This window comes from Labeo rohita, chromosome 3 (assembly GCF_022985175.1).
Source record: "Labeo rohita strain BAU-BD-2019 chromosome 3, IGBB_LRoh.1.0, whole genome shotgun sequence".
Classification (NCBI taxonomy): domain Eukaryota; kingdom Metazoa; phylum Chordata; class Actinopteri; order Cypriniformes; family Cyprinidae; genus Labeo; species Labeo rohita.
In genome coordinates, this window is record NC_066871.1 from 12,484,962 (window position 1) to 12,629,140 (window position 144,179).

The 144,179-nt window shown below is 35.8% G+C and overlaps 6 protein-coding genes and 1 long non-coding RNA gene across 13 annotated transcripts; 4 read left to right on the plus strand and 3 right to left on the minus strand.

Moving 5' to 3' along the window:
- Window positions 1–392: 392 nt before the first annotated feature.
- LOC127158559 (C-type lectin domain family 6 member A-like) lies at window positions 393–7,800 on the plus strand. 2 transcript variants are annotated; one of them, XM_051101649.1, is made up of 7 exons: window positions 393–534; window positions 2,331–2,435; window positions 2,720–2,773; window positions 2,864–2,929; window positions 3,179–3,315; window positions 3,539–4,773; window positions 5,177–5,260. In XM_051101649.1, the coding sequence occupies exons 1-6, from the start codon at window positions 465–467 to the stop codon at window positions 3,722–3,724; spliced, it is 618 nt and encodes a 205-aa protein (XP_050957606.1). In that variant the 5' UTR covers window positions 393–464; the 3' UTR covers window positions 3,725–4,773; window positions 5,177–5,260. The 2 variants fall into 2 exon arrangements, with proteins under 2 accessions (XP_050957606.1, XP_050957600.1); XM_051101643.1 differs by lacking the exons at window positions 393–534; window positions 2,331–2,435; window positions 2,720–2,773; window positions 2,864–2,929; window positions 3,179–3,315 and adding exons at window positions 5,432–5,488; window positions 5,567–5,647; window positions 6,726–6,862; window positions 6,990–7,115; window positions 7,257–7,800 and having other exon boundaries at window positions 3,722–4,773.
- Window positions 7,801–9,172: 1,372 nt separating this feature from the next.
- On the plus strand, window positions 9,173–18,963 carry LOC127163562 (all-trans-retinol 13,14-reductase-like). Its single transcript, XM_051106837.1, has 11 exons — window positions 9,173–9,430; window positions 9,553–9,735; window positions 9,932–10,173; window positions 14,840–15,041; window positions 15,173–15,370; window positions 15,477–15,596; window positions 15,744–15,882; window positions 16,000–16,109; window positions 17,690–17,856; window positions 17,952–18,111; window positions 18,247–18,963. The coding sequence occupies exons 1-11, from the start codon at window positions 9,271–9,273 to the stop codon at window positions 18,390–18,392; spliced, it is 1,827 nt and encodes a 608-aa protein (XP_050962794.1). The 5' UTR covers window positions 9,173–9,270; the 3' UTR covers window positions 18,393–18,963.
- Window positions 18,964–19,362: 399 nt separating this feature from the next.
- On the plus strand, window positions 19,363–24,413 carry cdk21 (cyclin-dependent kinase 21). Its single transcript, XM_051106181.1, has 8 exons — window positions 19,363–19,471; window positions 20,009–20,272; window positions 20,360–20,492; window positions 21,806–21,973; window positions 22,069–22,178; window positions 23,375–23,425; window positions 23,523–23,655; window positions 23,732–24,413. The coding sequence occupies exons 2-8, from the start codon at window positions 20,043–20,045 to the stop codon at window positions 23,822–23,824; spliced, it is 918 nt and encodes a 305-aa protein (XP_050962138.1). The 5' UTR covers window positions 19,363–19,471; window positions 20,009–20,042; the 3' UTR covers window positions 23,825–24,413.
- Window positions 24,414–25,237: 824 nt separating this feature from the next.
- svilc (supervillin c) lies at window positions 25,238–60,366 on the plus strand. 6 transcript variants are annotated; one of them, XM_051106146.1, is made up of 30 exons: window positions 25,238–25,315; window positions 33,707–34,212; window positions 36,752–36,952; window positions 38,335–38,511; window positions 39,217–39,251; window positions 41,357–41,418; window positions 42,877–43,025; window positions 43,549–43,777; window positions 44,929–45,455; window positions 46,870–46,957; window positions 47,181–47,228; window positions 47,473–47,541; window positions 47,805–47,879; window positions 48,368–48,561; window positions 48,645–48,799; window positions 48,936–49,037; window positions 50,845–50,981; window positions 51,098–51,245; window positions 51,346–51,491; window positions 51,611–51,786; window positions 52,650–52,800; window positions 54,067–54,373; window positions 54,727–54,936; window positions 55,024–55,231; window positions 55,332–55,465; window positions 55,570–55,725; window positions 56,788–56,916; window positions 57,008–57,120; window positions 58,033–58,188; window positions 59,791–60,366. In XM_051106146.1, exons 2-30 carry the CDS (start codon window positions 33,902–33,904, stop codon window positions 59,875–59,877), a joined length of 4,680 nt encoding a protein of 1,559 aa, XP_050962103.1. In that variant the 5' UTR covers window positions 25,238–25,315; window positions 33,707–33,901; the 3' UTR covers window positions 59,878–60,366. The 6 variants fall into 6 exon arrangements, with proteins under 6 accessions (XP_050962103.1, XP_050962104.1, XP_050962105.1 ...); XM_051106147.1 differs by having other exon boundaries at window positions 39,220–39,251; XM_051106148.1 differs by having other exon boundaries at window positions 36,788–36,952.
- Window positions 60,367–60,408: 42 nt separating this feature from the next.
- Window positions 60,409–67,273, minus strand: tmem98 (transmembrane protein 98). Its single transcript, XM_051106152.1, is given in 8 exon segments — window positions 60,409–62,270; window positions 62,356–62,366; window positions 62,368–62,416; window positions 62,498–62,613; window positions 64,507–64,540; window positions 64,643–64,774; window positions 64,937–65,126; window positions 67,172–67,273. Coding segments are annotated over 7 exon segments (663 nt in total). The 5' UTR covers window positions 65,068–65,126; window positions 67,172–67,273; the 3' UTR covers window positions 60,409–62,080.
- A 2,057-nt stretch (window positions 67,274–69,330) lies between these two features.
- LOC127163556 (hepatocyte cell adhesion molecule) lies at window positions 69,331–92,575 on the minus strand. The gene is made up of 8 exons (XM_051106831.1): window positions 92,495–92,575; window positions 91,855–92,166; window positions 91,410–91,736; window positions 71,138–71,170; window positions 70,884–70,958; window positions 70,720–70,784; window positions 70,476–70,535; window positions 69,331–70,375 (listed from the first exon to the last, which is right to left on the minus strand). The coding sequence occupies exons 1-8, from the start codon at window positions 92,541–92,543 to the stop codon at window positions 70,271–70,273; spliced, it is 1,026 nt and encodes a 341-aa protein (XP_050962788.1). The 5' UTR covers window positions 92,544–92,575; the 3' UTR covers window positions 69,331–70,270.
- On the minus strand, window positions 78,714–80,032 carry LOC127163557 (uncharacterized). Its single transcript, XR_007827494.1, has 3 exons — window positions 79,710–80,032; window positions 79,484–79,606; window positions 78,714–79,253 (listed from the first exon to the last, which is right to left on the minus strand). It is a non-coding gene; the product is annotated as an uncharacterized LOC127163557 (long non-coding RNA).
- Window positions 92,576–144,179: the final 51,604 nt, after the last annotated feature.

Genomic DNA, 144,179 nt, shown 5'->3' on the forward strand with positions numbered 1-144,179 from the left:
AGCATCAATGCACATGGACTTGGGTTTTGACTACACATACATAGACATACAGCCCTGGTGAAAAAAACAGCATATGCTGGTTAGGTATGTTTTGATGCTGGTATAAGCTGGTCCTTTGCTGGTTTGTGCTGGTCCTTTACCAGCGACATGACCAGCATAAACCAGCAAAGGACCAGCAAAAACCAGCAAAGGACCAGTTTAAACCAGCATCAAAACAGCATCCCACCATCAAAACATACCTACTAGCATATGCTGTTTTTTCACCAAGGAGGACAAAACAAAACAAAAAACAACAACAAAAAACAATGTTAATATATCAAACAACATACCTGGAAAATCTGCCTGCATCATATCCAATACTCTTGACAGGAAATGACATTTGGTTAGCATTAGTGTGACTTCACTGACACCCACAGATCAGCGCTCTTCACCACTTTGTGTTGCACACTTCTCTGTTCGACAGTATGGGCAAACATGACATGTCTGATCATATTTATGCCAACACCAACTGGAAGAAAAAGGATTCATTTGAAAGTAAGTACTTGGTTCTTTTCTTCCTTGATAATAATTAATTATACACTTAGGCTTAAAAGTGTTTAGCACATTCTTGACCTCCAGATGAGGTTAAAGATACGACCGAGGCTGCTAAAAGCTTGTATTGTTTGTATATAGGCTAATTTTTATCAGCGTTTAGGTCCGTTGCACACCCACACAAAAAGTTTGAGAACTGTATATTAGGGCTGGGAATCGATTCCAAAAAGAATCGATTCCGAGGCGTTGGGAATCGAGAGTCGATTCCTAAAGTTGGAATCGATTTTGTCAGGGGGAATCGACTCCCCATTCAGAGCCGTTTTCGGTTTAACAAAGCTTAAATATGAGCGAACGGCTTCATCATACGAAGGCTGCGTATCTCGGCTGCTGTCATCAAACGTCGCTGAACGTCAACTCACGAAAATAAACCGAATGGAAAGAGTCGGTAATGAGCACGTTTGAGTTTGATGATGCAGTCGGATTCGTTTCCACGAAAAGGTTCTTTCGGATAGATCGTTATAAAGAACCAGTTGAAAAATGATTCAGAAGTTATTTTACTGTGGGACTGGCTTATAGTGTCCACATGAGCGCTGCACAACAGAACAGAGGGTCTTCATCCTATTTTCATCTTAAATAAAATGCTATTTTTAAGCTTTCTATCAGCCTGTGATAGTTCTGAAGGAAAGCGCAGAGAGCACAGATAAATGGCTGAGAGTGCGCGCGTCTGACTGACAGATAAACCACCAACCCTAGTGTTGTTGTTAATGATCTTGTAATTTTGTTTCAGTGTCCAGTTTGTTAATTTTGTGCAATTGTTAATTTTCGATTCTTGGAATCGAATCCTATCGATTCCAAAACCAGGAATCGGAACAGATTCCAACATTTTCGGAATCGAACAGCCCTACTGTATATTAAGGAAGTAACCATAGCAACCGTTGTCAAATCATTTTGTCCTCCGGAGGTCGCATTTGTAGGGTGCATACACCAGGGATGTCTTATGTAAGAAAATTAACTGTAAGAAAATTAACTGTTATTCATTGCGAGGTGTAAAATGCTGTAATTTCCTTTTTACTTAGCAATTTGACAGCTACTTTTCTTAAATGAACCCTTCAAATGCGGTCTCTGAAGTGAGACGAAGCTAATGTATAGCCTATATTTAATATTTATCACGTTAATTAACACTATCACAGATAGATATGTCGTTTTGTGTAATAGCCTACCTTTCTTTAGGGCATTTTACCGGGAAAATCGCGGTAAATTAATTCAATTCAATTCAATTCAAATTTATTTGTATAGCGCTTTTCACGATACATATCGTTGCAAAGCAGCTTTACACCAAATTGACATTTTTACAATATATGTAGTAGTAGCTTGATGCACATATGGCAGAGATGTGTGGTAAAGATCAATTAATGACGTAATCAAACAGACAAAGAACACTATAAATTAGTAGCAGAATTCGGTAGTGCTGTATGTTTTCAGGGTTGGCATCATCTGAAGTCCTCTGTGGGGTTGGCATCATCTCTTCTTAAGTGTTCTGGATCCACACTGGAGCTTAACTAGATTAAATTAACTAGAGTTCTTTAAAAAGTCACCTATTTCCACCATGGCAGTGTATATTGAAACATAGCATCTGCTTAAAATGCAAATGATTGTTATGTTTAGACATGTATTAACTATTTTTGGTTTTTAAAGAATTCTTTTTTTGGTACAAAGGGCGTCCGATGCTTTATTCTGAATTAAAATCATTTTTATAGAATTTTCTATAATTGGTTTTAAACATGAATTTTATTTTGTAGTGAGGAAATCTGCCAAAGAGAAGCAATGCAGACATATCTGTGCCAAGGTTCTTGCTGTTCTCCTCATCCTGTCTCTGCTGGTTAATGGGGTGCTGACATACCTGTGTGAGTATTTTAAGTAGCACAGATATATTTGTAGCAATACCCAACAATACATTGTATGGGTCAAAATTACAGATTTTTCTTTTACGCCAAAAATCATTAGGATATTAAGTAAAGATCGTGTTCCATGAACATATTTTGTAAATTTCCTACCGTAAAAATATCAAAACGTAATTTTTGATTCGTAATATGCATTGCTTTTTTGCACCCTCAGTAACTGCATACAGAGGTATATTTGTACTAGCTTTTACACTTTTTGTTTAATTTTACTGTTGTGTCTTTTGCAGATTTCACTGATATGTCGTTGCATTGTGAGCCAGCAACAAACTGCTCCAATTCAGGTAAATCATTCATCTCTATCTGCTCAAATTTTATATGATAATTAACTGACAATATCTTTGTTTTTCTTAATTCCTCACACCACTATTCAGACCATGATCAAGGTAGTCCAGTCTGCACATATGATGAGGACTGGAGCTCAATAAACTACTGCCCAGGTCAAGCTAAGTTTAGTTTTTCAACATGCGCATTCTCTTTAAGACTTGCTGTATGTCTGTTCTTGTGTTTTACCAGTGAGTCATTCCAAAATATCATAGAAACACATTTATGTATGTAAAAGTGCAGTTGTGCAGGCTTTCAGCTTTTTTTTTTAAACCTATACATGTGTTTCTAGCTAAACCACAAGCCTGAAACGCAGACACACAAGTGTGTTTCCTCTTGATAAACATACAAAACTGTCTCTGTAGATTTGCCGGAGCAGTGGTATAAGGGCAACGGCAGATTTTATGTTTTCTCCAGTCACAACAAGACCTGGAGCTCCAGCAGAGACTATTGTCAGACTCTGGGTGGACATCTGGTCATTATCAACAATACAGAGGAGAAGGTGTGTAACTTTGTGTTATGCATGGTTTTCAAAGAGGAACAAATTTGAGAGAAGTGGGTACAGGTGTGAAAACCCACAGTGTGTGTTTGTAAATACAACACCAAGGCAAAATTGCCACATAGTGTAATACACTTTTTAATTGATAAAACTATGCACAAATAATTTTATAATAAATATTTAACTGAATATTATGATATATCAATATATCGTGTTTGTAATGCAGGAATTTCTAGCTCAGAGACTATGTGTTACCGGTGAATCTAAACTCTACTGGGCTGGGAATGAGGATGGGAACTGGTCAAATCTGAATCCCAAAGACAACTGTGCTGTACTTAAAGGAAATACACAAGAACAAATTTCATGCTTGAGAGAGGAGAGGAGCATTTGTGAGATCCCATGCCTTCAATAGACCTACTTTTTTTTACGGTTGACTTTTTGTTTCACTGTGCACTCATTTAAATATAGCAGTTTGATGAATTTGATATTCTTTCTTGTTTACCTGTTTTCACATTTCTATATTATGTCATGTTTGATATGGGAATCTACTGAAATATCATTTTTTTCTTAGTTTCTCATTTGTTTTTCATTTAATCATAGTTTAAAAAAAATGTTAGGAACTTTAAGTTCTAATGACATGCAACACACATACATACGTAAATGTAGTGTAAAAAGCCGTCAGCTATGGCATCTACAGTAGGCTAAAATGCATTTGGACACTTCAACAAATATGAATGTCTTTGCAGCACCATTTGTAAACATTAAGGTTCATTAAACAATTTATTAGCACTAGTAAGCCAAGTGAATAATTACAGGTTCCCCTTTTTGAATTTTTAATTATAACTAACCACATTACAGTAAGTTCCTTAAACAGCCTGTTTTGTTTTGTTTTAAATCATGCTGTTATACATATTAATCCTCCTTATGGTCTAACTTCCATAGCAATAAATGTATTTCTAAAATGTTCTTTTCTAGATGGCATATATTTTTAATACACCAACATTTTTGTCTTATAATTAATTATAATGTGTATATTGCTGTTTATCTTACTGTATTGTATTTTTCATCTCAATGGCTTTATCCTAAGAAATAAACTTGTACTATAAATCATTGCCCAAGGATTTTGGAGTCATTGCAAACTAATAAAAAGCAACAACTTAGGAAAATAATACCAACTTTAAAGGTATGCTAAGTATCACGACATGTTTGAAAACATAACCAACACCACTAATAACCAGCTGCCTGGAAATTTTGCATGTACCGTTATTTGGTCGATGTGGTTAAATGAAACCCTCAGAAATGTGTCGTTCTTCATGAGTATTTTGTCTCATGAAACTAGAGTCCCTCAGTTCTCTCTTATCACTGCTAAAAAACAATCTCTCTTCAGACAAAAGATGGCTGAAAATGTTTATCTCAGCTATTTATCAGAACCCAAACTGACATCAGCGGATAAAGATGAGAGTAAGTGTGTGTTTCTTGCCATTACTAACTAAACAATCTTTATCCTGAATCTGTACTGTACATTAATACCTCTAATTCTTCTTTGTCAATTATTTGTTATGCAGCCACATTAAGGCTCTGACTAAAACGGCTTACTTGTGCATTCTCTTTGCGAATGCTTAGAAGTGACTTACATTTGAGAAACACAACGGATGAACAAAGTAATATGTAATCTAAAATTGTTCCGAATATTATTATTATATATATTGTTTGTGTAATTATGTCTGTGCAATTATTGATTATATAATGTCTTGAAGTTATATTTTAGATATTATGTTGTAGACATCGCAGGGACATCTCACTGATTTTATGAAAATCCATCTTTTACGGCTTGTTATACAAGTCCTTATATTTGCCTTTGCAGGGCACCTTTGTAAACCAATGCTCAAGAAATTCTCTGTTCTCCTCTTCATGTCACTGTTGGCAAATGGGGTGTTGGCATACCTGTGTGAGTTAAATTTTATTTTATTTTATTTTATTTTATTTTATTTTGTGAATTACAATTTTGCATTGCACTTTCCATTTATTTCCAGGTTTAAATAAAGTTTTAAAACATTTTCAGATTTTTCAGTGGGGTTTTAGATATTATTTTTTTTCTCTGCACCACAATGGTTTACAGATATCACCAAAAATGCAAATCTGTATTGTGAACCAATAGGAAACTGCTTAAATTCAGGTAAATAATCATTTCTCCTAATCTAAGCTGTGCAGGCACATTGCCTTTTAATTATTACCAGTTTGGCTTTTTCCACAGGATTACCTTTAGATGCTCAACCAGTCGTGAAAGTAAACTCCATGAAAATTAAAAACCACAGTGTGCCAAACTACTGTTCAGGTACAGTAAATTCATGTCATATGATTATTCATAAATAGGAAAAAAGTAAAAAAAAATATGGGCCGATCGTCAGATAAGTGACAGCCCTGCTGTAGTTCAGTTACACACTGTGTGTTTCATTTATACTTGTCATTATATATTTCTTAAGTCAGAATTTGATTAGTAACATTATTTATTTAATCAAGCAGAAGTACGCAATATTAAATACAGTTCTGCACCACTTTTGTAGATACTTCATTGTTTTTCTCAGCTATCTGGTTTCAATCTTCATCTTAACCACATACTCACATGATTTTTTTGTAATGTGTATACACTTCCTGTACATCTTTATTAACACTAGCTACAGTTAAGGTCAAACATTTACATTCCCCTTTCAAAATCTGTAAAATTTAACTTATTTTGTCTTCTGGGAAACATGTAAGAATCTTCTGTAGCTTCTGAAGGGCAGTACTAAATGCAAAAATATGATATTTAGGCAAAATAAGAAAAATGTACACATCTTCATTCTGTTCAAAAGTTTTCACCCCTGGCTCTGAATGCATGTTTTTTTTCTTCTGGAGCATCAGTGAGTGTTTGAACCTTCTGTAATATTTGCATATGAGTCCTTCAGTTGTCCTCAGTGTAAAAAAAAACTAAACAAACAAAAACACAGCTGTGGATCATTCAGGTAAGAACACAACAAGGGAATATATGTAAACATCTTTTATGTGAAATATCTTATTCAGGTCAGTCCTAACACAAAAACATACATTTTGTTTGATCCCTCTTATTTTGGTAAAATAATGAACATTTTGCAGATTCTGAACCCTGGTGAAAAAACCAGCATATGCTGGTAGGTATGTTTTGATGCTGGGATGCTGGTTAGGTATGTTTTGATGCTAGTTTAAGATGGTCCTCAGCTGGTTTATGCTGGTCCTTGACCAGCAATAAACCAGCAAAGGACCAGCATAAACCAGCATAGACCAGCTAAAGACCATCTTAAACCAGCATCAAAACATACCTACCAGCATATGCAGTTTTTTTCACCAGGGAAAAGAGGGTGTAAACTTTTGAGCTCAACTGTAAACTGTCTATGCAGATTTAAAAGAGAAGTGGATCAGAGCACAGGGCAGATTCTATGTTTTCTCCACTGATGTCTTGGACTGGAACACCAGCAGACAACGCTGTCAGGATCTGGGTGGAGACCTGGTCATTGTCAACAATACAGACGAACAGGTATAGATTAGAAGCGGTGTGGCAATTAATGATAATGAGACACTCATAGTTTACAAAAAAAAAAAAAAATACATGTTGGGTTTCATTATGCACAACAAAGACAAAAGCACTTTCTTCTGTGTTGTAGGAATTTCTCTCTAATAGAGTAAGTGGTAAAAATGACTATCACTGGATTGGCCTGACCGACAGCCAGACGGAGGGTGTGTGGCTTTGGGTGGACAACAGCCTCTTAAACAACAGCCTCAACCTGCAAGTATCATTTTTAAATCATTCTTAAAATCATCTTCTTGTATTTAGTTGTGACAAATATCAAACAAATTGATTTTTTGAATTGTATAAATCTGTTCTTGACCTCATTTACTGTATGTAACAGATACTTTAATCATTATTTTAGATGGGAGTCTACTCCAGATGACTATAAGGTTGAAAATCCTTTGCATGGTGAAGACTGTGTTATCTTAAAGGGAGAAAAATGGGGGACGTCTCTTGCTTGAGGAAAGAGAAGAGGATCTGTGAGATTCCATGCTCTCCACCTCAGTGACACAGACCTAAAAGAAGTAACTAGGTCACTTTTATTGCTTGTATTTAGACAGTTATCTTTACACTTTAAACCTACCAGCGAATGAGTTGTGAGTTGTAATAGGCTATCGATAGTGATCATGTATTACGCTATGTATGTTATGCTTGTAAATGAAGCCATAAATTTGCACCTTGTGTACTGTATACAACAAGGCTGTTGCGTCCCATTCTGTTTGATGTTCTATTTTATTATATATATATATATATATATATATAATATTATATTAATTCTATTCTAAACTTGTTCTCTTAAAAAGCCAAAATGATGACATTTGTTGGCAAAAAAGCCCAATCATTTGAATACAAATTTCACAACATTCTCAACATGCCAAAACTAAAAATTCATAAGATAAGCTTCAGACAATAGCAATCAGAAATGCTAACACACTGTATGTATGTATGTATGTATGGTTTTAAACAAGCTTTGTAATAATGTGACCAGCTGAAATAAGAATAAAACTTCATAACAATGGTAAACAATACACCAAAAAAACAAAACTCTGCCTACGTCTTCTGCTGGAACGCCACTCACACAGTTAGAGGAAGCTAGAGGTTGCAGCTTATAAAGTTTTAAATATGGATATTTTTCTTACACAAATGCATCAATTCACTTCAGAAGGTCTTTATTAACCGGAGACATGTGGAGCACTTTTTTATGATGGATGGATGTGCTTTTTGGGCTTCAAAATCTCAATGCCCATTCATTACCATTATAAACATCGGAAGAACCAGGACTTTTTTTTTTTTTTTTTTTTTTTTTTTTTTAAATATAATTCTGATTGTATTCATCTGAAAGAAACAAATCATATACACCTAGAATGGCTTGAGGGTGAGTAAAGCATGGGGTAATTTTTATTTTTGGGTAGAAATAACCCTTTAATGTTAGCAAATGAGTATTGAATACTCGGTTTGTGTATTATGACACTTAGGTTGCTCAATTTAGGAAGATCAGTTATTACGTAGACACTTAAATGAAAGCTGCAAAACAAGTTATTTAACATTTAAATCATCTTGTCCAGGAAAAAAGACACAGTTCACAGCCACAAGTTTTGGGCCAGTGATAATTTTTAAGGTAAATTATATTGTTATTCAGCAAGGATGTATTAAATTGATAAAAAGTGATCATGACGACATTAATAATGTTACAGAAGATTTCCTTGTCAAGTAAATGCCCAAACTTGCTTCATACTTTAAACCTGTTGTCATTTCCTGTAAAAGGGTCATGAGTAATAGGCTATCCTTAGTGGCCATATCATGCCATACTGTGTATGTTACGTTTGTAAAAGAAGCTGTAAATATACACCTTGTGTACTGTATTAAACAAGGTCGTGTAGTCTTACTACTTAATTTACTTCACATACTTGTTTTCTTAAAAATGAAATACAATGGCAAAATAAATTATTTAAACATTGCCCAGACATTTACATACACATTCTCAGAAAACTAGAACTAGAAAATAGTATTCAGAGTTTTTATTGCTAAATGATTGTTGCATTTATTCGACTGGTTCATTGGAATGGAATTCATAAGACGAAAGCACAAACCGTTTAGAATAAAATCCGTAAAATCCGACATTATTTCACACGGAACGATAAACTAATTCCGTGTTAGTAGTTGTAATATCTAATATCATAATATAAAACACATACTGCTTAAAACTGCCCTTCTCTACGTAAACAATACGTCATTTAAAAACAAGCCTTGTGATTGGTCCGCGTCACCTCGGAGGAGGAGTCAACACTAAACATATCATATTGGACTGGTGTGAAGAAGTGTTTTACTGTATTACAGTACTTGTCAGCACAATACAACACTGTGCACCTTACAAAATGTGGATCGCTGTCGGCGTAATTTCCTTGGCTTTAGTGGCCATTCTCTTTAAATATGTGTTGGGAAGTTCTGGACCGAATCCTTTTGGTATCGACACACGCGAGCCGCTGAAGCCCATGGTGCTCGACCGAAAGCTGAAGAATAAAGTCCTGAAACAAGGTAAGGTGTACATACATACATATTTGCACAAATCTTTTTTCCTGCAGTAAATATTTTTATCTTCTCTCTATGAAACACCTAATAGTTCAACTCCCAACACCCACGTTTGTATCCACACCCAGGTTTTCTGGCCAGTAAGGTCCCACAAGACTTGGATGCAATAGTGGTTGGCAGTGGGATTGGAGGACTGGCAATAGCTGTCCTATTGGCTAAAGTGGGTAAAAAGGTTCTGGTTTTGGAGCAACATGACCGGGCTGGAGGATGCTGTCACACCTTCACAGAGCAGGGCTTTGAGTTTGATGTTGGTGAGAGAAAGACTTTTGTACCTCAGCAATGGGTCAACCTGATAAAGCAGTATTTATCTGCCTAAAACCCTGTCATGTCTTGCTATGGCACAGATAAGCACATTTATTGAGTCTTATTAAAACAAATGATTTGTAGTATCAAATATATAGGCCAGTTTGTGCTGATCTGATTCTGAATGTCTTTCCCCTAACTCAGGTATCCACTATATTGGGGAACTACAGGATCACAAGCCATTTCGCTGTGTGATTGACCAGTTGACCAATGGGCAGCTGCAGTGGGAGCCGCTGGATAACCCGTATGACAAAGTGGTCCTGGGTCCACCAGAAAACCGACGCATATACCCCATCTACAGTGGAAAAAAGCGCTACATCGATGAACTGAAGAAGTGCTTCCCAGGGGAGGAAAAAGCCATTGATGAATATGTGAGACTTTCCAAGGTAAGAAACAAGGATAGTGTTTAGTAAGTTTAGGAGCTGTCTGTCGGGTGTCCCTGCTGATCATATGGACCAAATATTCAGATTTATACAGTACCATTCAGAAGTTTGCGGTCTGGATGTTTTTAAATTATTTTTAATGTCTCATATGCTCACAATGGCTGCATTTATTTGATCAAAAAGTCAGGAAAAAATGCTTTTCATTTAAATGGTAGTGTGTTTTAGTCATTCAATTGCTTGAACCTAATAACTGTATGTAGCTGTTCGCATGACCTTTCCCCTACAATCATAGCCACAGACAGCCACTTATCCAAGGGCATTGTGATCTAAAGGGGAATTGAGGACACTGCATGCGTGCACATAAAGTTGCATCACCTTCATAAACTTCATTAAATTTTCTTTTGTACTTACAATTCAGTTATGCAGTATATTGCATTGCATTAGTTACAAAGACTAGACTTAGAAATTGGTTAGCAGTGTTGGGCATGTTACTTTGAAAAAGTGATTAGTTATAGTTACTAGTTACTTCACACAAATAGTAACTGAGTTACATCATTATAAAACTAATTACCAGGTAGGGCTGTCAACGATTAATCGCGATTAATTGCATACAAAATAAAAGTTTAAGTTTGCCTAATATATGTGTGTGTACTGTGTATAATTATTATGTATATATAAATACAAACACATGTATATATTTAAGAAATATTTACAAGCATATGTATTTATTATAATTTTTATATAATTTATATTATATATAAATAAAATCATTTTGTATATTAATAACATATTTCTCATATATATATACACATTAATTTGTGTGTATTTATATATACATGATAATAACACACAGTACACACACACATATATTAAGTAAACTTATACTTTTATTTTGTATGCAATTAATCGTGATTAATCGTTGACAGCCCTATTACCAGGGAAAGTAACTATTGTATTACTTTTTTAAAAATATGTAAAAAAAACTTGGATGCCCCCAATATTAAATATGTTAAATGAATGAAATTTAAATTAAATTTTTAGTTTACTTTTAGTTTTAAATATCTAAATGTACACTTAGCATCATTCAGTCAAGCATTATAATATGACATTATGATAATTTAGCATTAAACTTTAGTAATTAGAACTTTAGAGTAACCATGTATGAATGCATATTTTTTATATTGATTGAACTTAGGACTGGTGGTGATGCTTAGGATATTGTTGATATTGATGACAGGTGAGTGGGAGCCCGGGGGAGGATTCGCTTCTTTGTCTGAACAGTCGCCTACATATGTACAGACTGGTACTAAATCTTAAGGACTGTCTACCTATTTATTGCTAACCTTTCAGTATCGGCCGATTGATCGTCATTCGCTGTCTATTAGTGGATAAATACCTGGATTTTCTGTTGTCGGCTGCTACTACTAGGACTACTCTCCGGGCAAACTTCCAGCTGTCCCGGTGTGGTGATTTTATACTTCATTATCATGTCATGGACAGTTTTCTGGCTGTGCTTAACAGTTTTGACAGTCTCTGGTTACCTAATGGCTTGCTCTAGCCGAACTTTTTCAGCGACTGGCTTGAGGCTTAAGTACTCCACCTCGCAGCTGCTGAATTTTAATAACCACACCATTCCAAAGTGCATCGCAGCCATTAAAGAACTTGTACTGCTACGTCGACCACGATATATCCACAGAAGTTCCCGTCGAAAGTTTGTTTACCATCAGCCTGGCTGCTCTGCTTCGAGCATTTCATCAATTTGGACTGATGTTGCACGTCTGTCACGTCATCAGAGCAACATTGCTCTTGGTGTTACTAAGCCGGCAACCATCGCAAGATTTCACAATGCTAAGTTGGATTGTCCAGGAAATAACAGGAGATTGTTTTATACCAAGCAGGATAGAAAACGCGGAGTGGATTCAAGTGTACTGCGGCCTCTACAGAGAGTTATCAATCCATCAATAGTTAATATAGAACTGTTTAATACACAATCCCTTACAAATAAGTCGTCCTTTATACAAGACCATATCATGGAAAAGGATTTAGACTTCGGTCTAGGCATCGGTCAGAGGTCTATTCATCATTAAATGAAGCCTGTCCTCCCGGTTACAGCTATCTTGAGAAAGCTCGCATTACTGGTCGTGGTGGTGGCTTAGCTGTAATATATCGACAGCAACTGGAGCTATTCCCCCTCTTTCTGCCTACAATGTCCTCGTTTGAATGCCTTGCATTTAAATGTAAACCGCTTTTCTCTATGACAATACTTCTCATTTATCACCCCCCTAAACTGAACTCAGTGTTCATTTCAGAGATTCATGACTTTCTTACTACACTCTGTTCTACCACTGGTTATATTTTAATGCTTGGAGATTTTAATACACATATAGATACTACTTCCTGTTATTTTGCAGCTGATTGTCTGCAATTATTGGACTGTCTTAATCTCCAACAACATGTTGATGTCCCCACACATTCTAGAGGACACACTTTGGATTTGATCATCTCAAACTTTGCCCCCATTAGTAACCTTCTGGTGTATGATCTGGGTGTGTCTGACCATTAAGTTATTTCAATGGAACTGCCATTTCCTTGTTCTCAAAATAAAGAAAAGCAACAAATGTGTTTCAGAAATTTGAAAAAGATCAACCTGGACTCCTTGACTACAGATCTTCTACATCACTATTCTGCTGATTTTTCTTCAGTTACTGAGTCGGTCTACTTTTACAACAGATCTTTGAGCAGTCTCTTGGATCTTCATGCCACCATCAGAACTAGAACAGTCATCTTCTCCCGTTCAGCCCCATGGTTTACCTGTGAACTGCGAAAGATGAAGACAGCTGGACGTGTCCTTGAACGGTGCCTTAAGGTCACAGGACTCACTGTTCACAGGCAGGCCTACAGAGGGCATCAAAAGGCCTATGCGATGTCCTTGAGAGATGCTAGGTCACAGTTTTATTCTAGTATTATTAACAATAGTCCTGGAAACTCCAAGCAACTTTTCTTTACCATAAATCAAATTCTTAAACCACAAGTTCACTCTCACTTAGAAGCTACAGAGGAGAGATGCAACAGTTTTATGACCTTTTTTGGAAAAAAGGTAGATACTGTTTGCTCTCTTCTGCCTAACTCCTCGAGTCTCGACTGTCGATTTACAGCCTGGGGCTCTCCAACCTCTATGCTGTTTTTCTGATATCTCAGAGCATGAGGTTGAGGATATAATTAGAAAGATGAAACCATCTACCTGTGGCCTGGATCCTTTCTCTACCGCCTTGGTGAAATCCAACCTTTGTGTCATAAGATCTTTGATCACTAAGGTTATCAGTTATTCTCTCCAGGCTGATCATGTTCCATCTCACTGAAAATTGCTGTCATCAAACCAAACCTTAAAAAAAACACTTTAGATCCAGAAGTTTTTGCCAATTTCAGGCCCATCTCAAATCTCCTGTTTATTTCTAAAGTGCTGGAAAAAGTAGTTGCTGTACAACTTCAGACTCATTTAAAACAAAACAACAATTTCAGTCTGGTTTTCGTACTGGCTACAGCACTGAAACAGCTCTGGTCCGTGTTATGAATGATTTGCTGATGGCAGCGGATGCTGGTTCCCGATCTCTCCTCATCCTACTGGATTTGACTGCAGTATTTAACACTGTGGATCGTTTACGTCATTCCATCAGTCTCTCTGACTCTGTTTACAACTGGTTTTTATCCTACCTCACTGGGAGAACGGAGTATGACTCCTTGGGAGAGGCTAAATCTCTAACACATAAAGTGACCTGGGGTGTCCCTCAGGGCTCAGTTCTAGGCCCCATTCTGTTTATTTTGTACATGCTCCCCCTTGGTCATGTCATCAGCCGGCATGGAATATCATTCCATTGCTATGCTGATGACACTCAACCTTACCTTAAGACCAATTTATCCACTGCTGCTGCCCTGTCATCTGCCACCTTGACTTCCTGCCTAGAGGAGGTAAAGGCATGGATGAGTCAAAAATTTCTCCAGTCGAACAGCTCAAAGACTGAAGCCATTCTAGTAGGCACCAGCTAATCAAGGTCTTACTAGGTATACTTGAAACTTCCAGGCAGGTGTGTTGAGGAAAGTTGGAGGTAAACTCTGCAGGACACCGGCCCTCCAGGAACAAATTTGGTGACCCCTGATCTAAGGACTCCTCAGACTTTTGATGCTTTTAAACATGGTCTTAAAACCTACCTTTTTAGCAAAGCTTTTGAATGAATTCTAACATTTATTTCTGTTTTTAATTTTGTAGCACTTTGAGATTCTGTGTGAATATAAAGTGCATTATAAATAAAAAAATATTATTATTATTATTATTATTATGTTTGTAATTTAGTGTTTCTATAACAAAGGGGAAAAAGCTAAAAATAATACTGGAAAGATAACAAAACTACTACTAAGGGCTACTACTAATTACAATATAAAATGCACTATGGATTAATGAGCTGCTAGGTTCATGAATATTAATCACATGGTCTGCGTTCACTTAAACTGATTTGCTGAAATCAAAACCGTGGCGATAATAGGTGGGCTCCAGCCAATGAGATTGCCGTTTGTGCATTAGTTCCGCCTATTACCGGAGAAACCGGCATGTTAAAGACTTTTATGAAGACAGAGTTTAACACAAAACGTAACGCTGATTTTTAATGCTTGTCAGAAACTTTCAAATGGCTTGTGGTTCATGGTCCTGCTGAAGCTCCTCCCGATTCCTCTTGCAAAGTTCCTGGTGCACACGGGCCTGGCCAATCGCCTGTCTTTCTTCTTCAGCTATGCGTCCCGCAGCCTGACGGATGTGGTGAATGAGCTCACACAGAATAAGGACCTGAGAGCTGTGATGTGCTACATCTTTGGCACCTACGGTGAGATGATGCAGCTTTCTGACCTTATTGAAAATGTGTTGTTTCATCTGTTCCCTCTGTGTTTCAAGTTATAAACCATACACTAACTTGCAGCTACTGACTTTCTTCAGCTTTTGTTTGTGTTTAAACAGGTAAAATGCCTAAAGAAGCAAGCTTTGCCATGAACAGTTTGCCTATGTGCCACTATTTGAATGGTGCCTGGTACCCGAAAGGTGGTGCGAGTGAGATCGCCTACCACATGATCCCCATCATTGAGAAAGCAGGAGGTGCAGTGCTTGTTAGAGCGCCTGTCAACCGCATACTCCTCAGTGACACTAAAGAGGCTGTTGGTAACACTTCAAACATCTTCCCGTTTACAGTCGATACAGTTTAAATGAGACTTCAACACATTTGCAAGGATTTAATGACTGGACTGTTTCGTTGGCATTGATGCAGGTGTGAGTGTTATGAAGGGACAAGAGGAGGTACATGTTCACGCTCCCATAGTGATTTCAGATGCTGGAATCTTCAATACCTATGAACGTCTCCTGCCCAAAGATGTGCAGGCTATGCCTGGTGAGAAAGAGCCTATGTTGATTCTGGTGTTTAGGAAGACGATTCTCTTAGGGCCACTTGATGTACTTCATATTGTAGATTGTTATTATTATTACATAAAGTTGAAACCTCTTTACACTGACGTTTTTTTGTGATTCTACTGTGCAGCGATCCAGAAACAGTTGAGTATGGTGCAGCATGGAGATGGTGGTCTCAGTATTTTCATCGGTGTGAATGGGACAAAAGAAGAGTTGGACCTAAAAGCAGACAATTATTTTATCTTCCCTGAGAACAATTTTGATGAGCTGTGAGTGTCAATCTACTTTTTCTAAATAGTACGCAAGTGTATGCTCATTTATAAATCACCGTCCACTGTAACATCAGCACTGCTCTCATTTTGTGATCATTTTTGCTGTTCTTCCAGGTTGGAGGGATACATGAAGGGGGACAGGGAAGAATCTTCTAAAAAGACCCCTCTTATATTTGTGGCCTCACCCTCTGCCAAAGACCCAACCTGGCCAGAAAGAAGTCCAGGTAGAGAGAAAAAAGAGAAGATAAACCAATGGGGTTTAAATGATTAGTCCCCTTCCAGAATAAAAAATTCCTGATAATTTACCCCCCCTGTCATCCAAGATGCTCATGTCTTTCTTTCATCAGTCGCAAAGAAATTTTTTGAGGAAAACATTCAAGGACTTTTCTCCATTATAGTGGACGTTAATGATGGCCAACAGGTTAAAGGTCAAAATTGCAGTTTCAGTGCAGCTTCAAAGGGTTCCACACAATCCCAGCCGAGGAATAAGTGTCTTATCTAGCTAAACAATCATTTTCTAAAAAACAAAATAAAAAATTCTATAGTTTTTAACCACAAATGCTTGCTTTGCTTAACGCGTGGTTAGTTCTTCATCTTTGTACTTTAGTTCAGAAAGGTAAGGTAGGGTTAAAAACATCTAATTTTCTCCTCCAACTTCAAAATTATTCAACATTGTTTTTTTCATTGCTTCTTTTGTAAAGGCCATTTGACTTTCTTTACATGTTCGCTTTGTAACCACTGAGTCGGTACTCCCACTTATCTTTGCATGACCTTTCCTATGTTTTTGCAAATTTTTTTTTTTTTTTAGAAAAGTTCAAGTTTGAACTTCCAAAATGCTGTTTAATGCAGCTTCGAAGGCTCTAAATGATCAAGGAAAGAAGGGTCTTATCTAGTGAAACAATTGCTTATTTTCCAAAAAACCCCAAAACAATTTATATACTTTTTAACCTCAAATGCTCGTCTTGTCTATCTCTGTGTGAACTCTGTGTACTCTGGTTCAATACAGTTAAAAATTGTCAATTTTTTTTTAGAAAATAACTGATTGTTTTGCTAGATAAGACATTTGGAAGTTCAAACTCGGGGGCACCATAGAAGTCCATTTTATGGAGAGAAATACTGAAGTTTTTTCCTCAAAAAACATTTCTTTACGAATGAAGAAAAAAAAAGACATGAACATTTTGGATGACATAGGGGTTAGTAAATAATCAGAAAAAAAATTATTCTGGAAGTGAACTAATGCTTTAAGATTTTTGCCATCTAATCATAAGTGTTTCGCGCTTGTCCACATTTCACAACAGGAACGTACAAATGCGATGTGGTTGAATATGTTTTTAAAAGTTCTCCACTAAAATATCTGACAGTTCCCAGCGAGCAATAGTCGTCATTTCAACGTCTAGTTTAACTATAGACCCGATATAGTCCGGCTATTTGTAACCCACTTCTAGACCAAATAATCTTGAATTTAGTTACATGTCATTTTTTGGCAAAATACTTGTGAGATATATGATATTTCATCATGTAAGCAAAGTCAACAGCGTTTACAAGGTGTTTGGTTTTATTTCTATATTTCTATATATTTATATATATATATATATATATATTTATAGTCTATTCTAGGGCTATGTTTAGAGGTCTATTAAATTTTCACTGACAGCCCAATGACAACCTTATTTTGGCCTAGACGTCTAGGCTGTGTTTCAACGGCTAATATACGTTTTTTAGACCAAAAATTGCTTGCTGGGTTGTTTTGTTTGATGCATCATGTTTGTGGTTAAATCAAAATCAGAATATGCTTTGCCTACAGGTAAATCCACTGTGACTGTTGTTAGCTTTGCTAACTATGCATGGTTTGAAGAGTGGAAAGATGATAAAGTGAACAACAGAAGCACTGATTATAAGGAGCTGAAGAAGGCGTTCATCAATAACATATTAGAGGCAGTGATTGAGATCTTTCCTAAGATCAAGGACAGGGTATGATCTCTCTATACAGGGTCTGAACAGGGGGGTCCTGCTCTCATCTTGTATTATACACTCTTTTTGTATTTTTGCTTTGTCTCTCTCTGTAGATTGAATATGTGGATGCAGGCACCCCAATCACAAATCAGCATTACATTGGTGCTCCTAAAGGAGAATTCTATGGTATTGATCATGGTATTCCTCGATTCGATGTTGAATTAAACGCCACCATCAGACCACAGACGCCCATTAAAAACCTCTACCTCACGGGTGAGTTTTTGTATGCATTCCAAATGCATTACATGTTTTTGTTTTAACTGATGGTACCTAATGTTTAAAAAGAATGAATGGACAAAGTGCTCTGGTTTTTCCCCTTTCTCTTTCAAATCTGGACTTTGCTTACAGGTCAGGATGTAATGTTGTGTGGCTTTGCTGGAGCACTGGCAGGAGCACTAACGTGTGGTTCTGTCCTCCTGAAACGTAATCTTCACCTGGATGCCATTGGTCTTGCCAAGAGAGTCAATAATGGCAATAACAAGAAGAAAGTATAAGTATTTGTAACACGTAATGTTCATAATCGTTCCTAGAGATATCAGAAAAATTAACGACTGCACTGCCTGATAATTATGCACTACTGTATTTGTGTTTACCAAGTGCCTTACTGAGCTCAACTATACATTGAAACTCAGCTATACAGTAATTCCCAATCTAGTTTTTAATGCACTTAAAAAGGGAAACAAATCAGATTCAGGTGATTTATTTAAATGGTTTTATAGTAACCTGCAAAATGATGCAGAGTTTTTTCCATTAACCTTCTTTTTGAATGGTTTGTTGTGTTAAAAGCAGAAGATATGCTTCCCACTATATATTGTGGGTGTTTTGTAACTGCGAACTGAAATTTTAGTTGCACTTAAATTTGATTTATTATTGTGGATCCAGGCCTGTAGGTCTGTATAAAGGGATTACATGCATCTTTCTCAAATGATATATTTGAGACACTGTATGATGATGCCATGTGCGTTTTGCTGCCTTTTTGTGTTCAGACTGGTGTAAATAAGCCTGTAAGTGTGCTTATTAATACAGAATGGATGCTTGTGCATACTGAATAAATATGTTAATTCCAACAAATCACTGTGTGGGATGTATCTGGGTTTAAATCAAGGGGGCACTGTGGCTGAAAGTCAAGCCTCAAAATGGCAGATACTGTTTTTGATAAACATCTGTTTTCTTAAAATGAAAAATGATCATCTTAAACAAGCCTAAAAAAATGTTAAAAATTACATTTAAATATATGTCTAAGGTCACTACAAGGTATATGTATTACTATAAGCAGGGTTTTTAAAATTATACAATATCAGATTTATTTTTGCTGACATTCACAGTGTATAGATGTACATCGTTTCACATGAGAATGCATTTTCTTAAATAGTTCACATGAAATGGGGGATATCCAGAAAAAATTCTCAGCTGTTCATTGGTTGGTTTTCCAGATGCAAATCTCACACCCCTGCAGGTGGCGAGGTTTTATTGAAAGCATGGCAAAAAACGCATATTGATCCGTGTCATTGATCCGGATTGGTAGACAATCATTTTCCTGCTTTAGAAGTTTTGGATGACACTGACAGAAAAGGTAAGTTAAGTTTAACTTAACTGTAGTTTTACGTCTTCGAACGAGCGTATATTTTAGCCATATTAACAAGTTTCACAGCGTGCGCGTATCGCGATATTAGGATAAACTGTCTATAAACACCAATTTATAGCGAGATATAACGTTATATATCTGTGTTATTGATAAATCTCATGTCACCAGTGATGGCATCTCAACTTGGGTCTCTTGACAGTAAGTGGAAAGGTCATATATACAGGCTCCAATGAATAATTCAAGTAAGATTAAATAAATTTTAATCTCAGTAAGCCGATATGCAAACTTTTTTAAAGTTTACAAACAAATTTAATGTCAACGGGATGTCCCTCTTATTTTTTTTTTAATAGGTCAACAAACATCTACTATGTTTGTGTAATTAATATAGTTATTAGTTGACTTATTTAATTTTACAGTTAATTTAAGGCATACTGTCCAAGTAGCATGTGCCGGTGAGTTTTACAAAGCTCTGTACGATTTTCTTTATGTGTTTATTCAGCACTAAATGACTTTTGTCTTTTGCAGTGACACGGTCTGACAGATAGTTCTGCTTCTAAACATGGATGACAGCTGTTGCGAGAACTCAGATTATGAAATCTTGGCAGAAATCGGCCAGGGCGCCTACGGGAAAGTGTACAAAGCCAGGGAGAGGCGCGGGCAGCAGCGCCTTGTAGCGGTGAAGAAACTGAACATCCCCGAAGAGCCGGAGTCTGGCATCCCTCAGTTCGTTATTCGAGAAGTGGCTCTTCTGCGGAAAATAGAGCACTTCAACCACCCGAACATTGTCAAGTAAGTATGGATACTGTCGAAAATGCTACATACGTTTTGAAAAGCATAATGAGCTTTCATTTTGAGTATTATGGCTCTTCTCCTCAGGTTGCTGCATGTATCAGCTGGATGGCACAACCAGAAGTTTGACCTGACGTTGGTGTTTGAGTATATCGATCAGGATCTGAGCACATTTCTCAGCAGAGCGTCAGAAAAAGGCCTGACCAGGGACAAAATCAAGGTTTTGACTTTGCCCCATCTCTCATGGCACTTAATCCTTCATATTAAATAGAATTGAAAGCATGCAAAACAGACCAAGAACACAAAATAAACAGTAACACCAGTCAAAAGTTTTTATTTTATTTTTTTTTAAAGAAGTCTCTTCTGCTCACCAAGCCTGCGTTTATTTGATCCAAAATACATCAAAAACAGTAAAATTTTGAAATATTAGAATATATTTTAAAATGTAATTTATTCCTGTGATACTCCAGTGTCACATGATACTTCAGAAATCAGATTTACTGTTCCTGAAACATTTTATTATTATTGTTATTGTTATTATTATCAGTATTTAAAATATTTTTTTCAGGATTTTTTGATGAATATAAATATCCGAAGATCAGCATTTATCTAAAATAAAAAGCTTTTGTAACATTATGCACTATATCATTCAAAAGCTTGGAGTCAGTATAATTTATTTTATTCATTTATTTTTACAAAAGAAATTATAGAAATGATACTTTTATCTAGCAAGGATGCTTTAAATTCATCAAAAGTGATGATAGACATTTATAATGTTACAAAATAATTCTATTTCAGATAAATGCTGTTCTTCTGAACTTTCTATTCATCAAAGAAACCTGAAAAAAAAATTCTACTCAGCTGTTTTCAACATAATAATAATAATAATAATAATAATAAATAATAAAGTTTATAATAAAGTTTTTTGAGCAGCAAATCAGAATATTAGAATGATTTCTGAAGAATCATGTGGCTGGAGTAGTGATGAAAATTCAGCTTTGAAATCACAGGAATAAATTAGATTTTAATATATATGCAAATTGTAAATAGGAAAAATATAGTAAAAATATTTCAAAACTGTACTGTTTTTGCTGTGCTTTGAGTCAAATAAATGCAGGCTTGGTGAACTGAAGAGACTTATTTAAATAACATTAAAAATGTTACTGTTCAAAAACTTTTGACTGGAAGTGTATATATTAAAATTACCAGGATGAAAAAAGTGCCATACATAGTTACATAAACTTGAAAAGCTTTAGAATTTTTATTGTTTTTATAAGCTTCTTATTTTGTGATCTCATATTAGGAAGGGTTTCAATTTAATTTTTTGAAAAGCAATTTCTGTACAGACATGGCTAAAGCTTTTGATACAAAAATTCATTGTACACTGACACCGTTATAGCCCAGGAAAGAAGATATAGTTCTTTAAATGTACATAGGACTTTGGTGACAACGCAGTAGCTTATTGTCAGACTGTAATGGTTAAATTAAAAACTAGAGCATAGATTTGTGTATTTTTCTTCTCTCTTCATATAGGATGTGATGCGTCAGCTGCTCAGTGGACTTGACTTCCTCCACACTAACACTGTCATTCACCGGGACCTGAAGCCAGACAATGTGCTTGTGAGCAGTCGAGGGGAGGTCAAGATTGCAGACTTCGGTTTAGCCAGGATATATACATACCATATCGCCCTCACCCCATGTGTATGGAGCTCAGATTTACTTACATAGTAATATGTGTAGTGCTAGTGAATTCCTGCATGTGATGTATTTGTGTGTGTGTGTGTGTGTGTGTGTAGGTTGTGACTCTGTGGTACAGAGCTCCGGAGGTCCTGCTTCAGTCCAGTTACATGTCTTCAGTGGATATGTGGAGTGCTGGGTGCATCTTTGCAGAGCTCTTTCTGTTAAGGTGAGAGCAAAACAGAGCTCAGAGAGACATGCACTACCTGTCAAAAGTTTTTGAACAGTAAGATTTTTAATGCTTTTAACAGAAAGTTTCTTCTGCTCACCAAGCCTGCATTTATTTGATCCAAAGTACAGCAAAAACAGTAAAAAATATAAGTTTTTCATTTAAAATAACTATTTTCTGTTTAAATAATTTATTTATTATGTAATTTTTTTTCCTGTGATCAAAGCTGAATTTTCTGCATCATTACTTCAGTCTTCAGTGTCACATGACCCTTCATAAATCATTCTAATATGCTAAATTTGCTGTTCAAGAAACATTATTATTATTATTATTATTATATAATATTATATTTAAATTTTAATATAATTGAATATATATATATATATATATATATATATATTGTTTTAGGATTCTTTGATGAATAGAAATATCCAAAGATCAGCATTTATCTGAAATAAAAAGCTGTTGTAACATAATACACTATACCATTAAAGAACTTGGAATCAGTTTTGGAATAGTTTTCTTTTTGGGAAAGAAATTATAGAAATTAATACTTTTATTTAGCAAGGATGTTTTAAATTGATCAAAAGTGATGATAAATACCTTTATAATGTTACAAAAGAATTCTATTTCAAATAAATGGTGTTCTTCTGAACTTTCTATTCATCAAAGAAACCTGAAAAAATTAAACTCCGCTGTTTTCAACATAATAATAATAATACGTAATGTTTTTTAACAGGAAATCAGAATATTAAAATTATTTCTGAAGGCTTACGTGACTGGAGTAATGATGCTAAAAGTTCAGCTTTGAAATCACAGGAATAAATTAGATTGTAAAATATATTCAAACAGAAAACAGCTTTCTTAAATAGTAAAAAAAAAATGTTTAAATGTTAAAATGTTACTGTTTTTTCTGTATTTTGGTAAATGCAGGCTTGGTGAGGAGAAAAAAACACTAAAAATCTTACTGTTTGAAAAACTTTTTTCTGGTAGAGTATCCTCCAAAGTTTGTGTTCAGTGAGATTTTAATTTATATTTTTTAAAGAAATTATAGTTTTATTTAGCAAGGATTTTATTGAATGTGAAGCAATCTGTTGATATAGGCCTAATTTAAAACTTTAACCAAATGACAGATGAATTCAAACAACTTTTCTAATTCTGAGATGTTTTATCTTCCTCTCCCACCTTTTCTGCAGGCCTTTGTTTCGTGGATTCACAGAGATCCAACAGCTGCAAAAGATCTTTGAGTGAGTCAAAATACTTTTGCATTTCCGAATCCCAGTTAAAATGTACTACACCTTTTTGTGGTCATTTGTGGTCTTGGATGTTTGCTCTCTCACTCAGGGTAATTGGATTGCCGGGTGAGGAGGACTGGCCCACAGAAAGCCCCGTCTGCTACAGCCCTTCTTGGGCTGAGAAAAAGCCTACAAAACAACTACTGCCCAGTCTCGCTCATGAGGAGAATGACCTGCTGTCTGTAAGTGTTACTCATCCTATTTGGATAGAGAGTTCAATGACTGGTACTCAAAATACACACTTCCCTTTCCACACAGCAATTTTTGACTTTCAGTCCAGCTCATCGCATCTCGGCCTGCAGAGCTTTGGCCCACCCTTTCCTGGCAGACCGCAACAGTGAAGATGACTGACAAATGAGTCTGACAGAAGAGGGCGGGGTCACATGATTAGACAGGCTCCTCCCACCCAATCAAGGGTGCACCGAGAAATATTCTGTTAGAGTGATATTTTTATAATGGAGTAAAGTGCAGCACCTTAACCTGTAGATCACGATTTGTTTCTAATGAAAATGGCGTGTGAAAATTTCTGGTGGAAGTTGCCCATTTTACTGATTCTGCTAAAAAGAAACAAATGCTCTTAAAATCTCCACCTTATTCGTGTGTTGACAGTGGTGAGGAGTGAGAATTTGTCTTTTTCACTTGTGACAACTCTCTAATAATGACATTTTTGTATATGTTGCAGCACAATTGGTTGTCTAACAGGTAAGTTGGATGTTTCCAGTTAGTTTCAGTGTACTACCTTTTGACAGTTGACTTTTACTGATGTTTTTGTGCCTTGTTTTGTGTTTGTTCTGGCATCAATTAAACGTGTTTACTAATTTTTAATCGCATGCAGTATTTTAAGTTCTGAGGAAGTTGTTTGAAGTTTTTATGTTTTCTGTTCCAGATGAATTTGTGGAAAACAAACCAGAGCCAAAAGTGGCTGTTTGTTATTAAATAAGCTGAGATATTTAAGCGTAGTTATGACATTATGACCTTTCAAATAAATACAATTAAATTTGTAATTGAATGCATGTGACCATTTTCTTTATACTGACACTTCAGTAATAAAATTGCAATTTCAATGTTGTTTGCCACCTTTTTTTCTTGATCCCCAGTTCTGTTCGATTAATCTAATGCAATTAGTGAAGAGCAAAGATGACCACAAGTTTCTTGCTGAAGGTGGCTATATTATTATATATGTATATATTTACATATGATTTATTTTTTATACAATAGCACATGACCGTAAATTGGCTCAGTCACATGGAATAACATCTGCCATTCCCAAGAAATCGGAGGGGTCAGCGAGTTCATTAATTATTTACACTGAATTTTTTTCCATTTAGTTTAAAATTAAAAGTCAACTCAAAAATGTCTGTTCAGCTGGTCCTCGTTCGTTCCAGCAGTACCAGTGGTTTTGCATTTACTGTCGCCTGGACTTTAGTTTGTTTACTAACAAACTACCTTGTGTTTTTGTTGTCAACTCCGTCATGTGATGTCAACATAAGGGCGACCATGAGGGGGCGACCCGCTCCATGTAGAACGCAGCGGCCTTTGCTTCATTATCTCTTGAAGGTGCTATTAATATGTTCATGTGTAAAACTTTTTAATTAGCAGAAATGACTCAGGGCGACCATAAGTAGTTGTTTAATAAACGGAGCTGTTGCCCCTTACAATGGAATGTTGCCCTAGTCATAGGGGTATTTTTGTCTCTCTCTCTCTCTCACTCATCACACACACACAAACCCTAAAAGGGCTTTGCACACTTTCTCATTGGCCATCGGGGTGGTGTGTGTGTGTGTGTGTGAGTGAACCTGTCAGAGCTGATCCGAGCGCACAGCTGATCCACCCACAGACCGAGTAAGTACAGTCATTCATTTCTGCTGTTACATTTATCACGAGTTTTAAGAATAACAGAAGTCAGTTTTTTCCTGTTGTGAAACTTAACGACAAAAGGATTAACTTCTGAGTTCATTTCATTAAGTTGCTTAGTCAGCGCTAAACATTTCAGTAACGTTAGTGTCTTTCTGACCTCGCACACTGGATTGTGCTTGGAGACCAAATGGGTGTTTGTGTTGCGGATCTTTAGTGTATAAAATAAGTGAAATGTTATATCTGCTTCTGCACTGTTCTGCTCACTAGATATCTGCTTACTTGTACCTATTTTCAGCGCTGCAAACGCACCTGTAACTGTTACACTTCAAACTCAATAACCCACGATCTATAAATGTACGCTACTGCAAATTCAAATGACTTTGCCATTTGTTGATTTAACAGAATCATTTGTCTATGCTGAGCATTATTTTCATACTGTGGTCGTCTGTTGATTAAGTGATTAATGTAACACTTTACTTAAAGTTTTACATATGATGCATATAAATGAATTCTGCATGCATAATGCTATAATACTTTATAATACATCTTAATCAGTTGTATATTTTTAATGAATAAATGTAACCTCAGATATAGTACAGTCTATTTTTATGCTTCAATATTTTTGTAGAATAAAATCAGCATTCAGCTGTGTTTTATAATTGTACCCTGTAAAGGTGTTAATTACACTGTCTGCAGATATTTATAAAAATGCATTGCATTTTACAGCTGAGGTCAAAAGTTTACATACACCTTGCAGAATCTGCAAAATGTCCATAATTTTACCAAAAATAAGAGGGATCATACAAAATGCGTGTTGATTTTTATTTAATACTGACCTGTATAAGATATTTCATATAAAAGACGTTTACATATAGTCCACAAGAGAAAATAAAAGTTGAATTTATGAAAATGACCCTGTTCAAAAGTTTACATACACTTGATTCTTAATACTGTGGTGTTACCTGAATGATCCACAGCTGTGTTTTTTTATTTAGTAATAGTAATTGTTAGTAATTGTTCATGAGTCCCTTGTTTGTCCTGAGCAGTTAAACTGCCCTCTGTTCTTCCGAAAAATCCCTCAGGTCCCACATATTCTTGGTTTTTCAGCATTATTGTGTATTTGAACCCTTTCCAATAATGACAGTATGATTTTGAGATCCATCTTTTCACACTGAGGGACTATTAAGGTTCAAATGCTCACTGATGCTCTAGAAGGAAACAACATTTGGGTTTAAACATTTTGAATTTGAAGATCAGGGTAAATTTAACTTATCTTGTGTTCTGGGTAAAATGTAAGTATCTTCTGTAGATTCTGTAGAGCAGTACTAAATGAAAAAATATATGATATTTAGCAAAGTAAAAAGAAATGTACATATCTTCATTAAAAAATGTACACCCCTGGCTCTTAATGCATTTGAACCTTCTGTAGTAGTTGCATATGAGTCCCTCAGTTGTCCTCAGTGTGAAAAGATTCATCCCAAAATCATACAGCCATTGTTGGAAAGGGTTCAAATATGCAAAAATGCTGAAAAAGAATTTGTGGGACCTGAAGGATTTTTAACTGTTCAGGACAAACTCAGGAACAACCGTCACAAAAAAAAAACAGCTGTGGATCATTCAAGTAACAACATAGTATTAAGAATCAAGTGCATGTAAACTTTTGAACGGTGTAATTTTCATAAATTCAACCATTATTTTCTCTTGTGGACTATATGTAAACATCTTTTATGTAAAATATCTTATTCGATATACATTTTGCAGATTCTGCAAGATGTATGTAAACTTTTGACCTCCTCTATATGTGTATTATAAGAGCTTTTGAATACTGCTGTAATATATGTGCAGGCTTAAAATAAAGTGTTACAGGTTATTATTATTTTACTGCTAATCATTTGTTGCTGTTTATTATTATTAGAAATTGTGTGTGACAATTACCAGTGAAGGATAATGAACATTATGGGAATACTGTAGGTCCATGAATTGTGTATTAGAAATTTTTCCTTTCCGGCTTGCCATGAGGTTATAATTTAGTCTTTGTGTCTGTAGTGTGTGTGTTGTTCAGGTATACCCTACATTACAGGAACAAAATTTACCCACAAAGATGGCAATATCCAAAATCCTTGTCCCTGAAAAATTCAGCTTATAAATCATACAAAAATACAAAAAGTTTTTTGAAAAAATGTAGTTTTATTTAGGGGTAGGGTTAGTGCAAGGGAATAGAAAATACAGTTTGTACAGTATGAAAATATTTACACCAATAGAACATCCCCATAAAGCATGAAAACATGTATGTGTGTGTGTGTGTGTGTGTGTGAGAGAGGGTTGACTAGTCTAGCTTGTGTGACCTATGTGTTGTGTGAGTATAACCAAGGTCAAAAGCTGTGTCATTTCTGTCATCCACTGGCACTATTTGTTTATTTGCTATATTAATTCTGTTCCTGGTTTAGCATCTTAAACATCTTGTTGTTGTACCATTTACCACTTGTCTTAAGACTATTACTATGTCTGTCATGATGGTGTTAAATATAACCGTGACATTGCATTACCTGATCATAGCTCAGGATGGGGGCTACAAATGCTGGAATCCCATCACGGTTGTAGCTGTAAGTCCATGAACTTACTCTACTCTGTTATGTAACAGAGCACAATGACATGTAATAGGATGTGTCTTGTAGTAGAATGTCTTATAGCAAACAGAATCTTTAAAATAGTCATACCAGTCTTTCTTGTACTGAACATTCACACTTGTTTTTTTTTTGCATTTACTCCTTGAACCATTTGATTATGATTTATTTGACAAATATGCACACGCACACCATAGACGTAATGATTTTTATACTGTATTTTTTATCACCTTGTCCCATCCCTACAGTTTTCTCACAGGAAGTGTCTTACCAAAATTATGTTTATTTTGTAATACCCATGTCATTATGCCCATTTTTTTAAATTTAAGTACACACATACATTATATAGCTGTTTGTTACATACACCAGTAGGTGGCGACAAGTTACTGTAGGTGGCATTCAGATGACACAGACTCTTTATGAATGAGTCATTGAATCATTACCTCAACCAATTTGTTCAAAAATACTAAACTGTTCAGGAAAAATACACTAGAGTGTGTTGAAACGGATCTGCTGTGGCTTAGTTTGGAAGCTTTTTGGTTGGAAAAGCATAAACAGATAAACTGACAATTGTGTGTCTAAAATGTAAGTTACGCAATAATAACTTCTTATTTATTGAACTGTTTATTGTTAGCTGTTTTGCCTTGTAGATGCTATTGGGACAGTTTAAAACATGACACAGCATACTAAATCTCACCTGCTGTTTGTGCACAAGCACTTTGGCAATTAATAAACCATTTAATTGATGTATGATGATCTCAAATGCATCTTGTATTACTCGTTTTTTCTGGCACAAGCCTTGAACTCTTATTATTATATAATTAGACTTGACAATCTAATACAGCTGGGTTGTTGTGAGTCAGCCACCAATTCAGAAAACACACCTTCCATAAGCTCACTGTAGTACAATTAATCCAACAGCTATTAAGCAAGATAAGCAGCATGTGCTGAGAATACCTCAGTCATGTCTGGTGAATCGTGAACGCTGGTGTCTGTGTGGGGGTTTGTTTGCATATGTCTGTGCTCAGCACATGTCCATGCCAGATAGAGTTACTGGATTAAGGACTGATGAGTCTAACTGATCCCAAGCGTCAACCAGCCACTACGGTGCCTTTCCTACCCGTATCCTCAAACTCCCTCTCACGTGACTCGCTCTGTCATCATCCTACTGTCTCTAGTGTAATGGCTTTGTTTGGTTGCTCACTGCTGGATGCTGCGCAGGGACATCATTATTACTGAGATAAGGAAAAATAAATAAAATGCACGTTTTTGCTAAATCAAAGTTGTACTTTAATAATATGAAAACAAAGATGCTGTTAAAGACACATGGCAGTATTTCTTTTTTTTTTTTACACATATATTAATAGTTTTATATGTTTAGATGTTTAAAATACTCTTTGCTCTCTTGATCTAAGACTCTTACCAGGGGTCTTAACGTGGCTAAGCTTGTTAAACCTCTCAGGCAAGTCACTCTCAGACAAGACATGCCTCTCAAACTCCCTAGAAAGAACATGGCAGTGCTGCCATCCTGTCCAGTAATGTAAATCTTAAGAGGTTTAAGCTATTATTAGATTAGATTTGACAACAGCCTTTGTTAGCCGTTATTTATTATAATTTAAATAGTAATTAATAGTCTTTTATCTAGGTTGAACAGTGGAGTATGGTGCCGTTTTTCTATATTAAAATACATTAACATTTAATTTATATCTGTAATTAAAGTTGAATTTTCATAATCATTAGTGCAGTCTTCACAGTCACACGATCCTACAAAAATCATTCTAATATGCTGATTTATTATCAATGCTGGAAACCGTTGTGCTGCTTAATATATATGTATTTTTGGAACCTGTGATACTTTTTTCAGGATTCTTTGAGCAATGAAAGGTTAAAAAGAACAGCATTTATTTAAAATAAAAAAGTTTTTTATACACTACTTTTCAAAAGTTTGGAGTCAGTAAATTATTGTTATTATTATTTTTTTAAAGAAATTAATATTTTTATTCACCAAGGCTGTGTTAAATTAATAAAAAGTGATAGCATAGATTTACATTGTTAGAAAAGATTTATATTTTGTATAAATGCTGTTCTTTTTAACTTGTTATTCATCAAATAAACCTGAAATAAAGAATGACAGGTTGTAAAAAAAACTGTTTCCAACACTGATAATTCTAATAATAAATCAGCATTTTAGAATGATTTCTGAAGGATCATGTGACACTTAAGACTGAAGTAATTCAGCTTTGCATCACAGGAATAAATTATATTTTAAAGTATATTAAATGAAAAACCATTATTTGATATTGTAATAACATTTTGCAATATTACTGTTTTTTCTGTATTTTTGATCAAATAAATGCAGGCTTGATGAGCATAAGAGACCTCTTTAAAAAGTCTTACTGATCCCAAACTTTTGAGTGGTAGTGTATACAGTATAAGCCATATGTAAATAAAACAAAATGTTTTAAAAGTTTACATTAAAAACCTTTACTGTCTTGACTATTTTTCAGTACAACTCATATAACGAACTCCCACTATTTAACTTTGTAATGACTTTGTAATGATTGTTTCATTTTCTCACCCTCATGTCCAAACCTGTATGAGTTTCTTTCATCTGTTGAACACAAAAGAAGATATAGAGGAATTCTGGAAACCAAACAGTTGCTTGTAGCCATTGACTTCCATAGTATTTATTTACTATGGAAGTCAGTGGCTACCAGCAATATTCTTTTGTGCTCAACAGAAGAAAGAGATTCATACAGGTTTGGAATGACATGAGGGTGAATAAGTGATGACAGAATTTTCATATTTGACTGAACTATCCCTTTAGCATTTAAAGAGATAGTTCAGTCAAAAATGAAAATTCTGTCATCAACGTCAGTTCACACAGTTTTCAGCCTAAAAATGCGGTATTATGCATCCCAGCCCATTAGTCACTGTAAAAAAAAAAAAGCGTTGACGTCACTTGGTAATGAAACAATACATGCCTGCGCACATTCGCATACCTATAGACTGAACACTTAATTTGCATACATATGACATCATGCACATTTTCATAGTTTTACATTGAGAGGATAAGCATGCACTTTGAAACCCGTTTTCAAAAAAAAAATTTCTCATAGTGGTGTAGATGAATAGGCAAGACGTAAAAAATGTTTTCTAGTTTTAGTGGAAAATGGTGTTGTGTAAACAGTCCCTTAGAGTTTTTGGAGGATGAACACTATTACAACATATTATATTATGAGTGCAGTAGAACCGGGTTTCTGAAACACCATATAAGGCTCACTGGGTGAAGTGTTACCCCATTCTGTCCTGTAGTATCTCTGCTCTGTTGTTATACTGGGCCTATTGTGTTTTACTTGTGAGAGGATCGGGCAGAATGCTGATGCTTTCAGTTTGCTTTTTTAGGAGCAGAGGAGCCCCTACAAATACGCACACACGCACACACACACGCACACACACTCATAGCTGTTCTTTAACAGACTAAAACTTCAAGATTGTAACCAGTCATTACTAGATATCTCCATTTTAAAAACTATTCTTAACACTTTCAAGGGGTTTATTTAAAACATGAGTAATGGGTAATTATAATTCAGTCTCATCGCCAATTTTAGTGTGTCCTTTCACACACACATACACACAATGGTACATTCCCTGCAGCAGCTCTCTTGGAGGGCTCCCATGGGTCGACCGTCCACCACATGCCAGGTCCATGTTATATGGCTGATAACGTGATGATGTCATTATTTATGTATGAGTAAAGCTGTGTTTGTGTTGTTATGGCAGCTTGGTGACTAGGTAACCACATTTGTGGATTCATGAATGATAATTTAGGCATGTTCTGAACGGTGCTGTTTAGGTGATTTCATTTATTACAGCCGAGCTGTGACTAACAAGACGATGTGTTACAGTCTCTTTTCACACCAGATGCATTAGCTCCACTTGTTCTTCAGGTTCCTCTGGTTATTTTTCGGAAATTACTGTCTTTACTGTATGGGTGGGTTCCCAGAGATACAAAAATGTAACAATAATAGCTATTTATAAATCAAATGATTTTGCCTTCAAATACGTTCTTCTGACCACCATTTTTTAAATTATTTGCTAACACTTTGTTATTATTTATTAACATTAATTAATTTATTAACTAACATGAACAAATAATGAACAATATATTTATTACACTATTTATTAATCTTTGTTAATGTTAGTTTATAAAAAAACAGTTGTTCATTGTTGTTCATTTTAGTTTACTACTAACTAACGTTTGATTTTAATAATGTATTAATAAATGTCTAAACTAACATGAAGATTAATAAATGCTGTAGAAGTATTACCATTTATTATTTTTCAGTAACACTTTACTTAAAGCATTTATGTATAATGCACCATAAAGGGTTATTAAAGGGTATAATGCATTATTATTCATAATGTGAATTGTAATACATTATATGTTGTTGGAAAAAATTATAACTGAATTTAAAATGCTTTATGTAACATTGAATTGATAAGTGTTAACTGTGGTGGCAATTATTCATGAGACTTATTATAAGGCATAATTAATGCATTAAAACTACTTTTATAATGCATTATACATAAAAGCTTTAATGAAAAAGATACCACTTTTTATTTGAAATGAATTTGACCCAAACTAAACTAATTAAAAAACAAAATAAATAAATAAATAAATAAACAAATAGGAAAACAAAATAAATAAATAAATAAAATGTACCCAAAAAATCAATTTACAGGAGTGTACTTCTAAAATATTTTTTTATTGTTATATTTATTTATTTATTTATTTTTAGTAAAGCTTTTATTCAGCAAGAAATTAAATTGATAAAAATTTACAGTAAAGATATTTATAATTTTACAAATTATAATTATTACAGTTTCTACAATAATATTAACCAGCAACAACAGTTTTCAACACTGATAATAATAAGAAATGTTTTTGAGCAGCAAATCAGCATATTAGGATGATTTCTGAAGGATCATGTGACACTGAAAACTGAGTAATGATGCTAAAAATTCAGCTTAGCCATCACAGAAATAAATGACAAATGATTTTAAAATATACATTTTAAATTGCAATAATGTCTAAATATTACTGCACTTTTGAACAGCAGTGTATTTATATTTTATTTTATTTTATTTTATTTTATTGTTTAGCTATTACACAATTAATGGGGTCCTTAAAGATATCAGATACACATTTAACAAGCACTAATTAGCTTAATTATTTTATGCAATGTTGTATGCTGTGTAAGCTGTTTTAATTTAAGTAGGAATCATTGTAGGAATTGTAGTTTTATTACTGTTTGACTCTCTGTTATTTATTTAAATATGCAGTAGTATAGTAAGAATATAGCAGTAAACTTGCTGAGACTGAAATATACTAAAATACACCTGTGTTGAGTGTTGATGGATCAGCTTGTCTGATGAATGGCTTGCCCTCAAAGACTGCTGAGTTGAGCTGCACTTCAGAGGTGTAGAGTGTCAGTGCAAGAGGAGTTTCCCAAATGCAGGAACTTAGCAAAGCAGGTCATGGAGCACACTTACACAGATATTTAGGAGAGGGAAATGCTAGTTTTACAGGTAGGTTTATAGCCTTGCATAGACTGAAAAATGAAAATGTTATGTGTGCGATAATTGTTGAATAAACTTGTTTTCGTGTTTTCCTGTTCAACACCTCTGTATGTCATGCATATGACTACATCTGTTTTAATCGAGAATTCTTTTATTTGTTTTTTAACAGTGCCATGTCCTCAGGGGAGTAATCAGGATGGTACATATGATTAGAGGAACCTGCTGTAATTTGAGCTTTTAATCAACCAAACTTTCTTCAGTTGTGACTCCACCCTTGTTTTTCCCATTTGAGGTGTTGATATCATCTTAACTGCACACCAGGAATTATTCTCCCTGCTTCAGACATCCAAAACGAGTTAATGATATGGACAAAATGGAAAGTGTAGCCCAGGAGTCCAGAGCTGAACGGATAGCTCGCTACAAAGCAGAGAGACGCCGAGAGCTGGCCGAACGTTACGGCAGCCAGGAAGAGGAGCTTCCATCTAAGTGGTCGAGAAGAGAGAGGGAAGGACGAGGCGTTCGTGACTCTACCTATGCGGATAAGTCTGTTTCAGGAGGAATGAATGGAGGAATGGGAAGGAATGGACGAACGCCACTGGAAGAAAGGCCTGTTCCTGCAAAGATCCCCAATGGGTGCAAGGTGAATGCCCCTGGAGAGAACACACACCAAAACAGGTGAGCTTTCCTGGGGCTTTGTAGCATACAAAGCATACAAAACAATTTGAGACATTCCTCTCATCCCCATTTGTGATTTGTAACTTTTTTTCTAAAATTTTAAATTATATTGGAAATATCAAGTCAAAATATTCTTATTTACTTTCCTAAAACACATTCCTGACATAAACGGGACATTAATTGCAAGGAGGGAGTTATGGAAAATCATCTGCAAATATTTAGGCTGATCACACAGGACTTCCAGCTTTAAATATATTCTAATTCCCATTGGGTTTTGCAATATTTCCCTGTGCACTAAAAAAAAAATTAGGCCTAAATTGAATTACACTACCAGTCAGAAGTTTTTGGACAGTAAGATTTTTACTGTTTTTTAAAAGAAGTCTCTTCTGCTCACCAAGCCTACATTTATCTGATCCAAAGTACAGAACAGTAAAATTTTGAAATATTTGTACAATTTAAAAAAACTTCTTTCTCTTTTAATATATTTTAAAATGTAATTTATCCCTGTGATTTCAAAGTTGAATTTTTAGCATCATTACTCCAGTCACATGATCCTTCAGAAATCATTGTAATATTCTGATTTGCTGCTCAAAAAAACATTCATTATTATTATTATGCTGAAAACAGCTGAGTAGAATTTTTTTCCAGCTTTGAAATCACAGGAATAAATTACATTTTAAAATATATTAAAATAGAAAGCAGTTATTTTAAATGGTAAAAATATTTCACAATATTACTGTTTTTGCTGTATTTTGGATCAAATAAATGCAGGCTTGGTGAGCAGAAGAGACTTCTTTAAAAAACATTAAAACTCTTCCTGTTCAAAAACATTTGACTGGTAGTGTAAACAAACTAATAAACTTAATGTGATGCATATTTGACAGTCATACATAAAACAATGAAACAAGATTTCTGTACTCCAAATCGTGGTATATTCTGTTATTGATGTAACGTAATTTGTATCTGTCTGATTTTATTTAAATAATATTTTTGAAAGGGTCATCGGATGCAAAGCTTACTTTTACATGTTGTTTGAACATTAATGTGTGTTGGCAGTGCATGTACAAATCTACCCTATAATGATAAAAATCCATGCAGTGGTTTTTAATTAATCTGTAAAAAATAATCGAGCCGTTCTCAGATGCCTGTCGTTGTGGCGTCACACCCACAGAGGCCGCTCCCACGATAGTTGATTGACATGAGCTCTTACCTCAGATCAGCTGTAACAGTCCGACCTCCATGTTTTGATGCTGGAGCAGGGATGTAAATTAGACAAGAATATCTCTGATTGAGCGATTGAGGTGTTGTGTTGCTGGATGTAATATTGAACATAGTAGTCGTCATTTATGACATCTAAGCCGCTGAAGATGCAGTGGATTAAGTTTGTTTGTGAAGGGAATGCGCCTCCCGACCTACATATATCCTTCTATGTTCGCACTAATCATTCATGATCCAGCTTCACTTACAGCAGAAGTGAGTATAAGGGTTTTTTATGAATCTTTGCGATCGCCTTTCATAATAACGTGCTAGTTAGCAAATTTAGCGGCTAAATGCGGCTAAAGTAAACAGGCTCGTCACTCCACAGAGAGAAGAAAGGGGTGGGGCGAGCTGCATCAGGAATCAGCATGCATCTGTTTATTGTGAAAACAATTACATTGATTCAGTTGAAAAGTATGAATATCCTTAAAATATGGCTAGCTGTGGAACAAGCTGTGTTTAGTTAGTTAAAATGTATGAGATTGAAATCAAGTTGATTTAATGATGATAAATACATAAACATGGTTAGTGTGTTTTTAAAACACATTTAGTTTATTAGTGCTGTTACAGAAATCTTGTATGTATGTAAATTTATGTCAAAATTGCACTATAAAAATGCTGGGTTAAAAACAACTCTGGGTGAAATATGGACAAACCCAGTGACTGGGTTGTTTTGACCCAGCGATTTGGTTAAATGTTTGTGAGTAGTTTTATTTAACTCAACTATTGCTAAAGAATTATTGCATTTCTTGCTTAAAATGAACCCAAAATAGGTTGAAAATAATATTTATTAATATGTTCAGTAAATTAACATTTATTAATAAGTTAAGAATAAATAATAAATAAATAATAATAATTTTTTAAATTGCTTATAAATATATGTTCACCTTTTGATTATTGTGGATGCCTCTAGTAATTATGTGCCTTATTTTTAATTTACAACCTATTTTAGGTTCATTTTAAGCCAGTCATTTAATTAGTTTTAACAATAGTTAAGTTACGTAAAATTACCCAGAAGGTTGGATTAAACATTTAATCCAGCGCTGGGTTGTGTTTAACCCAGCATTTTTTAGAGTGTGTGTAATCCAAATGGATGGAAATTTTATATGCAATTCAAATACATAAATCTTAAATTTGGGCCTAAATATTTTTTGAGTATATTCTTTTTTTTTTTTTTCTTTTTCAGTTACACTTTAGTCATTCTTTACATTTACCCCTGTTCCTCTTGTCTCTCAGCTGTTCCTTCCTTGCACACTTTATTTGCTCCGGTTGTTGTCTGCAGTTTAAGACTTCTGCCTCTCTCCATCACCCTCTCCAGGGAATGTTTGTTGGGCTCGTCTGGTACAGTGGCTGGGGAAAAGCCTCCAGACTCCCATGGGCCCTCAACCCCTGACACTCCCCAGTTACACACTCATGTATCAGTAGGCCAGCTGAAGAACGCTCTTCTACAGCAAACCTCGAGCCCAGCTCCATCTGATAGAGTGTAGGGACGCCTCAGTGTGTGTGTTCATTTCCTGCTTCATTCTGTTTGCATTACCCCAGGCAAAACATTGTCAGTTATTTGCCCAGTGCTAACTCTAACACCAGAGTTTTGCATAATAATAATATTGTTTTAAATTGTCCACTTTAAAATATGTTATAATAAAGTATGTTAAAATATATATACTACCAGTCAAAAGTTTTTGAACAGTAATGTTTTTTTAATCCAAAATACAGAAAAAGCAGTAATACTGTGAAATATTTTTACTATTTGTAAAGGATCATGTGACTGGAGTGATGATGCTAAAATTTCAGCGTTGAAATCACAGAAATAAATGAAATTTTAAAATATATTTCAATACAAAACAGTTATTTAGATCAAATAAACGCAGGCTTGGTGAGCAAAAGAGACTTTAAAAAACATAAAAAATCTTACTGTTCAAAAACGTTTGACTGGTAATGTATTTTAATTTATAATGCATATTATTATTCAAAAGTTTAGGGTCATTAAGAATTTATTTTGAAAGACGTTAATACTTTTATTCCACAAGGATGCATTAAATTGGTCAAACGTGACAGTTTTTAACATTGAAGATAATTAGAAATGTTTCTTGAACAGCAAATCAGCATATTAGAATGAATTTCTAAAGGATCATGTGACACTAAAGACTGAAGTAATGATGCTGAAAATTCAGATTTGCATCACAGGAATGAATTACATTTTAAAATATATTCAAATGCATTGTAATAATATTTCACAGCAATACCGTTTTCATATATTATTGTTCAAATAAATGCAGCCTTGGTGAGCATAACATACTTCTTTCAAAAACAAAAAAAAATCCAACTGATCCCTAATTTGAATGGTAGTGGATAAATATAAATATGATTAAAAATAGCTGTGGTTGAATTAATCATCCACACATATGTATTATGCACAACACTTTTTAAAAAAAAAAAAAACTTCAAACATTTAAAAATCTTAAAGAGGCTTTACATTTAAAACATTTAAAAAAACATTCTAAATGTTCTAAATTCTAAATATGCTAAACAATATTTTAAGCATTGGATTCATTTATGGCTATATCTGTGTCCTTGTATGCTAAATATTAAATTTTAAGATTCACTGGAGTCTCTTTATCTTATAAACTGTATTCTATGCACATTTTGTGGTGCTAACACAATGCTAATGTGCACCTGTAGTTTTGAGACAGTGTGACTGATGCTGTCTAACACTCTACCATCTTCAGTGTGCTGTGAGGAGTAGCAGAGTTCTTTTCTAATCTTTTTCCTTTGGCTCATTACTTCTTTCCTCTGTTTCTTTTTCCCACACCCACACATTCTTCCTCTCCTCCATCTGTTATGGTCTGTCTGCTCAAATATTAGAGCCACTGATGGTGGCGTGGTGGCCTTGACTCTTGACCTAGCAGTTCAACCAGGTGCCGAGGGAAGTCGTCGGCGTGCCCGTCGTTACATGCCAGGGGATCCTGCAGGGAGCCGCAAAAATAGTGAACGCTTTCGTACTCAACCCGTAACAGCCTGCGAGATAAAGGACAGCTGCGGGTATGGAGACGACGGTCTCGGATCTCCACTTAGGCCTGCAGTGTGCTTATAGCAGTTGTTTACTATGTAGACACACTAACTTTTTTTTGGGTGTTGTGCCTGTCATTAACCTGTTATCATGTGACAGAAACTATTCATACTCACAAATGCCTCTGATTCATTGCATACTGTACATATAATATCTTTCAGAGGTTTGCATTCAGTTTTTTAAAAGTAATACTTTCATAATACTATATATATATATACTTTGATAAATGTTTTGTTGGGTGTTTGTTGCTATTTGGGAATTTGTTAGTTAAATCAAATGACTTCTTAGTGCTACTCTATCAATATCATAACTGCCTGGAATATATTAACAGATGTCAGAGGTTGTAAGTCAGCACAGTCCTTTCCTTTGAGTCAGGAAATGAGTTCAGCATGTATCTTATGCGCTTGATAGGATCGTCAAACAGGGTGTGTGTAAGAGCTCATAGTTTTAATAGTTAGCATTATGTCATGCTTATAACCTGCACAGATGTGTCTGTGTCTGTCACAATGCCTGTAGTGCAGGAGAGGCTTGTTACAGCAGATCTGGCGTGAAGTCATCTCACCTTTTTCTGTGTATTACTTACTTTGCATGAGGATTGAGTGAGTGGTTGAGTGTGAGTTTGATTGTCTGATTCCTGTTACTTCGAGAATTCCTAATTAATTTCTTTATTTTCACAGAAGAATGGACGATGAAAATCAAGACACAGTGCAAAGTAAGTGCTTGAAATTACTGCATTTTTAATTTTGAGTGATTTAAGTAATTAAGTAATTGTGGTTTCAAAGGTAAAACCTGCAGTGAGAAGCTCTTTGCACTTTTTCAGCAGCTTTGAATTGGATTATTGATGATGAAAATTGAACTAAAACTCTGAAAACTCATTAAAAATTGAATAGAAATAACTGTGAGGAGGTCAATGCTGAAAATGTTTTTGCAATTAATTTTTGATGAAATTTGGGGTTACAAATTATGCTCACTGAGGCTGAATTTACACTGCCCTTCAAAAGTTTGGAAACACCACTGGCAAAGTGTGGTTTTGGACGATATCAGCATAAATCCTTATCATTTTTGGTGCAAATACGTAACAGTAACTTGACATTATCATTGCAGATGATGCAGACCAGCAATAATAATTTTCATTTTGATTACATAATAATGGCAATACATACATGTCAAAGTCAGACATGCCCCTATGCCAGCTGTGATGCCTGGTTACAGGTTTAAACTTGGCCCAGGTTTTTAAAAGATTTTTGGATCAGCAGAGCTGTAATAGCTGCTAATGGTGGATATTTTGATGTATGTATAAACTTTATGTAATATAATATGTTTTCATAGTTTGCGTTGTCCCTTATCAGTGCAAAATTATCACAAATTAAAAAGGATTCATGCCAATATCGTCCAAAAACCCAATTTTCTAGGGCGTTTCCAAACTTTTGGAGGGCAGTGTATTTTAATAAAAATACAGTAAAAATAGTAATATTATGAAATAATATTTCCATTTAAAATAACTGTTTTCTATTGTAATATATTTAAAAATTTAATTTATTCCTGTGATGCAAAGATTAATTTTAAGCATCATTACTCCAGTCTTCAGTGTCACATGATCCTTCAGAAATCATTCTGATATGCATGTATTTGCTGCTCAAAAAAGTTTATTTGAAACAGAATGTTTTTGTAACATTATAAACGTTATTTTTTTGATCAGTGTAAAGCACCCTTAATGAAGTATTGATTTCTTTGTCTAAGAAAAATAAATCTGACTGACCCCAAACTTTGGACAGTAGTGTATATACTGTAGTATGTACACATGAAGCAGTTTTGTTGTAAATAGTTGTATTTGTATAACTTGTATTTGAATATTTGTAGAAATTTGTATTTGTATAACTGTAACTGTAGGCTGAGCAACCTTCTGTAGCAAGTTTTCTAACTGTCACAACATAATATCAACGCAACGTAATACCTATTAAAAAATAACATTTTATAGTACTGCAAGATATTTATGATTTATGATCAAATATAAAACGATAGATCAAAGTGAAACTGTGTGTAGTGAAAATGTGTAGGATACCATAGTAAACCAAAACATAAACACACTCTTATACACTTTTACACATGCATATATTCTAAGTAAGTGGACACTGTCGTAAACAGTTAATAATGACCTCTATTTTATTACCGGAGTGAAGATAAATGTTACGAGGTTGCATTAGAGCAAGCTCAAAGAGTGATAAATATAACCCATGCTTTTTAGGACAGTAATAAGTCACACACAATCATCAAATTATCTAAAAACACAGTTAGCATAATGAACAAAGTTCACACATGACCTAAGAGACAAACGGAGGGAAGAAGTGTGTGTCTGCCGTAAATCTGCCAGCCAAGAAAAGTACACACAGGTGAAGAATACATCTGCCAGGCCGTTTGTGCATTTGGCAAAACACAGAGCTATGAGTTTATGAGTGTGTGAGAGAGTATGTATGAGAAGTTTGTTACTCATTTAGTGATCTCACACAGACATTTCGCCATTATGATCTAAGGTGAACCAAATGCACGCGTGTGCACGTATGCAGTTAGGCAGCTATAGTTTGTGGTCTAAGTGAAATCTGTCAGAACCTCTCTTTAGTATGTCCTCAGTTTCAAAAACAAATGCAAAAAAATAATATTTTATTCTTGTAATGGAAGGGACTGAGTTACAGTTAATTCATTATGAATCACTTAACTCTGAAAAAGAGTAGTAGTTATGGTATGTCATCAGTTACAGTAGATATATATGTGTGTGAATCTTTTCTAAATGTAATGGTGTGCTTGCTGTTTTTCTTGCAGTGGATGTAAAGACAGATGACAGAGCCAAGATGAGTGTAGCTGCCAAGATGTCTCTGTTTAAAGTAGGTGAAACAAGAGCCCACCATATCTCTTTAGCAACTGCTGCAGGCTGAAAAGAAAAAGGTCATTGCCATGGATGGAATACACTCACACACACACACACACACACACACACACACGCACACCTTGTATATATTTACCCATGTGGGGACTTCCCAATTTACTGTTCTTAATAGAAGCTAATTATATATAATGTAGACTATACTTATCCATTACCATGAAATAAAACTTTTGATGTTTTAGTATTTAGTACTTTTATGACCTTTCTGTTTTGTCAGACATGTACTGTTGTCTAATATTTTCAGAAATTACACACTCAGAACATATACTCACATACAAAGATGTACAGAGTTTGTTTATGAATTGTGAAAAACAGCTTCTAGGAAACATTAAAAGATTTGTTTTGAATGCACTGTGATTTAATTCTTTAGGTATTTGTTATTTTGGAGTGCTCTCTTTGTGTTTCTGCTCAAGTATGTTTTTTCTTCTCTGTTCTTTCGCTTTGTCTGTCTTTGGGTCGTAGGTGGTAATAAGACACCTGGAGTGTTTGGTTACAGCATGACCCACTGGGTTTCATTGGTTACTGTGACTTCCTTACCCAGAGTGCCAACCCAGGCTCTATTTTATTCATCTGCCATTGACCCACTTCACCAGAGACATTAAAAATTGCATTGCAGTTTTATTTTCTGTGCAGAAATTACAGGAATTGTTCACCTAACAGTGGTCATTCTTATTCATTATTCATATTAATGATATTCATTAATGATATTCATTCTTCTGTGGAACACAGCAGATTTTCACAAAAGTGTTTCATGTACAATGATAGTAAATGTGACCCTGGAGCACAAAACCAGTCTTAAGTCGCTGGGGAATATTTGTAGCAATAGCCAAAAATACATTGTATGGGTCAGAATTATTGATTTTTCTTTTATGCCAAAAATTATTAGGAAATAAAGTAAAGATCATGTTCCATGAAGATATTTTGTAAAATTCCTACTGTAAATATATCAAAACTTATTTTTTGATTAGTAATATGCATTGTTAAGAACTTAATTTGGACAGCTTTAAAGGTGACTTTAAAGACAGCTTTTCTCAGTATTTTGATTTTTTTGCACCCTCAGATTCCAGATTTTCAAATAGTTGTATCTCAGCCAAATATTGTTCTATCATAGCCATACATCAATGGAAAGCTTATTTATTCAGCTTTCAGATGATGTATAAGTCTCAATTTCGAAAATATTGACCCTTATGACTGGTTTTGTGGTCCAGGGTCACAAATTGTAAGCAGAGACTAAAGACGGAGTGTATTAGAGTGTATGCCAAGATGAATGTAACAGCTGAAAACTGAAATCACTTGTATGGTCATTATTTGAGTTTGATGGCCCTTGGTTACCATTCACATTCATTTTAAGGAAAACAATAGTACGAACATTTTGATTTTATTGTTGTTCTGCTATCAGGAGTTGGAGAAGACAGCTTCACCTGAGGCTTCTTCGTTCCTCAAACCTCGCACCAGTAATAGTTTCCATGAGCGCAGAGTTCGCCGTAACAACGACCCTCGGGCACTCACTCAGCCAATCACCTTTGAGGAAACAATGATGGCAGCGAGGTAGGCAGGGCTTCTCTAAATCAATACAATCATTTCTCATTACTTTAAAGAGATAGTTCACCCAAAAATGAACATTCTGTCATTAATTACTCACCCTCATGTTGTTCCAAACCCGTAAGTCCTTCGTTTATCTCCAGAACACAAATTAAGATGTTTTTGATGAAATCCAAGCACTTTCTGAACCTGCATAGACAGCAACGCAACTGACACGTTCAAGGCCCAGAAAGGTAGTAAGGAGATCATTAAAATAGTCCATGTGACATCAGTGGTTCAACCTTAATTTAATGCCTTGAATGTGGTAGTTGCAGGGTCAGAGAGCTCTTGGATTTCATCAAAAATATCTTAATTTGTGTTCTGAAGATGAATGAAGAACTTACAGGATTGAGGGTAATTGAGTAATTAATGAAACATTTTTCATTTTTGGGTGAACTATTCTTTGAAAAAGTAATTCTGAGAGATAAAAACAATCAGCACATTTGGGAACAGATGAACAGCACATTAACTTCTATTGTTCCTTGTTTAGTCCTCATGCAGGTGAGGCAGGTGAGGCTGAGCCTGAGGTGGTGGATGATGCTGGGACTAAACTGTCGATGAGTGAGAAACTGGCTCTCTTCAACAAACTGTCTCAGCCCATATTGGGTGCTGCGGGGAGTCCTGCGAGAGACGGCAGCCCTCTAGAAGCCTCTGAGAGACGCAGACAGAAGGGTGCACGTTACCGCACGCAGCCCATCACTGTGGATGAAGTCAATTTGGTAAGTATATTTGGTGTGCATAAATATGCTGTACATGTCTGCATGTCTTTGATTTACTAGGAGTCATCTCCTTTTGCCACTTGTGGAGCAACTGTTAAATCTGTCTATTCAGCGTGTATGGTGAACAAATCAGTGTGTGTTTCAAGAGCTTTAGATGTAGTAACCCTGATAAAGGTTCAGATTTCCATGCTGGTTGGTGCATGTTCAGCTGGTGGACCAGCATAGCCATCACAGCAAAAAACAAAAACATACAAACTTATTATTTTAACTCTTCCCCCCCGCCCCAGTGTTTCTAGTTACTTTTAGCATTTTTGATAAACACAAAAATCCTTTGGCCCCCAGAATATTTTGCATGTGTGAATACCTAAAATGCAATATGTCAACACTTGAATGTTGGTAGTTTTAATGAAAATGCAACATTTTGAACAAAATGCCAAGACTCATATGCAACTATTACAGAAGGTTCAAATGCTCACTGATGCTGCAGAAGAAAAAGCGATGCATTAAGAGCTGTAGGGTGTAAACTTTTGAACAGAATGAAGATGTGTACATTTTTCATATTTTGCCTAAATATCATATTTTTTCATTTAGAAGTGCTTTTCAGAAGCTACAGAAGATACTTAAAGTTAAGTTAAGTTAAATTTACCCTGATCTTTAAATTCCAAAAGTTCTCTTAATGCATCAGTGAGTGTTTGAATCTCCTGTAACAGTTGCATATGAGTCCATAGAGATTTCAGAGATTTTTCTGATAAACAGCAGGCAGTTTAACTGTTCAGGACAAACAAGGAACTCATGAACAACTATCATTAAATAAAAAAAACAAAACACAGCTGTGGATCATTCAGGTAACACAACACAGTATTAAGAATCAAGTGTATTTAAACTTTTGAATTGTATTGATTTTTTAAGATTTAAATATTACTTTCTCTTGTGAACTATATGTAAACGTATTTTATGTGAAATATATTATGCCAGTCAGTACTAAATAAAAAAATATCATGCATTTTGTATTATCCCTCTTATTTTGGTAAAATAATTAACATTTTGTAGATTCTGCAAGGTCTATGTAAACTTTTGACCTCAACTGTATGTAGACAGGGAATTTGTTTTGGTTCTTTTTGAGAAGTTTACAATCTTTCTTCTACTTTTAGCTTCAGAAGGGGCCTGTTCAGCTTCCTCGTTTTCATCTGGCACCTCAACTCTCTGACCGACAGCAGGCTGAGTCCATCAATCTGAAGCCCAGTGAAGTGCGTCTCTCTGGGCTGAGCTCTTCACAGGATTGGGGTTCCTCCTCCGAACTCAGCTCATCACCCAATCTGAAAACTGCATCGAACAGCAACTCCCAGAATGCAGTGCCGATTAAAGGCATCTTAAAAAAGAGCTCTTCGGAGGGAGTGGTGTGGAGGAGTGAAAGCAGAGATAGGGATAACCTGAACGGACACAGCCTGGAGCAGAATGGGAGGGAGAGGAAAGAGAAAGAGGTGATAGAGGAGAGCCATGTCACACCTGTGGAACCGGCTCCTCTTTCTAGCGCTCCCTGGAGGCAGAGGGCAAGGAAGGAAGCCTCTATATCTTCTGGAAGGACACGAAGATCTGCTCCAAAGCCTGAGGAACAGCCATCTCTATCAGAAGACATACAGATCACAGAACAGAGCAGAGAATCAGACATCAGTGACAGGTTCTCTTGCCTTCAATTTTTCACTCTTTGTGTCAGATATACACTACTGTTCGAAAGTTTGTGGTCATTAAGATTTACAGGAAAACTGCATTAATTGGTTTAAAGGGGATAATGATAAAAATCTTTTTTTTGAATCCTCAAAAAACTAAAGACTCAATTATCACGTTGTTTTGATTTTTTGCGCAATATGATGTTATACTGGTCAGGCCCCAGCATATTTAGCATATTTCTGCTCTCAGCCAGTTGTATGCTGCCCGCCATTTTCTCCGTACTTGAGCAGCTGTAGCGACAGCGATGTCTTGTAAGCAATGCAGGTGTTTTGTAGTTGGATGTGAAAATGAACATAAGAGTCTTCATTTTCTCCTGACATCAGAGTCACTGAGGAAGTGGATTAGTTTTGTTTTAGATGTTAATGCACCACTGAATACACAAGAAACAGAAAAGAGGGGTGCAGTGAAAAGTAACTCATTATCATTTAAAGAAACATGCACCTAAACGGGTTGCTGTGAACAGAGCTGTTTTTGACAAGGTAAAAATGGTTGAGGAATTTTAATGAAAGTATGTTACAGACATTTCATTAAACAATATTGATTCAAAAATGTACAAACAGATGCAGATCAGTAGATGCTGCTGACTTGAAACTTTGCACATCCTTTGCACATGTTGGTACCAAGTTTTATTTCACAGTATTACCAAGATACAGCCTCACTTGCTGTTTGGAATCCTTGGTATCAAACGTCATACATTTAATTAACTTTGATTGAATTTATCACTTGTATTCAGAATTCATTTTATGTACAGAATCACAGATCTCTCAGTTGGAAGCTGATGGAGGTTTCTCATATAGATGGAATGTGTAAATCTTTAAAACAGACAGGATTTTTCTGAGTAAAGGAAGAATTGTGAGTTTAAACCAAAAGTTATTTTAAAGTTCTAAAGTTTTTGTTCCTTTTTGTGTGATTTTTATAAGTAGGTGGCACTGTCACCAAAGTGCTCCTGTACAGCAAACCAAGTACCTTGAAGTGTGCAAAAATACAGCCTCACTTCCTGATTTGTGTCTTCACTATAAAAATAGTTGATGTGCTGCTTTTAAACTACATAGTGTGAGGATTATGCAATCTGATGAAAGCTATCCAGCTTATTTTTAATGTAAGTGTGAGCCATTTGCAAGGCTTCTGGTGTCAGCGTATTCCAGACTCTTTTTATGCATTACAAAAACAGTCTGTTATGCTGCTTCATATTGCAATTTATATTTGTAGTCATATTATTATTTATTATTTAATTTAACATATTAATTAGGCATTTACATAAAATACTTACTTCTGTCTTTAAAAGGTTTGTTTAAAGTTTTTTTTTTTTTGACAAAATTTTTTTTTTTTTTTGACCCTGTTAAATGAGAAAATCTTTTCCACAGGCTGACAGACTCAAGAGGAACTGAGAAAGAAGAAGAGAAGCAAAGTGCTAAGGAAAAATGCAATGTCAGTCTAAGCAGTGCACCACAGGTTTGTGAACTAAAACAGTAGATGCTCATTTCATTGTGTTTTTGCAGTGAGCTAAAGTATAAGCAAATTTAAATAGGTTCTATTAACTAGTCGGTTTATTCATATTTTTGTGAGAAATAAATGCATGAGCATGTGTGTTTGTGGTCAAATGTACAATCACAGGTGTCATGCTAATGTTTCCTCATGTTTTCCTCCTCTCTGGTTTCCACACTGCTCCCTGTAGGATGAGACTGTCAGTACAGCTGAGTCTAATCCCGAAACTCAATATTGGGTAAGAATGTTGTGTTTTCACAGGTTTGTTTGGAAGTGTTTTAATTACCTTAACTGACTAAATTATGTACCATTGCTTATTACTTTATGTGTAAAAAAGTGACCTTCATTATCCATCGTTTCTTTATATTTTTGTATGTGAATGGAAGTGAATGTAATTTCATTAACCTCTCCTCTCCTCTCCTCTCCTCTCCTCTCCTCTCCTCTCCTCTCCTCTCCTCTCCTCTCCTCTCCTCTCATCTCAGGATCCTGTGTTTTCCTCTGTATACTCTCGTTCAAACTCTGCACCTCAATATGTGATGTTTTTTAATGAGGTGAGAATGTTCACGTTAAATTTTCATAATATGGATGTGTTTACGACCTGCTATTAGTCTAAGCATGTGCTTTTTGTTTTATTGGATAGTGTGTTGTGAATGGGCTTTTATTTTTTTGGCTGCCTTGTCATATTAAGGTCCACAGAATGTTTGAGCAAAACATTTTTAACATTTAACTATAATGGCATGTCATTGATTTGATTTAGCTTTTGTTTATTGCTATTATTATACTCTTTTGTTCTTCTTTCTCTCTCCCTCTCTAGAGGAGTCTTTCTTATGAAGCTCAGGAGGTTTCCACAACCACTCAGACACAACCACAGGTGATGGGGAAAGTCAAGGTATTTTTAAGATACATAGACACTATTGTTTAAAAGTTTGGGGTCAGTCAGACTTTTTAAAAAAGAAATGAATACTTTTATTCAGCAAGGATGCTTTAAATTGGTCATAAGTGAAAATAAAGACTTCTACATCACATTATTACAAATAATTATATTTCTAGAATTCCTACTGTTCATTGGAACTTTATATTCAATATAAGACATGTTTCTTTAGCATCAAAACAGCATATCAGAAGGATCATGTGACACTGAAGACTGGAGTAATGATGCTGAAAATGTAGCATTGCCATGACAGGAATATTTTATTGTATATTTGTTCAAATATATTTGCATATATTGTGCATATATTGTTCAAATATGTCTTGATGAGACTTACTTCCAAAACAAAAATCTTCCAAAAATCTTACCATCCCCAAACTTTTGAACTATAATAATGGATATTAGAATATATTAGAATATCAGCTAATTCAGTTTGTCTGTTTTTTCAGGCAAGCTGTGAGGAGGACGACTCTCCCAAACTCATCTTTACAGAAACACAAACCATTTGCTCCAGTGAAGTCCAAGAAAGTCAGATGTTTGGTGCTGAGATGACTTCTGAACCCTCTTCACCACCAGCGTGTCCGACTGAAGGAGGAGACACAGAGCCGGACTTGAGTACACTCTGTCAGACCAACACACCAATGTAAAAGCCAGCATCTGTACATGCATATCTGTGAAGGATTTCTCAGTGCGTAAGATATAGGTTAATGCTCTGTTTGTGTTTAGTTTGAGCTCAGCTGTAGCTGAGCACAGGCGTTCAGTTCGGCCGTCCCGTAGGACCCAGGGTTCGAGGAATCCATTACGTGCTCTTGCCGCTCGAGAGGATATCCAGCAGGATTTCATGCATTCTGAAGAAAACAGTGAAATAGAGAATAATACAGGTTTAAAATGAAAATTTGTAACTTTCTGAATTAGTCTAGACTTGTCAACTTGTCAGCAGCATTAAACATATTTAGCATCATCATATTTATTTCAGTCATAATTACTATATATTTTTTAATCACTTTATTACTCAAGCTCTGAAAAATTCTAACTGCACCTCAGCTGATGTCTCTTCCTCTGGAAAAGAGAGCAGACCCACAGTGCCATACAACAAACTCATGCTCATCCAGGTTAAAGGTATGATAGTGTATCTAATATATATCTAATGTTCTTCTTTTATCCTGCTGAATAAAAGCATAACTAGATGAGTAAAGTTTGAGAACAAACTTTGAAGTTGGCTTGAGAAAGCCTAGCCTGAAAGTTTGAAGCAGTTGTAAAAGCTTGAAGTTTGAAGTTTAGATAGATTTGATAGATGTTGATAGTATTGCTAGCATGATTTAACATGTTGCTAGCATGTTTCTAACATAACTTGCATGTTTCTAACATGATTAGCAGGTTGCTAGCATGTTTTAACATGATTTAACATAACACATAAAATTAACCATGGTTTTACTACAACAACAACAAAAAAAAACAAAACAAAAAAAAAAAACATGGTTTACTTTAATTAAACCATGGTAACCACAAATTAACCATTGTTTTGCTACACTAACCATAGTTTAACCATGGTCTTTTGTAGTAAAATTATGGTTATATAAATGGTAATCAATGCGTGGTTACTACACTTTTACTATAATACAACCATGGTTAATTTTTTAAGGGCAGCTAAAAACCAGCTAAAACCAGCTGATTTCATAAAAAAAGCTTAAAACCAGCTGATTTAGCACAAAAACGTTTACAACCAGCTAAAACTTGCTGATTTAGCAAAAAAACAAAACAATACAAAACAAAAAAAAAAACATCTAAAACTAGCTGATTTAGTTAAAAAAGCTAAAACCAAACAATTTAGCAAAAACAGCTAAACATCTAAAACAAGCTGATTTAACAACAACATCAACAAAAACAGCCAGCTAAAAACAGTTGATCCAGTAAAATAAAAAATAATAATAAAAAACTGTTAAATAAAACGCTAAAACCAACTCATTTAGCTAAAACAGAAAAAAACGTGTAAAACCAGCCTTGTTTTTGTCTAGTCTCAGCTGATTTAAGATGAAAATATCCGGTTTAACTTGGATGGTCTTTTAGCAGGTCTTCCATCTTTACCAGCTGAGACCAGCCTTAGCAGCTAAAAGGTGGACAAAAACCACTTTAAAACCAGCCTGGGAGACCAGCCGACCAGCTTAGGCTGGTTTTAGACTGGTTTTTTATTTAGGGGGTTAAGCTTTGCTGAAATACTCCATAAGTCTCATTGTACAAAAGTTTTCACCCCCTCAATGAAAATCCATGGGATTTTTGGTGGTCTTGATAGTCTGGTTTATGAAAACAAATCAGTGGGAAAAGAAATAGCACACCAGATCAGACCAGTCTGAGGTCTGACCTGAGTTTGGTGGTTGTAGCTTTAAAGCTGTAGGAGGAGTTAGATTTTCTCAAGCCAACTTAATTTAAAACCCGCAGACCTTTAAGTGGTAGTATAGACATTCTGCTGAACGCAGAAGTCACGTCTGACTCTTCACCGGAAGGATGCTTTGCATTTCCAGTCTTCAGTGTTTCTAGCCAAATTAGCGTATATTCCAAGCTGATAATCTAATGTAGCAATGACCGGCATTTGTCAGTGCCTCACTTTTCAAAGTTTAATTAGTGTGTAGATGATACAAAGCTGCCGACGTTAGGTACATTAAAAACAGATGGGCCCTATTTGAATGGGTTCCTATGGAGACCGGAACAGAAGAGCATCCAATTGGAAATTAGAATTCGTAATGGTGGCGCTCATTGTTTACTCAGGAAAAAAGTCTATATATATTGTAAAATTCTACATTGTTTGCATTAGGCATGGACGCACACTTGATTTCTCAGGTTTTCATATTTGGATATCCCATAAGTTTCTCTGAGTTTCATACAAGAGTAATGTAGATAATGTAGCCTGTGAATGTTTCTGTTCATCCAGGGTGGAGGCAGGTGCAGGTGCGGTTGGTAGAGCCGGTATCACGCTCCCTTAACAGTGGTGACTGCTTTTTGCTGGTCACACCTTCAAACTGCTTCCTCTGGACTGGCAAGCTCTCCAACACCATTGAGAGAGAAAAGGTACATCATTCCTATTTAAGCCATTACAGTAATTTTTGCATCTTCAACAGTATATTTCTATGAGATAATCAGGAAGGAGTTTTAGTTCCTGGATGTTGACTAATGGTTTGTTCCAGGCGTCTGAAATTGCCTCGGTGGTTGTGACCCAGAGGGATCTGGGTTGTCAAGCAACAGGTGTTGTTCACCTGGATGAAGGTGTAAATACAGACAGCCTGGAGGCAGCAGAGTTCTGGAACCTTCTCGGCGGACAGACCCAGTATAAAGGCAAGAGACATAACAGGTTTCCTATCTTAAACACTTTAATTTCTCAAATCTGCTCAAATTACATTTGTTTGTTTGTGTATGTGTGTTTTTCTCTCTGCAGGTCCAGACAGTGCCGATGATGATGAGCACTATGAGAGAGCCATATCAGAGTCAAACTGTATTTATAGGCTGCAGGGGGACAGACTCAGTCCTCATGAGCAGGGCTGGGCTGTCGTACCAGACCTCAGCCTTCTCAGCTCCTCTCAGGTCCTTGTCACCATACTGTTTACATGTACTTTATATGCAGTTGTTTTGTGATTACACGATGAAACTACATTTAAGGTGTTTAGTGAAATGTAATAATGACAGTACGTCTTCCATTTCAGACTCTGCTGTTTGACTTTGGCAGCGAGCTCTATTTGTGGCACGGGAAAGACGTCGGCCCCAGCGAGAGGAAACTGGCCCTTCAGCTGGCTCAGCAGGTTTGGGACGGAGCGTATGACTACAGCAACTGCAGGATCAACCCTCTGGATCCCTCTGGTGGCAGTGCCCATATTAACAAGTAGGTTCACTATATTCACGGACTAGATTTTCATATAGTTAGCTACTAGCGAAAATTCTTCTGTTTTGCCTTTATTTTAGTAAATAAATTTGTTTCAGTATTTGTTTTGTCCCTTGACAGCAGCATTTAAAGAGATAATTCACCCAAAAATGAAAAATCTGTCATTAATTACTCACCCTCATTTTGTTCCTAACCCGTAAGACCTTCGTTCATCTTTGGAACACAAATTAAGATATTTTTGATGAAATCTGAGAGCTTTCTGACCCTGTATAGACAGTAATGCAACTGACACGTTCACTTTCCTGCATCAGCAGCATCACACGCATGCATTGTGGTACTGTTGTGAATGCACAGTGAAGACACGAAAGATAAGAAATTGTTGAATAAAGTTGTTATTTTTGTTTTCTTTGTGCATATTCTCATAGCTTCATAAGATTACAATAGAACCACTGATGTCACATGGACTATTTTAACAATGTCCTTACTCATTTTCTGGTCCATAAAAGTTTCAGTTGCATTGGTGTCTATGCAGGGACAGAGAGCTCTTGGATTTCATTAAAAATATGTTAATTTGTGTTCTAAAGATGAATGAAGGTCTTACGGGTTTGGAATGACATGAGGGTCAGTAATTAATGACAGAACTTTTTTATTTTTGGGTGAACTATCCATTTACGAAAAATGCATAAACTCCATATGTTTGTATACATGTATAAATTATGAAAAACAATATTAAAATAATGCTATTATATTTTTTGTACTACTCAGTTAAAACTTAATTTTAAGATGAAAGCAGTCAGTGGTATAACCTACTGCATAACCTATTACTTGTAATCACAAGCCAATGTGCTTATTTGTGTGTTCAGGCAGGGTATTGGACGACCAGACTGGGCACTTTTTGGCCGTGTGTTTGACCAAAATGAAACAATACTGTTCAAAGAGAAGTTTGCTAACTCTTTTGAGCAGACCAAAGTGAACAGAAATCACATCTCTTCATCCATACAAGAGGAGGTGAAGGTAAGGAGACACCTCTTTCTCTTTTACACTGATGAATTCCATTAGTTAGTTGAAACTGTTTCGTTTATATATATTAGGGGCATTTCTTCCAAGGAGGCAAAGGAGGCAGTGCCTCCTCAGAATATTGCTTGAGAAAAAAAAACAATAAAAATAGTACAAAAATAAAACAATGCCAATATTACAAAGTATTGCAAGTATTGAAAATACTTAAAGTTATAGTGGGAGCCCCACTGAGTTTTAACAACCCCCTAAAGAGTGCGCTCAGTTTGGTGGGGGTAATTGAGAATGAATAGGGGAAAGTCACGTGTCAGGAGGCCATGCCTTCATCACAGTTTGATTGGATATGACTAGTTATGTTCGGCTCTGATTGGCTCATGCAATAAATCTCGCCTCTTGTGTTTGTGCAACTATTTGCAACTATTACAGAAGGTTTAAACACTCACTGATGCTTCAGAAGAAAAAACGATGCCCTAAGAGCCAGGGGTGAAAACTTTTTAAATTTGAAGATCAGGGTAAATTTAACTTATTTTGACTTCTGGGAAACATGTAAGTATCTTCTGTAGCTTCTGAAGGGCAGTACTAAATGAAAAAAAATTAGGCAAAATAAAAAAAAAAATGTACACATCCTCATTTTGTTCAAAAGTTTACACCCCCCGGCTCTTAATGCATCATGTTTCCTTCTGGAGCAACAGTGAGCATTTGAACCTTCTGTAATAGTTGCATATGAGTCCCCCAGTTGTCCTTAGAGTGAAAAGATGGATCTCAAAATCATACAGTCATTGTTGGAAAGGGTTCAAATACACGAAAATGCTGAAAAACCAAAGAATTTGTGGGACCCAAAGAATTTTTCTGAAGAACAGCAGACAGTTTAACTGCAGTTTAACAAACAAGGGACTCACGAACAACTATCACTAAAAAACAAACAAAAAACACAGCTGTGGATCATTCAGGTAACAATACAGTATTAAGAATCAACCTTATGTAAACTTTTGAACGGGATCATTTCTATAAATTCAATTTTTTTTTCTCTTATGGACTATATATAAACATCTTTTATGTGAAATGTCCTATTCAGGTCAGTACTAAAAAAATAACATGCATTTTGTATGATCCCTCTTATTTTGGTAAAATTATTAACACTTTGCAGATTTTGCAAGGTGTATGTAAACTTTTGACCTCAACTGTATATACACTGATCATTTTTCACTTTAAATAATTTTATATTCTCTCTTTTTAGCTCAGTAATGTCTTCTGTCTTTTCTTTAGACTCCCTCACTCAAGTCATCTCCCCAGCCAGTGTCAGCTGAGCAGTGGTCATGTGATGCCAGAGCTCTCTTCGGGGGAGTCTGTCTCTCAGGGGTGTCGCAGATTGTTCTGGATGGTGTGGATGTACGAAGGGGGCGGGACACGGTCACTCTGAGTGATGGACGGCAGGCAGAGTTATGCACTCTTGCAGTGAAAACGTGGCTTATTTCAGAGGATGCGGAGTGTGAGGTTGACCCAGAGAGTTTGGGACAGTTCAATGAAGGCAGCACATATGCTGTACGCTGGACGTACAGCCTCACAGCCTTAGGTGAGTAAATGTGTGGGTAAGACATTTTACCTGAATGTTATGGCAGTGATTCCAAACAGGTGTATGTATAATCAAGAGAAATATTATTTATTTGTTAAAACTTTAAAGGGATAGTTCACCCAAAAATGAAAATTTTGTGATTAATTACTCATGTTGTTCCAAACCTGTAAGAACACAAACTAAGATATTTTTGATGAAATACGAGAGCTTTCTAAACCCTGCATAGACAGCAATGCAACTGACACGTCCAAGGCCTACAAAAGGACATCAATAAAATAGTCCATGTGACATCAGTGGTTCAACCGTAATTTGATGTTAATTTTTAGTCAATTTTGTTTTTTACTATTTTATAGGGGATCAAATGGCAATAGGTCAGGAACGATCTGCTCTTTTCATCTGGAAGAGGCGGCACTCCAGTATCAGTGGGCGGGACCTGTCACCAGCACTGACCAATCAGTGTAGTTCTCAGGTGTTTGTAACAGAAGGGGAAGAGCCGCCCTGTTTTCTGCAGTTGTTCCAGGGAGGAATGGTTGTTTATAGACAACAACAAAGCAGAGACACAGGTCTGGACATTGAAATATCTAATCCTCTCCCCCACAGTGGGTCCACACTAAATACATCTGACGTCATATGTTTGATTTGTGTTTCAGGAGGCTGGCGTCTGTTCTGCGTGAGGGGTGACCTCCCAGTGGAGGGCAGTCTGTTAGAGGTACAATGCTCTTGCTCAAGTCTGAGGTCTCGTGGCTCACTGATCTTGTTGAACAGCCAGCAGGGGGCAATTTACCTATGGCATGGCTGCAAAGCCCACAGTAAAGCACGTCAAGTGGCCAAGCATACGGTCCAGCGCCTCACACAAATGTGAGCAACACCTTTAGAATGCTGTAAAAAGTATCATGTTAGCCCATAGATGCACAGTGCCAGATTGTGCGTGATTTTATGTGATTAATGTGATGATTAGGTGCCCACCTGAGCTGAGTCTGAGAACTGGGACCTTTATGAATGTCCAGGAAGTGGAGGAGGGGAAAGAACCAGCAGATTTCTGGAATGCTATTGGACCACAAGACAGGAAGTCATATGACTGCATGCTACAAGGTGTGATGTATAACGTACTATGATAAATCACAAGTTGTTACTTTTCATCATACAATGAACATTTGTAACCTTTTTTCACAAGAGATGTGTTTTATTCCTGTTAGATCCTGGTAAATTTAATTTTACCCCACGCCTTTATCACCTGAGTGCCCAATCAGGAACTTTCAAAGGGGTGGAGCTCATGAGCCCCTCCTATGTAAATGGTGTCATTACAGCAATGCCCTTCTTCCAGGATAAGTTATATGCCGTGCCACATCCAGGTGAGAGTAAGCAAGTTCACATAGTGTGCATAAATGCCTTAACTCTACACTTAACCTTAGGTTAACTTTTACACAGGGTTAAAGCAATGTTTAGTACTTAAGAAAGTTGACAAACAGTTAAAGTGAGGTAAATCTTAAATGGAACCCTGGGTGTGAATACCTGTATGGCTTAATATAATATAAATGATGTCTCTGAAAACCCATGAAAGATTTACATTATTTAAAAAATCCACATTGTTTTATACACATTTTATTGCTATTTTTACATCAACAAAACTTGGAATACACAACTCTGAAAATAAAATACTGATACGATGTCCACAGCTACTGAAAAAGCTTACAGGTGGTGATGGATATAAGCATAGGCTTAAAACAAATGCTGTACCATCAATTTTCCTCATAAGGAGTCTAAACGCCCCTGGATATCGAGTGAAATACGCGCTGAGAAACTCCTTCAGTGGCTGTGGTGTCATGACAAGCGTCGGCATGTTTACATCCTTCCAGGATGGCATCTAGCGTTTCTTGTCTCTGCCATTTGTAAGCTTTTTCAGTAGCTGTGGTCGACTAAAAGCCTCAAAGGCATCAGGGCTAAAGTGGACAGAACAAAGATGCAGGTCTTTAGAAAATTGTATTCATCTACAGGCATCTTCCCATTCGTTTCTCCTGTTCTTATCGCTAGGAAAGCAGTGAAGACTTACACTGTTTCTCTTGTTGCCCTTCAACTGAAAATTACAAATAAAAGCTGCACAATGTGGCATCGTATCAGTATTTTTAAATTTTTTTTTGAGTTGCGCTGCAGTAAAAATATCAACAGGTAGCACCAGTAGCTCACAGAGTGCAACCATTTCATGCCTTTAAAACAATGGTGCCCCTCATAATCCAAAATATGTATAAAACAATGTGGATTTTTAAGTAATGTAAATCTTTCATGGGTTCCTACTACATATTTCAGTAGTAGACATCATTTATGTTATATAAAGCCATGCAAGTCTTAATACCCAGGGTTCCCTTTAAAATATTATTTTTCTCTCAAACTGCTGTATTGTACCATTCTCTGGGCAGCACTATTCCTGCTGGATAACTATCTGGAAGTGTATTTATGGCAAAGTTGTGAAGCTTCAATCTCACAGCGCCCCCTCTGGGACAACGAGAAGAAGTGCGCCATGGAGACTGCCTTACAATACTGCAAGGGTGAGTTTGAGCAAATAGATAGAAAGCACAGATGCCATTCAGAAGCCTTTTGTTTCTGATTTGCAAGTTACTTTTGGTGTTTTGCATTCAGAGAGGAATCCCAGACGGCCTCCCATGGCATATCTTATTGATGAAGGGGCAGAGCCTCTCACCTTTACTAATATATTCCCATCATGGGAGCTGAGACTGACACAGGAAGTACAGGTGAGTGTGGACACATCATCATAATCATATACAATCATATACAGAGCCTTGCGAAAGTATTCATACCCCTTCATGTTTTTCACGTTTTATGTTGCTGCCTTATGTTAAACTGCTTTAAATTCCTTTTTTTCCCACATCAATCTACACTCCATACACCATAATGTTAAAGCAAAAACAGAATAAGTACATTGCATAAATATTCACATAAACTAGTATTTAGCTGAAGCACCTTTACAGCCTCGAGTCTTTTTGGGTATGATGCGACAACGTTTGCACATCTGTATTTGGCACTTGTCTGCCATTCTTCTCCTAACCTCTTCACCTCTTAAGCTCTGTCAGGTTGGATGGGAGTAGACACACTTCCATTAAGGGTAATGGAGACTACATGCTTCTGTGAACCTTCAATGCAACAGAATTTTTTCTGAACTCCCCAGATGTGTGGCTTGATGCCATCCATTTTTTTTTTTTTTTTTACCTCAGGGCTTGGTTTTTGCTCTGATATACATTTTCAGCTGTTAGACCGTTTATTAAGATGTGTGTCTTTGCAAATCATACCCATTCAATTGAATTTGCCACAGGTTAACTCCACTCAATGTGAAGTAACATCTACAAGTGATATGAATGCTACTGAACTAAATTTCAACTGTCCCAGATAAGGGTATGAAAACTTACGCAAAGGAATCATTTACATTTTTATTTTTGCAAAGATGTTAAAAACCTGTTTTTTGCTTTTCCGTTTTGGTCTTTGGAGTGTAGATTGATGTGGAAAAAAGTAATTTAAAGCATTTTAAAATAAGGCAGCAACATAACAACGTGATAAACATGAAGGGGTATGAATACTTTCGCAACTGTTCTGCACTGTATGATTTACACTCAAATCTCATTTAAATATTTCTTTGCATTTTCTTCCAGGACTGCACGGTGCGTAAAAAGCTGACTTTGGTGCAGGATGCTTTAGCTGCCCTTAATAAGACCCAGTTCCCCCTTAAAGATCTACTGAAGAGACCTTTACCTGAAGGAGTAGATCCTTTACACCTGGAGAACTACCTGTCTCAGCAGGATTTTAAGGTTTAACACTAAAACATAACACATATTATAGTATGTTTTGTCTGAGAAGATAAGCTTCAAAAGTATCTGAATAACAGCGTTTCATTGTCATCAGTTATTTTTACACTGATTTTTATATAAAGTTGTATTTTATATCCATGTTTAATTCATATCTAGTGAGTCTTTTTTTGTGTAGCCAAAACTTTGACTTACAAATTACAGTTAATTTGTATATGCTGTTTAAGGGCAGCTTTATTTTTTGTGTTTAGATATTTAATAAATAATCATTTAAATAATTAAAAGGGTCATCGGATGCAAAGTTCACTTTTACGTGTTGTTTGAACATTAATGTGAGTTGGCAGTGTATGTACAAATCTACCCTATAATGATAAAAATCCATGCAGTGGGTTTTAATTAATCTGTAAAAATAATATCCCCTTTTCAAATTGAGCCATTCTCAGATGCCTGTCGGTGTGGTGTCACCCACGTCTTACCTCAAATTAGCTGTAACAGTCGACCTCCATTGTTTTGATGCCGGAGCAGGGATGTAAGTTAGACAGGAATATCTCCCCCGACTGAGCGATTGAGGTGTTGTGTTGCTGGATGTAATAATGAACATAGTGGTTGTCATTTACTCCCGACATCTGAGCCGCTGAAGATGCAGTGGATTTCATTTGTTTGTGAGGGAAATGCGCCTCCCGATCTACATAAATGCATCTATGTTCGCGCAAATCATTTGTGATCCAGCTTCACCTACACTGTAAAAAACAATTTGTTGAGTCAACTTAAAATAATTTGTAACCTGGCTGCCTTAAAATTTTAAGTTCAGTCAACTCAATAAAAAGTTTGTTCAACTTAAAATGTTAAATTATACTAAGTGACAACTTAGATATTTGAGTTGAATCAACTTAAAATTTTAAGACAGCTGAAGTTGACTCAACAAGTTGTGTTTTTTATTTTTTACAGTGTACAGCAGAAATGAGTATAAGGGTTTTTATGAATCTCTGCAATCACCTTTCCTAATAACGTGCTAGTTAGCAAATTTCGCGGCTAAACGCGCTAAATGCGGCTAAAGCAAACAATTTCTCCAAGCTCGTCACTCCACAGAGAGAAGAGAGGGGCGGGGTGAGCAGAGCTCATTTGCATTTAAAGGAACAATCCCTCAGAATGGAATGATTTTTGCAGAGCTCATTTTGACAAGGTAAAAAGGGTGTTGTTTTACACAATCACTGAGAATTTGTAACCAAAGTATACTATAGACTTTTCATTAAGACCCTAAAGAATCATATCAACTTGTGGAAAATGGGCATCCGATGACTCGATATTTAAAAATGTAATTTATTCCTATGATGCAAAGCTGAATTTTCAGCATCATTACGCCAGTCTTCAGTGTCACGTGATCCTTCAGAAATCTTTTTTTTTTGATGATTTACTGCTCAAGAAACTTATTATTATCATCAATGTTGAAAACAGTCATGCTGCTTAATATTTGATTAAAAAAATCTGTGCCTTTCAATGTCCAATATAGAAAACAGAGGCTAATATCAAGTAAACTATTAAGCCCAAGAGGGGAAAAGAAAGATCAGGTGAGGTTTAAGTAACTTACCTGTTTTTTTGTTTTAGGTTGCTTTGGGAATGACATGGAATGACTACAACTGTCTATCAGATTTACAAAAAACGGACCTGAAGAAAAGTAAAGGACTTTACTGAGTGTCAGCAGCACTGTGACCTACGCTCACCAGAAGCAATATTTTAAAAGATGTGTTTGTAAGATGACATGTTCTTGACAGCACTCATGTGTACAGTCTGTGAGTGTGTTTAACAGTGAGTGTGAGTGTGTCCTTTCCGCCTGCTTCTTCTCAGTCTGCTGCTTTTTTTAATGCCTAATGTCCAGCGCTCATTTTGGCCAAAAGCTTTTTACTCAAAGCTAGACAGAACTGTTTACTCTGACTTTGAAAAATAGCTGTCGTGTTTCTTTTCTTCCTCCCCTTTCTCCATTGCAGCTATTTCTCCTCCCTCTTTCTTTATCTCTCCCTGTCTGCCTCCTCTCTCTCTCTCTCTCTCTCCCCTCTCCTCTCCTCTCTACACAAAGCAGCACATGTGAATAGAGGTCTGATTGTTTTACTGAACTTACAGTTGAATTTAGTAATGTTTATTTTAAAATAAAAATATCATGACATCTTTTCACTGTGAAACTTTTATTCACCTTTACAAATCTCAAATACATAAACAGTACTGGAATTAAAGAACAAATAGAGGAACAAAAAAGAATTGTCAGTAACAAGATTGCTCAAAAAACCAAGAGGAAATGAAAGGAGGAAATACTCGTAATCAACAACTCAAAGCTGCAATATATTCTTATCACTGAAACCGAATACTGTATGATTGATAAGTGAATTTAACATATGAAATTACAGAGTCCTGAATGTGTGCGTGTGCGGCTGCTGAAAGTGTGAAGTGGTGGGGGGTTGAGGGAAGGAATTAGTGTGGATTTAGACTTCATGTGACTGGTGAAAAATTACAGACCATGTCTAGATAGCAGACTAAAGAATGTAAGTGAGTCTTACTTGCTGCATAGCTGTTCACAACCAGCTAGTTAACTGTTCAAAAGTTTGGGGCCAATGCAATTTTTTAAAAGAAATTAATGTGTTTATTCAGCAGCTATGCATTAAATGAATCAAAAGTGGCAGTAAAGATTTTATAATGTTATAGAAGTTTTCTATTTCAAATAAAATACTGTTCTTGAACTTTTCATTCATCAAAAAATCCTTAAAAATGCATTTTAAATTGTTAAATATAATATTAGAATGATTTCTGAAGAATAATTTACACAAAAAATATTAAGCAGCACGTTTTCAACACTGATAATAATAATAATGAATGATAATAAATGTTTCTTGAGCAGCAAATCAGCATTTTAGAATTTTTTCTGAAGGATCATGTGACATTAAAGACTGGAGTAATGATGCTAAAAGTTTAGCTTTGATCACAGGAATAAAATTCATTTTAAAATATACTCAAATTAAAAGCACATTTTAAATTGTAATCATATTTCACAAAATGTTACATTTTTACTGTATGCAGCCTTAGTGAGCATAAGATATTTCTTTCAAAAACATTAAAATCAAAAGAAATTAAAATGACAAAATTGCTGTTTTTACAGTGTTTTGATTAAATAAATGCAGCCTTGGTGAGCAAAAGGCTTTTTTTCACAAAAATATTATTGACCCCAAACCTTTGAACAGTGGTGTAAACATCATGAGAGAGAAACAAAAATAAGAGAAAAATACTAATACAAAAAAGTGCTGTTTCAACTTAACGTGGCTGTGCGATTTTGACTTATAATTTGTGAATTTACTATTTACAAAGTGATCTACAAAGGAGACTGAACTTAATTTATATGTATTTTTTGAGAGAAAAAAAGCAAAGAGATCTTTAAATTTAATCTAAATCTTGATGCTAATAATAAAAATATGTAAATAATATATGAAAACGTATTTTATTAAAACAATACACCATGTAGACTCAAATATGAGAAATAAGAAAGAAAATATAGACCTTGTTTTGTTTATATACTATTTAGCAAAACTAATTTCTTTCTCTTTTTTTTTGGTGGTATTTGTTATACATTTATACATGAATTTGATTGTCTCAGGCACTTTTTGGCACTGTTATCTACATATAAATCCAGCATGAGGAAATATCAGATAGTATGAACACAGATTAAACTGGAATGTAACAGAGATACAAAAAAGATACAGCCAAAGAGTAAGAAAGAACCAATGTTTGAAAGCAAGGCGAAGCTAATATGCCTTTCTGTGTCATACCATGGATGTGCTGAGGTATTGTCCACTAAATATATTCTTTACAGGTGCACATGTTCTTGAATAAGACTGTGTATTGTAGATGTGACTCAAATTGACTGCTCTCTCTCTGGCAAACCTCTCTCTGGTTCAGATGCTAAAGCCGCCTCTCTCAACACGACCATGTGATCCTCGGCCGCATGCAGTGATTGGTCGATCCAGTCCAGGCAGCCAGACATGTGACAGGCGTTTCGTGTCACCAGTACCAAGTGACTAACCGACAATAGTAATGCTGTGGCCCTGGTCCAAAAAAACAGAAGTTGGTAAAGTCACTTTTTTGCAGAAACGTAAACATACAATAGTCCCTGCCAGCATATGAAGTTACCTGGCATCCAGGAAGAATGGGGTCCAGTGGAGGGTACATAGATCGAACAACATCATCCACCCTGTGATGGCACAAAGCAGCTCAGCGTCAGTACCAACATATACCTCTTAGATGTGTTATATTAGCTTCTCAAAGTGTTTACCTTGGGCTGATGCGTTTGGCAACAGTGATGATGTCATTCAAGCTGGCAGGTGCTTTGACCTTTGCTCCAGAGCCCATTGTCATTGCGACTAGCTTTTCAGTGAGAGTGTGGCATATCTGTACAGAACAGTGACAATCATGTCATTAAAACAAAGCAAAAATTCTTTCTGCTATTATACTTAGATGATTGTTCAAAAGTTTGTGGTCAGTAAGAGTAAGAAACTAAATAAACTAAAACTTTCAGCAATAAAGCATTAAATTAATCAAAAGTGACAGTAAAGACACTAGCTGTTTCCATTACCCTTCACATAACGCAAACTGAAACTGCGAATTTAAAATACGCCTGATGGAAACACTTCAATTTCGCAAAAACTCCCATATATCGCAAAAACGTTTTTACACTCACATGAGGTGCCTCATAGATGGCTGCTCTCAAGCAGTGTTGGGGAAAGTTACTTTTAAAAGTAATGCATTACAATTTTGCATTACCCCCTATAAAAAGTAATTACATTACTTAGTCACTTTTTATGGAAAGCAATGCTTTATGTTACTTTTGCGTTACTTTCTAAATCTGGGCAGGGCATGCTTGTTTGTTTTAATACAAAAGTTCTATTTTTGGCAAATGTAAAAGCCCTTTCACACCAAAAGCCTCATGCTAAAGGAAAAGTAATTTCACGTCTGTATAGTAGACCGCAGAAGATGAAAGTTCAACACTCTTAAGCAATAAAAAAAAAGAAGAACAAATGTTAGCTTATCTTAAGTAATTTTTGCTTATTAATATTGCTAAGGTCAGCAGCAAATACATTGGTTAAAAAATGGTATTAAATACATAAAATATTATATTTTTTTAAGATTTGTATTATTTAACATTTAATTATTGCAGGTTTGCATCATATTCTGAGTTGCATTTAACTGTTTTTATTCATTTTGAGGAAAACTGAATCGTTTTTTTGTGAGTGAGATAAATCAATGCATGTTCACATTTATTCTAGAACTAAAGTAACATCTTACTCCTGATTTCTCTCAACATGGGGACAGGAGAGCTTTCAATCAATCAACTGCCGTTACTTATTTTAAAAAACTAATTATTTAAAGTAATGCGTTACTTTACTAGTTACTTGAAAAAGTAATCTGATTACATAACTCGCGTTACTTGTAAAGCGTTACCCTCAACACTGCTCTCAAGTATAACGGGCTTTCCTTGCCATTAAAGGTCCACTGAAGTGCTTTAAAACATGCAGCATTATGCTGCATTCACGACATATCGTAATTATGAAGATGACAACACAAACACGTGATGTTCTACTGGGAGCTGTTCACACCCTTGGACTCGGACATGGAACTATCACACAATCAATGCCTAAACATAGCGCCTAATGAATCTGAGGTGGTCAGGTGGTTACAAGTCCTACGTAGCTCTCAGAAAGCTCCCAGTTCACAAGTTTTTACGAGAATTTACGAGGACGTGAATGCTTTTTACAAGTTGGTATCTCATAATTATGATAATTATGATATGGCGTGAACGCACCTTTATTCTGTGTTGACATTCTGTGTTCTGTGTTGCAAATAGCGTCATTTCGCAATAGTTTTTAGATCGACCTTTATAAAATATTGAAAATTTTTGCGTGAATCTGTAATAGAAACGCAGCTATAATGTTTCAAATTTATTATTATTATTATTTATTATTGGTGTTCATTAAAGAATCCTGACAAAAAAAAGTACCACCATTTCCACAAAAAATATTAAGCAGCACAACATTTTCAACATTGATAATAATAATAAAAAATGTTACTTGAGAAGCAAATCAGCATATTAGACTGATTTCTGAAGGATCATGTAACACTAATGACTGGAGTAATGATGCTGAAAAACAGCTTTGCCATCACAGGAATATATTACATTTTAAAATATATTCAAATAGAAAACAGTTATTTTATATTGTAATCATTTCACAGTGTTATTATTTACTGCATTGTTGATTTTTTTTTTAAATTTTTGCAAAAAAGTACCTTCAGAATCGCAATGCAGTGAGACACAAGACCACTGAGGGAAGAGAGAAAGAGAGAAATCAGTAGTGTCAAAACTAGAATGTAATTAATAATAAAATACTATGGTTGCAAGGATAAACATGGAGAGAAGGCATACGAGGCATCTTCGATCCAGTCTTCGTTCTCCAGCATGGCCTCAATATGAGGATTAGTGATGACAACATCATCCAGCTCCAGCTCTGACGGTTCACTCTGAGTCTCCATCGCTCCAATTAGATCCACTGTAGGTCTGAAATACCAGGAAACAAGAGGTAGAGAAAGTGATTAAAATATAAAAACACATTTCCATTATGTCCATGGCTAAAAATGAAGTGTTGGAATGCAAAATGGTGATCCCTGCTTAATCCTCACTGTGGGAATGAGGTCATGACTTGTACACTCAAGTACATACTTGGAATCAAACTGGTGCAGAAAGTCCGGAGGGTGACAGTATCGATGACGGCACACAACCACCAGCGCCACAAACGATGCCAAGAAGATGGTGGCGAGTACACCTATGGCCACAATCACCACCGTCTCCATGGTTATGAAGAGGATTGTCAAAAAGTTGTTTGGCTGGATTTTGCAAAAGCTAGACGATTCTGAGGAAATAAAGATATGACTTATGTTTTATATAAACATGAATAACCCTTATAAATGGTCCTATCTATCTTATGGGATCTATCATCTATCTTACTAATAATACATTTATATGAAACACTTTTTCTATCACTTCTACAGTGTATTGTGTACCTGTGTATGTACAGTAATTGTGTGTTTGTAAGGGTCACACCCGTAAGACCTTTGAACAGTCAATTATTAACCTGCTCACAGTATATGTGACACCATGTGTTTGCTATGTATCACTGTTGTTATTGCTGTACTGTATTGTTTGCTTTGGCCTTTTAATAAAAACCGGAGGACTGAATATTTCTATTTGAGCATGAAAAGCCTTGAGTATCATGAAGCTACAGCTAGGTCTATATCATTTCATTTCCACCAGTCTTTCATGTAATGTTAACAATGCCATCAATGAAAATAATATTTTCTCTGTTTAGTGATTTAATGCTTATCGAACATGCACAGCTGTTACGACATGAGAAGTAGTATTTCGATGAGGTGACTGTGTGAAATTGTGTTTTGGAATGCTGTAATTCCCTAATCGGATTAATCTGAACTCCCCTGGTCGTATCATACTGTGCACTCCCCATTAGCGCCAATTCAAATTCACCCTGGCATTCAGAGACACTGGATTAACCTTTACGGATTTGACAAACACAATTTATTTTGGGGACACTTTAACAGTTATCATAAATGTTACACATTGGCTTGATGAAGAAGCTGGTCTTTAGCTATAGATACACATACTTTAGTTTCATAGCCATAGTCCAGCTAACCAGATTAAATATGAAATCTAATTATGTAAAATGAAACATTTTCACCACAAGGCAACAACAGCATGGAGAAGTGAGCCTAAAAAGATCTATAAATCTGAAAAACTCACTTGCAACACAGCCAAAGTCATCTGCAGTTTGAATGGCAATCAATCAATCAATCAATCAATAAATGCAATATGTGTAGCTATAGTGTTGTTTCCTTGCCATTTTAGTAAAAACCTGAGTTAAGCCAAAGGCAAGACTGAATATTTTTTTTCACATTTTGAGCAAAAAAAGCCTCAGTTTTTAAAATTAAAAGATTATATATATACATATATATATATATATATATATATATATATATATACATATATATATATGAGTTTATGAGTTAACATACGTAATGTTAATGTTATAATGTCAATATATGTTAGCACAGTCTGCTGTTTCATTACAAGATATAGATGTTATGGTAGTTTATGAAGAGATTATGATAAATTTCAAATTTATATAGAAATCTATATATATTTATACTGATATAAAGCTCCAGGTTTTTACTTAATCCTGTTGTAAACAAAAAGTTTTAAAATAAAATAAAATAAAATTTTTGTTATTAAAAAAAATGACCTAAAAGACTTTTAAGTCACTAAAAAGTAAGTGAATGACATGGATCATGTAAATCCTGTGCACTTTTTATTATGTTTTATTATATAGTTTATATATATATATATATATATATATATAGTATAATTATTGTAATTATTTATCTATTATTATATTATTTAGCTATTTTTAATGAGTTATATACTTTTCTCAAATTATTGGTGATGATGAAATACACACTTCAATTTTGTTGATAATATAATTTATCATTTTATAATTTATAATTTAATAGAAGCATTTTGACTAGTGGTCTCAGAATTGTGGAAGTTGGCATTTTATATATATATATATATATATGGCCTAAACACCTTACTATACTTCATTTTACTCCAGAATGATTTTCGGACTATATTCACTGTAATTCAGCAGATACATTCAAATCATAAATCTCAAAGGCTTAGTTTAATTTTAATTAAAGGAAAACGGCCTGCCTGTTTATATGCATCTTCTGTTACTGCTCGAAAAGACACTGTACTTTTGACTCACCTAATTTTTAATGCAACACCAATCAATGTTTTTAAGGATACATGATCACACATTCACAAGCATGCATATCATTGGTCACTTAAAACACCATTGAAAATTACAGTTGTATTTTAAAATCTTACCTATATATACTTTCCATTTTATGGCGTTTGTCCCACGAAACAAAGCGCGTTTGGGGTGGACAGGCGGAGACGGCACGGAGATCTCCAGCGCGGGAGCGCGCAGCAAAGCAGCGCCGTGAACTTCGCTCTTGCCCGAGGCGCGCTCTTACATCAACAGACGTCAGCTAGCAGCTTCTAGCCGCCAGGTGTCGTGTCATTCACGAACCTTGTGTTTCGGAACCCGTGCAGCAGCGGTTTGGCAAGTTGGGGAGCAGAACGGAAGTGGAAAAAAAGAAGCTGGATGTGTTGTAAGAGACATTTTGAAATCTTTAACTAACTATCAAAGAGCTGTGAAGGACGCTAAATCATTTTTCTGACATCATAGCTAGAAATAATCAAAGACGATTGTTTTTTCTACAGTTAACTCTGTTCTAAATCCCTCTATTGATCTGCACTTTGATAACCCAGATATTGTGACATTAGACAGCTTATTGTCCCCTTAAACAATGACTTCTCCTCTCTTCCGGGTTTTAGGCATAAATTCATCTTTTAATGCCTTTGAAACTATTACCCTGACCAAATACCCACACCTGTGGTCTTTTCACTTGACCACATGAGAACTTACATGAGAACTTCCTGCATTGGACCAAGTGTTTAAGTGAGCACGAAGACCACAAGTGTGTGAACAACTTTTCATTACGTGATGAGACACGTACTGTGTTTATTTTTATTTTTAATACTTTGCATTTTAAAATAAGCTTCTATTCAGTAGTCCCTATAACAGATAATATACTTAATATCTGGTGCTTCTAATTAAGTGATTAATAAGCAGTTGCAAATGTTGTACAAAATAAATATACTCATCTCTGCACCAATAAAACGAGCAACACTTTGTTGTACTACCAAATTGTACGTTATATCTAATTATTATTAATATTTAACTTACATTAACCACATCTGTGACTGACATTATTCCAGCACGCATACTTATTCAGGTTTTTGATATCATTGGGCCCAGTATCCTATCAGTAATAAATAAGAGTCTTTCTAAAGGATTTGCTTCGGGATATTTAAAGCATGCTACTGTTAATCTGTTTAAAAAAATCTAACCTTGATGAGACAGTTCTCTCGAATTTTTAGGCCAATTTCTAATGTACCTTTTATTTCAAATATCCTTGAGAAGTAGTTCCTGTCCAATTATTACGTTTTTTTAGAGTCAAGTGGAGTCTCTGAATCTTTTCAGTCTTGTTTTAGGAAATATCACAGTAGAAAATTAGCTCTTTTACTAATGTCAAATGATATTTTATTATTTGTTGATTATAGAAACTCTGTTATATTTCTGCTGTTGGATTTGATTCACAGTCTTTGATGTGATCAATGATGATAAGTATTAAGGTCATGTACTGAATTGGTTCAAATCCTATTTGAACAATAAAACTTTTGTTGTCTATATAAATGAATGTCTATCCTCCAAAGTTCCCCAAGGATCTATTCTTGCCCCCATTTTGTTTTTCTTATATATGCTCCCACTAGACTCATTTTTTAGAAAACACGGAGTATTATTTAACTGTTACGCAGATGACACTCAAATATATGTGTCCATTATGCATAATGACAATGCTGGACTGTGTGCTTTAATTGCCTGTTTGTCAGACATTAAGGCATGGATGTCCAAATATTTCTTAAACTTAATTTATTAATAACCGAGAGTAAGACTGAGGCAACTTGGGTGTTGTCTTTGACTCTGCCCTGTTATTTATCTGAACTTGTGATTGTTAACATACCTGCTAGATGTTTATGGCCATCAAATCAAAAATTGTTGAAGGTTTCCAGATTATGGTTAAAAAGAAAGGGAGACCAGGCTTTTGACATAGTCGGCCCCAAATTGTGAAATAGCGTACCTTTATCTATTAGGACCTTTCACCTAGAGGCTTATAATATGTGAGTCGCGATCATCCTGAGCTTGTTTTCCTCTGTATGTTCTTTGCTATTTTCTTGTTTTGATTGATGTCATTTATTTTAGTTTTACAATTTTTGTACAGCACAATGGTCAGCCACTATTTTATCGTGCTGTATAAATAAACTAAACTAAAGTTTGCAAGAAGATACAGTTGATTATTCAGTTTTTAACCCAAGAGCGTGTGAGACAGTGACAACGAGGGAATTATTTAATTTCACAGAACTTTTATTTAAAAATGCACTCATGATCTGCTTTGTAGAAGTACATTTTTAATGCACAACAGAAACAGTGAATTTAAACTACAGCAGAGTCCAAGCAAGCTGAACAGAGAATTGTCATTTCACATGTCTGTTTACGAAAGGCATTGGATCCTCAAACTGTCAGCAAAACCTTGTAACAGAGACAGATCTCTGCTTGTTTGCAATGCAAGGATAAATAAATAACTGATGTTTGAATAAGTACAGTGTTTTCTTTACTCAAACACTGTCTGTAACAGTTTTTTGTGTGTTTGTAGAGTGGAGAATAGTCTTAGCATTTGCTGTCTAGTTGTAGCCAATATACTTTTGAACATTTCAAATATCCCGTACATATAGCACTTCATCATTTATATGATGAGATTTTGGCCAAGTGTGTTAAACAACAAGAAAAACTAAGCGCCCATATACAATAAATGTTATAACCTGTAAGATGATGAAAGCGATGCACTGCCTCAGATACAACCGTTCTAATGACAGACAAAACACAGATCTCCATCATTCGCTGGTCAAAAACCGTGTTAACTCCATTTGAGCTTGATTTTCATATAATATTAAGTGCAAGTGTCTGGTAAAGTCACAGTATCAACTCTGACGACTCATTGTTTAATAAATTCCTTTCTATCTTTTTTTCTCTATATTTCAGTGCTTAGTGGTGTGCTGTAGGGTTTTTTATAAGTGTGTTTTACACTGAATGCATGAAAACTGGCAGTCCTGACTGGGCAACCACACAACACATCCACCCAATAACTGAAAGTGAGTAAATTGTCCCTCAAAATAATCTACATAAAACATTTGTTAAAATTTCACATTACAGTCACAAAGTTATAAATGTTTACAAAAAAAAGAAGAACAATAGAAAAAACCTGCTGCTTTATTGTTACCCTAAGATGGTATGTTCTGACTTCATTTGATGCTGGCGTACTCAGAGTGCTCTGTTATGTCAGTCTGTATGTGAGCTGGTTTGCTGGCAGTCTTAACATGGACAACAGAAGAATATGTCACCTCATCCTGGAGAAACAGTAAAAGACTGATAAATTTAGGCCTATAGTTAATAACGCCTAAACGTGCATATGCATGTATGCACACAGAATATACTATAATGACTAACCTCATTTTCATCCTGTTTTAGGTTTTCTCTGTGAGTTGCACTATTAGGACTTACATCACACTAAAGAAATAGATGACATGATCAGAACACATGTACAGACGCTGCTCTATATTTTATTCAGCTTGTAAACACACACACTGGAAGTGCACGCTTTCAAACTCTTAATATACTCATTCATAGCGTGGCATATACTGTAACATCATAAATAATTTTCTGATTGGGTTTCAGTGAATTTGTTTCTCACCTGTTTTTCATTTTCACTACACACTAGTACTAGTCCATTGTTCGTCTTTTGGACATCTCTTCTTCCTAGAAAGTAAAAATGCTGTGAAATGCTGTGATGTTTGAGAGTCTCATTCTATTGTGAACTGTTACCATCACATGTACTGTATTTGTATGTTTGTGTACCTCTGCATTTCCAGTAGATCAATGCCAGTACAACCAGTAACACAACTACTGAAAGCACTGATAGCAGAATGAAGACTGTGGAAAAAGAATAAAATAAAATAAAACACACAAACCCACATAAAGATATATGCACACCTTAAATATAAACACTTTAAGAAAACAGGCAGACATTTTTTTGTTTGTTTGTTTTTATCAACAATATAAATACTTAAGTACAGATACCTAAAGAAAACATTCAAAAGGCTGTTACTTACGAGATTTAATTGAATTGCCTTCTGATGTCTGGACTGTGTGAACATAACACAATAGTGCATATAATTTCTTAGAACATAAACGTCTTAATACAGTTGACTTAATACAGACTAAATGTGAACATGCGTTTACTCATTTCACGCTCCAAAAAAAAACAAAACAGATTGATTCTCTCTAATTCCTTTTTTTAACTTTTAAATTTGCCTTTCTAAAATCGTCTACCACTTATATCCAGTTTTGTGGACATTCACACATAGACTAGTCATTAGTCAGGTGGTGGCACAGCATTTGATCAATGGATTTACAAAAATCATTTCAGGTTTAGGAAGTGTTTCAGCATTGTATTAAGTACTGATGAACACATTCATTTTTATTTTTATTTATTTATATTTATATATTATTATGTATTATTGAAAGGCTATTGTCTTTCAAACTCATTAAAATGCACAAATTCTCCTTATTTCTTATTTGCAGATATTCAAGCTTTTTGTCATCTGAACCTCTTTCACTGGTTCAGATGATTGAAAGTAATTTTCCTCTGTTCAGAGTTAAATAATAGTCAGTCAAAATATAACACTTTTTTCTGTACAAACTTAATTTCTGATGTTCTAAATAACAAGAGCAGCACAAAATTACCTTGAACAGTGAGTGTGAAGCTGACGTGTCGTTGAGATGAGACAGAGCAGTGATATTCTCCCTGGTCCTCTTCGCTTAGGTTTACTATCTGTAGAGAGAGATTTCCTGGAGAGGTTTCATTTAAAAGTTTGACTCGACCTGTGTGTCTCTCACTCCGTTCATGCGGGTAAATTTCTTCAGGGTTTATTCCGGGGTTTAGTGGAGTAAATGTCCATGTAAGTTGTTCAGGTTTAGCCTGTAGTTCAGTACATGAGCAGGGCAGAACCACAGACTCTCCCGAGTGTCCCGTCACCTTAATTGTTGGTTTATTCTGATCCAGATCACACCCTGACAACACATTCACAACTGTTATACTGACATTTACATTTACACTGCACATTTATGAAAAACAAATATCTAATGCATTTCAAGAGATAAGTATTCCAGGCAAAATGTTTTTATTTACCTGTAACTTTTAATTTAATGTCTTTATAAGTGGTTGAATAAGTCAGTTCACACCTATAGAGCCCTTCATCCCTCTCTTTGAGGTCAGAAATAAGCAGAGAGAGATTCGCTGGAGAACTTTTATTAAACAGCTTCAGTCTGTCCTTTTGTATTTGTCATCCTTTAATACTTCAGTCCACTGGTTTTCTCTTTGGTGGTGCCAGGTGAGTGTCTTGACTGTAGACTGAGGGTCAGTACAGGAGCAGGGCAGCAGGACTGATCCACCTGTGTAACCTGTTACTTCTTTATTCTTCATAATCTGAAACATGACATCCTGCAGACAGAGAGAGTTTCTTTCAGAACAGATCATTGTGAGCTTTAGAGATTAACATAAACATCAGGATGAAGTAACAGCAGAGAAGATCTCTTTAGAGATTTTTATTAATTAGGCCATCACTGAATAATAATTCAATATGCTTAAAAGTTAAACAAACTTTCACAAGTCATATGTTCATATAAGACTTCGTAAAAATCTATAATAACTGAACATGAGACTCAACTTGAGCTTTAAGTTATGGTCAGGGTGCTGGAGACTGTATAGCTTTATGAAATCTTCTGTTTAAATGGTAAACAACCACACAATCACAACCATTAATGACTGATTTAATCACCCTGAATTAATTCACACTAAAAGTATTTATAAATGGACTTACCGTCAGTAAAATGAAGCATACAGAGGAAAAGACAGAAACACTCCCTCATGACTAATTGTCTGAACTCACTCACTGATGGACTTACACACACTTCACTTGATCAGCAAGTGTGAGTCTTAATTCTGCGCTGCTTGTTTTCTCTTTTGTCTCCAGGAACTTCTTGACATTTCCACACATCCTCTTAAGCACCATTTACTTCCTGAAATTCTTTATATCCGGGTTTCTCATGTCACTACAGTGTTGGGGGTAACGTATTACAAGTAACGCGAGTTACGTAATCAGGTTACTTTTTCCAGTGACTAGTAAAATAAATTACTTTTTAATTTACAAGAAAATATCTGAGTTACTTTGTTAAATAAGTAACACCAGTTACTTTGTTTTCCCATTTAATGTCTGACAGCTGTCCTTTCTGCATGTTGAGAAATCGTAAGTTCAGAGGTGTTGTGTGTGCAGTGTTAACATGATGGTTACTGTAGTCATTTCACGCTCCAAAAAAAACAAACAAAAAAACAGATTCAGTATTCCTAAAAATGAATAAAAGCGGTGAAATGCAAACTCAGAACATGACACAAACCTGCAATAATTAAATATGTTAAATAACACAAAAATCTTTTATGTATTTAATCCCTTTTTATTAAACAGTGTCTTTGCTGCTGACCTTCAATTATCCAATTCAACTATACTAATAAACAAAATTTACTTTAGAGAAACTAACATTTGTACTTTGTTTTTTTAATTGCTGAAGAATGTTGAACTTTCTTCTGCGCTGTACTGTACAGACATGAATTTACCTTTCCTGTAGCCTGAGTCCTATTAATATCACTTTTGGTGTGAAAGGGCTTTTACATTTGTAAAAGAAGAACTTTTTTTATATTCAAAACAAACAAGCAAGCCCTGATTTAAAAAGGAACTCAAAACATAATTAGTTACTTTTTTAGGGAGTAACGCAATATTGTAATGCATTACTTTTAAAATAATTTTTAATTTTTAAAACTTCCTCAACAGCAGTCACTACTGCAGATAATGATTTAACGAAAAGAGCAAGCAAGTAAGATAATGATCCACATGTAGAAATGATGCTTTGAGCTCAGCTAACAAACATACTAAAGTGATTTAAAGTCATGAAAACATGAATTTGTATCGCAGTTATAGCATGTTATAGGCAGAGGTGGGTAGTAACTAATTACATGAAGTCTGGATTACGTAATCAGATTCCAAAAATTAACTTGTAATTAAAGTTAAATTTTAAAATACTCAGACTACAGTTACTTTTTTATTGATTACATGATTACTTATTATTCACACAATAGCAATAAAGTATTCATCATTTCTTGATTCTCTCTAATTCCTTTTTTTATCTTTTAAATTTGCCTTTCTAAAATCGTCTACTGCTTATATCCAGTTTTGTGGACATTCACACATAGACTAGTCATTAGTCAGGTGGTGACACAGCATTTGATCAATGGATTTACAAAAATCATTTCAGGTTTAGGAAGTGTTTCAGCATTGTATTAAGTACTGATGAACACTTTTATTTTTATTTATATTTATATATTATTATGAATGAAAGGCTATTGTCTTTCAAACTCATTAAAATGCACAAATTCTCCTTATTTCTTATTTGCAGATATTCTCAAGCTTTTTGTCATCTGAACCTCTTTCACCTAATATATTTACTTTAAAGGGGTGGTCAGTGTTGGTGGCGATAGCTTTGAGGTTAGTGAATTGACATATAGCACAATTGCGCTCACAGCGACCTGAGTTCGATTCCCGCCTTGAGGTCCTTTGCTGGTCCCACTCCTCTCTCCACCCAATACTTTCCTGTCATCTCTCCACTGTCCTCTCACAATAAAAGGGTCCAAAAAGCCCATAAATATAACTAAAAAAATAAATAAATGAATGAAGGGGTGGTCAATTAGCAATTCTGTAAAAGACAATATCTCCCTTTGCATTGAACTTTGCAGATGTTGTTTATACACAAACATTACTGTAACGTGGAATGAGAGGCGAGAGGCGAGCGGATCCATATGCGAGCTTTATTGTAGGGACGAGACAGATACGTGTATGGAGATAAAATAATGCCATAAAGATTTGCATGTGAAGAGTACGTGTTGTGCAAGTGTACATAAGACTGTACGCGTAAATTAAATTTGCATGCGCAAGAGAAGCTTTTTAAAAGTGTAAATCGCGTTTCAAGCGTAAGAAAAAAACAGATTTGCAGCATTTTACTGTTACTCGTAAGTGTAATTCATGTGTTATAAAACTGCAGCTTCATGCTTTCGCAAAATAAATACGATCTGCATTCTTCCAACTTCCATTTCTCCGCGCTTACACTTTTGGCACGTTCTTTTCGCTAAAATACGGTCAAAAGCACTGCAAGTCTGTGAACAGTGATTTGCACATGAAAACAACAGTTTGCAAAACAGATTGACTGCGTAGGACCAATATTTATGTGAAAAAACAGACTGTTGCAAATGTCTAAATGACTTGTTGTGTATGTAGGACACAAAGTTGCCGAAATAATCCAAAACGTACAGCTCCGTCTTTCTTTTTTCTGCGCTTACACTTTTGGCACGATTCTCTCACTCACTGAGTTTTGCAAGCGTGAGGGGGAGGGCGGGGCCACCACCTTTTTGTGGCCAATCAAATCAGACTCTCACATTTACTCTTATCTGATTGGTTCAATAAACACATCACACGCCAAAACATTTATCTTCATTTAGTTCTCGCTGTCGCTCGCTTCCGGTGGAATGGTACCTTTAATGTAGACATACATTATAAATAAAATAAAATAAAAACACGATACAAGTTGTGTACCAGGCTGTGTGTTCATTCTGAAATTCGAGCTGTGTCGTCATCGTCCTCAACAGGCAATATATGATAGTTTACTGTAATATTGTAATTTTGATGATACCTAATACTAAAACTGCCACGGGGTATATTTTACCCGTGGCTGTTTTTTAAATGTAGCCTACATAACAGACTTTGAATAAAACATTAATGTCTCCCAGTCACTGACTTTTACTAAAATGGTGTAATTTACAATCCTCTAAAAATGGTTTAGAAAAAAAAAAAGATCAAAAACGTGGCATTTATATTGTGCCTATATTTTCGTGCTGTCATTATCTTGCTACTTATGTATTAATTGTAACTAGATTGCTAGGCAGCGCCTTTTACTCACTGCATTAGCAGTTGAGATTCAAAAATAAAGTCAAAATTAGTAAAAGAAGGCGATTTATGGATGCTGAAGAGCACAGAAGCACTAAATGCCATTAGTCAGCATCTGACGGCTCATCTGACTGTGATCCCATATTTAGATGTTTCTTTATGAAAACAGTGGCATAATACATTGAAATAAAATGTTCTTTAGGCGTATAAAAACGGTAGTCGTGCTTGGGTAGAATTTACCCGCTGGAGGTTTTTAGGTGTACAGCGACCCCTAGCGGTGCTAGTGCTAAACATGGCCTAGTATCTGCACTAGCAGCATAATTTGTCATTTATAATAACATGCATAATTTCACCTGTCTACTGATCAGGGACGACTCAAATTTTTTAACTAAAATTTGGTTCAATATTGTGAATATAACATATTTTTTTCACTTTAACATGTTATAATTTAAGGGGATTTTACAATTTTTTTTACAATTGAGTGTTAAATACAATAAACAGAGACATGGTCTGGAAAATCGTCAAATTCAGATTTATGTAGCTTTATTGTTATAGTAAAAAGGTTTTATCAAAAGTATAGCACTCTAATACTATTGTTGAGCATTGTCACGTAATGTTTAACATCAGCTATATATTAGGCTATATTATATGATATATGCATTTCAATGTAAAGCCAAACCAATCCAATAATGTTAACACCAGCTAACAATTCAGGATGAACACATTGTCTAGTCTAATGGTACACAACTTATAAAGTATCATGTTTTAATTAAGTTGTTGTTTATTTATTTATTTCAATGTACATGTACATTAAAGGTACCATTCCACCGGAAGCGAGCGACAGCGAGAACTAAATGAAGATAAATGTTTTGGCGTGTGATGTGTTTATTGAACCAATCAGATAAGAGTAAATGGAGTCCGCGAGAGTCTGATTTGATTGGCTACAAAAAGGTGGTGGCCCCGCCCTCCCCCTCACGCTTGCAAAACTCAGTGAGTGAGAGAATCGTGCCAAAAGTGTAAGCGCAGAAAAAAGAAAGACGGAGCAGTACGTTTTGGATTATTTCGGCAACTTTGTGTCCTACATACACAACAAGTCATTTAGACATTTGCAACAGTCTGTTTTTTCACATAAATATTGGTCCTACGCAGTCAATCTGTTTTGCAAACTGTTGTTTTCATGTGCAAATCACTGTTCACAGACTTGCAGTGCTTTTGACCGTATTTTAGCGAAAAGAACGTGCCAAAAGTGTAAGCGCGGAGAAATGGAAGTTGGAAGAATGCAGATCGTATTTATTTTGCGAAAGCATGAAGCTGCAGTTTCACAACACATGAATTACACTTACGAGTAACAGTAAAATGCTGCAAATCTGTTTTTTCTTACGCTTGAAACGCGATTTACACTTTTACAAAGCTTCTCTTGCGCATGCAAATTTAATTTACGCGTACAGTCTTATGTACACTTGCACAACACGTACTCTTCACATGCAAATCTTTATGGCATTATTTTATCTCCATATACGTGGTCGTACAGGCAGGGTCGAGACGGGAGCAGACAGGTAAATCACAGGCAAAAGAAGAGAATAGTCCTTAAACAAGCGAAAATCCACAAGGCAGGCGGCTAGGCAGACGAAAACGAGAAAACCAGGCGGGAGATCAAAAACTAGGAACTAGGAAACCAGAGAAACGCTAAACAAGGGGTAAACACAACAATACAACAGTTCAACAATCCAGGAAGTGCACTGGGGAGGACTGGGGTTTTTATAGAACGCCTGATTGGTCACGGGGGCTGATGCAATCAGAGCGGTGGAGGATGGGAGATGCAGTCCGAGATGCAAAGTAACAGTCAGAGTGTGTAGGTGAAGCGAGAGTGACATCTGGTGGTGAGTGGACAACGGGACACAGACCAGATTCGTGACAATTACACACTAAAGTTAAAAAAGTGAAATCATAATCAATGACCCTTTTAAGTACCCCTGATGATTTTTAAATAAATATTTTAATAATTAAGTATCACATTTGCACATTCATGGTTCTCTGACATTGGTTAATGGTCATATGGCTTGCAGGTAAACATAAAATATTTCATCTTGTTAAACTCATAAACCCCCTGCAGTTCCTTTACAAACCACAGTTAGGGAAACCTTGATGTAATGTAATGTTTAATGCACTTCATGTTGATAATTGTAATGAAAAGAATATATTTTTTCACTCTTTGTATTTTTACATCATTATGGTACAAGATTATCCCAAGTTAAACGAGTTAGCTCAAAAACAATCTAAAAGTAGTCTGATTATATTACCTAAAACGTGTAATTACATACTTACGTGGATTACATAACTGATTACAATTTTTGTCATGTCATTTAGAATCAGTAACAATGCAATTTGTAAGTAATCTACCCAGCTCTGATTATGGGGACATTTTGTTGGTCCCCATGAGGAAAACATCTTATAAATCATAATTTTCTTTCTTTCTTTTTTTTTTTTTTTAAATCTAAAAATGCATAAAAAAGTTTTTATGTGAGGGGTAGGTTTAGTGGTAGGGACAGAAAATATAGTTTGTACAGTATAAAAATCATTATGTCTATGGAGTGTGTGTGAGAGAGAACATGTACATAAATGCTATTTAGTGATGCAACAAATGTTTATTCTCTTAAGTAATGTCAGAGGTCAGGATCTCTAACCATAATGTACTCAATCATTTTGACAATATTATTATTGTAATAAAATAGTACACTCCTGGAAAAAGACATACATACACCATTATTTGGTAAATCATCAAAATGTTAAAAGATAACAATGATAACAAGTTAACAGTGCCTTCAGGAAACCTGTCATTGAGATTAATCAGAATGGGCTACTGATGTTCTGCTCATAAGCACTTCTTTTGGTCTGGTTTGATACATTTTCTTTATGTGATATTTGCAGTCCAATCAAGCAGCAAAAAGGCTTTTTGAAAGTTATCTAAAAACACACATATACACACATATTATAATTAAAGAAGGTATAGACTAGAAAAGTTGAGTTAAAACAGAGGGTGTAAAACAGGTTATCCACAACAGAAAGTAATAAAAGTTTCAAATAAAATGCAGGTTATAATTTTAAGTTTCAATTTATTTGGTTTCTTGTAGACTCCACATGCTGTGTTGTGTCTGCTGTTTGAACATGTCAGCTCATCCTGGAAAGAGAGAACGAGACGTACACATTTCTGTAGTATCTGACTGTTATATGTTTTACAGAATGATTGGTAGCTGCATTTTCAAACATCACATCATGCACAATAAGCATTTAAAACATAAAAGCAGCACGGCATGTATCAATATATGAATGGATCTGATTGTGTTCTTTGATTAATTCTAGTTAAGATGTTTTCTTTAAACTAAAAACTATACATTTCACACTGCTTACATTAAGGTGAGACTTGTGGTTGTTTTCTCGATATCCCTCCTGAGTGTTGAGTAGTTGAACGTTCTTCTCCGTGTTTTGCAGGTTTATGGGTTGATAAACAGATTGATTGAAAGTAATTTTCCTCTGTTCAGAGTTAAATAGTAGTCAGTCAAAATATAACACTTTTTTTTTTTTTTTACAAACTTAATTTCTGATGTTCTAAATAACAAGAGCAGCACAAAATTACCTTGAACACTGAGTCTGATGCTGACGTGTCGTTGAGATGAGACAGAGCAGTGATATTCTCCCTGGTCCTCTTCGCTTAGGTTTGATATCTGTAGAGAGAGATTTCCTGGAGAAATTTCAATCAACAGTTTGACTCGACCAGTGTGTCTCTCGCTCTGTTCATGCGGGTAAATTTTTTCAGGGTTTATTCCAAGTTTAGTGGAGTAAATGTCCATGTAAGTTGTTCAGGTTTATCCTGTAGTTCAGTACATGAGCAGGGCAGAACCACAGACTCTCCTGAGTGTCCCGTCACCTCAGACATTGGTTTATTCTGATCCAGATCACACCCTGACAACACATTCACAAACCTGTTACACTGACATTTACATTTACACTGCACTTTACTGAAACAAACAAATCTACTGTATTTTCAAATGTTTTATTCAAAAAGTTTCCATTTACCTTTAATTTTTACTCTAAACTCTGTATAAGTTTGAGAAGCCTTACACCTATAGAACCCTTCATCTTTCTTTCTGAGGTCAGAAATGAGCAGAGACAGATTTGTTGGAAATTTTTCATTAAACCGCTTTAGTCTGTTCTTGTATTTGTCATTTTCAAATACTACAAGCCACTTGTTTTCATTTTGGTAGTGATGCATCCATGTGAATGTGTTGACTGTAGACTGAGGGTCAGTACAGGAGCAGGGCAGCAGGACTGATCCACCTGTGCAACCTGTTACTTCATTAACCAATCCATAATCTGAAACATGACATCCTGCAGACAGATTACAAATTTCTAAAAGGTTATGTATATTGTGATTTAGCAGACAGCCCAAGCCCTGAGACAGTAACCTTTTGTCTTTATACATTTCCTGAGCATCTGGCAGGTTTCCCAAGTTAAGTGTGAAGTCTAAGCTCAAGGTACAACTGTGCCTTTTGTTTAGCACCTTTGCATTTGAATGACACTTGTATGCTAAATAGATCAAGGCTGGGAAAAATCTTTTACTGGGCTGATTTCCTGTACCACATTTGCATGCTTTGTTTAGATTGATTCCACCTCTATGTACTCCGCCTCCTTCAAACCTATATACTTTGCTGTGCTGAGATATTGTCAGACTTTTGAGGACTGCAGAGCTACGCAGCGCATTCTCAATAAAGAATTCTGCTGAAGATACCCAAGAGTCTCCTGGTCTCTAAGAAAAAAGTTTCCAACAGTTTTGGTGCCGTGACCCGGATAGAGCTCCTCACCTGAATCCAGATTGAAGCTCAACAAGCTCAACAAAGATCTGACTTCGTTCCAGACTGAATCTTTCTGTACCAAGGGTTGGTGAGTATCACTCTATCCAAAAGAACCATTAGAAGCCAGTACATGTGGTTATCCTCTGCGCCGCCAGAGAAGTGTTAACAAACAGCTGCAGGGTTTGTTTAACAGACAAGTTATCCTCTATTCAGGTAGAGAAGATTAGCATTACGTGCTAATATCAGTTATCCTCTATTTCAGGTAGAGAAGATTAGCATTACGTGCTAATATCAGTTATCCTCTATTTCAGGTAGAGAAGATTAGCATTACGTGCTAATGTTATCCTTTATTTCAGGTTATCCTCAGTTATCCTCTATTCAGGTAGAGAAGATTAGCATTACGTGCTAATATCTGTTATCCTTTGTTTCGGCAGAGAAGAATTGTTGATCCTCTCTTCAGGGAGAGAAGTTTAGCGTAAAGTGCTAATATCTGTTACCCTCTGTTTAGGCAGAGAAGACTAGTGTAAAGTGCTAGTAGTTTGTGTTGTCTTCTGTTAATTCAGGAAAGGTTAACTATAGTTGATCTGTGTTAACAAGCGTACCCTCTGTTGATCAGAGAAGTTTTAGTGTTGTGATTGTGTGGTAACAAAGAAACTCACAAAATGGTTAGAAAGAACGCTAGGCTGATCCCCACAACTGAAAAAGGTGGTCTTGCAACTCCTTTGTGGTCAGATAGCGAATTCAAATCACTGTTAGGAGTGCAAATGAACCTAATAGTAACTGAAAAAGTTAGACAAGAATTAACTAAGAAATATGAGATCCATCCAGACAAGACTTGGTCTGTAGATGAGTGTAAAAAGTACTTGGAGCATGTATTCGTAAGAACAATGTGAAAGGCATTATCTGCTGCCACAGAGAATTTGGTTTAGCGCTAGCTACACAACAGTCTCAGCGTAACTCAGAGCTAGAGGAACAGAACAAAGAGCTCCGGGCTAGAATATCCGCTTTGACTAAGAAATTGAACCGCAACAAAGCTTTAGAAAAAACTGATATGGAAGTTAGTCAGCCTGATAACATTTATCCTGACTTACAAGCTTTCTTTGAAACAGATGTAGCCATCCAATCAGTAACTGATGTGCCTGTAGATTCAGTGAAGGTATGTGGTGCTAGGAGAAGATCTCAGGGAATTGAGGGAATTGAAAGTGTTCCTCCCAACTCTGCTGTTGTCCAGGTTCAAGCAATTGCAAAAATGCTGGAACCTAAAGATATAGAGAGATTGTCCCAGGGCTTACCCTCAGCACGCACAAATTTTTGTGAATTTAGAAGAGCACTGATTAGCAAAATGCGTCTCTACGACATGTCGTTAGTAGAAGTCACACAGCTGATGTCACAAATTCTAACTGAATCTGAATTCAACAGTTTTGAGTCTGCTGTTACTTCTGAACTACGACATGCCAGTAAAGCGGATTTGAGAGAAGGTGTTTTGAAAATTCTAAAGAATATTATGGGACCCAAAATAGACTGGTCCAGAATCACTAACTGTGTACAAAAGAAAGAGGAAACTGTAAGTGAATACACTGAGAAGTTTTGCCAGTCAGCTGTAACTTACAGTGGAATAGTTGATGATCCTGAAAGTGTGCTAGATGACAAGGGACCCTTAGTCCGCATCTGGTCAGATGGCCTTGTAGCTGAGTACAGAAAAGCCTTGCCATTCCTAGATCTAACTTGGTCTAACAAAACTCTCAGAAGTAACTTAGACACGTTAGCTACTTGGGAAAGAGATTCTGATGTTAAGGCAAAAGTGAGAGTAGCAGCAGCTACGTTTAGCACAACAAATCGAGACAAGAGATGGTAAAAAAAGAAGGGAAATGCAATTATTGTGGAAAACTAGGACATTGGGAGAAAGAGTGTAGGAAGAAGTTGCAAGATAATAAAAGAAATGCTATGCATAATTCTGCTCCTTCTCAGCCCGCCTACAACCCTGAAGTAGTTCCACCAGTGACCAGTGAAACGTTAGGACAGCTCGCTCAGGCTCTTCTAAGAGCACAAAAAGAGCAGGAAAAAAACTAATTGTTGGGGCTGTGAGTAGCTACCTTTCCCCTGTAATACATCACAATGACAAAAGAATTTTTGTGAAAGGTAGCATACAAGAGAAAGAGATTGACTTTTTGCTTGATACAGGTGCAGAAATCACAGTAGTTCCTACAAAATTGGCTAAAGATTTAAACATTCCGTACAAGAAAACTAAACTTTGTTTAACTGGTGTAGTAGGTGAAGATTCTGTTTTGTATGAAACTCCACCCATAGAGGTACAATTAGGCCCGAAAACTCTGACTACAAAATTGTTATGTGCTCCATTAAATACAGGTGCAATTCTAGGCATGGATCTACTGAGACAAGTACATTTAACTTTAGACATGTCCTCAGAATCTGCTAGCATAAAAATTGCTTCAGCACAAGTTTCTACCAGTAATGCAATCACTCCTGAGTATGCTTTCTTACAGAATCATCCAATTTGGGCTAAAGACAAAGATGATTGCGGGTTTCTCACTGGTGTAGAACCAGCCAAATTAACAGGAACCGCCCCTCCTGTTACCAAACAATACCCGATCAGTAAGGAAGCTATACAGGGAGTCAAACCTATTGTAGAAAAATTGCTGAAGCAAGGAGTGCTCGTTAAAACCAACAGTCCCTGTAATTCACCCATATGGCCCATCAAGAAAGCCAATGGGTCATGGAGACTCACAATAGACTACAGAGTAGCCAATAAGCATACTGAAAAAATCACCCCCCTAGTAGCCGATCCATCTACAATTTGTAATGGCTTACCATTAGATTGTAAGGTTTTTTCAGTAATTGATATGTCTAATGGATTCTTTTCTGTACCCTTGCACGCTGACAGCCAGCCATGGTTAGCTTTCACAGTTGACTATGAACAATATCAGTGGACACGTTTGCCCCAGGGATTTCAAAATTCCCCAACCATATACCATCAGGCTCTCAGACGTGATTTGTGTGACCCAGAATGTCCAGTCAAACAGTCCACTATGATTCAATATATCGATGATATTTTATTTGCCTCAACAGATCATGAGGTACATCAAACTGAATTGACAGCATTGTTGGACTATTTGCAGAAAAAAAGGACACAAATGTAGCTTTCACAAAGCTCAAATTGCTAAAAATCAAGTTACATTTCTGGGTCAAACAATTGGTACAGGAAATAGATCCATTACACAGGATCGAGCCGCTTCAGTCAAAGCAATACCTCCGCCTACTAACATTAAAACACTAAGATCATTTTTAGGAACAGCAGGTTACTGTAGACCTTGGATAGAAGACTATGCCTTCGATTGCTCAGCCACTCTATGACTTGTTGAAAGGTCAGGTTAGAGATTCCGATACAGTTTGTATGGAAGAAATTCACCTCAAAGCTTTCAATGATTTGAAGAGAGCACTATGTCAAGCGCCAGCATTAGGAATTGCCCAATCTGATAGGCCCTTTGTGCTTTATGTTCATGAACACTTAGGCTTTATGACTGCATGTCTAATGCAAGATCATGGGGGCAATTTACGCCCAATTCATTACTATTCTGGCAAACTTGACATAGTCGCTCAAGGTATGGGCCCATGTCTCAGAGCAGTACAGGCAGTTCATCTAGCTCTTCAGGCCTCATCAGGAATGGTGTTAGGACAGACTGTAAATGTAAGATGCCCTCATGCAGTGTCTGCACTAATGAATCAAGCAAAAGTCACTTCTGTCACATCCTCTCGTTGGGGAAATTGGTTAACAACCCTCACAGCCCCGAACATTGTTTTACAGCGTGCACCAGTCACAAACCCATCCTCATGTATGATGTCTGCAATGACTGAAGTTGTCTTAGAGGATGAAGGAGAAATGGCTCATGATTGTGTTACGCTTACATACACACCTACAAGTGAAATAACAGAAACTCCCATAGATAATGCCGAATTGGAGTTGTATGTTGATGGTTCAGCTCAAGTTATTGAAGGTAACAGACGAGCAGGTTATGCAGTAACTTCTACCACTGAAGTCGTAGCTTCAGGTCGTCTTCCAGATCATTTTTCAGCTCAAGCTGCAGAACTAGTAGCCTTAACTAGAGCATGCACGCTAGCGTCAGGATCAACTGCAAATATCTACACTGATTCCAGGTATGCTTTTGGGGTAATTCATGATTTTGGTATCATTTGGCAAAGTAGACAGTTTTTAACTTCTGCTGGATCACCCATTAAGCATGCTGGATTAGTGAAAGATCTAATGTTTGCCATGAAACTTCCAAAGAAATTAGCTGTGATCAAAGTGAAAGCACATCTCACAACTAATACTACGGAAGCTAAAGGTAATGCTCTTGCTGATGTAGCTGCTAAACAGGCTTGTTCATATGCAAATGTACAGGTGTGTTCAGGTAGTACAGCACAGAAGACAATTCTGCCTCCTGAATCAATCATTGATCTGTACAAAGACGTTCCTTTATATGAAGCATGGACATGGTTAGACAAAGGAGCCACAGTGGATTCATCTGGTTGCTGGACCAAAGGAGGAAAATATATTGCTCCCGAATCACTGCTGCCATATTTGGCTCAACAAATACACAATTTGGGTCACAGTGGTCCAGCAACAATGAATCACAGGTTCTCAAATCAATGGTGGAATCCAAAATTCAGAAATGTAGCCACTGAAACAGTCAAGAGATGCGTTACATGTCAAAAAAATAATGATGTGCCAGCAGCAACTACAGCAGCAACACATACCCCAGCTCCACCAGGACCGTTTCGTCACCTACAAGTTGATTACATATCATTGCCTCCTTGTAAGGGAAAAACTGACGTTTTGATAGTAATAGACAAGTTCTCAAGATGGATAGAAGCTTATCCAACAGGGCGTGCCACAGCTGCACATACTGCTAAATGTCTTGTCACTGATTTCATTCCCAGATGGGGATTACCAGATAGCATTGACTCAGATCAAGGAACCCACTTCACAGGACAGGTAGTCAAGGAAGTGTCTAAAATGTTGAAAATTAAGTGGAATCTTCACTGTCCTTATAGGCCACAAGCATCGGCGCAAGTCGAACGTGCAAACAGATCAATCAAAACCAGGCTAAGCAAAATGCATCAGGAAGGAGTAGTATGGGTCGAAGCGCTGCCAGCGGTACTGTGTAGTCTGAGAGCATCACCTAACAGATCAGTAGGTCTAAGCCCTCATGAGATTATTACAGGACGCCCAATGCAGATGCCAGGTGTGATTGATCTTAGAAATGCTGATGTGCACATTGCCTCAGATGCCCTGATCACTTATTGTGAAAACCTTACAAAGGCAGTACAGAGTTCCAGAGAAAGAGTTGAGTCATGTTGGCAGAATCCACCAGAAGGTGGACACACAATCATCCCAGGTCAGTGGGTTATGATAAAGTCATTCAAAAACAAACCATTAGAGCCTAAGTGGCACGGACCACATCAAGTGATGTTGATTACAGCAGCTGCAGTTTTGTGTCAGGGAAGGAAAACCTGGACTCATGTGTCACACTGTAAAGTTGTTCCCCCACCTACAGGGATAGGATAGGACACACAGACCAGTGAGGAGCCCAGGGAAGAACCGAATGCAACAGGCTTCGGGGGCCAACCCTGAGGTGAAGACTTCCTCATAGGCCTTCCCCATCCACTAGTCCATCCTTACCTCACTGTTCTTTAGGTGTCACGGGAATTAAGAACTAGGGAAAGAAGGAACAACAAGACTAGACTCAGATTGAACAGAGGCTACAACTCTATTGTTTGCAGCCTTTTACAACAAATACTGCTCTGTCGTCTTTTGTTTTCTTTCTTACTCTGTGCAGATACCCCTTGATGGCTGTCCCGAGACCCATACACATCGACCCCCTCACCTGTGTATGAAGCTACAAACTTTAAAGGACAACTAGACCCACTGCCGAGCCAACTGTCACGGAAGACAGAACATAAAAAAAAAAAAAAAAAAAAAAAAACACAACGCAGAGAATCAAATGAAAGAACTTCAGTCATCCATCAACATGATCAAGATTGCCGTTCTAGTAATCATCATGAACATCGCACAAGCTATAGACTCCAGAAACAACATATTCTTAGAACTGATGAATATGTCAAGAAATGCCTTGTTTGCTGGAAAGAACGTTTGCATGCCACACCCACCTTCAGTAAAAGCAGGGATACCATGGGTGGCACACCCCATCTCCCACTGTGACACGTGCACCTTGTTCGGTGTTCAAACGAGTGGAATATTCAACAGAGGTACATGCCACCACATCACAACTCCTCCAGCTTCTCCGTGTTGCATTCCTGGATTACCATCCTGCAACCTAACTTCAGCTACTCCCATTATGACAGATCTACTCCTGCCAATTACTTTTCCTTGGTGCATGGAAAATGATGCTCCAGCCTCGACTCCACTGGGTGAAATTCCTCATGAACGTTGCAGCTTTGTGATCAAGATGAGAACAAATTCCCATGTGGACATTACTCCATCAACAGGAAGAGAGGAAAAGGACTTAGAAGTTTGTCTCCACAGGACATCATCTCTCCCAAAATTCTTCTCAGTAAATCAGTGGTGTATGATTCCTCCACCGACTGGCACCTTCTGGTTATGTGGAACTTCTGTCTACAACATCCTACCTAGCCAATTCAACGGCAGGTGCACCTTGGTTTTTATGTTTACCGGCTATCAGAGAAAATACACACTCCTCCCCAAGCTCTCCACATTTACTAAGCTCAGCTCCTACCACAGACAAAGAAGATGGCTGCATCCCTGGACTCACTTGTGCACAAACATGGTGGTCAAGAACTCTTGGAGCCTTAATCCCGTCTTATGGTGTCATACAGGCCCTGGATCAAGTCAGAAGCTTATCGAATTCTGTACAGAAACTAGCTAATGATACAGCTTTGGCCCTAGGTAACATCACGGACACTCTTGCTTCGCACAAGATAATGATCTTACAGAACAGAGTGGCCTTGGATTACATTCTTGCAACGCAAGGGGGAGCCTGCACCATTATTGGCCCTGAATGCTGCACCGGGTTAATGGATCCAACAGAGAACTTGAACAAAATCCAACGAGACATTCTTGATCTTTCAGAAAAATTACACCAAATGACTGAAGATAATTCTTCATGGTTCGGAGAACTGTTAGGTAAACCCTGGCTGTGGATCAAGGAAATAGCAATTCTGCTGTTATTCTTCCTACTGGTATACTATCTATGTGCGTCCACAGTATCAAGTGTTTCATTCAACAAATGACTCACGACCATCATGAGGAAACAACAGTTCCAACCAGAAAAGACTATTACCCGTAAGAACTTCACGGACCCTAGAAGCATGTTTGTTTCTGTGTCAGCATGCTTTTCATCACTACAAACAATCAACACAGAACTTTTTAAGTGTCTAAATTTGTATTTTATGAGAGTTTTTTTTAGAACTCTCAAAGGAGGAATTGTTGGATTACAAATTTCTAAAAGGTTATGTATATTGTGATTTAGCAGACAGCCCAAGCCCTGAGACAGTAACCTTTTGTCTTTATACATTTCCTGAGCATCTGGCAGGTTTCCCAAGTTAAGTGTGAAGTCTAAGCTCAAGGTACAACTGTGCCTTTTGTTTAGCACCTTTGCATTTGAATGACACTTGTATGCTAAATAGATCAAGGCTGGGAAAAATCTTTTACTGGGCTGATTTCCTGTACCACATTTGCATGCTTTGTTTAGATTGATTCCACCTCTATGTACTCCGCCTCCTTCAAACCTATATACTTTGCTGTGCTGAGATATTGTCAGACCGCATTCTCAATAAAGAAGGTTTGTGTGTGTGTGTGTTTTTGTTGAGGTATACCCTATTTTTTGGGCAGAGCTGGGTAGTAACTGATTACATGTAATCTGGATTACGTAATCAGATTCCAAAAATTAACTTGTAATTAAAGTTACATTTGAAAAATACTCAGACTACAGTTACTTTTTTATTGATTACATGATTACATATTATTCACACAATAGCAATAAAGTATTCATCATTTATTGACTCTCTAATTCCTTTTTTTATCTTTTAAATTTGCCTTTCTAAAATAGTCTACCGCTTATATCCAGTTGTGTGGACATTCACACATAGACTAGTCATTAGTCAGGTGGTGACAGCATTTGATCAATGGATTTACAAAAATCATTTCAGGTTTAGGAAGTGTTTCAGCATTGTAACAACTACTGATGAACACATTCATTTTTATTTTTATTCATTTATATTTATATATTATTATGTATTATTGAAAATCTATTGTCTTTCAAACTTATTAAAATGCACAAATTCTCCTTATTTTTTATTAACAGGCGTTCTCAAGCGTTTTGTCATCTGAACCTCTTTCACCTAATATATTTACTTTAAAGGGGTGGTCAGTGTTGGTGGCGATAGCCTTGAGGTTAGAGCATTGACATATAGTGCAACTGTGCTTACAGTGACCCAAGTTCGACTCCCACCTTGAGGTCCTTTGCTGGTCCCACTCCTCTCTCCACCCAATACTTTCCTGTCATCTCTCCACTGTCCTCTCACAATAAAAGGGTCCAAAAAGTTCATAAATATAACTAATAAAATAAATGAATAAATAAATGAATGAAGGGGTGGTCAATTAGCAATTCTGTAAAAGACAATATCTCCCTTTGCATTGAACTTTAAGTGTTGTAACTTTGCAGATGTTGTTTATACGCAAACAGCAACATTACACACTAACTAAAGTTAAAAAAGTGAAATCATAATCAATGACCCTTTTAAGTACCCCTGATGGTTTTTAAATGAATATTTTAATAATTAAGTATCACATTTGCACATTCATGGTTCTCTGACATTGGTTAATGGTCATATGGCTTGCAGGTAAACATAAAATATTTCATCTTGTTAAACTCATAAACCCCCTGCAGTTCCTTTACAAACCACAGTTAGGGAAACCTTGATGTAATGTAATGTTTAATGCACTTCATGTTGATAATTGTAATGAAAAGAATATATTTTTTCACTCTTTGTATTTTTACATCATTATGGTACAAGATTATCCCAAGTTAAACGAGTTAGCTCAAAAACAATCTAAAAGTAGTCTGATTATATTACCTAAAACGTGTAATTACATACTTACGTGGATTACATAACTGATTACAATTTTTGTCATGTCATTTAGAATCAGTAACAATGCAATTTGTAAGTAATCTACCCAGCTCTGATTATGGGGACATTTTGTTGGTCCCCATGAGGAAAACATCTTATAAATCATAATTTTCTTTCTTTTTTTTTTTTTTTTTTTTTTAAATCTAAAAATGCATAAAAAAGTTTTTATGTGAGGGGTAGGTTTAGTGGTAGGGACAGAAAATATAGTTTGTACAGTATAAAAATCATTATGTCTATGGAGTGTGTGTGAGAGAGAACATGTACATAAATGCTATTTAGTGATGCAACAAATGTTTATTCTCTTAAGTAATGTCAGAGGTCAGGATCTCTAACCATAATGTACTCAATATTAGACAATATTAGACAATATTATTATTGTAATAAAATAGTACACTCCTGGAAAAAGACATACATACACCATTATTTGGTAAATCATCAAAATGTTAAAAGATAACAATGATAACAAGTTAACAGTGCCTTCAGGAAACCTGTCATTGAGATTAATCAGAATGGGCTACTGATGTTCTGCTCATAAGCACTTCTTTTGGTCTGGTTTGATACATTTTCTTTACGTGATATTTGCAGTCCAATCAAGCAGCAAAAAGGCTTTTTGAAAGTTATCTAAAAACACACATATACACACATATTATAATTAAAGAAGGTATAGACTAGAAAAGTTGAGTTAAAACAGAGGGTGTAAAACAGGTTATCCACAACAGAAAGTAATAAAAGTTTCAAATAAAATGCAGGTTATAATTTTAAGTTTCAATTTATTTGGTTTCTTGTAGACTCCACATGCTGTGTTGTGTCTGCTGTTTGAACATGTCAGCTCATCCTGGAAAGAGAGAACGAGACGTACACATTTCTGTAGTATCTGACTGTTATATGTTTTACAGAATGATTGGTAGCTGCATTTTCAAACATCACATCAAGCACAATAAGCATTTAAAACATAAAAGCAGCACGGCATGTATCAATATATGAATGGATCTGATTGTGTTCTTTGATTAATTCTAGTCAAGATGTTTTCTTTTATCTAAAAACTATACATTTCACACTGCTTACATTAAGGTGAGACTTGTGGTTGTTTTCTCGATATCCCTCCTGAGTGTTGAGCCGTTGAACGTTCTTCTCCGTGTTTTGCAGGTTTATGGGTTGATAAACAGATTGATTGAAAGTAATTTTCCTCTGTTCAGAGTTAAATAGTAGTCAGTCAAAATATAACACTTTTTTTTTTTTTTTTTTTTTTACAAACTTAATTTCTGATGTTCTAAATAACAAGAGCAGCACAAAATTACCTTGAACAGTGAGTGTGAAGCTGACGTGTCGTTGAGATGAGACAGAGCAGTGATATTCTCCCTGGTCCTCTTCGCTTAGGTTTACTATCTGTAGAGAGAGATTTCCTGGAGAGGTTTCATTTAAAAGTTTGACTCGACCTGTGTGTCTCTCACTCCGTTCATGCGGGTAAATTTCTTCAGGGTTTATTCCGGGGTTTAGTGGAGTAAATGTCCATGTAAGTTGTTCAGGTTTAGCCTGTAGTTCAGTACATGAGCAGGGCAGAACCACAGACTCTCCCGAGTGTCCCGTCACCTTAATTGTTGGTTTATTCTGATCCAGATCACACCCTGACAACACATTCACAACAGTTATGCAGACATTTACATTTACACTGCACTTCACTGAAAGGAAAAAATATATACTATATTTTGACATATGTGTTTTATGCATAAAGCTTCCATTTACCTTTTATTGTTACCCTAAAATCTGTGTAAGTTTGTGAAATCTGGCAACTATAGTCCCCTTCATCCTCTTTTCTGAGGTCAGAAATGAGCAGAGACAGATTCGTTGGTAATCTTTCATTAAACAGCTTCAGTCTGTCCTTGAATTCCTCATGTTTAAATACTTCAATCCACTGTTTTTTTCCTTTGTGGTAGTGGTTCCATCTAAGTGTCTTGACTGTAGACTGAGGGTCAGTACAGGAGCAGGGCAGCAGGACTGATCCACCTGTGTAACCTGTTACTACTTTAAGCTCTTTATGACCTGAAACATGACATCCTGCAGACAGAGAGAGTTTCTTTCAGAACGGATCAATGTGAGCTTTAGAGATTAACGTAAACATCAGGAAGAAGTAACAGCAGTCTCTTGAGATCTTTGTTCAATATTTCATTATGCTTAAAAGTGTAAAAGTCATATGTTCATTTACAAGTTATATATGACCTTTAGTTTAATCTATAAAAATCCAGTTATGGTTATGGTCAGGTTTCTGTGACCAGTATCAGAGTACTTTAAAAACTGAATTTAGCATTACAACATAATTACAACCATTAATGACTGATTAATTTCACTCTGTTCCCAATAAAATTATTTATAAATCTAAGCTTACCTTCAGTAAAATGAAGCACACAGAGTAAAAGACAGAAACACTCCCTCATGACTGATTCTCTGAACTCACCCACGGATGAACTTACACTTCACTTCAGTTCAGCAAGTGTGAGTCTTAATTCTGTGCTGTTTGTTTTATTTTAAGTCCTCAGGAAACAAAATATTTTATAGTTCCTCTTTTCATCATCTCTGTATTTCTATTTATTATATCAAGGTTCCTCAAGTCACCACTGCAGCTCATTAAATTTCACATTTATAGTTACCACAACATGATCCAAAAGCAAACAGACTAACTCAAGTTCATTGCTTTTACTATATGGGTGCCATAAGATTAGAAGTCACAAGAGTTACACTATATATTATATATTTATTGTAACCATTTCAGAACCATGTATTGCACTCAAAATCTTTTTAACTTCCAAGTGTCAAGCTGCAACAAAAGTTATTTCATTCGATTCTATTACTACACAGTAAATAATTTTAGTATGCTCCACAGTTTGTAAAAACAACAAAAACATCTGTACAGTTATACCTTTACAATGATATTCTATGGGGTTAACATACACGGAATCAAAAACAACCTCTTCCTCTTTTCTGTTCTATGATTTGTTTATTGTCTTTGTTTATTGTTACTGAATGAGACTGGCGCTGTAAAAAAGAACGTGGGTACAACTTCCGGCAAGGCGATGGAAGCGTACTAGTATTTTGTGTGCGAATTAGCGAGAGGTTGTGTTTTTCGGATCATTATTTACTTTGTAAAGTTGCAAACCTTTATGAGAGATGTCATTACAGTGCTCAGGGACAATATATGCTGTTCGAAGTTCTCACATAGTTAGCTCACATTGTCAACTGATGTGACCAAGGCGTCAGAGCTTGTGTTAAAGGGGTTATCGGATGCTAATCGGACTTTTACATGCTGTTTGAACATTAATGTGTGCTGGCAGTGTATGTACAAATCTGCCCTGTAATGATAAATTCCATGCACTGGTTTTTAGTTAATCTGTAAAAATAATGTCCCCTTTTTCAAATCGAGCCATTCTCAGATGCCTGTCATTGTGGCGTCACACCCACAGAGGCCGCTCCCACGATAGTTGATTGACATGAGCGTCTCACCTCAGATTAGCTGTCACAGTCCGCCCTCCATGTTTTGATGCTGGAGCAGGGATGTAAGTTAGACAAGAATATCTCTGATTGAGCGATTGAGGTGTTGTGTTGCTGGATGTAATAATGAACATATTGGTCGTCATTTACTCCCAACATCTGAGCCACTGAAGATGTAGTGGATTACGTTTGTTTGTGAAGGGAATGCACCTCCCGATCTACATATGTACGTCTGTGTTCACGCAAATCATTCGTGATCCAGCTTCACTTACAGCAGGAGTGAGTATAAGGGTTTTTTAATGAATCTTTGCGATCGCCTTTCCTAATAATGTGCTAGTTAGCAAGTTTAGAGGCTAAAGTAAACAGGCTCGTCACTCCACAGAGAGTAGAGAGGGGCGGGGCGAGCAGAGCTCATTTGCATTTAAAGCAGCCTCAACCAGAATGAGATGATTTTTGCAGAGCTGATTTTGACAAAGTAAAAAGGGTGTTGTTTTACACAACCATTGATGATTTTTAACCAAAGTATATTATAGACTTTTCATTAAGACCCTAAAGAATCATATCAACTTGTGGAAAATGGGCATCCGATGACCCCTCGAGAGGCTTGTGTTGTTAACGTAGAAACCAGTGACAAAGGAAGCTTCACTTTCTGTCCAGTCATGTGCGTGATTCACTTTTTGTGTCGGAATATTTGAACTCTCAGATCTTATTTTACGAGTACATTTTAATTCGGACTTATTTAATTACATTTTAAATACCCAGTCATTCAAGTAATTTGAAAAATACAAATTACTCCAGAAAAATTAAATATTTTCCATATGCAATTCATATATGTGTACATTATTCTTCTGTTACATCATATTGATATTCGTGCTCGAATTTAATGGCACAGTTTATTGGGTAAATTAATTTATCAGAGACAGAAATTCAACAAACAAACACCGTTAGGCTTTTATTTGTGTATGTAACATGAGTGGATCTATGGAGAGTGTGGTGAATGTTTCGTCAACGGAGCTTCTTTCAGTCTTTTGACTGCTTTATTTTTTACTAACCACCAGATCGCGCTGTTTTCGTAACACTGGAAGCTTTGAATCTTTTCCCGAAACAGTCAGAGGAAAGTTTCAGTGCTTCACGAGGCTGTCAGTTGTTGAATGAGTGTCACGTCACACACACACACACACACACACACACACACACACACGCATATATATATATATATATATATATGTTTAGTAATATTCCCAATATGTTAGACATTTATATTTAGACAGCAGATTACACAGAGCTGCGTTTAGGGCTGTTATCCACACGGGGGCAGTAGATCTTTAAAGACAGCAATTATGGCCATGGTCAAAAATGGTACAAGATCAAACTAAAGATAATTGTTAGTTAGTATTAATAACCCAAAGGTATGGCATATGTATAGCAAATTATGCATAGTATCAGATGAATCGATGCCTTTGAGAGAAGAAGACATTTTTACTGCTTTAATTTGAAAAAATCTGTGATATGATTCCTTCATTGTTTTGAATTGTAACGTGAAAGGGGGTATATGATGAAGGAAGCAGCAACATAATAACAACATGTCTGAAGTCTTTGACATTCAGAAAGCACAAATCAAAGAAGCAAAATGAATGCTGTGAGTGACAGCTACATGGAGTTTCAGCATCAGTGGAGGTGCTTCCCACAGAGCTCATGGGGTTCGTCTCAGCTGGATTGCTGTTGCACAAAGGCCTTCTTGGATTTTTACAGGCTTTTGCTGAAATGTTGACTATAATGTGTCACTTATCACATTAACAATAGAGTGCTTGAGCACACTTCCTCTTTGGCACAGTATTTTGTCCCGAATTTCATTTCTGATCCCCATAGTCATTTGATCACATTATATCTGACAAATTCTTACTGCGACAGGAAACATCTGTCATTTTAACACCAGTATCAAAGCAATTTAAGATCATTTGCCTTTGCGTAAAATAAAAGCGACTCAAACGATACTGTGGTAAAAAGTTTCTTCTCTTTTAAAAATCATTTTAAAGCATCAAGGCCAAACATTTTGGTAAATTGGAGCATGTATAAAGAGAGCGAAAGACACAGAGTGAAAGAAAGCATCGGAGACACAAGGCTAAAAAACATTCCGCTCAAAGAGCTGCGTGCTTTGTTCTCTCACCATCGGTTCATTCGCTTGTCTCATTATCATCCATTTTCCTAATAGTCATCTTAAAAGGTGCCTTAGGTGTTAAATAGTCATATATGGCCATTTCTTTGATATTAGATGTTTAAAAAGAATCACGATGACTTTGTTTACCAGTAATCTGATTTCCTGAGGTCTGTTTTTCTGGTATTTTCAGGACGTGTGTCTGGAGAGAAGCTGAAAAAGCTGTGTGTGGAGTGATGGACAGTTCTGGTTAAAGATTTCAGAGCAGGGTGAGCGTGTCATCTGTGAGTACAGAGCCAAGGTATGTTGTGATTTCTGATTACTCACCTCTTGCTGCAAGGAAACACACACCTGTGTTCATGATGGAAGCAACAAATCTCTTTTTTTCCTCTAATGTTCTTTCTTGCTTACACAATTTTATTACAAAGACGAATGCAGACGTATAAACAATTTTACAGATGCATAATGAGAGAGAGTGGGATGTTATAGTTAAAGTGTGCTTCTTTCATGCCTCTGTTCTCTATCTCTCTTTCTGTCTCTGTTTTCTGTGCTGAGTCATTAATGCTTTCTTTACTGATGGATGTTTACAGACAGCCCTCTTCTTCTTGTGCCATGGAAAACAAAAGAGGATGCAATCTCTGCATAGCTATGCCATATAAACATGACATTAATTTTGTGCACTGTACGTTTTGACCATTTCTTGCCCTAAATATGTAAGCTTTGGACATTGAAGCTGCATTTTAAAATGCTGGTATGCATTATTTGCATAGTGTGCATTAGTTGATGTTAGCATCTTTTAATGCTGTGGATACATTGTAACTATTCAGTGCAATAGGAAAAAAGCTATAGTTGTATACTGCTTATATAAGTAAATCTAAACATATAAACCATACATTAAACTTGTTTAATTGTGGCATATGTTTTGCACTGATCTTTGTTCTGGTATGCTTAAGCTTAATTACGCTGGTCTTCATAGATTTATTGAATTAACAAAGGAGATGTTAAAAGTCAAGTCCCTCTCATTCCCTGATTACGTTGTTTCTAATGTCTGCTCTTTTAAGTGTCTCAGATGGGGCTTACCTCCAACTAAGCTGTCTGGACTAATTAATACCAGGCTTGTAGACACTTTTCTGGACTTTTTAAAAAAGGTCAGAAGCTGAGAAGAAGCACACGGAGGTTCAGCTTCAGAAAATGTCATAAATAAAAATATGTCTGGTTCAGGAAGTTACGATCAACCAACATTACCACATTAATAATAATTTCAATTAAAAAAATATATAAAATAAAATAAATAAATAATTATGGTTACACTGTGGCACTTAAAGGGATAGCTCACACAAAAATGAAAATTCTGTCGTTAATTATTCACCCTCATCTCGTTCCAAAACCGTAAGACCTTTGTTTATCTTTGAAACACAAATTAAGATATTTTTGAAAAAGTAAAAGTATTCTTGTAGCTTCATAAAATTACGGTTGAACCACTGATGTCACATGGACTATTTTAACAATGTCCTTACTACCTTTCTGGGCCTTGAACATGTCAGTTGCGTTGCTGTCCATGCAGCGTCAGAAAGCTCTCGGGTTTTCATCAAAAATATCAATATATGTGCTCCGAAGATGAACGAAAGTCTTATGAGTTTGGAACAACATGAGGGTGAGTAATTAATGACAGAATTTTCATTTTTGGGTGAACTGTCCTTTTAAAATGAATGTGAACGGGGCCAGTCCTGTTTAAATAGGCACTGTTTCAACAGCCACAAGACTTAAACAATATTCATGCTAAAATTATTTTAGTGTGATTCAATCACTTACCTTTTCTGTGTAAAGTTATATCCAGTTTCACAGCTTTGGTGGAACATATCAAAAATCATGAGAAGAACTTTACAGCTCAAATAATGCACAATCATTTTAACAGAAGAATTAGTGTAAATAGCCTATATTAAGTTTCACATTTCTGCCTTTAAATCATCTCATTTGCTTCCTACTTCCATTTTAAATGTCTTTCTATTTTGTTCAGCAACTAGCTGAAATTATTTATGTGGTAATTAACATTATATCACAAATGGTATTGTAATACTAAAAGCAACTGTAATTTTTTTTTCAAGTTTAAGTTTCAAAATCTTTTTCATAGTTCACTGACTTTAATAGGCTGAATGGCTCCTGTTTCTTTCCTGCGCTCCCCTTAAACGTCTGTTCTGAGTACGAAATCCCATGCAAAGGGCAGGTTGTTGGGGGTTAGGCAGCAACAAATGCATGTGCACAGCTATTCATTGTAAATAGGACAGTGGTATATTTAGGACAGTTAATTCCACTCACTAAACTGTAGAGGGCTCCATATTCATAAAAATACACAAACCTACCTCACCTGAAAAATTCCTTCAAAGAGCCATGCTGAAAACAAAACAAAACAAAAACGATCCAACTTCATGCCAAAAACATACCCGTGGGAACGTTCTCGCAAGACGCGAACAATGTACTGCCATGTATGTCTCGTGACATATTCGATGGTGGTGCCAAAATAGTGTTCAGTTTTTTTCCCCCGGAAGAGATGAATGTACATATGGTACATTTTATGTGACGTTGTTTTTTTACGTGTCACCATCAATGTCCATTGACTGGCACTATAACTCTAATGCTTTGTGACGTTTTTAAAATAACGTACCGTCTGCACTACACCTAAAGCTACCCAATAGTATGAACAAAAGCGAATGTGACGTAAAAGCGCAATCGCAAGCATGCTGTTTTAACATGTTTTTCGATCTCTCATCTTTCAGCTCTTTCATCATAAAGGAGTAGTTCATTTCCAGAACAAAAATGTACAGATACTGTACTCACCCCGTTGTCATCCAAGATGTTCATGCCTTGCTGTCGTAAAGAAATTATGTTTTTTGAGGAAAACATTTCAGGAATTATCTTCTGACTGGGCATGACAAGAGCATCATTGCTCCTTCATGTGCTTTTGTGTGTGTGTGTGTGTGTGTGTGTGTGTATGTTTGTGTGTACATCACATTTTTTGAGCTTCAGGATCTTAATTGAGTGCCAGGCTGATATTTAAACAGACACATGCACTGTCACTGTGAGCAGCACTGCCTGCTGGGTAGCATGTGGCAAACACAGTGGCTGAACATCATTAAAATACTAGAGATTAACAAAAAACATCAATAATATCAATAGAACTGGTGTTAGTTTTCTTGCAATTCCAGCAGGAAGCATTTCCACCTGCATTTCACATTTGGTTTTACATGTTCACCCTGAAAAAATGATGATTGGCCAATTTCTACATTAAATATACATATATGCTGTTTTTAAAATGCTTGAACATAGTCTTTGCCATTTGCAAACGATGACAGGATCCAGGACTTTTTCTATTCTTGCCTTAGGATAGCCGGTTTGACAGAACTAATTTAGTTCTCTTGAAGCAAAGCTTGCAAACATAAAACTTAAAGGTTGCTGGTTTTGAATGTCAGAGGGCAATAATGGTTGTGAATGGTGAATGGTTTAAAAAAGGGCAACCATTCCTTAAAACTCAAGTGTTGAGTACTGCTGTTGCCCCCGTGTGTGCTGTAATGGAGAAAGAGCTTTCATATGGGTGCTAATGAGGTGGAATGTAATGTAATAATGTAGTGATCACAGGTTTTATTTTACATCACACACACACTTGATACTGTATGTCCAAGTCTATCCAAAGGCTTTTTGCTTTAATGCAAAGTCACATCAGATTTCCGTAAGGTGTTAAATGACCTTTTGGATCAGACTCCTCTGGGTCTGACTATACCAGCCCGTCTACTGCTTTGCAGACTATTTACAATGTGCATAACTCGTACACACAAAAAAAGAAATGTGAAAACAGTAGGAGTCCCTTGCTAAATGAAAACCTTTTAAAAAAAAAAAAAAGTAGCTTTTTTTTATATGCATTTGCACTACTGTACAGTCACACACACAGAATAATGGAGCCGGTATTTGGGATTACCCTCTTGGACAAGCTGATCCCTTTGATGTGGTAACAGAGTGCTTGCATGTTAAAATATGAAGAGATGAGCGGAGGAGAAGAATAGGGGGATTGTGTGAACAAGAGACCCTCTGCGTCAGAGGCTTAATCTGAACAAAAATGAGCGTAATAAAGAAAACAGCATGAAGTTTCCTGGTTTCCCTCATGGTAATGAATAGTAATGACTCTTTCTGACAGTATCTACAATTATACGACTCCCTTAGAACAAAATAATGAATAGCTAGAAAGCACACACAAATGCAATTAGGCAAGAATCCAACAAGTATTTAAACAGTTGCAGGCATGAAATGACACTATATTTACTTGGTGATGAATGTCATGCAATCAAAATTCAGATATAACATTACTGGTTTTTATTTTTAGAAAGTTGAGAAGTTAAGAAGCTAAAGTTCAGCTGAATGTTAAGAAGTTAATGCATTTTAATCTGGGACAAACAATAGCTTCTTAAGATTTCTACGCTTTTTTCACCCACTCATTCAATGGTGATGTGAGAAACAGACTGAGAATGGTTAATTTAGTATCAGCAATGATGAATGTGCATTTAAATAGTTTTAGAACTTTTTTCCGTTATTAATTAGTTCACAAACCGTCTAAATGATTCCAACTGCTGTGGTTCTCAATTTCAACTCACTGATTCAATGATCCAGTTGCAGCAGTTCACAACTCACTGGAGGGGATGATTATCAGAGAATGGCAATAATCTTTACAAGATGTAATAAGTCTCAGGTGTCCCCAGAATGTGTCTGTGAAGTTTCAGCTCAAAATACCCCGCAGATCATTTATTATATTATTTTTAAAAAAATGCTATTTTGAGTAAAAGCAGAAACACGCTGCTTTCGTGCATGTTTTTTTAAATGCAAATGAGCTGCTGCTCCCCGGCCCCTTTTTTCAGAATAGAAAACAACTCGTTCCTCAGATACTAAAAAATATCTGTTTGGTTTTGTTTATCATGTCTACTGCTCTGAAATCATGTGTTTTAACCATAGTTTAAACGTCTGATATAGTGTTTTCTGAGCGCACATATCCAAAGCACAGACACATAAAGGTGCTGTCACACGGCATGTGAGTACTGAACTAAGTTCTCTTTCATGTCTTATTGTGCTTAAACTGTCAAATACACACAAGTTTATGTTAAAAACACACAAGTTGTGTTTTTGTCTGTTAAGGTAAACAGCTGGGGAAAAATCGCATGTTTATATTAGTCTTGTCTCCTCTGAAGCTAGGATTCTAAATAGTGTTCTGTGCTCATCTGTGCTGCCAAAGACAGAACAAGTAGCATGTTTTGCTCAAATTTTTGCCATGGCTTTAGAACTGGTACACTGTTGTCACTTGGGAAAACACAATGGCGGCACCGTGGGTGGAAACGTGCAGATTAAGGGGCGGTAATATTATAAAAAGATCCCCTTTCTACATAATGGGGGGAGCGAAATCTGAGGGGCTCATTTTTTCACATGCTTGCAGAGAAAGTCTAACCTAAAAAAAAATTGTTTTATTTATTTTTTTATTTTTTTTACATTTTCTGGATTGGTAGATGCACCGGGGACACGATTATAGCACTTAAACATGGAAAAGTCAGAGTTTCTTGACTTAAGAAGTCAAGCCTTTACATAAACTGCTTTTGTGTTGTTTTTTGAAGCTTGATTAATTACATGGAAGAGAGCGACCAGCACAGCCTTTAAAAGTTCTCCCTTTGTAATAATAAAATCCTGCGTGTTATAAATAGCGAGTAAATGATGACAGAAATGTCCTTTTCATTATGTTTCATTAATGATAATGTTCATATAACCCTCGAGAGCTATTAAGCTAAACAAAGTTTGGTAATGGTAATGTGCTTGAGCATGAGCAATTAATGCAATTTATAAATATAGAACTTAAAAACTGATGTGCTGAAGAGATGCTGGAGGAATTAGTGAAAACAGTGAGGTAAATATCTGCTCATATATATTTGAAAGAAACTTAATTTCTTTCAGCATTCTCAAGAAAGTTCACATAAAAGTGTTTGCGTATAAGTGTGTGTGATTATATGTACTCTACTTAAAAGCCAAAACCAGCAGATTCTCAGTGATAATGAGCTTCAAAATAAACAGTCTGTCCTCACATCATCTCTCCTCTTAAAGTGTGCTGCTGAGAAAAGCACAGTACCATTACTTTTCCATTAGTCAAATCACAAATTTCCATTACCCAAATCACACTGTGTGCGTGTTTGGGAAGCTGACAAAATTGAAATAAGTACACTCTCCCTTAGATTTCAAATGCTTGTAGAGTTGTTTTTGGTAAAAAAGTGTTGTTACAATTAAAATAAGATTTGTTAACATCATGAACTAACAAAGAGCAACATTTTTACAGCATTTATCAATCTAGGTTAATGTTAATTTATACATTTTCTATTGTTCATTTTTAATTCATGTCCATTCATAATACATTAGCTCTTCTTATTACATTGCTCCATCATGGCAACACTGTATATCGGTCAGTCCATCTTAAGTAATGTACATAATTTATACATCTTGAAATATTAATCAATGCATCAGTGAATGTATAGAATTAAACATTAGCAATATTAAAATATTTGAAAGAAGTCTCTTATACTAACTTATACAAGGCTGCACGTATTTGATCAAAAATAGGAAAATCAGCAATATTGCAAACTATTATTACTATTTAAAATAACTGTTTTCTATTTTTATATATTTTCAGATATATTCCTGTGATGCAAAGCTGAATTTTCAGCATCATTACTTCAGTATTCAGCATCCTTCAGAAATCATTTTAATATGCCGATTTGCTGTTTTTCTGTATTATTTGATGAATAGAAAAGAACAGCGTTTATTTTAAATGGAAATCTTTTGCAGCATTATAAATGGCTTTACTGTCACTTTTTAATGTGTCAACTTAATGCATCATTGCTTAATAAAAGTACTTCATATTTCAAAAGTTATGTAAATTGGACCACGTCACTCTAAAGAAAAACTGCACCATTAGACCAACACATTTTAAATGCAATAAAGTACTATTAGGTTGACACATCACACTGACATAATTAGTGAACTCAAGTAAAAAGTAATAATAAGTTGTTCAAGTGTATTTATGTAATAGTTAATCATGTTTTGTCAGTGGGGGCAGTGTGAGTCAAGACTGTCAATGTGTTGGACGTTTTGTCCCTATCTCATATACACTTTCTCCTATACTTTTACTTCTTCACTGGCCCAGCAGGTTGCTAAGGAACCCTATCAGATTAATGTCCTGCCTTATCGAGTCACCCTCCCAATTTCCTGTAGTCTTGTGCCTCCCTCTGGCAGACGGTCCCCTGGAGCCAGAAATGGTGTGAAGACGGAGGAAAGAATGAGACGAGGGGATGAGGGCAAGAGAGTAAGGAAGAGGCGTGAAGCCAATGAGACAGATGGAAAAATTAAGAAAAAAAGCAAGAAAAGAGATGAGAGGGACAGAGAGAGATGGTTGTAGTATTTATGTAAACACGCTTCTGTAATTCTGTCTCTTTATTTTAGGCTGAAATCAGTGAGTTATTATCTTTGCTGAGCAAATATCTATTACTTGGGATATTTTGTTGCAAAAACGGTATAGCAACAGATCACTTATATCCAGGGATGTATCATGGCATGAAGATGGCAGTTTACTGACAGTGATGAATTGATAAGATGCAGAATTTGGATTGATTGAACACATCTCTTGAGGCATGGGGTCATAATGTCACCTTGATGACTGACAGGGTCATGACACCAGCACTCGAGGATGAATCACAGGACGCCCTGTTTGCTTAAAGGAATATTATGGCCCCACTGTCTTTTAGTCTGAGACTATGACACCTGAATGTTGGACTTATAGGAAGAGACATTTCCCATTGACTCAGTTCTGACGTCCTGTCAGAAGATAGTGATTCATATATATTCCTGAAATACTCCTCAGGATCGTTTGTGATCGCTGGACCGGACGAGTTCATGTGCTTTAGTTCAGTTTTTATTTCCTCTTCTTCGCATCAAGACGAGAATGTAGTCACCGGATGCAGTGGCATCTGAATCAGACTAATTTCATGGCATAACATCATATTAGTTTTAGATATTAGGCAAAATGTGCCTCATCCGTATAAGAGTTTCTTTTGGTATTCGTTTGTTTTGTTTTTGACTCACATTAATGCTGGAAATTAAGAAAACAAATGAAGTGTAAATTTGGTAGCTTTGTGTTGTGCTTTATATATATCAGGGGTGTTTCTTCCAAGGAGGCGAGGGAGGCTGTGTCTCCTCAAAATATTGGATGAGAAAATAAATTGTAGTACAAAAATAAAACAATGCAAGTATTACAAAATATAACTTTAAAAAGTGTATAAATCACTATTTTTTTTTTTATTCTGAAGAAACACTGTCCAACAGCGACACCAGCAGGTAAAGTTACAGCAGGAGTCCACGTCTCTTTCGTCTTCCCTGAGCCCTTTGAGCCTAGTTTCAACAAATCCTCTAAAATGGGTGGTGAGTTTGGTGGCGGGTAACTAAAAATGAATGGGGGAAGTCATGTGAGAGGAGGCAATGTCTCCATCGCGAGATGTTGGATATGACTGGTTATGATCAGCTGTGCATGGTTGCCAGGTTTTCACAACAACACCTGACCAATTGCTACTCAAAACTAGCCCAAAAGTAGCCCAGTCGCGTTTCGAGGGGGATCCTCCGGTAAAAATCGCATTCCAGGTGGTAAAATACATGTTTTGTGGTGGGGTTCCTCTGGTAAAATTAGCATTCCAGGGGCTAAATATTACATTATTGGGGTTGCTGTTGTGGACATGACAAACAACCCACGGCAACAGTATGAAAGTAGCCCAATTCCGCGAGAAAACCACAGACTTGGCAACACTGCAGCTGTGATTGGTTCATGTGATAAATCCCGCCTCTTGTGCTCGTGTGCGTTTCACGTACGCCAATCAGTCTGAATGAACAATAGTATCAAAGCCACTATAAGGCAAGCCTGCAGCGTTTAGCCAAAAAAGCATGCGGCTCAGGGAAGGAGACCAGATGACGTTTTTTGAATGATGCCAATGATTTTTGAGGAATTAGCTAAACAATAATTTTGGATTTAACTATTTTATAGTTTAAACCAAAAAAAAGCCATTTTATAAGTGAAATCACTGACATTTTGCGACAGGTGGGATTCACCTTACGGCACTTTCCATTCATTCCTATGGTATCTGTAAACAGCGCCTGAGCGTTGCACAACTCTGATTGAATTTCAGTGACGTCAAGGCTGTAATGTGATTGGTTACCAAGGCACACATGATCCAAGTGGACCATCACACTTTCTCTAATAGTAATACAGAGCCTGATAGCACACATACATCATAGAGATGTCTATTTGACGTCTGCGTTTACATCTGGAAGATGTATTTTTTACATTGTTTGCTCTTCTGCAATACGTCTATAGTACGTGTCCTATCAGATGTCAAATAGATGTCTATTAGATGTCTTTTAGGTGTTTATGATTTAGAATGTATGTAAAACTGACATCTTACAGACGTCTGTCAGATGTTTGTACACAGCAGATGCTTTCCAGATCAAGCGATCTTTAACAGACATCTTGCAGACGTACGTGTGCTATCTGGGGACCCTCTCATCTCCCAATAGTAAGACAATCACTGATAGTATAATAACATTAATGGGAAGACTTTAAAAGAGTAAGTAAACAACGCACACACAGATATAACCACTTTGTTACTTTAAAATGGCATGAAAACATGATCTGCGGGAGTTTTTAGTGAATAATCAGCTTGGTGAAATTTAAAGTAAATCTCTGTCTGTGACCAATGTTTACTGAACTTTGATGACTGATAATTTAAAAATAGTTAACTATTAAAAATAATAGCTGAACATACGTTCACAAATTAATTTGTATATAAATATAAATTATGAATATAAATATACAAAATACAACAACAAAATAATAATATTTATTATGTGAAACTACAATATATTTAACATGGACACTGTAGTATAAAATGCACTGTAATATAAAGTGAGTCTAAACTGTATACTGGACATCACATTTCCATTACAGATTTATATATGAAAAAAAAAAACCTTCACATTTAATATTGGCAGTATTTTATAAGAAGCTTTTTTGTTCCTTTCCAGTAAAAAATGTTATGTTCACGTTTATTTCTAAGCCGACATATATTTAATATTCTATATATATTTTTTGATATATAATATAATGTTATGTACATTTCTCTGAACACAGTAAGCAGCATTTATACAAAGTTATTTTCTAGGTACTGAGAGGTCTATCTCAGTTATTTGCACACAGCAGGGATGTTGCCTAGAGCACAAACTGCATGGCAAGGTTATATGATTTATTTTCAGATATATAACCCCCCTTACAATCACTCACAATCACAAACACAAATCATGTAATGGAGAAGACATGCCACATGTACAGGTATAGGTGTAAAAAAGCTTTATTCCCTCACACATGCACACGCAATCACACAGAAACAGCAAATAGAGATTATGTAATCCAATTTCACATGTCAGCAGTTTCTTCATGAGCATTAATATCTCCCTCTGTCTCTATCTGTCCTCCCTGTCACGTTGGGCTGTCCCGGGCTGCGCTGATGAAGATCTATTACACAACAGAGATTCACAACATGGCTTCTCAATTAGTACGATACTGATTCCCTACAGCACTAGGCAACATGAAAAGCCCTGACCCGTCCGTACCCCACCAGAATGATTAAACATTAACCATCAATCTCCTCATCAAAGCAACTAATTACTTTTCTTGTGTGCTGCATTGGTTCGATGCTAATCACATCAGAGGTGAACGTGAGCGTCTACAGGCTTGGATTACAGTAAAGTTCCTCTCTGCTGCACTATCGCAGTCATTTAATAAGCGTGTAGAGAGAGTTGTACATTGTCAGTCGGCTTCATTAAATCTGTCCACGCTGCCCTTGCATTCACAAGCAGCTGTTTCTTCTGGGGAGCTGCTAATTGTGTGTGCATGTGTTTGGCATTAATAACCAAGCAAGTCAGCTTGAAAAGAAATATATTTACTCATGTTGTTCCAAACTTAGATTTTGTTATTTTCCACAAACACAAAATGAGAAATTTCACATTTCTTTTTACCACAGAACAACAGTCCAACAGTCATTCATATGCCTATGTTCCAAGTCTTCTGAAGCCATGTGTATAGCAAACTTGATTATTTATTTATTTATTTTTGTGATAGATGTGGTCACAATGTAATTAGATAAAAAGCAATATTCAGATAAAATAGCAGTGTATGCACTCTAAAAAATGCTGGGTTAAAAACAACCCATCTTGGGTTATTTGGTAACCCAGCGCTGGGTATATATTGGACAGAACACATGCTGGGTTATTTTGACCCAGCTGGTTGGGTTAAATGTTTTTACCAAACATGCTGAGTTATTTTATTTAAGTCTACTATTGTTTAAAAATTATTATGTTGCTGGTTTAAAATGGACTGGAACTTATAAAAACACACAGAATTACTAGAGGCAACAGCAATAATAAAAAGATGAACATTTATTATAAAGCAAGAACACATGGACAAAATACAAGACAAATCAAAATTTATTTGGGTAAATACGGTATAGTTTACAAGATTACATACATTTAAACTCGTTTAACAAGCATTTTAGACATAAAAAATGTAACATTTAAAAGTAGAATTTTAATTTTAGTGTTTTCAACCATTCTCTGTAATCGCTTTTTACTGAAATAGCACTAATTTGTCGCCGAAATCTGAGTCGGTGAAGGGCTGCTGTTCACCGGGTTAACTGTGAACTTCAGACCGTGGCCTCACGTTTCACTCGTAGCTGAAAGATGCCATGACTGACTTCAAAACCGCCCATAAACAATCAGTACTGACATCAGAGAACATATTTTAAGATTAAACTCAGTACAATAACGAATAAAATCAATTTATTTTATGCAAGGCAAAAGGGGTTTCCAACCTGCGAAACAACAGGTGCTGATGCAGCGGTGCTGAGAACCGCTCTCTCCTGTACAGGACTCAAAAAGCTTGCGCTCTGACTGACTGTAACCCAGCAGCTGGGTTGTTTCATCAGAGATGGGGTTAACCCAGCGATTAGGTAGAAAAAAATAACCCAGCATTAAAAATGACCCAGCAACTTAGTTACAGAAAAACTAGCCAGCACCTGGGTAAAAATATTAAAAATAACCAAATAAAATAACCCAACGGGCTTAACCCAGCATTTTTTCGAGTGTAGGAGGGCTAGTAAATAAAGCATTTTTATTTTTATTTTTGGGTAAACTGTTCGTTTAAAGGTATGATTTGCCCAAAAATGAAAATGTTTTCATCATTTACTCTCATGTTGTTCCAAACCTGTGCAAGTTTCTTTCTTATGTTGAACATAAAAGAAGATATTTTGTTGTATCTGATGGTGCCCAAATATCTGATGGTGCCCATTGGCTTCCATAGTATTTATTTCTTACTATGGACATCAATGGGGTCCAACAACTGTTTGGTTCTTCAAAATTCTTCAGAGCATCTTCTTTTGTGTTCAACATAAGAAACATAAAAAGAATACAGATTTGAAATGACATGAGGGTGAGTAAACTATTCCTTTAAAACACATCTTGTCAAGTGTATTTCAAGCGTATTTGATTACGCCCCCCTTCATTCACCGAAAGGCCATGTTAGGTTCATACGACATATAATGTAATATAGAAATGATCACGAGAGGGTGTTTCTCTATTTGTATGCATCCTCAGTTTGTGAGTATTTGTTTTTATAGCTGGAGACATGCTGAGTGACTAAGCGTAATGATTGTGGGTCCCTGTGGTGAGTGGTCTGTCCTGCCAGTGTGTGATAAGTAAGCCAGATCCCCAGATGCACGCTCACTCTTTCTCCTCTCTCGTTTCTGTCTCTCTCTCTCTGAGGGGATCTACTGAAGAGAAGCTAACTGCTTCATGCGTGCTCTCCTGATGCTGGCTAGCTTAAACAGGCCTGAAACAAAAACCCAGGGGATACGCAGTTACACAAGAAGCATGCACAAACACACTCTCTGTATTTGGTTCACCTTACTAAGCTTTTGTGTCGGTATTTGATGCTAAACTTTGAATACCTGGTGCAGCGTCATGTGGTATAGAAATCTCTGCATGATGACAACCTATTATAACTGAATTAAACTACACGGGGCAATGTAATGCTATCAGAATGACCCCATAGTGGTTCTAACAAAAAGAACACACCATAACCTCCGGAGGGATTGTAATTCCCAGAGTGTTCTGTGATCATATGGAAAGCCAGATGGTGCAGAGTACAGATATCAAATAAGACATTTAATGAATAATCTAACCAACAGTGACTTTGTATGTGAAAGACAGTAAGTCAGCATACCTGGAGATTGAAAAAAAGCGACTAATTGTATTTTATGTTACCATTGCACTATAACAGTTTTTTTCTGGTCCTCGATCTGATTGGCTGAGAGGAGTGCCATATTCTAGTGACAACAGAACCCCAAACATTTTAATGTTTGCATCACTCCGTTTGCGGTATTTCTCACAGCAAGTGTTATGACAGACACCCAGTTCCACTATAATTGTGTAAATAATTCTGTTTTTGAAAAAAACAGAAATTAGTTTAAAAAGTTTTTTAGGCGAGAATGCAAAAATGTGGTTTGTTAATAAAGGTAATGTCTTTTTGAAAATTTGCTCATTAACCCAATAAGAGCAGCCTCACCTCGGACAGATCGTCTGGAATTTGCCGCTGGCTCTGATGTCTCTATAGTGATTAAACATGAGATATAATCTGTTTTGGGAAAATCTAATGGGCAGACTTTGGTCTCATTAATCTATTACTTGTTTTGGCTAAGGGGAAAATCTTATAATTTATGTAACTTTAATGCTGTAAATCAGAGCAATGCCTTTGTACTTTTGACTGAATTGCCTAGCAATTTTTTTGATGGCTGTTGTTGTTTATGAAAAAATATTTTTCAATAAATAATATTTTATATAAATAATAGTAGTAGTATTTAATAACAGTATTTAGTATTGTGAAACGGTGTGTGTGTTCGTTATGGTGATTTTAATTACATTGTTCCGCCCTTAGATGCTGACAAGAGCATTTTTTTTTTATGAGTGAGTCAGCAGTAAAGACTTTTACATTGAAAGAGACTGAAACGTGGTTGTAAACAAAGAAGTTTTTACTTTCAACAACACCTTGTAAAACTCAGCCAACAAATGCACTGAGGAGCACTGTCATTGGATATCACTGTTAACAGATGAAAGGATAGTACGACAAAGATATCGCTTTCCTCAGTGGATATTCAAACTAATGTTTTATTGTGAATATGAGATTGATCTGAAGAATGAATGCTGTATCAGATGTAGGTAATCAGATAGATCAGTCCATCTCTCTCTTATAATGAGCTTTTAATATAGTAACATAATAAGCTGTCAGTGAAGAAACTCAACTTTCCTTCATTACTAGTTCTAAAGTAATAATTTTAAATTAGTAACAGAGGCTTGAGCTCAGCTGTTCAACTGTCAAACTGAGATTTGAATTTGTTGCAGAAGGTAGTAGTTCTGCACAAAAGAGGGTTTTTAAAGACACTCCATTGTTGTTTCTTATGTATTCACACACTCGTGGCAAGTGGCAGTATTGGATTGAAACCTGTGTATTTGAACCAGAAACTGGTTTCGAAGCAGAGGAAGTGCAAGATATTGTTGTCTACAGTTTGCTCTCTACAAAATCAGAAACGCAACTATAATTGATATCATTAGCCTTTAGCTTGACTACTTTATCAAACAGCTAATGTGTCGCTAAATGTTACACAAACAAATTTCCCCTTCACCACCTCAGACAACCACCTGCTAAACATCAACATCTTTTAAAAAAGTTTGCTAATGATATGGAAAGCCCCACTTTGCAAATTTGGATTGGAAACAGGTGGTTTCAAATCGTGTTTTTCGTACACTGCAGTTTTAAGAAGAAAATGCAACGGTGTTGACAGATGAAATGTTCATGGTTTTTGTATAAGCATATTAAAAACACAGACGTGTAAACAACATTAAAAGCAGGACTTTCACCAAATAGGGTCTTTAAACAAATGTCATTCCCCATTCTGCCCCAGTGTTGCCCTCCAAACAATGTATTTGGTCTCTAGACACTGCAGTAGAATGCAGTTTCACTGTTTTTCACTTGAGGATGATGAAGTCATTTGGTCTTTAGACCCTGTAATCACATCTGCATCGGCCTGTTGGATTCTTAATGCTGATTGGCTTTCTCACCTTTGTGCCCCTTTACCTCCTCACTGTCTGATTGGCCTGTGTTGTTTTGTTCAGTCCTATGACGATTAGCTGATGAGGGTCAGGGTGAATGAGGTTTTTGGTCATCATGGACATGCAGTTGAGGACACACACACACAAACAAGCACATTTTAGCACTTGTGAGAGGTAATTTGTTCAGGGTTATAGTTATGTATGTGAATTGAACTGTGTGTGTGTGATGCTGAATATATTTCAATATTTTTTAAAGCCAGTCTGCATTTATATGATAGAATACAGTAAAACTGTAAAGTTGTTATAAATTGTAACATATTATTACAAATTAAAAATATGTGAACTGTTTTCTATTTAATATACTTTAAAATGTAATTTTAGAGGAAACTCATACATTATTTTTTTCAAGATTGCTTTTTTTCAGAGGTCAAAATAACAGTATTATATTGAAACAGAAATCTTTTGTAAAAATGTAAAGGTATTTACTGTCACTTTTGAGAGTAAATTTAATGCGTCCTTTCTAAATGAAAGTGTACATTTATTTCAAGAAAAAAAAATCTTTTGAACAGTGGTGTATTTAATTTTTTTTGCTAAATAGAAGCATGTTCTCTACTGTTCTGAGACTTTAGCACCGCATATGCATTGTTCAATGCTTTGTTCACTTAACATAATACAACTATGCTAATATCTATAAGTTTAATCTCCCTAATTATGAGTAATTGTGATGTAAACATGTCTGATTTCGAAGCCCATCTATCAATGAACACAGCACTCAGTGAAATTGGATGTTATTGTTTGTATATGTGTGTGTGTAGGGCATTTTACACATAATTGAATGCAGCTCAGCTCCGGCGTTTCACACTTCAAAGAGCTTCCAGTTTGGCTGTCACAGACTCGACAGCTGGCAGATGAAATGTATTTTGGATCACTCACACACAACGCTAAACACACACACAAGGACATATTTGCTGCTTCTGAGGAAATCTCTGAACAGTCAGACAAAGACAGTTGAGTCAAAACAGTGGAGAAGGTACACCCAAGTTCAGCCCACAGAGGATACCTCACCACATACACTTATAATACATGACCCTCATTTTGAACCCTCACTCAATTGTGAAATAAGAGTCCAAGTCTTTTTGTTTTATCTGGACACATAAAACATTCTTTTAACACTCTGCTGCTTTTCTAATCTCTCACTGGCTCTCTTGGAATGCCACTCGACCAATCAAATTAGAGGTTTGTCCAATCAGACACTCTCTATATGAGAATGCTTTTCACTGCACCCAAAGTGTATGATTGCAGAAAAAATATATATGTTTGTATTGAACATTTATGGAACAACAGATTTTGTGTGAAAATAAACGGGAAAAGTCTGAAAAACTGAAAATCATTAAGAAGACCTTTGTCTCAAGATATATTCAAAAATTATAGTGATTCTCATTTGCTACTTAAATCTACAACATTATTAAAAACATCAAATATTAGATCAAGCAAACATAGAATCGACTTTACACTGCTGCCCGCAATCGCATCTAGGATCAGACAAATTTGCACATGCATTTTGAAAAGTGAATGTTTTGGAAAGTGCTACGCTACATTTTTCTGTCATCTAGTGGTTTAGAGGAAAGTAATATTGAAGGCGCCTTTTACCCCCAGGCACCTTTAGCCCCGTTGTACCCTACATATAATGACTAAAAGTTAACCCTGAACTAAGTCTTTTGGTTATTTAAGTATGTCTAACTTGTTTCAATAGGAAGTATGTCAGTAAAGATAAGAAAATTGCATTTGTTAATTTCAGTCATATGTTTAATCATTCACACACATACACACACAGACACACACTGCTTAGTAGTATTAGGAATGAATCAATCACATAGTTGATAGTCACACTTGAGTAACAAACTGCACTCAGAAATAACCGTCCTCACGAATCTATTGTGTTGTAGTGTACAAGGCATGAAACCGTACCACATTTACCGTGAAATGATAAAACCAGCCATTATGTACTTGTGTCTCGCTTGAAGTGGCACTTCAGCTGATGTGCTAACCCAAGCTAAGTGGTGTACACAGGACAGTTTAATTATATCTCTAACTTGTGCTGTGATAAAACCTTTAGCCTTCATTGTGTGGAATTGTTAGAATGAGAAAAGCCCACCACGCTGGAATGACATTGCCGGAAATTTCTAATAGAAATCACTGTTACGCTGCTTTACATAGATGCTAATGGACACACACTTACACACAGCAAAAGCAGCAACCAGGGTTAAAAGTTATTCCCAGCATGCATCGTTGCGTGTGGGCGAAGTTATGAGAAGACCTTTATGTTAGGGCTAAATAAAAGCCATGATATTTATCTTGTTTTCCATTCATCCTGACACATCGCTTTCAGCAAGCATTTAAGATGCAATTTAAAAATCATCTTATGGACACATCTAGAAACTGGAGGAGCAGATTCTTTTTTTTTTTTTTCAATGAGTAAATCACCATGACATATTAATAATTAAACTAATGTTACACCCCACATACTGTTAACATTATGTACACTGCTTTAGGCTAAGTAGTTGATGTCTAAAGTACATTAAGTTGTATCAGATAAACATGGCAATAAAGTCACTATTGTGTGATGTAAAGGTATACTCTATAGTACGAAGTACGGTAATATTCCCTTCTGAGTAAATCATGAATGCATTCATTCCATAAGGGTAATTTAAGATGAACAACTAGCAGTGAAATGACACAGTTTTAATGATTCATTTCTTATATATGAGAGCAAAGTGACCACAGGTGTGCACTGAGCAGTGAACCAGCAAACTACCTCTACATCAATCCACCGCCACACTAATCTTCCTCTGCCTGTCTCTATCATGCTTCCTTTGCTTAGTCATTGACGGCTGCTCTGATATCCATGTCATTATCAGAAATGAAAGTCATGCATGCTTGTAGCAGGATCAGTACAGGACCCAGATGACCAGATGAACCCTTCTGTAAAAGAATCCAAGATCTAGACATTGTAATGATGACTTTAAAAAAAAAACTATTTTCCTTCAGCGCCCGGAGCCCTGGGACTGAGACAAATTGAAATCTGTCGGTCATGAATCTTCAATTAAAGGGGAGAAAATCTGGAAATATATTACTCTGCAGCTTTCCAGCAGCTGTCACAAAAGAAGATCATCCACGCTAATGACTTGGATCCATCTGAAATAGAAATATTCACAAAATGATTGGATGTCGAATGAACTGGTTTCATTGCTTTCATCCCTTTAACATCTGCAGCTTCACATGCCTCTCAAAGGCTACAATGCGGTATTATGCTTTAGATGTAATTAAATGGACTAGAAAAATAATCCTTACTTAATTTAATTCAACACAGTGGTTCCACACAGTCAGAAATGGGTTTCCTAAACATTAAATCAAACTGTGAGCTATAGTAAATGGATGCAGTATGATTACACATCAAAGTAATGCAAGAAAAGTAATACAGCTAACTACTAGGGAACCACAGCACACATTAGTGTGCTAAACACATCTATTTCAACCTATGTAATGTAGGGTGTTGACAAGGAACATAAGAGAGACAAAATGAGTCTCTCTGCTAGCATTTGCAATTCCAATAAAGCAACATAAAGCTCCAATCTTTACCACAACTGTAACCCCAAAAACTCAGATGTAACTGAAACTATTCTCAATTCCAACACTGCTTAGTTCTCCTCTTTTCTCATTTTTGCAGGGTGGGAACTGAAAATTAACGCATCAAACAAAGGCCTCTGACTAGTTAGCACAACCCTGTTTCTCTGCTGGTAGATGTTGTAACTACACAATTTGGTTCCAGTGTTGTTATTGTTAAAGGGGTCATCGGATGCAAAACTGTTTGAACTGAAATGTGTCTTGACAGTGTGTGTACACAACCACCCTATAATGATAAAAATCCACAGTATTTTTTTTTAAATCCCAATAAATCATAACCACATACTCAGCTCAAGCCGTTCACAGATTCTTGGCAGAATGTAGTTCTGCACAGGCCCCTTCCACAACTGTAGACTGACACATCCATTTTAGTGTAGACCTGTCCTGAGTGAGCTGTAAACAGTCCACCATTGTTTTGATGCCGGAGCAGGAGTAGACAAGAATGTCTCCCAAGCGATTGAGGTGTTGTGTTGTTGGATGTAATAATTTACTCCCGACATCTGAGCTGCTGAAGATGCAGAGAATTACTTTTGTTTTTGAAAGGAATGTGCCCCCCGATCTACCTAAATGCATCTATGTTTACACAAATTATTCGTGATCCAGCTTCACCTACAAAAGTGGCGAGTACAAGTTTTTTTTAATGAATCTTTGCAAATTACCAATAATGTGCTAGTTAGCAAGTTCTGTGATGAATGTGACTAAAGTTTACAGTGTCAGAGAACTGCTTGTCACCCTACAGAAGAGAGAGGCGGGGTGAGCAGAGCTCATTAGCATTTAAAGGGACACGCACCGAAACGGATTGCTGCAAACAGAGCTGTCTTTGACAAGGTAAAAAGGGTGTTGTTTTACACTACCATTGAGAATTTTTAAAGTATGTTATAGATTTCTCATTAAGACACTTAAGAATCATATCAACTTGTGGAAAATGGGCATCCGATTACCCCTTTATCTAAAACTGAAACTAGTAAAAATTGTTTACATTAAAGGTAGTGTACGTGATTTCTGGTAGCTAGTGTTTGTATTGAAAATCACCAAAACAAACAAAAAAGGTCTTGCCCTTATTTTGATAGCTCTGCCCCACACATACATACGCAACCCAGGCAACGATTATGGCGGAATCTACTGTGCAATCACCGACTGCAGATGAACAAACAGGCAAACATGACGAACGAGCATATATAAAAGCCAGTTTTGTGAAACAAAGCAAAACAAATGTTACTCACCTATTGAGAAGAAACAAGGCAACCGATTGCAGGCCTTCCTACCCCTTTAGTTCTCTCTAGTGCTGGAAAGCTGATCTGATATTTACACGGGTCTTACTTCTTGGCTTATTGCAGCGTTTCCCAATCCCAGTCCACATGCCATGATTCCAGTTCGAAACAAGTGTATTATGTTCCATTCAGAGGGCATTAAAGTGTGTGAGATGTGAATTTAAATTTTATTTCTTTACAGAGCTATATGATGTCACACTTCACACTTCTCTAGTAAGTTTCGTTCTGTGTGAGAAGACGCTGCAGGCATCGGTGCAGCACAAATTCATGAATGAATGTTCCGAAATCCGAAGTGAATTAAACTTCAACAGATTTCCCCTGCTTAATTCACCATCTTTACTTTCTGTCGTCACTCGGCTCGGCTGACATCCTGTGCAATGAGCACAGTCATGAGCAGACATGCCCCTTACTGCTGATTGGCTACAAGTTTGTTTTGGTAATTGCCCCGACTCTGTTTTCTAAAGCTTTTGAAAAAAATACATACCCCACCTTTAATTGAAATAAAGCTGAAATAAAATCAAATATGAATATTAGATACTAAAGTACTAAAATTAAAAGCTAATGCAAAATATTAACAAATGCTATAAAAGTAGATAAATAATGCTAAAATAACACTGTCTTGTTCTAAACAGCATTTTTCTCCACTGACCATTAAAAACATTCAGATAAAATAAATGTTTGCAAGCAACATGTAAATGGAAAAAAATAAAAAATGCAATACTATAGCTGAGGTTTAACCATTTCCCGATTATTTTAGAAAAACTTTTAAAAGTGCACATTGTTGAAGAATTATTGTGTACTGGGTCTTATTAATAAAAAACTGTGAAAACAAACAACACTTAATAAATACTGAACTGAACTTTTCCAAGACTACAATTCATTATAGTAGAAGAATGTCTTTATTTTACTCATAAGGCAACTTGTCTCACAAATGTGTTTGTTACATCAGTCTATGGAATGGTTTGTTATTAAATATTTCCATGTTTTTGATATATATTAAAATAATGATATTTTCAAAATGCATTTATTAAAATAGTTTAGAGCATACATTTGTTATGTGTGAAAATTAAATCAGTTTTAGGGACAGTTTTACTAACAGCTTGCGCCAGCACAAACCGTCTTTTGGCGTTAAACTGGTTACAGTTATTTATTTTAGTGCCTGACCTTATTGAATATGCATTTGTAGGAGTTTCATGAATGAAATGAATCACGCAATGTGTTTTACTAACGTCTGTGCTCGTCAAATTACTGGCATTTGCGCCTTTAGTTAACGCCCACAAAAGCATGTCTTAAACTATTTTGCTTTAAATGGCTGCAATTATTGTTGCTTGGAGGAGGCACTGCAGAAAACAGAGAGCACGTGGTAGAAGGGAGAGGATTTTTTCCACATGTATTAATTTATTTGGAATGCCAGAAGAACGCATTATTCGAACGTATCGTTTGCCAAGCCATGTTATTTTTAATTTGCTTCAGGAAATAAAAGATGACTTGAAACCCTCAACTAGAAGTCAGGTAATACCAGGTCTATCAAAACTTCTAGCAAACCTTTATTTTTTGTTTTAACGTACTGTGACTTCTTTATTTCTTCATTCTTTATTTGTGACTACGCTAATTTGTGCTGCGCTTGGTATATTGCGTTGGTCGATTTAGAAATGAGATGTTGCATCATGCTGCATCCCAATGTGCCTACTTATACTACGTGCTTACAGTACTCTTTGGTGAAGAAAAAATGCACACTTTTGAGTGTGCAGTAGAGTGGGCAAGCTTTGGGACATACTATCACATCACACAAATGCATCTTTAACGGACCCTTTGTTGCATCGATACACGCGCTCTGTCGCAGTAAATCATCTTGTCACAGTTAACATCCTCCACATTTAATTCAAATTAACTTCCTACTGTATTGGACAGAAAATAGCTCATTGATCTGCCAGTCGTGGGTCTTTCATGCCTAAAACTCTATGCATAATGATGCATTTAAAAGTATGTTTATGTTTATAAAAGTTCACATTGCTGTTGCAGATGACATATAACAGATAAATATTTTTTACCAGGTTAAATGTTAATTATTAGTAACTCAAACCCCTTTTTCTAAACATCTCTACCTAACCGCCGGTCGCACACATCTGCCATGCTTGTCGTTTTTTAACATGTTTTATATTTGTTTGTAGTTTTGGACCGAATCCTTCGCCAAAGCGCAATAGATTGTGGCCAGTATTTGCCATTAAAGTATGCACGGATCCACACTTCAAAAATCATCCTGAAATAATAGGCCATCTGGGGACTTTTGGCATACTTTTTTCAGCATACTATGCTTTGGGACACACTAATCTCACATACTATTTAGGATGGGTATAATGAACATAGGGACGCAGGGTCAGTGCTTTTAAATTTGTGTCGTTAGTAAACCACCTGCAGAAATTTCCCTCCCATCGGTGCTGTTTTGGAATTGCGCTAATTTGCCCTGAGCTAATTTGCCCTGTTTAGAGCTAATTTGCCCTGTTTAGTAAAACTGGCTCTAAACATCCGGCGATACAAGTACAAGATTTAAACTAACTGGATTTATTTATAATAAATATATTAACCTGCTTTTTGTGCATTTAAAACACATTCAATTTATTAGTATTCATACACAAAAAATTACATTCTTGCTTCATTTATGCCTGACTGATAAATATGCACTACATCAAGTTAAAGTTAAAATGGTTTAATCCAAATGGGTGGAAATTTTATGTGCAAATCAAATGCATAAATTTTAAACTTTTGAGTGCATTAAATAAGCACATGTAACCCGACAATTCTATGGTTGTTTAAAGGTACAAATCACATGCAGTAGTTTCACAATAAGTATTGCACACTGTTCCCTTGCGACATTACAGTGAGAAAGTAATGACAGGGAAGAGGAAGCAAATGGAAGAGATGAAAGCTTACAGTCTTGGGTATGTGTACTGCACAGTTGAGATCCAGTGAGAGTGATTATTGACCTCTGTCCCTCAGTACTCCAGCGGGGTGTGAGAATGAACTGAGACGCTTATCAGGCCTATATTAGCCTGCTTTTAGACAGAGAGATAGCAGGGGAGTGAGAGATCGACTCTGATGAAGTGAGAGAAGAGAAACAGCTCTTGCAGGTGGAAGAGGCAAAAACCTATTATAGCCTCTGTCGTCTGACACATGTTCTATAATCAAGTAAAAAATATAGTGTGCGGCTGTACAGCGAAATTACCTTCTGCTTCTGCCTGTGAAATAAAACAGCATGTGTCAGATTGACATGTAAGAAAGAGGTGGTGAGAGTATTAGCAAACACACGTCATGCACACAGACACGCACATGCACAGCGTGAGATGCACTGAGAATGTTTAATCTCCTTCTTGACCTCAGATCTCCCTCATATATTTGAACAGCCCAGTCCCGCAGCACCGCAGTAAATGTTAGCATTAGCATTTTGGCATTTCAAGTGTGTTTGCAGCACTGAGTGTGTGCGTGAGTGTTTGTGCTCATATCAACTGAGAAAAATGTTATAGGTCCCATCTCCTTATGCACACTCGTTGACCTCCATGACCCTATAGCTCACTAAGGCACGAAGCAAGATGGGGGAAGAGAGAAAAAAAAAGAAACAGAAGATTCATTTGGAGTTTCTGATGTAAATGAGCTGTAGGTGTCGACTGAGACACGGAGACTGGGTGTCGGGGTTTGAACTCTGCACTTAAGCCGAGCCTCGGGTTCAAACCTCCATTAAGGACAGTGAGCCAAGTTTGTTTACCAATAACCATCAGGACTGGATGGGCAGGAGAACTTGTGAATCAGCCATTTAAATGTAAAGCAGCAAGCTCATAGGTTGTGTATGCAACATGAACCAATCAAGTGCCAAGTAGTTTAACGCTGTGAATATCATCAGTTATTGACCCATCAGCCTGTGCTGTAAAAACACTGTAAAAAACAATTTGTTGAGTCAACTTAAAATAATTTGTAACCTGGCTGCCTTAAAATTTTAAGTTCAGTCAACTCAAAAAACGTTTATTCAACTTGAAATGTTAAATTATACTAAGTGACAACTTAGATATTTGAGTTGAATCAACTTAAAATTTTAAGGCAGCTGGGTTACTTACCCATCTGTTAAGTTTAGCAAACACAAATATCTAAGTTGTTACTTAGTACAACTTAACATTTCAAGTTGAGTAAACTTATTTAGACTGAACTTAAAATTTTAAGGCAGCAGGGTAACAAATTATTTTAAGCTGACTCAACAAATTGTGTTTTTTATTTTTTACAGTGTAGAGTTTCATGACAGAAATAGGCATTGACTTTATATCTCACAGTTTGACTTTAATTTCTTGTAATTGTGACTTCGGATCTCACAAGTATTTCACAATTTGTCCATTTATCTCCCAATATGACTTTATATCACAATAATGACTTTAAAGTAATCACTTTATATCTCACAATATCTCATAATTTGACTTTCACATCTTATAATACTGACTTCATATATCACAGTATCTCACAATTTGACTTTTATTTAATCCTACAATTGCGACTTAATATCTCACAACAGTAACTTTATATCTCATTGATCGAATTTTAATATCTTTCAACTGTGGCATTATATCTCCCAACTATATACCTCACAATAGTGATAATATCTCTGAATATAAGTTGACATTAATATCTTATAAAAGTAACTTTATATCTCACAGATTGATGTCAATGTATTTTGATTGTGACTTTGATAATCGTGACTTTATCTCTCACAATAGTGACTTTAAATGTCACAGTCTGACTTGATGTCACTTCGGATCTCACAATATTTACTTTATATCCCACAATATACTTGAACGTCCCACAATATATCACACTTTGTCTTTTTATCATTACTTTATATCACATAGTGACTTTATATCTTACAGCAGTGACTTTATGTCTCACAGTATCTCACAATTTGTCTTTAATTTTATCTTATTATCTTATAATCTCACAATAGTGACTTTATATTTCAGATTGACTCTAATATCTTACAGTTGTTACTCCTCTGTCTCCTAATTATGACTATATATTTCACAATATCTCTGTCTATAAGTTGACTTTATTATCTTATAATAGTGACTTTATAGACAAATTTGGAGTAGACTTCACAGTTACGTCATTTGCAGCTGCACGCATATTGCGGTGGCAGAAAAACACTGGTAACAAGTGGAGGAAAACGGGTAAAATCAATGGAATAAGAGAAAAAATGTATTGTTGTGCCCTTGGATGTGTCTAGATCTCTAAATATAGACTTTATATCTTGCATATTGATGACTTTAAATATTTTGTCCAGCCTTACTTATTTGAACCAGAATATACAGAAGATAAACTGTTACTTTTAGCATGTGCTGTACAAAATATTAAGTTATAGTGGAATAAATAAATTATTCCAGTACCACAACCCAGTTATGTTGACGTTACTTAGAACAACTTAATATTTTTTGGGGAGTAATCAACTTAAAAAATTGTGTTTATGCTGCAAATCAATAAGTTCCTCTTCAATAAGTTCCTTAAACATAATGTTTGTTTGAACATAATTTCAATTTGAAAAAAAGATTGATGCTAAATGTTGCGTTAATGTTTTGCTGTTAAAGTTAAAGTGTAGTGTAGTTTCTAATTAAAACGTCAAATTGAATTGTTCAAATATACTTGAACGTCTTTATGACATATTAAAAGGGCCACACAGAACATCCAATGTATTCTTTCTGATATCTTTCTTTCTACTACAGGGCATTGAATCAGGTATCGCACCAGTTACCACCTCTGCTAATCCAGCGACCCTTTGTAATCAGGACATCTGGCTGTCCTTTGGGCTGGCCGAGGGCATTCCTGACTGGAGCGGTGTTAAGCTGACCTTTAGCTGCCTCATTAGGGCTGGTGTGATGTGTGTGGACAGATGGCCTTGCTGGAGGGCTGCAGATCCACACACCAGTGCCCTGTCACCCACTTTACACGTGTGTCAGCTCATAGTTGCTTTGGAGATAAGGTGCACGGTGTGCCTGTTAGGATCGGTATACGCCTCATCAGCGTTCCTGTGACAACCATACTGTTTTCCCTTACTCTCCGACGGGGTTCATCAGGGGGGTTGTGTGCATGTGACGGCTTGTCTATCTCTTACGTTTTTTTTCCTCTTCTCACCTTCATGAAGTGTGAATTGGACAGATAACCACAACACCTCTCCTTTCAGGAGGCCTTAAACACTTCCCAAAATAGTTTTCTACAGAGATGCTGGCCCACCTGAAAGTGGCCTAGCTGTTTTTGTGACAGCTTTATCTAATTTTTTCTTTTTTATGTATCTGTTAATAGGGTTTTCAAATGGGGTCTGAACACCCTCAGGGAGCCTGAAGACTGAAAGACGTACAAATAAAAACTTCCTTAGACCACTATTTATAGTGTTTTTCTTTAAATAATTATTTTGATTTAATAATAAGAAATAATAATAATAATAATAATAATAATAATAATAATAACAATGATAATAATAATAAATGTTTCTTGAGCAGAAAATCAGCAAATTAGAATGATTTCTAAAGGATCATGTGACAATGAAGACTGGAGTAACTGCTAAAAATTCCGAATTGAACTAAATAAGAAAAAAGTACCCATCTCCATTCTGTTCAAAAGTTTTCACCCCCCGGCTCTTAATGCATCGTGTTTCCTTCTGAGGCATCAGTGAGCGTTTGAAGCTTCTGTAATAGTTGCATATGAGTCCCTCAATTGTCCTCAGTGTGAAAAGGTGGATCTCAAAATCACACAGTCATTGGAAAGGGTTCAAATACACGAAAATGCTGGAAAACCAAAGAATTTGTGGGACCTACACAGGTAACAACACTGTATTAAGAATCAAGGGGATGTGAACTTTTGAATCGGGGTCATTTTTATAAATTCAACTATTATTTTCTCTTGTGGACTATATGTAAACATCTTTTATGTGAAACATCTTTTTCAGGTCAGTACTAAATAAAGAATAACGTGCATTTTGTATGATCCCTCTTATTTTGGTAAAATAATTAACATTTTTAATGATTCTGAAAAGGGGATGAAAACTTTTGACCTCAATATGTTGTCATTTATAATCTCACTTTCTATTTTTCTCACAGAGTATGTAATGTATCTGTCTTTTTGGGTTTTTGGCTTTATAATAAAAAAAAACCCTGTGCTACTATAACCTAATGAAAAAAGTCAACAGACCCATTGATAGTTTATCGTCACATGACCACTCACTAATGTTTCCATACAGTGCGTCATGAATTGGCTTTAAGTGTGCAACAATACAGTGGTGATTTATTCTGGAATTTGAACCAGCAACCTTCATCTTATCAAATCCTAAATCTCAACCACTATAACCCTTCATCCCCACATACAAGATCAAAAACAACCTTCCCCCAACACACACAACCCCCTTTTCCATGGAAATTAGCCATGTTAAATGCTTTTGACCGTGTCGGGCATTGCACATTTGCTTCTCTTAATCAGCTGGAGAAATATGTACATACATTATCATAATCAAAGACTGAGCTGCATGACTTCATCTATTCTACTATTCCGTGCTGAATTATAGCTGACTTTCATTATAGTTAAACATGCTGCAGAGCTCTTAATGTGTCCAGACAGTCAACCAATCATGACAATGTCGATTTATGGACTGCACTGAAATTACATCCTGCCCCTTCTTTGTTTCCTAAAATTGGTTGGCTGATAAACTGTACTTGTGTGTGTGTGGATCTGCACGTGAATGCGTGCTTGTGTGTACGATGACTCTAATTTTAAGGTGTTTAAACAGACCAGCTCACGCTAACCTATAAGGCGGCACACATTCATACACTGCTGAAATATTGCTCGCCATGTTTACAAAGACAGGCAAACAAATTAGCTGCGCCGAGGGAGTGATTGTGCCTGAGTGTAGGCTGTTTCATGCATTTGTTCCAGTAATAATGTTTCAGATGTTTATAGATCAAGTCAGTATTGATATTACTGTAAGTCACATGCTGTGCAAGAGAACCATATGTAAACTGTAGTTTAATGTGTTACAGAAGTACAACTAGAAGTGTAAAAAGTACAGGGCAGAAGTTTATGGACTTCCTGTCACTTCCTGCTTATGAATGAACGGGAATTGATCTGAACAGCTGCACACACAGGGGGATTTCTTTATGAGACCTCATTGCAAATGGAAATTACAATCTAAAGCATTCAGGACACCAGTATGATATGCAGTGACACATTGATTTAAGAATCTTGTCATTCTCTTTAACCCATGATTCTCATGTATTAGAAAAAAGACATACAGTGAAAACAGTGCCATTTTCTGATTAAATATAACACTAAGAACTTTGTTTATTAAATAAAGGGTTGCCTCCTGATCTCATGACGGGTGCGAATCCCATTAAAAATTTGACTTACGATGAAAGAACTGAAAGATGAAAAATCGAAAAACAAGCTAAAACGGCATGATTGCGATTGCATTTTTACGTAAGTTTTCGTAATGAGATCAGGAAATAAAAGGATTTTCATTTCATATTTATGTTTCTATAGCATTTTTGAATGGATATTTTACCCAGAATCCTGTTGTCACTTACTCACTTTCATGTTTTCCAGTATGACGTTCTTCTGTGGATATTTTTTGGAATAATTTTGAAAAAATGTACTGGTTGTTTATGTAATTATAATAAATAAATACCAGAAATTTCATACTATAAAAAGGAAACAAAAGCATCAGAACAGTGGTCCATATTACATTTGTGTGCTATATTCTCATTCAAAAGTTTAGGGTTAGTAAGACTTTTCTTTTTAAAAGCAATTTTATTCAGCAAATATGCATCAAATTGATCAAAAGTGACCGTAAAGACATTTATAATGTCGCAGAAGATTTCTGTTTTAAAAAAGCTGTAGCTGTAAAAAAGCAATAGCTGTTCTATTGAACTTTCTTTTCATTTAAGAATCCTGAAAACATTTATCACAGTTTCACCCAAAAGCAGCACTTCATTAATAATAATGAGAAATGTTTCTTGAGCAACAAATCAATATGTTAGAATAATTGTTTTTATTAGAATAATCTTGTTTTACCAAAGACAAATGATGCTAAAAATTCAGCTGAAAATTGCCATCACAGGAATAAACTGCATTTTTAAACATACTGAAATGAAAAGTTATTTTTAATTCTATAATTTTTTTATTACATTACTAGTTTTATAGTTTTTTCCGTTTCAAATAAATGCAGCCTTGGTGAGCATAAAATACTTCTTTCAAAACATAATCTTACTGGCCTCAAACTTTTGAATGTTAAAGTATGTATGGTCTTCTAACTTGCATGTTGACATTTTTATTGTTGCACATGTAAGTCTGCTCTTGTGGAAATTTACACCTGTGTGTCTTCAGTGCCCTTTAAAGCCTGCCATGAAAGGGCTTCGCAAAAATATATGAATAAATTTATGTCTAGCAAACAGTTGAAATATAATTGGAAAGAAACTGATCAAAGAAAAAATAAATCTTGGAAAAAGAGGCTTGGCGAATACCAATTTTTCCAGTTATGAAAAAAAAGATACAAAAGGAATAGAAACGGTTTTGTATTAATTTGCTGCTGTATTATCAAGCTGATTCTGTATTAAGTGAAGTGCATGTGACATGCGGGGGGACGTGGAGATGGCTGTTAAGTAGTGTGCATGTATGTGCGTTCCTACGCTCTGTCTCCCTGCTTCCCTGGGGAGTGAAGGACGGTTGATAGGATGGTAATGAAGCAAGAGAGGAGGAGAACAGGAGAGTGCGGTGCTGACACTTATTGCTGCGGGTGAAAACCACAACGGTGAATCCCACACAAACAATTTCTCACCTCTAAAACCTTTAAAAACCATGTATTTACACATATCTTAACGAGTCAAATCCACACGCTAATGTATTTCCTGTAACAAATTAAGTGTGTAATCATAACCAAATCAGTCACACGCAAACTTTATGTCTTTTGTTTGCCAGTTTGGCACATATGCTATGCTATTTCTGTGGAGGGCTGCAACAACTACTTATCTCTCTGAAGGGTGTCTGTGTGAGAGAAGTATGTGATTAACAGCTGAAATAACACCTTGCGGAGACACTGATCTGATGGCGGCATACAACACAAATGTGTGTGTGTGTGTGTGTGTGTGTGTGGAGGAGCCAGCACTCTTTCTCTCTCTTACAGAGACACTGAAATTTGTACCTAGTCAACATGAAATCAAAATCGACCTTGTGTAATTCATGCTTACAGGAAGTAGATAGATAGATAGATAGATAGATAGATAGATAGATAGATAGATAGATAGATAGGGTTTTAAAAAATATGTCGTTGTTACCAAATTGATATGTCAAATTGTGTAACTTACTCCTGCTTTCCCTTCATCATCTGGACTATAATGTCAGTTATTAGTTATTTAAGTGTTGTTTTAGCAAACATTCATTCTGGCTCTGTTTTGGTTTGTAATGTCCACTTTATATATTCTAATTAATCTAATTATGTTTTAATCAGATATGCATACAATTTTTTAAAGGGGTCATCGGATGCTAAGTTGACTTTTTCATGTTGTTTGAACATTAATGTGTGTTGGCAGTGTATGTACAAATCTACCCTATAATGATACAAATCCATGCAGTGGTTTTTAATTAATCTGTAAAAATAATATCCCCTTTTTCAAATCAAGCCATTCTCAGATGCCTGTCGTTATGGCCTCACACCGACAGAGGCCGCTCCCACGATAGTTGATTGACATGAGTGTTTCACCTCAGATCAGCTGTAACAGTACAACCTCCATGTTTTGATGCTGGAGCAGGGATGTAAGTTAGACAAGAATTGAACAATTGAGGTGTTGTGTTGCTGGATGTAATAATGAATGTAGTGGTCGTCATTTACTCCCGACATCTGAGCTGCTGAAGATGCAGTGGATTACATTTGTTTGTGAAGGGAATGTGCCTCCCAATCTACATATATCCGTCTATGTTCGCGCAGATCATTCGGGATCCAGCTTCACTTACAGCTGAAGTGAATATAAGGTTTTTTTATGAATCTTTGCGATCGCCTTTCCTAATAATGTGCTAGTTAACAAATTTAGTGGCTAAATGCGGCTAAAGTAAACAGGCTCATCACTTCACAGAGAGAAGAGAGGGGCGGGGCGAGCTCATTTGCATTTAAAGCAGCCTCGACCAGAATGGGATGATTTTTGCAAGGTAAAAAGGTGTTGTTTTACACAACCATTGAGAATTTTTAATCAAAGTATATTAGAGACTTTTCATTAAGACCTTAAAGAATCATATCAACTTGTGGAAAATGGGCGTCCGATGACCCCTTTAAAGTAAAACATGTTCCAAATGGCAATGTTGACTTTGCGAGGTGAAGACTGATACAGAAGAGAAGAAATTGTTGAGTAAAGTCGTTATTTTTGCTCTTGGATTTCATCAATAATGTCTTGATTTGTATTCCGAAGATGAAGGTCTTACAGATTTGGAGCGACATGAGGGTGAGTAATTAATGACAGAATTTAAATTTTTGGGTGAACTATCCCTGTAATGCATTGCATGTAGTCATGCTAAATTACTAAAAACACTGATCTCAAGTGCTTTTGGAAGTACTGGAACATTTTTGGCATCCAATTAAAATTAGACTGGGTGTCATTAGTTTTTGGCTTTCCAGGCAGATACACAAAACATCTGCCAACAGGAAATTTGACAATATATTAACCTTTGCTGCCAGAAAACATTTTATTGTGGTGGATCAGTGATAAAGCCTCCTCAGTTGGCATGAGGTGATATTTGCTTTGTTCCCACTGGAACCCTTTTCTTTCTAAAACAGATCAGTTATACAACATGCATGGCTTTTTTGGACATGTCCTTTCTCATCTGTCCTATCACCTATCTTTTCCATAACATCTGTCTCTAATCTCTTAAGTTTTCATTGTGCATCTTTAGGCAAACTCCATAAAATTTATGGAAGAGTTTAAAGTTTGAAACTTGTCAGTCTGTCTTGTACTCCAGGGTGTTGTCTCAAAACATCCCCTGCTTTAGTGTTACTGAGTATACTGCCAAATTCAGACATAATGATACATTTGAGCTTTTATATCTCAAGATTTGTAGACTCTAGATTAAAGTCTAGCGGTGCTGATCTGACTGATATTAAAATCACTTACGGATGTGTCAGTGTATAATGAGCAAAGCAATTTATCATACAAGCAACAGCACAGCCACAACATTGAATTTCATCTGTCTGTCGATTGCCCTCTCTTCCTCTTTCACACACACACACACACACACACACACAAAGACTTTGTTAATTTAATCAGGTGCTAAATCTGCTTATTTCTATCAGTATAATGAACTTTAATGAATTCACCTAACACTCTCCTGAAACAAGGCACATAAATTCATTTTCATCTGCTTTGAATTAGAACTCCAATGTGGAATAGATAATTAGTGAGCTGCACAGACGAATCTGAGACTCAGTGTGATTGACAAGAGTAGGAGGGCAAATGGAATGGGGATGTTATTACCCTTTATTGTTTTTTCCAGGAGGATATTTATAAAGCCTCAAATAAAATATGACAAAGTGGCCCCCACTGATGCCATATGACTCACATACTCTTTCATTTGTCTCTCTCTCTGTCTCTTAAGATTCAAAGAAGCACACATATACATGCACATCTCTCGCTTTCTGTAAGTATTGATGTTGTCCGTGAATCATGCAGCGCTTTGTAAAGCAAGGCGAAGAACATGTCAAGTATTGTTTACGTAAGTGGCTTCATCTTTACAAAACACAGACATGCAGATAATCACCACAGTCGGATTCTCTGTGTGCATGTAAACATCAAAACACAGGTGTGCTATTACTCTGCCTGAGTGTGTGTATGCGTGTGTTTGTGTGTGTGCATGATAGCCGCTGTGGGTGGATACTGATTGAGCTCATTGTAACTCAAAGCAGGTGTGTTCGTCTCGCATTCATCAAACAAATCAACGAATAAATATTTATCATCCTGACTCATTTCTCCAGCAATTTTAACCGAATGAGATAGAACAGAACTATTGATAAGACATACGTCATTGCATGCACTGTTCAAAATAAAGATTCCAAAACACAATTCGCTAATAACTAGTTGCTTATTAGGTTGCATATTACCCACCCAGAGCTGCTTCCGTGTACAACTGTTAGTGTAAGCTAGATTAAAGTGATTATTACGTCTTATATATGGATATTGTTCTTAGGAAAATGCATTGATTCGCTACAGGAGGCCTTTCTTTATCCCCCCGAGCTGTGTGAGGCACTTTTTATTATGGATGCCTGCACTTTATTGGACTTGTTTTGGACTGATGAAGAGAAACACCCGCCTACGCTGTTCTAAAGCTTGGAAGTGCCAGGATAATTTTTAATATAACTAAAAAAGGAAGCCATATATACCTAGGATGCCTGGAGGGTGAGTAAATAATGTGCTAATTTTAATTTTTGGGTGAACTAAAACTAACCTTTATTGCCACAGACAGTACTAACTAATTTAATCTGCTGTCCCTTTAAAACCAAATGCACGGATGCAATGTACTAATACATGTCCAATAGTCTCCCAATTGTTTACGTTCAGTGTGTTTACGCGAATACTCGTCAAAACAGACAATTTAACATCATTTTGTGTGTATTTCTCCGTTCATGAGATGCGAAAGAGTACTCATGTGCTGTGTAAGAGGCGCTCCTTTGGTGTCTGCACTCAGAAAACTGGACCGTATTGAGTTCTCTTTTGCGTTGTCAAATTTATCCATCTGTCTGCTCTTCTTTTACTCCCAGATATTTAAATTTTTTAACATTTTGTGAGACCTGCAGCAAATGTATGCCGGCTTATGCCCCACCGGATAGATCAGCAGGCTATAATACAGTTAATATGTACGCATCTAACCTTCTAACCACGCAGCAGATTCGTTCTGAATGAATCTCTTCCCAAATTGTCCCTCCCTAACATTTTCATCTCATTTTTATATAAATAGATTTTCGTCATTGGTTTTGTCATTCATAACAAGTTTTTTTTATTGTCTCATTTTCGTCCCTGAAAAAATGTTGTTGATGCAAATTATGACAGAAATTATTAGTCAACGAAATTAACACTGCTCTACTTGATCCCAGCCAAGGAATAAGGGTCTTATCTAGTGAAAAGGTCGGTCATTTTCTAAAATAAAAATTGATTTTTAACCACACATGCTCGTCTTTGTACTAGCTCGACTTCACGCATTACGTAGTTACTTTAGAAACTACCAACCCAGTGTTTACAAAGTGAACATGCTGTGTATATATATATATATTTTTTTTTTTATATATATTATATATATATATATATATATATATATAATTTTTTTTTTAATTATCTATTGATATATCCTCGGCTGGAATTGTGAAAAACCTTAATTTCTTTTTTTTCCACTAAAGAAAGAAAGACATGAACATCTTAGATAACACAGAGGTGAGTAAATGATCATTACATTTTAATTCAAGAGTGAACTAATTCTTTTAATACCTTATTCTGCACGATTATATTTTGAATTCCTTAATCCTACCCCATACCTAAACTTAAAAACTACTTTACTGACATTAGGAGTTTATTAAGAGGAAAACTCTTAATAAATAGTGAATGTGTTCTTTTTTTTCTTTTTTAAATCTAAAGAACCTTCTTACAATATAAAGGAACTTTAAAGATTCCATGAGTGGTAAATGTTCTTAATGGAACCACTGAAGCCAATAAAGAACATTTCTTTTTAAGGGTGTGTGGTAGAAGAAATATGAAGAACATGTTAGAGAGAAGGCTTTACTCTAGGTTACTCAAGCTGAAAGAATTCAAACGGCTATCTTTAATTATCTTTTACCTTTTATTTCCTATTCCATTAGTCCTGGAAGCAGCTGTCCATATGAACACTCTGATTCTAATGTCTTTGCTGGACCCATGTCTGAAAGAGTGAAGGAGTGAAGGCTAGGACTGAGGCCGTCTAACATACTAACAGACTAAAAACCTTGATGCATTATTCATCACAACACTCACCTCTTTTCATTTAAAAAAAAAAAAAAAGACTGTGATTTGAGGCCATTTGTGTCTAGGGTCATCTAAAATCAAAGATAGAGCCCTATTGAAACAGAAGGTCTGGTAGACGTCAAACTTGGTTCCTATTGCAACAGAAAAAAGTTTTAAATGGAGGAACAAAGAACAGTAAGTTTGTTTGAACCCATCAATTAGTAATTTGCTTGTTTTTCCTTCGTTTTCTGTTTAATTGTGTTTTTCTTTTTAGCCCAGGGCTTTTTGCCATAGTCTGGGAGCAAATATCACACAGTCAAGCCATTTTCTTTCGGTTGTCAAAGTCAGCTAGTATTTTAGTATCCATCTAGTTTCATTGTTAACAAGAAAGGAGAGAAGGCAAAGAAAGAACAGTTGCAGGACAAAGAAAGATGGAGAGAGAGAATTCACTGTGGATAAGATGTGGTTTGAAAAGGGGGAATTAAGGTTAAAAAATAAACCAGGACTGGCCAGAGAGTTGCCATGGTGTTTTGAAGAGGGCACTCAAGCTATTATTTTTTTCACACTCTGCCTGGATAAGCTGAAAGGATCTTTTTCACAATGGACAATAGAGGAAATCAGCTGTTTTCCTCATTGTGTGCATGTACATACATCTGTCTGTGTGTGTGTGTGAGAGAGAGAGATTTTGTGTTTAGCACAGCTCGATCTAATGAGACGGTAATTAGAGACCCTTGGCCCAGGGTCGCAAGACCATGTGTGGAGTATATTATTGTCATAATGTCAAAATACATCTGAATTCTTGTTTTGTTATGGCCTGTCTGCACATCCCCAACAACGATTGAAAAAAAAACACAGAATCAACCACGATTCTGAAAAAATACTGTAATTTTCTCAATCACATACACCTTTCTAATGTTTGGGGTTGGTAAGATGTTTTTAGAAGTCACTTTGCTTTCAAAAATATAGTAAAACAGCAGTGAAATGTTATTACAATTTAAAATAACTGTTTTATATTTTAATATTTAAAGTAAAATACAAATAACAATTTGAAATAGAAATCTTTTGAATTTATTTATTAATTTAATGCATCTTTGCACAATAAAAGTATAAATAATACATCTGCACGGATAGCTTCTAATCAATAATGATAACTTGTAATTCAGTAAGTGAGTTAGATATTGATTCATTAACAGCTCTGATGTGAGTTCAGTTCAATAAAGTATATGTCAGACTCATTCAAAGTCGGGTAACTCGTGTTTTATTGTTATTGTTTAAACTATTAAGTAAATTCATTTTTTTACTGGATTCAAACTGTTGTTCAGGCTGCTGGTTTTCACTAGACAAAACATAAGCGTCATTTACTTTGGATTCTGGACTGCACTGGTTTCTTGTGTTGTGTGTTTAGGCCTGCAATGATAAATCAGTACAAAGACAATTTTCACCATTATTTTCACAGTCTTTTTATTGGATCACACCCAATGCAGGCTATGCAGTCTAAACTCATTTTTTATAAAACATAATTTCTTTTGCTGAAATACGGCACAGAAAACACTTGTGCACTGTATTCCTTCTGAAGTCTCTTGGAGGATACTTGTAATAGTTCCACTTTAGCACAATCAGATATACTTAAGTATATCCTTAGTTGGACCTCAGCGTTACTTTCGCACAATTAAAGTGCATTAAGGACATAATTAGTTGTTCCTGTTTAGCAGACTTTAATTATACCAGTTTAGTATACCAAAGGTACAATTGCAGGGTATTTTTTATTAAGCATGTAAATATGTTTGTAGTGTACTTGGCCAAAATAAATTTCATTAACACTTTATTTTACAGTTTCTTAACTAGTTGCTTATTGGCATGCATATTACTACAATATTAGCCATTTATTAGTACTAATTAAGCACATGCCTTATTCTACATTACCTTATTCTACATCCCTAATCCTAATCATCTAAACTTAACAACAACCTTATTAACTATTAATAAGCAGCAAATTAGGAATTTATTGAGGGAAAAGTCGTAGTTAGTGAATAAATGTACCCTATTCTAAAGTGTTACCTAAATTTCAAATACATTTGTGACCCTGGACCACAAAGCACGGGTATATTTGTAGCAATATCCAACAATACATTGTATAGGTCAAGATGATTAATTTTTCTTTTATGCCAAAAATCATGAGATAAGATAAGATGTCAAGTAAAGATCATGTTCCATGAAGACATTTTGTAAATTTCCTACTGTAAATATATTAAAACTTACTTTTTGTTTGGTAATATGCATTGCTAAGAGCTTCATCTGAACAACTTTAAAGATGATTTTCTCAATATTTAGATTTTTTCTTTTTTTTTTTATGCACCATCAGATTCCAGATTTTCAAACAGTTGTATCATAGCCATATATTTGTCTCACCCCTGTGTACTGTTTTGTTGGTTTTTCCCTTATATGTCCTTATTTGGTCTTTCCTGTTCCGTTTCTGATTATGAGGAGATTGTTTAATCTCTCACACCTGTCCTTGTCTCATTAGCCTGGGTATTTAAGTTTGGTTCAGTTCCTCGTTCGATGTCAGTTCTTGAAATCATTTAATGTCATTTTCTGTGGTTTTCGCTGTGTTAGCGTGTGGTTTCCCTGCTGTTCCTGTTCTTTCCTGTTCCCTTGTTTGGATGCTATTAATAAAGTACGTGTTCCTGATTTCCTCGTCCCTACTGACAATTTTGTCCTATACATTCCATGCATCAATGGAAAGCTTATTTATTCACCTTTCAGATTATGTATAAATCTCAGTTTCAAAAAATTGACTTGTTTTGTGGTCTAGGGTAACATTTTAGTATATGTATTTTTTTTTTTCACTAGGGATTATACAGTAGCTTTGTGATCAATTTAAGTCTAGTTCTTTGATGATGTTCACCTCCACCGATCCTTGTATATAATCTGCATCCAGTAAAAAAAATGTCAGTAAATGATGTAAGAGATGACAGAATTGTCCGTGGGTGAACCAATTTAATTTGACAGAAATAAGTTTCTAATTAAAAAGCAAGTAAAAGATGTCTGTTATATGACAAGGGCAAGGAACAATTATTTTCTACAGCTTGTGCAGCATAAATGTTTTTTCATTGAGTGATTCAGTATGTTGTATGCTGCATCATGTTTAAATATATCACTGTGCAGTGGCAGCCCTGACTCACATGGTGCCCCAGGCAAGATCAGACTAAATTGACCTTTTTTTCAATGTAAAGCCTTATTCAGGAAGGATATATGCAAAACTCAAATTTTGGTCAATATGAGGTGTCTAAAATTCCAGCAAGAGACAGCATTTGTTTTAGAAGTGCACCTTTGGTGACCATAAAAGCTGTGTAGTTTGGCAGGTTTTGAGTCAGAGCTTGTTGAATATGTGCGTTTCACTTATAAAGAGACACATTGGGTCAAAACAGAAAATTTGGGTTAAAACAGAAAAAGGAATAAGTCGACTGTGTTAATAATGGAAAGAATGACATGCAAAGAGCGAGAAAGAAAAAAGTGGTGCTTTGGCACAACGTGACAATGAACAGATGTTCAAACAGTGCCCTCTGGCCTGTGTGTGCATGTATGTGAGCGTTTGTGTGTTTGTGCAGGGGATTGCAGTGTTTAAAGCAAACCCTATGTGTTTCGGAGATTAGGGGACACATAGAGAACACAGAACAGTACGGCACACCACAAACCCACAGAACAAAACTATCGCATGAGATTTACAACAGAGAGAAAGGGAGAGAGAAAGAGCAGAAAGCTGGAGGAGCAGGATAAGCCGACAGAGCAAAACTCCAGGTATTCTGAATTCCTCAGGCACATGCAGAGAGGAAATGGGCTAAGGATAGTGAAATACAACAAAAGAACAGAGGAGCGAAAGAATAAGAGGATGATTGAGGAAAGGGAGAGCAGGAACGGATTTATTTCCTGGAAGACCAAAAGAAAGTAATCAGAGAATTCATGATGTCTTTTTTAGCACCATGCTGCTTTTCATTTGAACTTTTTCTGCCTCTGAGTGAATGAGTCCTACTTCTCCTGATTGGCTCGGTCAAATTGTTATTGTGACAACCTAACAGTAAGGCCATTTCAGAAAGTCTGTTAGAAAGGTTTCATCAGACTTGTCCTTTTTTATCATCAAAGTTTAGAAGAGGAGAGGAGCTTAGGGACAACATGTTTGAATTAGTTTGTCGATTTGTAAGCTACTCATAAAGTAACAGCCTTTCTCTAAGGAGACAACATCTTTATAAATGTAGATGATGTGTTTAATTCTGCAATCAGAAGATTTATCTAACACAAAAAGAGGTTTTAAATTAGGGTGACAAGATTAAATGAAATTGTATGATAAATGCAAGTAATAAAACTAGAAAACCAACACACTCTAATGGCAGTTCACAACTATTTTACATTTTTATGAATTGGTGGTGATTTCATATGAAATTGTGTAATCTTATTTATTTGCCTCATTGACCCTTTGGTTTTGGGGTGGACCTTCATGTTTATTTTTTTCTAAAATAACTCAAATCCTACAAATTCGGCACAGATTTGCCACAAATGTAAAATTGTGTGTGTGTATTGTAGGGGCGTTTCCTCCAAGGAGGCAGTGTCTCCTCAAAATATTGATGAGAAAAATAAAATGTAAATATTACAACATAAAACATTAAAAAGCTTATAAATCACTTGTTTTTCTAAAGAAAATTTGTCCAACAGCGACACCAGTAGGTAAAGTTACCGCAAGAGTCTACGTCTCTCTCGTCTCCACTGAGTCCGCTGAGTTTTAACAGACCCTAAAGCGTGCGGTGAGGCATAGCCTCCATCGCGATATAATTGGATATGACTGGTTATGTTCGGCTGTGATTGGTTCTTGCGATAAATCCCGCCTCTTGAGTTTGTGCGTGTTCCGCGTAGGCAAATCAGTCAGAATGAACAATATAATGTTAATGAGAGGACTAATTTATAAAAGTAAATAAATAGCTTACACACATAGACATAACCACTTTGTTACGTCAAAATAAGACTTAGAATTGCGTTAAAACATGATTTGTGGGAGTTTTCAGTGAGTAATCAGCTAGGTAAAATAAAGTAAATATCCCCGTCTGTGACCAATATTTACTGAGCTTTGATGACTGATAATCAGTGTTGGGGAGTAATTAGTTACATGTAACGGAATTACATAATTTAATTACAAAATAAATGTAACTGTAATTAGTTACAGTTACTGGGAAAAAAAATGTGTAATTAAATTACAGTTACTTTTGAAAAATGTTAGTGATTACAAAGGGTGTTACATCTAAAATTTTTCTCACAAACACACCCAAATACAGTTTTAATTGACTTATTTTATAAACTGCATTGATTGCTCTAAATGAGACACAAATGTTTCAGGAGTTTAGGACACAGAATAGGACACATGCTTATTCAATAACTGTTTTATTTACTGGTTTATGCACATTCTTTAGTTTTTAAGATTAATTGTTTTTTCCAAGGCATTGTTAGATGCCAATGTTTCCTGTCATAACTATGCAAACATTTGATTTCAAAACAAGTATCATAGCTATTAAACTATTTCTTGGTATGATTTCAAATCTGAATTTAACCTCAAAATTATCTAAAATTATCTAAAAACAAGTAAATAAGAGGTGTTAAGTCTGAATTTGTGGTGGCTGTGCTTTAAATGAAATTATTACACGGCTCTGTGGAATGCTTGATTCTGATTGGTCAGTCATGACATTCCAAGGTATGTTATTCCTGATAACAACTGGTAAAAGCTAATAACACAGACTCATTTGGGAAATTTAAGTCGGCACTATACGTTTGATAGTTTTTCTTAGTGGAAACTTTGCATTTGGTTAGCTAATAAAATATTAAAACTCAATTCAGTATTATGGGTACAATTTCTTAATTATGTTATCCTGGTTTCTTTTTTTTTTTTTTTTTTTTTTTAAAGCAGCTGCTGCCATTTTGTTTTGCTTTGTGTTCAAATATTTCAACTCAGATCAGTGTTTCATGTCTAATCATTTGTTTTTGTGGCAAGCAGCTGTGCAATAAATGGGATAATGTACATCCAGCCATTTGTTATTGCAAAATAAAGATGTATATTATTCCTTACTTATTTTAAATTTAATTCAAGTAATAAAGGATTTTGAAAGTATGACAGTAATTAGTGTTGAGTGCTACTGTAAGGTTAACTCTGCTTGGTTTAAATGTTTCAAAATGATTAACAGTTGAAAATAATAGAAATGTAGAAAAGTAATCAAAAGTAAAGTTACATTACTTTAATAAAGTAATTGAAAAGTTACACTACTTATTACATTTAAAGTAACTTGCAATCAGTAACATATTACATTTCCAAAGTAACCTTCCCAACACCGCTGATAATCCAAAGAATTCAACAGTAGTTAAAAAGAAAAACTATTAAAAAGAATAGCTGAATAACATAAGTTCAAATAAAATATGTTATTTAAATTGTTACTGCATTACAGTTATTTTGGAATAAATGTGTGTGTGTGTGTGTTTTTCTGATAGTGTAAGTAATGTTTATTTAACCAAGAAAATGTGACAGGGACATAATTTTACACTTGATGTAAAAACAAAACAACAACAACAACAAAAAACTTTGCCTCCTCCTTTTCAGAGCACACCATATTATATAAATATTCTCATAATTGCAGCTTTATTTCTCATAACTGTGACATTGTATCTCAAAATGTAATGGTATTTGCCTTTCTTTCTCACAGTGACCTTTTTATTTTTTAGTTTGTGTTAGTTTTTTAGATGTTCATATATCATTTCAAAATCAATATAATTTGTTGCCTATTGTATGTTTACGGATGTATTTCTTCATTGTATGTACTATGTAGGGTCACATGAATGTCTTTCCAGTTAGTCTATTCAATAATTCATGAATGATATTTAGTCAGTATCCTGGAGGTTTCTGTTTGGCTACCACCTACAGAGAATAAGGAAGTCTGCTCTCTTGCCCTTATGTAGCCGCACAAATATGATTTCTTTCGGCTTATTTGAGATGCGTATATCTGTGTGTGTGAATGTGTTTGTTCATGTCCAGGCAAATGCAATCAAGGAAATGTCAAGTGGATCATCGCACTTGCATCGTTTTGCATCAAGTCCATCTGCTCAGTGAAGTGTGACTATTTCGTCTTGAGTGTTCACACAGGCCACATCCTCAGTCTCCACACACACATGCACGGAAAAGATCGGATGATTAGAAACTGACAGAGAATTTTGAATTGATTTTCTCATAAAGTTAAGCATCTCTTCACACCAATGACATAGCCAGACATGCTCTCCACATCAAGTACATACTGACTCCAGAAACTTGTCAAGACAAGCAGTAGTCTAGTTGTGTCTGTTACGTAAGTTCATCCATTAATGGAAAGAACTTATCGGTTATCCACCTGGTTTTTTAATGCGGAAGTAAGCCTATGGGTGAGACTTCATTAGCCTCTATAGGGAAATAACGAGAAGAATAACAACGTGCAGTAAAACTGTTTGCACTACAAACCAGTGTGTTCCTAATTAAGATAATACATTATAATAATATGGTAAGACACAACAATTTGCAATATCAAGCAACAAAATTAGCTGTTTTGTACAGCTAAAAAATGAATGTGAATGTGAAATAATCTGTATTTTTCTTTATGAATCTGAAATTATGATTACAAAATATGTACACATTTGGTGATTTTTGTTTTTTTAATGTTCTGTATTGTGAGGTTTTTGCACAGCAGTCTATTGTTGTACCTGTGTAAAAAAAAAAAAAAAAAAAAATCTTTGATTGCCCGCTTACCTGTCTGTTAAGACCCTTCCTGTCTAAGTGGGTGGTTCTTGCATACCTATCAACCCTCCCATTTTTCCCGGTTTTCTCCGGTATTTTATCCCGCTATCATCCCGTTTAAATATTTTACCGTATTTCTCCCGTATGTTTAATCTTTCTGTACAGAAATCCCACTGAGCGTATTTTATATGTTTGATACATTCACCTCCGGTAAAACTCCCATAATTTGTATGGCCCAAACCTTAATATATGAATAATCACATCAACATGTTCCAAGGCTGTCCAGTTGCCAGTCTTGTATGAAATCTTGAAAGGGTATTATAGTTAAGAAAACCTAAACCATAAAAAAATCTTAATAAAAGATAATAAAATACTTCCATTGAATTTAACTTAATGTACAAAATAACTTTATATAAAATAACGAAAGCTAAAACTGAGAAAAATGTTAAAAAGATTGAGAAATACTAAACTAATAAAGACATTTAAAACATTTAATAAAAATGACAAACACACACAGCAAAATTACTTAAATTACTGTTATCATTTTACAATAAGGTTCATTAATGCATTAATAAAGTTAACATTAATGCACTAACATGAACAAACAATGAACAACTGTATTTTGATTAAAGGAGAAGTCCACTTCCAAAACAAAAATTTACAGATAATGTACTCACCCCCTTGTACTCATCCAAGACGTTCATGTCTTTCTTTCTTCAGTCGTAAAGAAATTATGTTTCTTGAGGAAAACATTTCCGGATTTTTCTCCATATAATGGACTGATATGGTGCCCCGAGTTTGAACTTCGAAAACGCAGTTTAAATGTGTCTTCAAACAATCCCAAATGCGGTTGTAAGCGATCCCAGTCGAGGAAGAAGGGTCTTATCTAGTAAAACGATGGGTTATTTTCATTAAAAAATACAATTTAAATACTTTTTAATCTCAAACGCTCTTTTTGTCTTGCTCTGCCTGAACTCTGTGTATTCTCTGTGTATCTCAAGACAGCTAGGGTATGTTGAAAAACTCGTACAATCAAATCAAACAAAACAATCGTATTTTCTCCCTCAACTTCAAAAATAATTTCAAAATCATCCTACATCGCTGCAGAAGTGCATGCAAACATCCAAAGAAGATCAAACACCCTTAACAAAAAAGGTAAAACAGCGATATAGGGCGATTTTGAAGTTGAGGGAACATGAGATGGGAGTTTTTCGACATACCCTAACTGTATTGAACCGAAAAAAAAGTTGTTCAGGCAGAACAAGACAAGACGAGCGTTTGACATTAAAAAGTATATCAATTGTATTATTTTTATGAAAATAACTGATCGTTACGTTAGATAAGACCCTTCTTTCTCGGCTGGGATCTCTACAACCGCATTTGGGATTGTTTGAAGCCGCATTTAAACTGGATTTTGGAAGTTCAAAATCGGGGCACCATAGAAGTCCACTATATGGAGAAAAATGCTGAAATGTTTTCCTCAAAAAACATAATTTCTTTACGACCGAAGAAAGAAAGACATGAACATCTTGGATGACAAGTACAAGTACATTATCTGTAAATATTTGTTCTGGAAGTGGACTTCTCCTTTAACTAACAAAGATTAATAAATAGTGTAATAAATGTATTTTCATTGTTCGTTCATATTAGTTAATACATTATGTTAACAAATGACACCTTATTGTAAATTGTTAAATTACTTAAATGAAAATAAAAATAATATAGAAAATAATATAGTAATAATATAGTTTAAAAAAAATGTAGTAATAAACGTTTATGTAGTAATAAAAGTTTAATTTGTAATTATTTAATTTGTAATTATATTTGTAATTTATACATTTTATTTGTATTTTGTTTCAAATATTTTATATTTTGTAGTTTTTTATTTTTTGAAATTATCTGTAAATCTTCAGATTTCAAAAAAGTCTGCAAAACCTTGTTTTAAAATTGGAACATTTGTATATAATTTCACCTGGAAAAAAACCTCTACAAAATCTCTTTTTGTCAGTTTTCGAGTTCCATTGTGTCGAAAATGGGGTAATAGCTACACTATAATAGCCACTCCAGCACACCACCAACTGAGATGCGTCTGCTTTTTCTACATCATGAAGATCCAACTGTAAAGTTACTCAATTGTAACAACTAGTAATTCACAAAAGAAAAGCAATAAAACAAAGAAAGAGATAAACACAAACAATATGACTCAGTGAAAAGCTGATTCAGCTTCACAAGGAACATTGTGTGCTGTACTACAGAGTTTCTATTCATTGAACAATGCTCCAGGTCTGTGTGATCCTTGTGTAACTACACTCTGTGCAGCTCTAATGCACGTCTTTATTGAGGAATGCCAAAAGTGAGCTAGTGTACACCGTGTTCCAGCGATGTCTGGAGCCGACACATAAGGAGATTGTTGTTTAAATCCCTCTCAGGCTGATTTGTGCCCATTACAGCCATTTAGGAATCTTCTAAGAATTCAGTAGTTCTTCTACATAGAGAGTGGATGATACATCTGCTCAGGACATCTGCTGTCTAACAAAATATGAGCAAATCTGTTCTTACCGACTGTAGAGTCTCATTAGTTGGAGGAATAAAGCACTATGTTCTTGCTGTGATGGGTTTGAGTTACTATTATAAGCTTCATGGTGGTTTCCAGTAACTGTTTGTGGTGATATTTATTCATGTGCATACAAGTACAACATGTTCCTGTTTTTGTGGCCTTCTGGTTTTAGGAATAGGTTTGTGGCTTTGACCCTCTGATAGGAATTTTGGTCCAGAAACAACAAACAGTGTTGGATCAGGAACATGTCTTGTTTGTGTAGCCCGGCGTTTTCATATCTAAGCTATCCTTGAGTGACAGGATGCACTGAGAAATGAGCATGTCCACTCACCTTAACTAATGACTCACTGAGGATACGCCGCATACACTCCTGGAGGCACACAAGCACATTCACATGCACATGTTTGTATGCCCTGCATGCATTCAGAGAGCTCTAACAAGATGTGCACTACATATAAAATCTTTTCTATTTATGTGAACACAAATATGATCAGACTTGTTTGGGGATGAGGTGGGGGTGGCAGGTGTTTGACACAGCTCACTATTCTCGAGGAATATTGGATGAGAAAAAAAATTGTAGTACAAAAATAAAACAACACCAATATTATAAAGTAGGGTGTACAACATTAAAAGTCACTAAATCACTTGTTTTTCTAAAGCAACACTGTCCAACAGCGACACCAGCAGGTAAAAGTCCGTATCTCTCTCGCATCCCCTGAGCCCACTGAGTTTTAACAGACCCTCTAAAGGCAATATGTGATATGATTGGATATGACTGGTTATGATCGACTTTGATTGGTTCATGCAATAAGTCCCGCCTCTTGTGTTCGTGGTGTGTACGTTCTTTGTTAATGAAACAGTCTGAATGAAGGATAATGGTTTTAATTACTTTTTTTTTTTTTAAAAGTAAACAACTCACACTTAAGTATAACCACTTTGTTACATCAAAATAAGACTTGAAATGGACTTGAAAACATGATCTGTGGGAGTTTTAGTGAGTAATCATCTTAGTGAAATTTAAGGTAAATCTCCATGTCTTTGACAGTATTTACCAAGCTTTGATGACTTATGATCCAAAATTAGTTAAAAGTATAGCTGAACATAAGTTCACAAATAAAATATGTTGTTTAAATTTTTACTGTCTTAAGTAATTTTGAAATAAATGTAAAATGGTTAAATGTAAAATTAATTCATATTATTTCATAAATAGAATATTATGGAAGCCGTTTCCACCACTTAATAAAATTAAAAAAAAAAAAAAAGATTATTGCGACTTATCTCACAATTCTGACTTTTTTTCTCAGAATTGCGTGATACAAACTTGCAATTCTTACCTTTTTTTCAGAACTGTGAGATATAAAATCACAATTGCGAGATAAAAAAATCAGAGTTTATATCTCACAATTATGACTTTATTTCTCACAATTGTAAGTTTATATCCTGCAATTCTGACTTTATAGCTCGCAATTATGACTTTATAAGTCACAATAGTGCGTTTATATCTCACAGTTCTGAGAAAAAAAGTCAGAATTGCGAGATGTAAACTCGAAATTGCTAGGAAAAAAAAAGTCAGCATTGTGTGATTAAAAAGTCGCAATTACCTTTTTTTTATTCAGTGGCGCAAACGGGCTTCCATAGAATACTGATTACATTGTTAATGTAAAAATATAAAATAGGTTTTTTTTTCCCTTTTCTAATATTGTAAGTAATATTTATTTAACCAAGAAAATGTGACTGGGACATAAATTTACATTTAATTTAAAAAAAGAAAAAGAAAAAGAAAAAAGGAGCTCTCTTTTGAAGACAGGATTCTAATCACAGGCAGCTCTAGGTAAACAACAGTGTACAGTCATTAATACAAATTAATTATATAAAATAATAAAATATATTATTAAAGGAATAGTTTACTCAAAAACAAAAATTTACTCACCCTCAGGCCATCTGTGATGTAGATGAATTTGTTTCTTCATGGAAATGGATTTGGAAAAATGTAGCATTACATCACTCACCAACAGATCTTCTGCAGTGAATGGGTGCCGTCAGAATGAGAGTCCAAACAGCTGATAAAAACATCACAATAATCCCCAAGTAATCCACATCACTCCAGTCCATTAAGTAAAAAGCTGTGTGTTATTAAAACCTATTATTATGGTATTTGAACTTTAATCTCTGGCCAAAATACAAGTCCAGCAATCATTTCTTCCAGTGAAAGTCCATCACCTGTTGTCCACTCAAAGTCCACTGACACATTTGTTTAAAACTGTTTTGGAGTTGTGTGGGCTGTTTTTGCTTGTAACTGGTGTTTGATCTGTGCATATTTCTTCCTGCCCTGATTCAAACAAGGCAAGTTTTTTGACCGGAGTAAGAAATGTTAAGGTTAGAGGACTCATATTTTGGCCTGAAGCAACATTCGAAGTTAAAAACAAGTCGATGTGTTTTTTTGTTTTGTTTTTTTAAACGAACATGCAACTTTTAATGCAAAGACTTTACAAGACATTTATTGAAGGACTGGAGTTGTGTGGATTGCTTGTGGATTGTGGACTTTGCCTCTCATTTTGACGGCACCCATTCACTGCACTGGGTCCATTGGTGAGCAAGTGAAGTAATCAGTCTGTTCAGATGAAGAGACAAAATCATGTACATCTTGAATGGTCTAAGAGTGAGTACATTTTCAGCATTTTTTATTTTTGGGCGAAAAATTCCTTTGATAGTTCTAATTAGCCCTATTGTGTTTTGCAATAAAGAACAGCAAAGAAAATAAATCCACTTTTGCTAACAAAAGTAGTGTCGGACTCTGTAGTCCGAATGTTAGGAAATATCAGAACGCTAAATAATA

Coding starts and splice junctions, on each gene's coding strand:
- LOC127158559 (XM_051101643.1), top strand. CDS start 4,515: ATGTTTGAAAACATAACCAACACCACTAATAACCAGCTGCCTGGAAAT. Junction 5,261..5,431: donor TGGGGTGTTGGCATACCTGT/GTGAGTTAAATT, acceptor AATGGTTTACAG/ATATCACCAAAAATGCAAAT. Junction 7,116..7,256: donor ACAACAGCCTCAACCTGCAA/GTATCATTTTTA, acceptor TCATTATTTTAG/ATGGGAGTCTACTCCAGATG.
- LOC127163562 (XM_051106837.1), top strand. CDS start 9,271: ATGTGGATCGCTGTCGGCGTAATTTCCTTGGCTTTAGTGGCCATTCTC. Junction 15,371..15,476: donor TGACACTAAAGAGGCTGTTG/GTAACACTTCAA, acceptor GCATTGATGCAG/GTGTGAGTGTTATGAAGGGA. Junction 15,883..15,999: donor GAGAACAATTTTGATGAGCT/GTGAGTGTCAAT, acceptor CTGTTCTTCCAG/GTTGGAGGGATACATGAAGG.
- cdk21 (XM_051106181.1), top strand. CDS start 20,043: ATGGATGACAGCTGTTGCGAGAACTCAGATTATGAAATCTTGGCAGAA. Junction 20,493..21,805: donor TGACCAGGGACAAAATCAAG/GTTTTGACTTTG, acceptor CTCTTCATATAG/GATGTGATGCGTCAGCTGCT. Junction 22,179..23,374: donor GCAGAGCTCTTTCTGTTAAG/GTGAGAGCAAAA, acceptor CCTTTTCTGCAG/GCCTTTGTTTCGTGGATTCA.
- svilc (XM_051106146.1), top strand. CDS start 33,902: ATGGACAAAATGGAAAGTGTAGCCCAGGAGTCCAGAGCTGAACGGATA. Junction 45,456..46,869: donor GAATCAGACATCAGTGACAG/GTTCTCTTGCCT, acceptor TCTTTTCCACAG/GCTGACAGACTCAAGAGGAA. Junction 52,801..54,066: donor CCATACAAGAGGAGGTGAAG/GTAAGGAGACAC, acceptor TCTTTTCTTTAG/ACTCCCTCACTCAAGTCATC.
- LOC127163556 (XM_051106831.1), bottom strand. CDS start 92,543: ATGAGGGAGTGTTTCTGTCTTTTACTCTGTGTGCTTCATTTTACTGAA. Junction 71,171..91,409: donor CTTCACACTCACTGTTCAAG/GTAATTTTGTGC, acceptor ATGTTCACACAG/TCCAGACATCAGAAGGCAAT. Junction 70,376..70,475: donor TAAAACAGGATGAAAATGAG/GTTAGTCATTAT, acceptor CTGTTTCTCCAG/GATGAGGTGACATATTCTTC.